Source organism: Mercenaria mercenaria, chromosome 11, assembly GCF_021730395.1.
Source record: "Mercenaria mercenaria strain notata chromosome 11, MADL_Memer_1, whole genome shotgun sequence".
In the NCBI taxonomy this organism is placed as follows: domain Eukaryota; kingdom Metazoa; phylum Mollusca; class Bivalvia; order Venerida; family Veneridae; genus Mercenaria; species Mercenaria mercenaria.
The window spans coordinates 152,567-269,258 of NC_069371.1; the positions used below are offsets into that span (position 1 = coordinate 152,567).

Consider the following 116,692-nt stretch of genomic DNA (forward strand, 5'->3'; position numbering starts at 1 on the left):
TTGATAAGAAATATAATCTATATGCGTGTTTCCGCCAACATACGAGAAAAATATATCTATTCCGCTCAGTTTGACAAAACACTTTTTTTTAACATTTTCACTTTACTCGCGAACTACTGCACCCAGGACCTTCAAACTTCACATTTCACATGCTGATAGTACTTATTGAATACACGACCCCTACTGACTTTGGGGCCACCAGGTCAAAGGTCAAGGCGCTGCGGGGGCATTTGTCACCATTAATGACAGCTCTTGTTTATTATTGCTTAAATGTTAATGTAACTTCACATAAACATAGGGCAGCATACAAACAAAGTTAATGCAGGGACAATGTCCATTATACCCAAGGTCAAGGTCACCAAGGTATAATACTTGCGTTATTTTCAGGTTAAAGGTTTTGGGCAAGCTTTGTTATTTGGAATAGTGGATACAATTCTCATAAATCTGATCTTTTTTAACAGAATTTTGCCTCTTTCATACTTTGTTCAACCTTTTGGGCATGCTTCTTTTTCGGAACATATCTACGTTACTATCAAAGATAATGACTTGAAACTCAATAAATATATATTCGTTTTCAACATCTGCATATGTCAAATCCATTCCCATCACTCTTTTTATTTTACAGAATTATGCCTCTTTCCATCATACTTTACCTGTAACCACATCTTAGTGCATCTTCCTTTTAAAATCTAGCAAATAAATGTCTCTTATCTTTGAGACACAAATCTATTTACTATTATAATCTATTTACTATATAATCTATTTATCTAAACATTCAACATTCAGATACTTCTGCTTTCCTAGCTCCTGGTTTTTAAATTTATGTTATGAATTTGTTTTGAGAATAAATTTCTGCTGGAATAATTTGGCGGGGAATTTTTTTTTTGTATTTATTTTAGTAGGCTTTCTGTTTTTCTTTTTAAGTGCTGTCATTGTGCTTTGTTAGGGTGTAATTTAGGAAAAGTGGAATCGAAACTACAGTAATAACATCTAAACTGATCCACGAAACTGCAGTAATAACATTTAACTTGCTCCACGACATCAGTAATAACATCTAAACTGGTCCACGAAACTGCAGTATTAACATCTAAATTGGTCCACGACTTAAGTAATAACATCTAAACTGGTCCACGAAACTGCAGTATTAACATCTAAATTGGTCCACGACTTAAGTAATAACATCTAAACTGGTCAACGAAACTGCAGTATTAACATCTAAATTGGTCCACGACTTAAGTAATAACATCTAAACTGGTCAACGAAATTGCAGTATTAACATCTAAATTGGTCCACGACATCAGTAATAACATCTAAACTGGTCCACGAAACTGCAGTATTAACATCTAAATTGGTCCACGACTTAAGTAATAACATCTAAACTGGTCCACGAAACTGCAGTATTAACATCTAAATTGGTCCACGACATCAGTAATAACATCTAAACTGGTCCACGAAACTGCAGTATTAACATCTAAATTGGTCCACGACTTAAGTAATAACATCTAAACTGGTCAACGAAACTGCAGTATTAACATCTAATTTGGTCCACGACTTAAGTAATAACATCTAAACTGGTCCAAGAAACTGCAGTAATAACATTTAACTTGGTCCACGACTCCAGTAATAACATATAAACTGGTCCACGAAACTGCAGCAATAACAGACTCCAGTAATAACATCTAAACTGATCCAAGACTGTTCTGAAAACGAAAGAAACTATAATTATTTTTTTAACTGTTGGTTGTCAAAAAAACCAACAACAACAAAGTTTATACATTGAAATATAAGAATGAAAAGAAGTTTTGAATAGTCGTACAGTTTTTCGACTAAACGTACAGTCTGCCATTAATACTGGGTCAGTATTGTACCGAATAGTGGGGCAGTATGACCTCCCAGTTATGATCAGAAATTGATTGTTGGGAGTATCTCCGTAGATGTATAATCGCAAAACACATTTTCTTGAAAACGTATTCGTTACCATAGAGTCATGCTAGTATTTATTGATGCGTAAGATTAGCAAAGGTTTCAAACCTTTGTAAAACCTCAAAATACAATTTTTAATATTTTTAGTTAAAAGACAGATCTTTGTGGTTCAATGACGAACTGCTTCCACTGAGATTTGAACTCAGAACTCCTCTTAGTCGAGCACATGAAGTGTAACCAGAGGCGTTTTACCAGTTAAACTACAGGAACATTTTGTTCTATCTACCTTGATGTCATTTACAGAACAAAGTAAACTTTGCACTTACCTGGTGCCAATGACGGCTGATTGAGATCTCGATGCAAATAAAAAAATTGGCATATCACTTCTATCACATGCATCTCGTACAGAAAATCCGTGTTTATAAGCAAATTAGCGGCCACAAAATGTCCAGTATGTCATGTCTCCATGTCCAAAGAGAAAAGAGCTGCTCCAGTGTTAGTGATGCTGGCTTTTCTGCTTTTGCCTAACCATGCCAATCTAGATCTGTTCAGTCTGTGGCACAGCTGCTACCCAAAAGACAAGTTCTTGTACATTCTAGATAAACCGTCGCCTCCACACACTGAATCACAAAGTAATTATGAAATAGAAACTTTGAACATAAATCATCACTAAGTTCGTGCGCAAGATTTTGAAGCATCTGGAAAATGTAACATACATGTATCCCATCCATATCCGGTATCTTCAATTTCTGCCGGAGGCTCCATTTCACTGGTAATTACACAGTTACTCTTAGCATACAGATATTCTTTCTTTGTTTTCCGGTGCGGTGTTGAATATCTAGAATTTCCACATATTCATGATATAATTTGAACTGTCACAAGTGGCCTCGACCGTGACTAACTTCGACTCACTGACTTGTTTGAAAACTGCACATTTTTACGAATCTTTAGAAAGAATGATATTCTAGGTGGGTAAAACATTGCCATTGCATAGACATTACAATGCCTTCAAAATGTATGTTCTTTGACCTAAAAAGTTATCAAAATCTGGGGAACTATTTCTTCCTGCGTGGAAATTCAATCGCCATAATAATGATTCACAAAGGAAGTAGCCTAACTCAAGAAGTGTAAAGTTTAAAGGTATCTTCACTAATATATTCGTAAAAGGCGATAGGATAAATAGAATAACGGGTTGGTACCGTGGATTAAGAAAATTTATCCAGCATAGCAGTAAGCCGAAGGCTCTAATATAAATCATTTTCTAATATAAATGTACTTTTGTTATTTATTTTGGCCAGTAGCTATACATAATTATATAGTTAATATTGTCTATTTATGCAATTGCATGGCCTAATGAGAATATGAGTTTGTTCTTGCTTTTGTTGCTAGGTCACTCTCACAAACGAATGTAAAACACCTGCTTGCGTCAATATTACTCATCCACGTTGTACAATTTCTTATGGATTTTTGATATCACAGAGCTGTGTACATTCATCTGGAGGAGGAGGAGGAGGAGGAGAGAGAGAGAGAGAGAGGGGGAGAGTAATGAATAATTCGCTAAGTAGCAAAAGAAAAAAATAAGCAAGTTTGTAAATAAATTATCGTTATTTGATATTTGTTTTGGATGAGAGAACAAACGTGTTGTGACAAATTTGTACAGAGATAAATAGAGGATATTTGATTGTAATATTTCACCGAGTGAACACTATAAGGCAATATTTTCACGAATTGCAATGAGTGAAAATGTAAATTATTGTGTTCCACAAGTGAAATATATTTCAATCTAACACCAAAACAAACAGATTTTCTATTTATTTTATGCATTTTGAATGGTTTTAACCAAATTATATCCAGTTTGTCCGCGCAACGTCACGTGCATCGCATAATGACGTCATAATGTCGTAACGTCAGGATATCTTTGTAGAAAAAGTGTAAATAGGTTGTTTCCTTACTTATTTTACAATTTATGATGGCTTGTAAATATTCATGATTCTGTTATTATTTTTTATACATCTATACCTTTACTGAAGACTATTTCTCATTGAATTTTCTTTCATATATACTTCAAATTCTTCCGCATTCAAGTGTAGGTCCGTACCAGTGAAAAATAAAATTGATACAGTTTAAAACAATGAAAATATCAATTTTATTTCACTGATAAATTTCAGTATTTCACTGAAGAGCATTAAACAAATAAGACTAAACACCGGAAACAGACTTTGTTTATTATAAAGGGTGAAGTACGATTAAACTGTTATTTATCGTCTCCGTTGTCATCTTTTACACTTACATTTCTGTTGCTTCCCCGTTTTCAGCCTGTCCATCTTGTGTATGTTTATGTTTAATTAGTTACATTGTGACACCCCTGTTGCCATCTCGTGTATGTTTATGTGTAATTAGTTACACTGTGACACCCTTGTTGCCATCTCGTGTATATTTATATGTAATTAGTTACATTGTGACACCACTGTTGCCATCTCGTGTATATTAATGTTTAATTAGTTACATTGTGACACCCCTGTTGCCATCTCGTGTATGTTTATATTTAATTAGTTACATTGTGACACCTCTGTTGCCATCTTGTGTATGTTTATGTTCATTTTTTACATTTTGACTCCTCCGATTCAATCAAATACATGTATTTTCATTATTATTGTGTTGACTTCTCTGTTGCCATTCTTACTTTTCTCTTAATTTTAAGAATTTGTTTTTCATGTGCGTATCTGTAATTCGCGATTGTACGCTAAAATAGACTGAAAATAAATATGTCTTCTTTAAAGGACTACTACCTTTAAACTTTAAACAATTGTTAATGTTAGTTGTTTAAGAAGTAATCTTAATCACTTGTAGTGCTCAAAGTGAAGGAGAAAAATATTTATATCACAACTAAAATTATTCTACTGCATATTAAATTCGTGTATTTGTATAATATTGTGTTTGTAGAAAATCGTTCTTATTTCATTCGTGTGCCTTAAGTACAAGTGTTTATATAAAAGAGTGCGTTAATACGAGGAATTTAAGTGTTGTGATTACATGAAGACATTGCTGAAGACATTTATTTAACAACTCGTCAATGGATTCGAACTTTCGGAGGCACAATCAACGGAAATAGGAAAACATAGCAAAGGTATCTTTCGTTACACTTATATCACTCTGCTTTTGATAATATTTGATTCAGAAGGATGTGTTTCTGCGGGGCTATACTTCAATTACACACAATGAATAAGTTTCAAGCTTGATAAAAAATCAAAACATTGTGTAATGTCCTTCCAGTTTATATTCCGTAACAATAACAAAACTTCCAGAAGCCTTAGTAAACAAAACTGCATTAATGCCGATCCGTTCGTCTATATTCCTTCAGTCGCCATATGTCCGCCGAACCTGCCTCACTGGCAAATTTCAAAACATCACGATTTGGAGAGGACAGCTGTAAGCTATCATAGCTTTCTGTTCAATTCTTTAACTTTCTGAAATAAAACTGGTGTAAACTAAAACCACCACGCATTTCCTGCAATTCTCTCGTCTGATCCAGTTACCTGCTAATTAAGTAGGACTTGTCAAAATGCACAGCGAGTGTAATTGGTTAACCTATCACGAAAATGAACAGCCATTAAATGTATAATATTTAAAACCCATTATCCTGTCGGGGCCTCCGAGGCCAAGTGGTTAAGGTCACTGACTTTGAATTACTCGCCCCTCACCGATGTAGGTTCGAACCTCACTCAGGGCGTTAATTTTTTCATGTGAGGACGCCATCCAGCTGGCTTACGGAAGGCCGGTGGTTCTATCCAGGTTCTGCCCGTGATGAAATAATACACGGAGGAACATCTGGGGTCTTCGTCCACCATCAAAGCTGGAGAATCGCCGTGTGACCTAAATTGTGTTGGTGTGACGTTAAACCCAACTTAAACAAAACAAAACATTATCATGTCGGTCAATTTACCATGATAATTATACATACCTAGATGACTCACTAACTGCTTTTTTTTCAAGATATTTTCTGGTCTCGAAAAGAAAATTCATTAATTACATCGTAACTCATTAAATTATTTCAAATCTGATGTAGTGGCCAATTAATTATATTGCAGATATTTTTAATGCGTCGCCTTAAAGCCCTGCTCCGCGGCTATTTAAATTCTATTGTGTGTATGCAGCCCATGATGAAAATAGGTAACAGTTAACGGCCACGCGCTACACTTTAGCACGCAAAACCACAGGTATTTTAATATATAGAATTTTATGCAAAAAAGACATTCAAATGTAACATTATTCAAATGGTTAAAATATATACAAGGTATATTTATAGAATGTGGTATGCATGAGATATTGTTATTGCATGATTTTTTAGATTGTAAATGGTTAATTAGTATTGTAAAGCAACGACTGACATATTTGTTTTTAAATGATTGGTACTCTTTACTTGAAAATTCTAGTAATTGTAAGATATATAAATTGTTCAAACATGAATTCAAAGTTAAAAGATATTTACTTGAAACGGATCAGAAATTCCTGAAATATATAATAAAATTTAGGACTAGAAACAACAGACTACCTGTAGAAACAGGAAATTGGAACAGAATAGCTTTAGAAAATAGAAAATGCACATTACGTCAAAGTAATATTGGAGGCGAATACCACTATGTATTAGAATGTTCTTCCTTTTTTCATGGCAGAAAAAATATATTAAACCGAAAGTTTGTAACAGACCGAATGTGTTAAAATTTGATATGCTAATGAAAATCAACTGTTGTGGATTTGAGTATAAAAGTATCGTTTGTTTGTTAAAAGTATCATCTTACCATTAAATAATTGAAATGCATTTAACATAAAGCTATTCTCCGGCATAAATGTAGCAATTCTGTTCTCATTATTATGTTTGATTGTGACCTAGTTTTATAATTTTATTGAATATATTTAACCTCATGTTGTGATTTATATGACCTGAGTGAAATGTATAAAGTTGAAAGTTGACAGGCGTCACTGTTCATAGTCGTGATTTTCACGCTTTTTCAGTGACAATTTAAGGTTAAAAGGTAGGACTGGAGTAGGTCTTTAAGAATATTCTTTTGTTTAAGCGAAATTGTATCCATTGTGTTACAATACAAAAGTGCGTGTAATGAATGAAGAATGATTATAATATAAATACAAACAATTCATTGAAACATGAAAATTACATTTACAAAAATTTACCCTATATTGTAAAACTTCTGTGATTTATGATTCAAAGAACTACTTAAACAGGAGCTGAATGCTGAATTCCTTTTTTGTCTCTCGTAAATTAATCACTATAACTAGAGATTTTAATACATTCTGAATTTTAATATAATTCATGTCATATAGACAAATATCAGGATAGTTTCTTTGTTGTCTAGAATAGCTGCAATAGGGCATGTATACTTCAATATATCAGATCAGATACTAGTAATGTTTGGAATGGCTGCAATAGGACATGTTTATTTCAATATATCACATCAGACATTCCCTGGAATGCCTGTAATAGGGCATGTTTACTTCAATATCTAAGATCAGATACTGTCTACAACGGCTGCAATAGGGCATATTTACTTATATATATCAGATCAAATATTGTCTGGAACGGCTGAAACAAGGTATGTCTAATTTAATAGCTCAGATCAGGTATTGTCTAGAACGGCTGCAATAGGACATGTTTACTTCAATATATCAGATCAAGTATTGCCTGGAATGGCTGCAATAGGACATGTTTACTTCAATATAGCATATCTGGAATAGCTGCAATATGATATGTTTACTTTATTTGATCAGATCAGATATTGTCTAGAATGAATGCATTAGAACATGTTTACTTTATTTTATCAGATCTGATATTGTCTGGAATGAATGCATAAGAACATTTTTACTTTATTTTAGCAGATCAGATATTGTTTAGAATAGCTACAATAGGACATGTTTACTACAACATATCAGATCAGATATTGTCTGGAATAGTTTGCGATAGGATATGTTTACTTTATTTTATCAGATCAAATTTTTTCTGGAATGAATGCAATAGGACATGTTTACTTTATTTTATCAGATCTGATAATGTCTGGAATGGCTGCAATAGGACACTTTTACTTTTTTTAATCAGATCAGATATTGTCTAGAATGAACACAATAGAACATATTTACTTTATTCTATCAGTTCTGATATTGTCTGGAATAACTGCAATGGAATATGTTTACTTTATTTTATCAGCTCTGATATTGTCTGGAATAACTGCAATGGAATATGTTTACTTTATTTTATCAGATCTGATATTGTCTGGAATAACTGCAATGGAATATGTTTACTTTATTCTATCAGCTCTGATATTGTCTGGAATAACTGCAATGGAATATGTTTACTTTATTTTATCAGCTCTGATATTGTCTGGAATAACTGCAATGGAATATGTTTATTTTATTTTATCAGCTCTGATATTGTCTGGAATAACTGCAATGGAATATGTTTACTTTATTTTATCAGCTCTGATATTGTCTGGAATAACTGCAATGGAATATGTTTACTTTATTTTATCAGCTCTGATATTGTCTCGAATGAATGAAACTATTTTTTTTGGATCAGATCTGATATTGTCTGGAATGGCTGCAATAGGACATGTTTACTTTATTTTATCAGCTCTGATATTGTCTGGAATAGCTGCAATGGAATATGTTTACTTTATCAGCTCTGATATTGTCTGGAATAGTTTGCGATAGGATATGTTTACTTTATTCTATCAGCTCTGATATTGTCTGGAATAACTGCAATGGAATATGTTTACTTTATTTTATCAGCTCTGATATTGTCTGGAATAACTGCAATGGAATATGTTTACTTTATTTTATCAGCTCTGATATTGTCTGGAATAACTGCAATGGAATATGTTTACTTTATTCTACCAGCTCTGATATTGTCTGGAATAGCTGCAATGGAATATGTTTACTTTATTCTATCAGCTCTGATATTGTCTGGAATAGCTGCAATGGAATATGTTTACTTTATTTTATCAGCTCTGATATTGTCTGGAATAACTGCGATGGAATATGTTTACTTTATTTTATCAGCTCTGATATTGTCTGGAATAGCTGCGATGGAATATGTTTACTTTATTTTATCAGCTCTGATATTGTCTGGAATAACTGCAATGGAATATGTTTACTTTATTTTATCAGCTCTGATATTGTCTCGAATGAATGAAACTATTTTTTTTGATCAGATCTGATATTGTCTGGAATGGCTGCAATAGGACATGTTTACTTTATGTTATTAGATCAGATATTGTCTTGAATAGCTACAATAGGACATGATAACTTTAAAACATCAGTTCAGACATTATGTAGACTGGCTGCAATAGGGCATATTTACTTCAATATATATAAGATCTGGTAATGTCTGGAATGGCTGAAACAGTACATGTTTACTTTATTTTATCAGATCAGATATTGTCTGGAATGAATGCAATAGAACATGTTTATTTTATTTTATCAGGTCTGATATTCTCTAGAATGGCTGCAATAAAACATGTTTACTTTATTTTATCAGACAAGATATTGTCTGGAATAGCTACAATAGGACATGTTTATTTAAAATATCAGATCAGCTTTTGTGTAGAATGGCTGCAATAGAGCAGGTTTACTTCAATATATATTTATATTTTTAGACCTGATGTTGTCTGGAATGGCTGCAATAAGGCATGTTTACTCTTATATATCAGATCAGATATTGTCCGGAAGGGCTGCAATTGGACATGTTTATTTTATGTTATCAGATCAGATATTTCTGGAATGGCTGCAATAGGACATGTTTACTTTATTTTATCAGATTTGATATTGTCTCGAATGGCTGCAATAGGAAATTTTTACTTTATTTTTTTTCTAATCAGATCAGATGTTGTCTGGAATGAACGCAATAGGACATCTGATCTGATTAGAAAAAAAAAGTTTTATCAGATCTAATACTTTCATGAATGAATGCAATAAGACATGTTTACTTTATTCAATCAGATCTAATATTGTCTGGAATGAATGCAATAGAACATGTTTAGTTTATATTATCAGATCTAATATTGTCTGGAAAGGCTGCAATAGGAAATGTTTACTTTATGTTATCAGATCTGATATTATTATGAATATGTAAAATAAGACATGTTTACGTTAAAATATCAGCTCAGATATGGTGTAAAATGGGTGTAATAGGACATGTATACTTCAGTACATCAGATCAGGGATCGTCTGGAATAGCTACAATAGGACATGGTCCCTTTTAAATATCAGACCAGATATAGTGTAGAATGGCTGCAATAGGGCATGTTTACTTCAATATATCAGATCAGATATTATCTGGAATAGCTGCAAAAGGACATGTTTACTTTATTTTTCACGAATTCAGATATTGTCTGGAATGAAGGCACTAGGACATGTTTACTTTATTTTATAAGATTCGATATTGTCTGGAATGGCTGCAATAAGGCATGTTTTCTTTTATATATCAAATCAGATATTGTCTGGAATAGCTACAACAGGACATGATCTCCTTGAAATATTAGATGAGATATTGTGTAGAATGGGTGCAAAAAAAACAAGTTTATTTCTACATATCAGATCAATTTTTGTTTGGAATAGCTTCAATTGGACATGTTGATTTTAAAATATCAGATCAGATATTGTGTAGAATTGATGCAATGTGACCTGTTAACTTCTATATATCAGATCAGACATTGTCTGGACTAGCTGCAATAGAAAATGTTTACTTTATCTAATCAGACATGATTTTGTCTGGAATAGCTGTAATATGACATGTTTACTTTTTTATCAGATAAGATATTGTCTAGAATGAATGCAATATAACATGTTTACTTTATGTTATCAGATTTGATATTGTCTGTAATGGTTGCAATAGGACATGTTGACAATATTGGTCCGAGAGCTCATGGACTTTTATTGCAACAATTGAGGCCAAAAGAAGTTTACACATTTTTGGAAACAATATTTCTCCATGAAAACCCATTTCTTAAGTGTCAAAGCCGTGCCTATCTATATTTTGTTCACTTATGTTTGTGATAGGGGAGGTAAAATTCACTTGTAAAAATATTAGGGGGTAGGGTAAAGGTTACGTTTACCAGTCTTTAATTACAGTAACTATTTAACTGTCGGTAAATGTGTATATGTAAAAAAACAGCAATAAATAATTCATCAAAATGGAATGAAGGACAAACTGGATATTCAAAGTCAAAGGTCAAAATTATGTGAAAATCACAAAAATTGGCATATTTGAATTTTTTTTTCTTGGTGTTATCAGATCAGATATTGTCTGGAATAGCTACAATCGGAGATGTTTACTTTAAGATAAGAACGGCTGCAATAGAGCATGTTTACTTTAATATATCAGATCAGATATTGTCTAGTCCAGCTGCCATAGGACATGTTTATTTTATTTTATCACATCAGATATTGTCTTTAGTAGCTGCAATATGACATATTTACTTTTATATATCAGATCATATATTGTCTGGAATGGCTGCAATAGGGCATGTTTACTTTTATATATCAGACCAGATATTGTTTGGAATAGCTGCAATAGGACATGTTAACATCAATATATTAGATCATATGTTGTCTGGAATAGCTACAATAGAACATGTGTACTATAAAACATCAGATCAGATAATGTGTAGAATGGGTGCCATAGGACATGTTTACTATATTTTATCAAATCAGATATCGTCTGGAATGGCTGCGATAAGACATATTTCCTTTATTTTATCAGATCAGAATATTCCTGGAATAGCTTCATTCAGACATGATTACTTTGAAATATCAAATCAGATAATGTGTAGAATGGCTGCCGTAGGACATGTTTACTTCAATATATCAGATCAAATATTGTCTGGAATAGCTACAATAGGGCATATTTATTTTACATTATCAGATCAGCTATTGTGTAGAATGGCTGCAATAGGTCATATTTGCTTCAATATATCAGATCAGATATTTTCAGGAATAGCTGCAATAGGACATGTTTACACTATTTATCAGATCAGATATTGTCTGGAATGGCTGCAATATGAAATGTTTACTTCAATATGTCAGATCATATGTTGTCTGATATAACTACTGTAGGACATATATACTTTAAAATACAAGATGAAATATTGGGTAGAATGGGCGCAATAGGACATGATTACTTTATTATATGAGATATTGTCAGAAATGACTGCAAGCAGACATTTTTGCTTGTTGTTATCAGAACAGTTATTGTCTGGAATAGTGCAATCGGAAATGTTTACTTTAAAATATCAGACCAGTTTTTGTGTAGAATGGCTGCAATAGGGCGTGTTTACTTCAATAGATCAGGTCAGATATTGTCTGGAATAGCTGCAATAGGACATGCTAATTTTGTTTTATTAGATCAGATATTTTCTGAAATAAATTCAATAGGATATGTTTACTTTATTTTAACGGATCTGATATTGTCTGGAATTGCTGCAATAAGGCATGTTTACTTTATTTTATCAGATCAGATGTTTCTGGAATATCTAAAACTGGACGTGTTTTCTTTAAAATATCAAATCAGATAATGTGTAGAATGTCTGTAATAGGACATGTTTACTTCAATATATCAGATCAAATATTGGCTGGTATGAATACAGTATGACATGTTTACTTTATTTCATCAGATCAGATATTGTCAGGAATGAATGCAATAGGACATGTTAACTTTCTGATGTTGTTTCAAATGAATGCAATAGGACACGTTTACTTTACATAATCAGGTCTGATATTGTCTGGAATTAATGCAATAGGACATGTTTACTTTATTTTACCAGATCAGATATTGTCTAGAATGAATGCAGTAAGACATGTAAATCTGACTAAAGTGCATCTCCTATTACGCTATGGTATTAATACGCTTAGGATCTGAAAACGAGCTATTGATAGCCTCCTCCTTCTGACGACCCTTTCGCTAGCCAATTAGAGCTTACCTTACAACATTTTCCAAATCTATAATTAGCCTGGATGTTTGATATTTACAATTCTTGTTACATAATGTGTCTGATGACCGGTTAGCTAAGTCGGAAGGGCACTTGGTCTGTAAGCGAGGGGTCCCGGGTTCGAGCCCCGGTCTGACTGTACATTTTTATGCCCCCACTTTCGGGGGCATATAGATTTGCCCTTGTCCGTCCGTTCATCCGTCCTTCCGTCCGTCCGTCCTTCCGAGAAAGTTGTGTCGCGCCTAGCTCCAAAAGTATTTGACGTGGAGTCACAAAGCTTCACAGGAATGTTGGTCAGCATGTGTAGTTGTGCACCTGGGGTTTCGCGTCTGGATTCATTCAGTCATGTAGAAGTTATGGCCTCTGACTTTGTAAAAATTGGTCATTTTAGTGTTATGTCGCGCCTAGCTCCAAAAGTATATGACATAGAGTCACAAAACTTTACAGGAATGTTGGTCAGCATGTGTAGTTGTGCACCTGTGGTTTCGCGTCCGGATTTATCCAGTCTTGTAGGAGTTATAGCCCCTGACATAGAAAAAAATTGGTCATTTTAATGTGTCGTGTGTAGCTCCAAAAGTATTTGACCTAGAGTCACCAAAGTTTACAGGAGTGTTGGTCAACATGTGCAGTTGTGCACCTGGGGTTTCGCGTCCGGATTCATTCAGTATTGTAGGAGTTATGGCCCCTGACCCGGGACAAATTGTCATTTTAATGTCATGTAGTGGGGGCATCTGTGTCCCATGGACAATTTCTAGTTCTTACTCTTTCACATTTGAACAAATCGTCTTATTGGTTCAAATAAAAATAGATTTCGAAAATAAAAATATCTATATTGGAAATCCAAAATATACAGAAGAAGAATGTGAATTGGTCATTCGCATATATTCGTTTAGAAGATCAAGTACTTAAGTCAGATTGAAGGACATGTGTACTTTATAGTACCAGATCTGATATTGTCTGGAATGAATGCAATAGGGCATATTTACTTTATTTTATTAGATCTGATATTGTCTCGAATGAATGCAACAGGACATGTTTACATTATTTTACCAGATCAGATATTGTCTGGAATGGCTGCAATAGGGCATGTTTATTTTATCAGTTCTGATATTATCTGAAATGGCTGCAAAAGGACATGTTTACTTCAATATGTCAGATCAGATATTGTCTGGAATGGTTGCAATAGGCCATGTTTACTTCAATATATCAGATCAGATACTGTCTGGAATGGCTGCAATAGGGCATGTTTACTCCAATATATCAGATCAGATATTGTCTGGAATGGCTGCAATGGAACATGTTTACTTCAATATATCAGATCAGATATTGTCTGGAATGGCTGCAATATAACATGCTTACATCAAAATATCAGATCAGATAGTGTCTGGAATGCCTGAAATAAGGTGTGTTTACTTCAATATATCAGATCAGTTATTGTCTGGAATGGCTGCAATAGAACATGTTTACTTTAATATATATCGGGTCAGATATTGTCTGGAATAGCTAAATAGGACATGTGTACTTCAATATATCAGATCAGGTATTTTATAGAATGCCTGACGTAGGGTACGTTTACTTCGATATATCAGATCAGTTTATTGTCTGGAATGGCTGCAATAGAACATGTTTAAGTCAAACATGAAGATAATATTGGTGATTTGTAATAGATACCTTTTGGTTATTATGGAGTCTGTACTATGACAGATGGCAAAATGTTGTTCAGAATTGTTTTACAAAGAAAATATGTACGTACTCCTGGATTTGATCACTGAAACAATCAGGTACCAATATGAATTTCTCGCTTGTAAGATAAGATAAGAAAATGAAAGTGCATAAAGCCAATTAATTTACGAAGCATAATAAGCAAGTTGTCTCATAGTTCGATATATAAACAGACGAAGATTGTTTTGTTTTTATAACTTTTTTAATTTACCTTGTCTAGTTAGAAAATTGTACTACTAGATATTAAAACGTTTATACAGTATTCCATTAGGTACGCTGTCCTTGAAAAAACTGGACCGTTGATTTTTTCTGTAGTACCTCTTATCGAATAAGCTCTAGTGTACAGAACGTTTAATTCTACGTAGTACGTAATGCTTGATGGAAGCCATAGGATATAACTTTGAATTAGTATTCTAATATGGCTAACAACGCTTTAATCATCGCAACGATATTATGTTGACGTCACGTAAACGTGATATTTAGCGCCATGTACGCATCAAGAAATAGCGCTTTCAAATTTCATGAAGTATTTTACTTAATTAAATGACACGTTTTAAACGAATTGACACATTGCACAAATGTGTTAATTAATTTGCAAACATACTGAGTTAGTTATTCGCTTTGCTGAACAATTCGCAATAATTTTCGCACGAACTGAATTCTGCCGCAAGACGTATTTCCATTTCCGGTCCTGACCTACTATTGGCGCCATGCTTGCGCGAAGAAACAGTTCCATCATATTTGATATAAATTTTACAATAAAGAATATCTTAGAATCGAAATGATTTATAGCAAAACAGTACTTTATCACGGTTATATGTCGGGCGTAATAATTTCACGAGGCTGTGCCCTCGTGAAATTATTACGCCCGACGTATAACCGCCCACCGTGTATAAATAGTGATAAAGCACTGTTTTGCTATAAATCATTCCTTAAATGAATGCAGCTTCCCGTTTGATTTTTTCTACTCATGGGATCAAAAACAGGCAGATGCGCTATTAAATTAACTAACTGTCATCAACTCCTTCAATATTTCCTTAAACATTGCTCAACAACATAAAAAGAAATAATTGATTAAGAGGTTATTTTCATCGGGCAATACGACAACTACATACACTAATTTTTCAAGACTAACATTTCTCGTGCGCACGACATCTTATCTCGTATGCTCGACACCTTATCTCCTAAGAACGCATGACATGTTATATCGAGCGCACGACATCTTATCTCGTGAGTACAACTTCTGATCTCATGCGCACACATCTTATCTCGTGCGCTAGACGTCTTATCTCGAGCACACGACATCTTACCTCGTGCACAGACGACATTTTAGCATTTGGAAAGTGGCATGACACACCGGCTTTCAATGGGCCCATTGCAAAGCTACAGTGTTATTAGTTTTCCTATTTTCGGATATCCGCTCCCCCCTCCCCCTGCCAAAAAAATAAATAAATAAAAAAATTTAAAAAAATAAAAGAAAAAAGGAAGTAATTGTTAAAAATATAATACATAATGGCACACTTTAAGATATAAAGACCGGGTCTTTGTAATATGTGCAGTCTGTGAACTTAAATATTATCTATCTGTTTCTATAGAGGATGTTGAAATTTAAAAATTACAATATAACAGATACTTATTCGTTTAAAACAATATCAAATGTATGTTATAATTCATAGCAAATGATATTTAAATAAAATTCTAACTTGACACGATTGATTTCCGTATAAAACAAAGAAGAAGGAAACTGTGTCACTATGCAATACATGTACTGTTTGTACGTCACAATTATTAGGGAAAAGAAAACCATATAAACAGGAAAATAATGGTGAATATCTTTAAAGATATTAATAGATACTCTTGATAACGTATTAAGATTGGAACAATATATCAAACATTTATATACTCTTGAATATAATCAGTGATTTTCGTATATATTCTTATTTCATAACACACAGGCTGCACCCTCGTGATATAGTTCCTTCTCATATGAACATTATGCATTTCAAACAATGATTTTATTCAACGGAAAATCACTGAATGAAATATAATTATTTTTCAAACGAAAAAAAACGTCATTTAATTAAGAAATAATTAATAGCAAAACAATGCTTTATCACTATTTATACACGATGGGCGGTTATATGTCGGGCGCAATAATTTCACGAGGGCGCAGCCTGAGTGAAATTATTTTGAACGACATATAACCGCCCGAGCTGTAAAGATAGGGATAAATCACTGTTTTGCTTTAAATTATTTCGATTCTAATATGTTCTTTATAGTAAAGTTTATATCAAATATGATTGCACTGTTTCTTTGCGCAAGCATGGCGCCAATAGTAGGTATTTGTTAAAACACGCCAGGACCGGAAACGGTAATACGTCTTGCGGCAGAATTCAGTTCGAGCGAAAATTATTGCGAATTATTCAGCAAAGCGAAAATCTAATTCAGTATGTATACAAATTAATCAAAACAGTTGTGCAATGTGACATTTTGCTTAAAACATGTTAATAAGTAAAATATTCTTGATTCGTACATGGCACTAAATATCACGTTGACGTGACGTCAACATTACATCGTTGTGATGATTAAAGCATTGTTAGTCATATTAGAATAAATGTCCCCAAAGGTTACATTCTACCAATTCAATTCCTTATTTATTTCATATTAATAACAAAACATTCAGACCTCATTTTCAGCACTATAGAGCATTTCAATGATATGAAAACCATATATGGTCATTTAGTATAACATGTCTTCTTATCAAAAATAGAAAAATATTGACATGTTATGTTGAATATAAGAAAAATAATCTGTTCTGAGAAACATCACCCTCTAAAAATGCCCCCATGAAAACAGCCGTTTAGCAGTTACGCGTAGGCAGACATTTTTCGCAAAGAATAAAACTTATTCCAAGAAATTTACAATGAAAATGGTCTAGATCTATTCTCAATACTATAAGCAATAAACATAAGCCAAAAATTTAACTGTCACCTCCTCATGTCACTCATTATACCAGATTTCATCCATAGCATGGAACTACATTTTGGACTACTTCACATGTAACACTGAGTAGTCACTTCCGGTTTGGTGTAATCCGTCCTGTAAATATATTGAGGTAGAGAAAATGTGTTTCTTTCATCTCTTTCATTAGAAAATATAGTTAACTCTATAGCAATAAGATGTCGAAAAAATTACTGAGATGAACCGAAACCCATTTATAATCTGAATTCTTTGTTAAATCGTTTTTGCATTGTGTCATGTATGTATACTTGAAATACACAGACACATTTAATTGCCTGCAGCCTGGAGGCCGCATGTATATTGGAGTGCAACATGTAGTGTAGCACATGGGGACTGGGTGATTTCACGTGACCTTTTACCGATATGCGATTGGCTTCTCGCATTTATGGAACGCCGTTTTTGCAATAAAGCTGACACTCTATATATAGAGAGAAATGTTTGTGACCTGAATTCCTCATTAGTTATTCCGTATAATTTATTCCAACTTTAAGCAGTGATCAATATTGAGTCATACCTAGTTGTGCATAGGGGATTTTTTAGTAGCTCTTTGATTTCCTGGATTATGGCCCTGTGTTGTCTTGCTCTATAGTATATGTCAACGAAGTCCAAGGGAAGGCATGAATTACATTCGTGATAGCTCTAGTAAAATATTTCAGTAGTAATTAGAAAACTTGAGCTAAAATTTATGTTATTCATGAAAGGGAAATATAGTGATTTTTGCTCAAAACAATAACTTTCAGAATTAGGAAATACATATTTCATAGATCTACTTGTAAATCATGAAGAGTGGAGTAATATTTCCTACGTTAAAGCGTAATGCTATAAAATTCAGATAAAAAAGCACACTTTTCACCCATAAGTTACATTTTAGGCTGAGTGGTCACATACATCCATAACAATTTCTGGTCTGTTTAACTTCTCTTTCGACTACTTGTAAGTATCTTACAGATATGAATTTACATCCGCTAGGGAAAGATAAGCACTTATTTAAACAATCGCTTACGGAAGTCAAACTCTATTGTTGTTCAACAACTTTAACCAGCTGGCCTTAAACACCTAACTTTATACAGTTTGTAGATTCAATCACAATAAATACCTTAAGTGAACTGATGTAAAACTTTTCTTCCGCTATTTCCTTTCTGAAATACAGACAATTGGAGAGAACTTCTTCGTTTAAGTGTTTCACATGTACACAGAAACTACTTGTTATTATTAAACATTTGCGAATTAAGACAAAGTGGATGACAATCGATACTTTCAGGGGGACATCTCAACATTCAAACAGTATTATGTGCAGACGAAAATTATGCCCACAATAATGATATGTTCCTACTGAAGGCCAAGGGAAATTGTTTTGGCGTTGTCCGAGCGAATGTATCTCCGTCCTTGCGCCGGTCCGTCCTTGCGTCCGTCCGTCCGAAATTGAAAATGTTTATAATTAAAAAAAAGTGCTTTAGCTATAATTACCAAACCTCAAGTGTTAATAAGCACAAGACCTTTGCTCTCTCGTAGAATTCTTGCCCTTGACACTGTAAAAACAGATTGCTTTCCTTGATTTATTTGAAAAAAGAATGAAAACGCTTATAATTAAAAAAAAGTTCAGCTAGAATAACTAAACATCACATAATTATCAATAAGCACATGAAATTTGCTCAGGCATAATATTATCCGGCTTGGTCCAGTAAAAGCAGACATTCCCCTTTGATGTCTTTAGGAAAATATCAAAGTGCTTATGATTCAAAAAGCATTTCTAGCCTCACATAATGTTAACTAGCATATAACCTTTGCTCACATTGCCAGCTTTCATAGCCAAATCGCATAGTATTATACCTTTTTACCTAGTAAAGTATTTCCACTTGTTTTGCTAAAAGAATGCAAATGCTTATATTTCAGTAAGCATTTATACTTAAATCACCATATGTCACATAATAATTAATTAGCACATATTCTTTGCTAACATATAGTATTATCCCCCTTTACCCTGTAAAAGTATCCCTCGTTTTAGAAAAAAAAATTGAAGGCATCTACGAAACCTATTGACGGATTTACATGAAACTTTTCACAAATATAGATTACTATTTTACAATCCATAAATTCCAAAATATCAAAGTAACTTATTGACAGATCTTCATGAAACTTCACACAACTATTGATCATTGTACGGCGGTGATGCATGTGTACCATTCACCAGAATCTCTTCAGAAACTGCAAAGTTATTGCCCTTTAATTGTTTTAAAATTCCTTAATTTCCAGTAAATTCATTAATTTCCAAATACATCCATTGATAGTTCTTCGCGAATCTTACAAATCACTACAGAGCAGAGTTTTCCGTTGATTCTTAAAAATATTTTTTGCATAACGTGTGTATCAGCAAAACAATATCGTTCAAAATATCGCACCCCAACTCTCATTCACAAAGCAACTTTTTTGGTGTGGGTATAATTTCACTAATTTGCTTGATATGCCACGGGAGTGGGATGTTTGTGTGTCTGTCCGTCTGTCAGCAAAGAAAATTTCTTTTATACACGTCACCAAAAGTTTGTGGTTTAACATAATAACACTTTATTGAAATGTTCTTCAATATTACAGGGGGCATCCGTGGCCGATTGTTTAAAGTCGCTGACTTCAAATCACTTGCCCCTCATCGATGTGGGCTCGGGCTTCACTCGGGGCGTTAAATACTTCATGTGAGGAAGCCATCCAGCTGGCTTACGGAAGGTCGGTAATTCTACCCAGGTACCCGCTAGTGATGGTAATAATGCACGGAGGAGCACCTAGGGTCTTCCTCCACCATAAAAGCTGGAAAGTCGCCATATGACCTAAAACTTTGTCGGTGCGACGTTAAACCCAACAAAATGAATAATGAATAAATTAATTAACATTACAAAGCGAGTTGTCAGGGTTTGCTAGTGTGATATCTCAGTGTATCGCCCGTCAAACACAGTGTTTGCTTTGAACACTCCAGAGATGACAATCGTATTGCGACTTGGTCAGAAACATTGTCTACACAAAATGTGGACGACATAAATAATAGTTTTGAAGAATGTCGATATTGTTTTCTATGATATATTAAATCCCAGATGACACTATTTCTACATTTATTAAGAGAAATATTCTGACTAATATTCATGTGTAAAATATGACATCTGGAGTGTTAAAGATGTTTTTTTTTCTATGGTTTAATTTACTGTCCTACCTATAAACCTTACACGACCAAGCTTCAAACATGACATAGAATTGATTGTGGCAAATATTATGATTGTTTCATATTAATCAGGTCAAAAATTTAGTCTCTACGGTGTTTACAAGGTTTTTACTGATATCTGGCTCAATGACCTAGATTTGAAAAAGGCATTATTCCGACCCGGTCTCATAAGGTCCAGTAGAAATAATTGCCCCTACAATATTAACAATATTTTATCTTCTATAATCCAGCCTAGTGATCTCGTTTTATATCCGAGATAATCCAATTTAAACTATATCCAGATGTTATAAAGTCAAATATTCTGATCAGATTTTATAAAGATAGAAAACAAATTATGGTCTATACTTTCCTATAACTTCACGTAATGACATTTATTTTTCATCATAGAGAATATAGTTTCAAACATTTTATTAAGAAAATATTCTGACCAGATGGTATATGGATCCAGTTGAAAAAAAATGGAATATAGAGCATAAACAAGGTTTTTCTATGATCTGAGCTACACATCATTCTGAATAAGTTTCATTACGATTGGGCTACAATTGCATCTTCAAGAGTGTTAACAGTGAAATTGTGAACGACGGACAACGAATACAGCGCTACAACAACAGCTCATTTTGTGCTTAGGCTTGGGTGTATTACGAATTTTCTTTGACGGACAAAGGGACGGAGAGCGGATGGAGACAAATTTACATCCCAACCACATAATGTTGGCAAAATAAGCCAGGCATATCACCGTTTCCACAGATAATATAATAATGTTAAATGTGAAAAAAATCGTCATGGGTGTTCATACTCCACTTTGTCTTAATTCGCAAATGTCTCTTCAGCCTCCCCGCTAATCTCAAGAGGAAGAGTGTAGATCTACGTTTTAAGTTACTGGTCACGGATCGTTAGAGCCCTGGCTGGGGCACCTATTCTTCACGGCGACTTGAACCGGCGTCCTCAACCTAAGATCTATATGGGGGAGGGGGTGAGTGGATAGGGTGGAGAAGGGGTTATTAGTTTACTGATGCAAAATTAAAACACCTACGCACTGTTACATAACTGATAACTGAAATACTGTTGAAAAACGGTGATATAAAAGCTTTATTATTATACGGAGATGTGATTTATCCGTCCTCAATAACTAGCATTATAAAATGTTTTCTAATGATTCGTTAATTGCTATAAACAAGCTAGATTTAGAATATACAGTTCGGCAACTAGATATATTCAAACAATTAACAGCACTTGTTGAAACTTTTTAACGTGTTCTTTGAAACCGCTGAATGAGATGTAAAATTTCTCAAACTAAATAAATGTCATAAAATCAATGTCCCTCAATGGCCTCCGTAATAATATTTGACTTTATATGTATATAACGAATATAAAAGAACCCGGATATATATCCCTTTCATAAGAAAATGTAAATCACTAGTATAACATGTCAGTTTCATACTTGAATATCGGAAAGATGAGCACTTATCTAAACAGTTGTTTACGGAAGTCCAACCACTTTAAGTTCCTTAAATTAAACGTTATCGTGATACAAGTAAGAGGTTTGTTGACACATTCACAATATACGTATTATTAAATTAAACCTTCCTTAAACAATTATCTACCGATACTTCCTTTCAGAGAATGATATACATGTATAATGAACTACTAACACAACTGGAGAAAATTTAGTCGTTTAAAGACGCACCACAAAAAAGACTATTCTATGTTGATAAAACTATATTGAAAAGAAAATGACTGAATAAGTTTGCAGATACGTTGTGAAAACACATTAATTCAGGGCGGGCCTAAATTGAATAATTAAGTAACTACTTGTTATTAAGCCTGTCCGCTACACTCGAAAGGGAGAACCGGGTTTACGTTTAGGGTGGCTGTGTTTTTTAGATCGTGACTTTTTCCCATTGGATATTCATCCTTGTTTTTTTTTTTGACAACTGACATTCGTTGAAAACCACAAACATCCTGATCTGACCTTCAACCATTTTGCGTGCTTTTTAGAGTTTGATATTGAAACGTCAAATTTATCTCCCTTAAATCCTATGCCAATAAGGTTAATTCTATGCCTTTTTATGTTTTTATATTAATATGTTTTATTTAAATGTCACGGTAAAGAACTTGAATATTAAAACGGGGAGAAAATGTGTAGGCGGCCGGATAGCTCAGTCGGTAGAGCATCGGAACGGTATTCCGAGGCCCCGGGTTCGAGTCCCGGTCTGGCTGCATATATTGTGACATTTGGCGCCCAACGAGGGACCGTGACGGCATTACACTGGTTAGTCTCCGACACCTGTAATTGCTTATATATAAAGTACCCGCAGAAATTCGAGGACGAATTTCAAAATGGTGGGGAAATATGTCACGGTAAAGAACTTGAATATTAAAACGGGGAGAAAATGTGTAGGCGACCGGATAGCTCAGTCGGTAGAGCATCGGAACGGTATTCCGGCATCGGATTCGGCATTGGAACGGTATTCCGAGGCCCCGGGTTCGAGTCCCGGTCTGGCTGCACATTTTTCTCACCCTGTGACATAAAGACCCGTGAAAATATAGAAAATGAGATTTTTACCCTAACAGACAACTAAGAACTGTTAAAAATGTTTCAGTATTTGAATCTTAAACACAAAGACCTCCACAAGGACTTATCATGCTGTATACATTGTAACAAAGTTGACACATTTACATTCCCTTTACAAGTTTGTGATCTTGCAGTAGCATTCAATAAGTTAAAATAGAACCAAAGTGTTATTACTCTTGGTGCATTCCCTGCCAACAAGATTGAGAAATTCAACAATAAAATGTAATGCCTGTCCCCAAACAGGACAATATTAATATATCGTTCATGTGCAAACTAGAAAATTTAATTGCTAAAATACCTTTTTTTAGGCTACTTTTACATTTTATTTTGATGGTTCTGTACTATAACTTGAGAATGTATTTTATATGTGGCAACTTCTGGTGCCCAACTGGTATTAGTGGAATCATATCAACACTACTGGAAGGCCATATCCGATGCTAACGCAGAGATTTAATCGCATGAAGCTCATTACTTATATATATCCAGCACTTTATATGCACCCACGATAAAGCTGATCATTGGGATCATGGCCTCACGTTCTTTCGTGCACCATCTGGTTGTGATCATTTTTGCAGGTATATGGCATCTTCTGCGTATGGCTATACCTCATTAAAAAACTTCCAATGGAAGCTTCCAATTAGAACGATAAATTTCAAGTAGAATATAAAATTACCCACACATTCTCTATGTTTTCTATCCAAAGAGTACGACATATATAACACAACAATGTAAGCTTCTTACATATATGTAATTAATTTTCTGCTGTTCTGTAAAAATTAAAAATGACTGCATACCCCACTTACTATTTTTGGGGGCGTTATCCCAGTCAAATACTAAATCTTGGTTCATAAGTATGCTGCTGAGTGGTATTCCTAAAAAAGACACATCAATGATCTTTTAACTAGAACGCCCAGCATTACACATCCATTTTTATTCTATGTTAGATAAGATTCATTTTCTATACACTTTAAGCAGAAGACAAATTTCTGACCCATACATACAATGCTCTGTCACTAGTGTTTAGTTTTAGTTGCGCAGTTCTTTTAAGAATATTGTGTTTGTACACTGACATGTGGCCACCTCGATAGCCTAGTGGTAGAGCCCCCGCTTCGAGAGCGGGAGGTTGTGGCTTCGATCCGTAGCCGATCAATATCAAAGACGTAAATATGGTACTAGTAGCCCCTCGCTTGGCGCTCAACATTAAAAGGCTGATTCGGTGGGGTATCATGTCTCGTGTCTATGGCGTGATTATTATTTTAAAATTGCACCCACCACTCTTAGAAATGAAGTAATGACAGTTAGTTCAAATTTCAAGGAAGAGAAGTATCTATTGAAAATGTCCTTTTCCCTGAAAAAGTACATTGTTCTTGAGTCTTTAAACTACTAAACACTTACTGTTATTGAATACTATGGGAGGGGAACTTCCGTAAGGTATTGTTTCAATAAGCATAATAAGTGTTGTCAATTGTTTTGATATATTTAAGTACCGAATCATGGAACGAATCGTTAAAGGCTGTTGATGCAACTTGGCATTAATTTTTTACCATTCTAAGGCAATGTGAGACCCCTAGTTCAACGGACAATGTCAAGATTTTTTCTTATCCGGTGTACACTGAATACCGTTATCATATTTTAAGGGATTTTGATATTACTTGGCACAGATATTCCCTGAATGAGATGACACAACACCTCGACCCCTAGGTCATGGACACCATACTTGAAAATAAAAAGTCATTATTGATCTTTCATGAAAATGAAAATGTGAAATCTTTTAGATTACTTTTTTTTATTTTGTCTGTAGTTTTTTCATTCATGCATGGATACTTCAGATTTTCTTTAATATGATGATGTATTTCATTTCATTGTTTTCCCTTATTTCCAACAAATTCAAAAACGAAATATTGTTAAAAAGACTTTTGTATATCCATAGAATAAATTTATATGCAACCCGTGAAGAGGCGAATTTTGATGCCAAGTATTGTGCGTTATTAACATGTTGTATATAGTACAATATTGTAAATACATTAGTGACAGATATCACATCAATAGCTTACATGCAGTTGAGATAATTAGTCACTTTCCTGTAGGGAGGTTTGCATTTCATGGCAAAACTCTATACATCAATGAACGAGCAAAATAGCTTGACTTGCAAACATCAATGTAAGTACGATAATAATAGCTTACACATATTAACAAAGGAGAATAATAGCTTGCAAAAATCAATGAATTGTACGACATCTTATAGGTATCAATATACGAGTGTAATACCTTACTAATATCAATGTACGAGCATAATAACTTGCAAATATCTTTTTACAGTACGATAATATTAGCTTACACATATCAATGTTCAAGCATGATACCTTGCAAATATTAGAGAACAGTACGAGAATAATAACTTAAGATATCAATGTATGAACATAGTGGCTTGCAAATATCAATGAACAGTACAAGAATATTGCTTACAGATATCAATGAACGAGCATGATAGCTTGCAAATATTAATGTTCAGTACGAGAATAATATCTTACAGATATCAATGCAAGAACAAAGTGGCTTTCGAATATCAATGAACAGTACAAGAATATAGCTTACAGATATCAATGTACGAGCATGATAGCTTGCAAGTATCAATGTTCAATACAAAAATGATAGCTTACACCTATCAGTGAACGAGCATAATAGCTTGCACATATCAATGTGCGGTACGAGAATAATAGCTTACAGATATCATATACGAGCGCAATACCTTGCAAATATTATTGTATCAACATAGTAACTTACAATTAGCAATGTATAAACAATAGCTTTCAAGTAATAGTATATAAGCATAATAGCTTACAAATATAAATGTATGAACAGAATAGTTTGCAAATATCTTTTTGTAAATTAGTCAAACTACTTAAACTTATTTCCACAGGTTTGGTGCAACATACCTTCGTTCGATGAGATGTCAGTTTGAAGGATTTTGAATATGGCGACAGCACAAGTATCACAAAATCGAGTTTACCTCTTCCGACTCCAAACATTGATTATAGATGGAGGGACTACAGTCGTTAGGAATATATTTGATGAGAAGAATGCAAATGTTCCACTTAATATTCTTCTTCATAACGAAAAGACCACAATAAATCGTCTTAGGGCGGGTAAAACAATAACCCGGACACAATTTGATTTGCTGTATCCACAGAGCGGTCAGTCCCCAACTACAGCTGACTTTGATCTCACTCTGTCTATATGTTTGCTACGGAACCTGAAATGTTGCGGTTTAAATAAAAATTTTGCTTGGAATGCGATACCACAGTCAGGAGATACTTCACTAGAAGCAGATATATGTCGATTGAGAATGTTCAGAAATGATGTGAGTATGACTATTATAACCTTTCAAATGCAAGAAAAGTTCTTAATCTGTGAAATAGAAGATCACTCAGATTAATTTCCTACATCAATTCTCAAATATCTAACATTATGTTGATTAAACACGAATCTCAATTTGTTTGTTAGTAAAGTTACATGAAAACTTCATTTTACAATTATAGATTATCTATACATTTTTGTTTCTTCTAGATAGCTCACATTTCCTCTACGACTAGTATCACGCAGAACACCTTTACGCACAAATGGTTGGAAATTGAGCAGGTAATACTAAGATTTTACGTTAACAAATGTAAATATGTGGCTTAAATCATCAGATAATTTTGCACTTTTTCAGTTCAATATCTAGGGAGATTTTAGTCTGTTGCAGTCAAACTTCATAGGGTGAATGCCTATGGTCAGCAGATGATCTGTATTGTTTTCGCTGTTCAATGAAACAAAGCAACGCCTTTAACAGTGTTCATAGTAGTTTTAAAATTTATGCTTCATGTCGCATAATGCTATGCAAATTATGCATGGCATTAGGCATAAATCTGAAAGACGAAAGCTCTGTTGGTACCTAAAGTTTAACACCTTGATCTTCAAATTAGAAAAAAGTGTCATAGTTTAGAAAGTTAGCATACAAACGTTAGTTATAGTTCAAGTGGTTGATTTTATCTCGTCAAGTGTGAAAAAAGACGGAGATACTTTATAAAATAGACTATATCCTACTTGATGTTATACGGATTTCAGGTCTTACAGATTACTATGAATATATGGCGCTATCAGTATGATAAAAGCATAAATGTCACTTACAAATCTCTTCCATCTTACACGTTGACATAAATGCACTTCCAACATTTTACAATGAAAAAAATGCTTTTAGTCCACAAAACATGCTGTTTGAATGACACATAAAAATGCTTCAAAATGGAAAGAATACATGGGTAACTGTACATCTAAGAGATATATTCAGAAAGAAATGAAATGCTTTTAAAACTGGTTTCATTCTGATGATTTTATTTCTTTTCTGCATTAAATTATACTTCCTAAATAACATAAATGGCTATCTTGAATATTTTGTATAAATTGTACCTTATTATTATTATTTGTCAGTCAGAAAAGTGTCAGAAGTAAACATGAACGTAAATAGATTTTTGAAATAATCGACCCCAACCCAATCTTACATCAGATTAAGGCAAATGTTCGCCAAATATTAGAGAGAATATCTATTTGCAACAAGTACAATCTTTTGTGAAAGGTAGTACATTATAAGCCATATTTTGATTATTCAGTTATTATTTTCGGCATAAAGTTTGTTGACATGCAAGCTTTTAAATTTAAGAGTAGATCTATTCAACATCCATGAGACAGACATTTCAATAAAATATGAAGTATACACAATAATATGAAAAAGTACGTATGGCTTAGTAACTCATTATATTCATATGAGTTACTAAAGCATACGCACGACTTACTAACTCTCAAGCATGAGCTAAAATACAGACAACTTAGTTACTTAAGAAATAATAATCTGTTCCTATATTTTATCAGGTAGATAATAAAATATGGGCAGGAGTTAAGATGCGTAATAATTAAATCACGAGCGCGTAGCACAAGTGATTTAATTATTCGCATCCAAACGACTGTCCATGTTTTATCAATTGATACTATTATTGGGACATGTTTATTATTTCGATTCTAACAACGCAAATAATTCGCATTTTACAGTACTACATTTTCAGCGTAATACGTCATTCGGGTCATGTATTGTTACAATTGAATTTACCCCCTGTGGTGGAACGTATAGATCATCAGATATTTGTTTCTTTTTTATCAGAATTTTGAGAAGTATTTATAAATAAGTAATCTAATAGCTCGCAAACTTATTATAAACATAATCATCAAATTAGGCGAGTTGACCCTGTGTTACGAGTTACAATTAACTTTAATATGACCTCACATCATTATGACGTCTTACAGTACTTTATGTCAAACATTTATGACGTCACCGCTGAATTTATATAGCAATTGCAGCGGATCGTGTCAGAATCATACGTACGACACATTATTTTGCCAAACGTATTTAAATCGTACAAATAAGTTGTTAAACTATGCGATTCAGCATGTAGAATATCACGCCAACCGTTTAGCAATTAATGTCATGTCAAAATTTTGTAAAGGAATGCATCTGATTCTTATCTTACTGTAGGTACTCAATCGACTGAATACATGCGTTCAAAATCCTGTTCAAAATCTACAACAACAATTTAATGCATACAAAAATAGTCCTCTGGATGAAGAGGCTGAAAAAAGAATTGATGGGGAAATTAAGAAGTGGCGAAAATTTGAGAAAGGATTAGAAAGTGAAGTGCAACTTGTAAAGAAAGACGTACAAGAAGTAAAACACGAGGTTGGCAACGTAAAAGAAGACGTTCATGCAGTCAAAGAGAAGGTGGACAACGTAAAAGAAGAGGTACATGATGTTGCAGAAAAAGTTGATGCTGTTCAAGAAAAAATTGATGAACTGGAAAATGAAAAGAGAGCTCAAGGTAAAGCTTTGTTTTTAATATTTCTTTAAACATTTTTCAAGGTACAGATATTTTTGTAAGTCTTAATAAAGGACTTAGCAGCTGTTTTTCAGTAAAAAAATAATGATACATGTAACAAACTAACGTTTAAACATTTTTGAAGTTTATCTACATCTATACTGTACGAATAAGAAATATTGAATCTATTAATACTCATTATGCTGCTTTATCACTTCCTTTATCTCTCTGTTTTACTGTACTGTTCATTTCATATTAGAATAAAAGATGTTAATCTGAAAGAGCGAGATTCTGTTTCTTTCCAGAAAGGGAGTAAGTTAAAGTTAATATAATAATACTACAATCTTTTGATGAAATTTTCCAGGAGGATCAAAGAAATCAGTAGGAAAGGCGTCGAACTTCATACAAAGATTTTTCGAGAGAAGAGACCGTCGCCGGGAAATGAAAAGTAATTTAGCTTTAGATCATTCTATAAAATATAACTGTATCACTATATGTAGAGAGTCCCTCTGGGTTAGCTTCTGATTGCAACTAAAAAAGGCCAGATCATAGAAAAAGCTCAAAAACAATGAGTTGTAAAATGCACATATTTTAGTGCATAATTTATTTACCAATTAAAAAATTAAGACGTTGCAAATTGATGATTGCTCTCTCTATATGTATGTATACATGATCTAATACTGTAAAGAAAGTATAATTATGTCTCCCCCCACCTCTGGGGGAGACATGTTGTTTTTGCCCTGACCGTCCGTCCGGTCCTTCCGTCCGTCCGTCCGTCCGTACGTCACACTTCATTTCCGAGCAATAACTGGAGAACCATTTGACCTAGAACCTTCAAACTTCATAGGGTTGTAGGGCTGCTAGTATTGTTTTTGTGGTCACTCTGTCAAAGGTTAAGGTCCCCGGGACCTGAACATTGAAAACAGTTTCCGATCAATAACTAGAGAACCACTTGACCCAGAATGTTGAAACTTAATAGGATAATTGGCCATGAAGAGTAGATGACCCCTATTAATTTTGGGATTACTCCGTCAAAGGTCAAGGTCACAGGGGCCTGAACATTGAAAACAATTTCCGATCAATAACTAAAGAACCACTTGACTCAGAATGCTGAAACTTAATAGGATTATTGGTCATGAAGAGTAGATGACTCCTATTGTTTTTGAGGTTACTCCGTCAAAGGTCAAGGTCACAGGGGCCTGAACATTGAAAACCATTTCCGATCAATAACCACTTGACCCCAGAATGTTGAAACTTCATAGAATGGTTGGTTATGTAGAGTAGATGATCCCTTTTGTCTTTGGGGTCACTCTGTTAAAGGTCAAGGTCACAGGGGCCTGAACATTAAAAACCATTTCCAATCAATAACTTGAGTACCACTTGACCCAGAATGTTGAAACTTCATAGGATGATTGTACATGCAAAGTAGATGACCCATATTGATCTTGGGGTCATTTTGTTAAAGGTCAAGGTCACAGGGGCCTGAACATTGAAAAACATTTCCGGTCAGTAACTTGAGAACAACTTGACCCAGAATGTTGAAACTTAATAGGATGATTGGTCATGCAAAGTAGATAACCCATATCGATCTTATTGTCATTTTGTTAAAGGTCAAGGTCACAGAGGCCTGAACATTGAAAAATATTTCCGGTCAGTAACTTGAGAACAACTTGACCCAGAATGTTGAAACTTAATAGGATGATTGGTCATGCAGAGTAGATGACCCCTATCGATTTTGGGATTACTCTGTTAAAGGTGAAGGTCACAGTGGCCTGAACATGGAAAACCGTTTCCGATCAATAACTTGAGAACCTCTTGACCCAGAATGTTAAAACTTTATAGGATAATTGGACAGGCAGAGTAAATGACCCCAATTAATTTTGGGGTCACTCTATTAAAGGTCAAGGTCACAGGGGCCCGAACATGGAAAACAATGTCCGGTCAGTAACTTGAGAACCACTCAATCCAGAATGTTGAAACTTCATAGGATGATTGCTCATGCAGAGTACATGACGCCTATCGATTTTGGGAACAGTCATTATGAAGTGTTAAGTCGTGAAGTTCATGACTTCATACTTCAAGATTTCAAACTTCTTGATTTCATGTTTTAAGAAATTTAAAATATCATGATGTCGTGTAGTGTGAAATTTTGAAGTTACATTTTTTCTGCTTTAAGGATTCACGTTTTATTACATTTTATGATAACATTGAAGGTATAAAATGTGAAACATAAGGTTCATAATTTTGTATTTCACGAGTTCACGTTTTATAACCTGAACTCAGGAAGAGTGAAATCCTGAGGTGCGTGATAAAATACTTCAAAATTTCAAACTTTCCTTATGTTTTCATAAACTTTATTATCAGTTCTGTTTTATCTGTTTCGACAATTAAAATTATTATATTTTCCAAAGATGTTTAGACAAACTAACAACACCATTTGTTGTCCAATTTTTACTAGATGTTTTTGCGCTTTTTTGGGCATGGCAGAAGGACCTCTCAAATATAAAATAAACACAATTGAATACTTCCACGATAAACATATTTTGATCAGACAATGTGTTATACAGAAAGCCTTGAGTTTAAGACAGATATGTCATTAACTGTCTTACCTGAGGATCCAATTTTTTCCCTTAATTTTAGTTCGTCCATGCTGGTCGAAAACGCACTATGTTGGTTTTCTCATGGCGCGGCTCATGTAATGATTATGTTACAATCATCATTTCCCTGTTTAGCATCAGTCGAGGTCGCTGAAACAATGTGTCTAGAAAATTACTTACTAAATAAGAGCACAGGGCCGGATCCAGAAATTTTTGACTGGGGGGGGGGGGGGGGGGGGGGCACCAGACTTGAACGAAGACATCAAAGCCGAGGCGCAAGGTTTTCGAGGGGGCGCCTTTGCCCATGTTAGGTAGGGATTCAGGGGTCAGGTGCGGATCCGATTGACTCCCCCTGTATTTTTTTGAAGTACATGCATACATTGGTGGCCTCTGGTGCATTTTAGGTCTAAATTTTAAGGTATTGGAGGAGTTTGATACTCCCGTCTTGATTGGGGGGTCAGGGGGATCTCTCCCGGGAAAATTTTGAACTACAGGTATAATGGTGGCCTCTGGTGCATTTCTTGGTCTAAATTTTGAGGCGCATCTTTGTTGAGTACAAGTCACTTCTCGGCCGACTGGGGTGGGGGGGGGGGGGCACGGCCCCCCTCGGCCGGGCCCTGGATCCGGGCCTGGAGCATATATCGTATTTCAAAGGAAGCCGACACATTTTTGTTACTTCGAGGTGTCAGTCAAAGGTAGGCGGAGAATCCGATACAGTTCACGTGATTTGTAAACGTCAATTAAATTAACAGGATTGACTCCGCCATTCTGATCGGTCAAATGTAGATTTCACACTACGTCAGAGAGTCCACGAAGAGAATTCGTCACTCTCCCATCCTATCGGTTTCTTTTTTCATTAAGAATTCACTTCATAAACTCTATCTATAACTTAGCAAACCTTTAACATAATATATCATTTTGGTTGCAAAATAGACCATTTATAAATGTAAATGAAGAATTAGCTCCAAACTTATATGCAACACGCTAGAATGACCTCACAATAACGTGCAGTGACGTCAGTGTCTTTTTTTTTTTTGTCAAACTTTTATTTTAAGACAGAAATGTAGCCCATAGGCCTAATGCCAAAAAAAAAGACAACAGACTATCTAAATTCAGTGAAATATGGGGTAATTATACCATCCTGCTTGGCAATGAAAATTAAGCGTTCATTGTTAATAACAATATTAAAACAGAATATTTTTACCAAAAAAAAGTGTATACTATAGTCTGTATGTTATCATCGTTATCATCTAGATGGTAAAACTTAAAAAAAAAACTGGAGTTTTATGATTTTTGTTTTGTTTTGTTTTGTTTTTTGCTTACATAAGAGTTTTTCATGTAGAATTTCAAGCAATTTGAAATAGAAATGTTGAGATGTCATACTTGTATGTACACACGCACAGGTGTTTTTGCTAAACTCTGTCCCAAAAAAATTAATCAATTGGTTCTGTACACATAACAACGACATGTCGCACCGCTCAGTTACAAGTATGAAAATTTAAAAGATCTAAATTTTGACAACTTAGATGCTATTTGAAATAAGGGTACATATACACGTACACATACCGTACATTATATCAAACAACAATCATATATTGATACTTACACAGAAATGCACATGAGCCGTGTCCACTCCGCAAATTGTCAACAACACAAATACATTGCATTAAATGCATATCATTCTATAAAAGTAAACGTATCAAAAGTTCCGTGAGACATGGCGAGAGTCTTGATAAATCATACTTACGTCATTTTACCCTTTTTTATTAACTCTTTTTCGCCGGCTTCCATGTTTTGAGCTGTGAGGCTCCTGTGCCCTGCGCTCCGAGGTATTGGGCACGGTAAATTGCGCTACGAGGTATCCGTTATGGATTGACACCGTGAAATAGCTTTAGTTTATCGGGTTTAATTACCTTTAATATGAACAATATCATGTTCGCCTGAATAACATAATTTTTTCAAAAGCTTTGAATACGGAAACTTCATCAGAACAGAACAGAATAAAAGTTTATTCAGCAATTTGTACATATAGTACCTCATTACATAATATACATTGACATACAAGATATGATCATGTGACAATGTTGTTGGAAATTTAAAATTTAAATACAAAATTCAAAATTCAAAAAGGAGAACGGATCGTAACAGGCCGTAACAGGCTGGTCTTTTTACCCCAGAACACCCAAAAAACTGCAACCACCATGACACCCAGCATCAAAATAATCACTTATTTGATACTATATAATATAATATTATAACTCAAGGGGAACAACCCAAAACCACTTAACTTTAAATAAGGATGTTGCAGTTATTTCCCTTTCAATTGGTGTGATAACCTAAAAAAAGTACACTGGGAGATCCTGGGGCAAAAAGACCTGCGAATCTTAACGGTCTTGAAATAAAGATGATGATGTTGCGGCGGAACGCAAAAAACGTTACAGTAACAATATCAGTGATTGCTATTAGATATCAATATGGTAACCTAAACTGTCTGGAAGAATGAACTATGTATAATTCACTATGACAAAAAAATAACTAGTTGTTAGTACTGCTGATATTAATGTTTCTATGTACATATAATTGTCAATGCTTTTGATGCAATGTTGAATGAGCACAATTAAAAATTTCAACTGCCGTATACACATGTGACATATCAGCACTACAAATATAGCTGCTTTTGAGAAAAAGGGAATAGGGAATGCCTCCCACTGCCTAATCGTCTAATATGCAAGTCAGTCCCTAATCATCTAAATTGCATGTCAGTCTTTATATACAGATTACTCACAACAATTCAGGGGCCCAAACTCCACTTTGGCACATTATTGAATTTGTCCGAGGTCTGACGGTCAAACACATTTTATACAAATTTGACAAAGGTTGTATTAGAAATGTTCAACTTAGATTCCGTTACTCCAAAGTAACTCCAATATGCCTGGACCGATTTAGCTAGTTATCGAACTTGGCCGAGGTCTTATGGTCAAACACATTCTTTCAAGTTTGGTGATGATCGAAAGGGAAATGTTCGACTTACAAGTGTGGAAAAGCTTTGTGTCAGACAGACGGACCCACACAGACCGGAATAAATCAATATGTCTCCCACACCACTGTCTATCTATGTAAAAGGCTAAATTACGTTTGACGTGACGTCAAAATGACGCATAAAAGGGTATTTTTGTTTCGATGGCCGCGTTGAAGATTTTATAAAATCTCTTTCAGTTTTATAATTTAAAAGGATGATACTTTTTGCCATGTTAAGCAAGTTGCATGAAAGACTATTTTAATGGAATCCGTAACAAGCCGGCAGCTGTTACTTTATTTCTAATGTCAAAATATGATATTAAAACATATGACATTTTTAGTAATTAACATAATTAGCGTGAACTCTTCAGTTTATTTCAGTCATTCATCAAAATTAGCACACGGTCCTATACATTTTATTTCTCCACATAATTGGCCATATTTTTTTTACAATTGTGCTGAGAAGTTTCATCAACACTTACATTGTAGAAAAAGTTCTACCCACGAAAATATTATGAAAGTTTTGATTTTCCCATAGTCTACCATTAAGAAAAAATACGCGAGGTCAGTAGTTAGTATTATGATGGTGCGAGCCCTATTTGACCTTATTTAACCTATGACCCTTGGTCAGGACTGGTCAATGCCGGGCAATTCAAAAACCACAGGTTTTAAGCCCAATAAAAAGTTTTAAATACATTTGATATAGATGAGTTTACAGAATAAAATATATTGTTTGAAAGAAAGAAAATTTACTGATAATATAAATCCTCACTATGTTACAGCAAAAAACGGGAAAAGAATGATAATGGCTACCTGTTCATCTTGTGGAAAAATGAAATCAAAGTTTGTTAAAAGTACTATCACAGCAGGTAATTTAGATATTCATAAAGCAATGTTACCTTTTTTACCTAAGAAAGGTTTAACACTCCCAGGATATAATTATTGTGGACCAGGAAATCCTTTAGATAACGGACCCCCTGTTAACGAACTAGACGCAGTATGTATGGACCATGACTTTTGCTACAGCAACGTACATGTGAAAAAACAAATGCTTTTCAACTTAAATAACACTAAATCAAAAACATTTGGAGAAAAGATTGCAAAACATTTAGTTGTAAAACGAAATATAAACTTGGGTTGGGACGAAAGTCAGAAAACGGGAAAAGGGGGTAGAGTATACCCCCGAAATCACATGGAGCGATGAATTAGCAGAAGAATTACACAAACCAATTAAAAGAAAATTTAGGAAACGACGGGTGATTGTCCATGACATTGATGATACTTGGTCAGCTGATTTAGTTGGCATGCAAGCTTTTTCAAAATATAATAAAGGTGTAAAGTACTTGTTAACCGTTATTGATATATTTAGTAAATATGCTTGGGTTATTCCATTAAAGAATAAAACTGGAGAATCTGTTACTGAAGCATTTAATAAAATAGTTTCAGAAGACAGAACACCAACAAATTTATGGGTAGATGAAGGAAAAGAATTTTATAATAAAAAGTTTGAATCATTTTTGAATAAAAATAAGATTAATATGTATCATACATTTAATGAAGGAAAGGCTGTAGTAATAGAAAGATTTAATAGAAGTTTAAAAAGAATAATGTGGAAATATTTTACAGCAAATAATACTTATACTTATTTAGATAATTTACAGGAAATGGTTGATAAATATAACAAAACAAAACATTCTAGTATAAAAATGAAACCAACCAAAGCCAGTAAAAACTTGAATAAAGGATCTGTTTACTTTAATTTATATGGTAATTTAAAGATACCAAAAAGTAAACCAAAATTTAAAATTGGTGATCGAGTTCACTTAAGCAAACTTAAAAGACATTTTGAAAAAGGATATACACCAAACTGGACAGAGGAAATATTTATAATTTATAAAATTAATAATACAAATCCCAGAACATACACTTTAAAAGATTTAAATGATGAAATAATTCAAGGTTCATTTTATGAACAAGAACTTTTACCTACTACACAAGAGGTTTTTAAAAATAGAAAAAGTTATTAGACGAGACTATAAGAAAAAACAAGCTTTATTAAAATGGAAAGGTTACAATGAAAAATTTAATAGTTGGGTACCATTTAGTGAATTGGAAGAAATTTAAATTGAAAATATATTATACAAATGAGTAATAAAAATCTAATTTCTAATAATGGAATAGAAACAATAGATCAATTAATTATTCACTTAACTAAACTAGCTGCTGCTTACAGAAAAAGTTATAAGTTTTGTGGAAGAGTAAATACAGGATTACAGATTACAGCAGGTATCTTTGGTTGCTCAGCTGCATTAGCACTTGTTCCAGCTATTCCTATATTTGTAGCAGTTGCTGGCGCTGTTCCATCAATAATTACTATTTTTATTAATAGACTAATAGTTGAAGACAAAAAAGCTATTTTAAAATTGCATCACCAGAAAATAAAACAACTAATAACAAAAGCACGGATCGGAAAAGTAAATTAAGAAGATCCAAATAAAGTTATTCAGGATATTTTTACAATACTGTTAGAAATGCAGAAAGAAAAAAACTATTCAATGCCTTTTGAAACGTATATGAAGGAATTTAAACTTAACGGATATAAAAGTAAAAAAAGAAGAAGAGTAGTATTAAATTTTACGTGCGTTTTTTAGAGATTCTTTTCTATAAGTATATTATATATAGATGGTTAATAGAAAAGTAGATAGAATGATTATGCCAAAATTATCTAGTATTTTAGGAGAAATAAGGAATCCAGACAATAATTCATATAAAAAAGTTCTTAAAAGAAGAAATGTTATTAAATCAAAACTTAATCAAATAGTTAGCGATGAATATAAAAATCATGTCATTGATAAATTACAAAATGTTATAGATCCTTATCTATTAGAAAAGAATTTATTTGAATGGGACTGTGGTTATTTAATGTTAGAAGAGGAAAGTAATGTAAGATTATGTGATTGTCCCAGACCAAATAATCATCGAAACAACCCTAAAAGAGTTATTGCAACCGATTGTGACACTAATGAAGAAAAAATATATAGAAGCACTTACGCAGCATTTAAAGACCTTGATATTAATTCTGGATTAATAAAAATGTGCTGCGAAGGGAAAAACAGAGTAAAAAGTGGAATATCAAAAAGTAACGGAAAAAGATATAAATTTAAATATTTTATTTCTTCTTAAACTTTATTTATTTTATTATTTTTTAACACTTTTTTGCTTAACGAATTTTATTTTCTAAATATAATATATAGATGGAAATTGAGAGATCAAAAAATCAATATATTAAGAAATTTGAAATTAAAGTTGAATATAGACAAGATCCAAAAAATCAATTATATTTAACTATAAACGACTCATTTGATATACTTAAATCTGAACTTAAAGCTTTAAAAGGTATAAAAATAAACTTTGTTTTAAAAATAACTTTTGTAAAAATGAGTGCAACAGATACAATATATAAATCAGCTTATTTTTAATCAAAGGCTTTAGAAATTATTAATACAAATGAAATAAAAAACATTTTACGTCAAGCTTTTGATGAAATAATAAATAGAATTGGCAACTGGATTTCAGAAGGAAGCGGATGGAGAATAGAATCAGTTGATGCTCATTATATAAATAGATATAAGTATAGTCCATTGGCTGCTTCAAGTTATTTAGAATTACCAAAACCATTACAAAATTCAATGAAAGGATTAATAAATATAAAGAATGATGATAACGAATGTTTTAAATGGTGTCATTTAGCTTACAAATTTCCTGTTGAAAAAAATCCTCAAAAAATTTCAAAATATAAAAAACATATAAACGATCTTGATTATACTGGAATAAAGTTTCCTGTTACATTAAATCAAGTACCTAAAATAGAAGTTTTAAATGAAATATCATTTAATATATTTGGTTATGAAGAACCTACAGGTATTTATCCGTTGTACATCAAAATATCAATACGAAGAACACTGTGATATGTATTAATTAATAAAGATAAGATAAATGGCGACTGTAAGTCACCAGGGACCCCGGTCCATCATTATGTTCGGATAAAAGACTTTAATAGATTAATGTTTAACAAAACAAAACATGCAAATAAAAAACATTTTTGTAAAAGCTGCCTGCAGCATTTTACTCCAGAAAGAATATTAAATGAACACATACCAAAATGTTTAGCTATTAATGGTACCCAAGGCGTAAAAATGCTAAAAGAGGGAAGTAAAGTACAATTTAAAAATTATCATAAAGGTTTAGCAGTACCTTGTGTAATTTATGCTGATTTTGAATCAATAACTAAGAAAGTTTTAACTGCTTTACCATCACCTGAATCTTCATTTACTGAACCATATCAAAATCATATAGATTGTGGTTACGGCTATAAAGTTGTTTGTTGTTATGTTAACAGTTATACTAAACCAACCCAGATTTATAGAGGACCTAATGCAGTTTATAAGTTTATTGAAAAAATGCTTGAGGAAGAGGAATATTGTAAAGAAATATTTAAAGAGCACTTTAACAAAGAATTAAGAATGTCTAAAAAAGATGAAAGTGAATTTAAAAAGCAGAAATCTTGTCACATTTGTGAAAAAGAATGTATAGAAGATTCAATCAAAGTAAGAGATCACTGCCATATAACAGGAAAATTCAGAGGAAGTGCTCACTCAGAATGTAATATTAATTTTATACTAACACACAAAATTTCTGTTATTTTTCATAATTTAAGAGGTTATGACGGTCATTTTATTATGCAACAAATAGGGAAATTCAAAAAAGAAATTAATGTTATTCCTAACAATATGGAAAGATATATGGCATTTATGATTTCCGACTTGGTCTTTATTGATTCATTCCAATTTATGTCTCAATCATTGGATAACTTAGTAAAAAATATTCCAGAATTTAAATATTTAAGTAGTCAGGGGGGCTCATCCAGTCGATATGCACTCGGTGACCCCTTCTTTATTCTATATAAAACCGCCATCTTGGATCGATTAGAAAATGAGTCGTTTTTTGAACCCACTCGGGTGTGAAATTATCGGAACTTCTGTAGCAGACGATTTTATGCTTATCCCGTAACAGACGACGTTTTTTCTGATACTGCACCATTTTATACCTAAGAACAATGGGCCCGCCATATTAGCGGATCATATTTTCTATAGCAGACGACAATTTCCGGTAGCATGCCATTTGATGAGTGCGGCCATCTTTGCGTGAGACGAACTATTTTTAATAGTTACTATATGTTTTATTACCAATTTTACTGTGTGTTGGTAAGAAACTTTACCTCCAGGTCTTGTATCTGTTTGAGATGACGAAATACTTTGTTTCTAACTAAGAAAAATAAGTAAGACAATAAAGATTTTTTTATACAAATTTATTGATAGTTTGTACTATAATACAATTTATTTAACATAATAATAATAGCTAGTGTAATAAAAAACGTTACATCATGTTTTTATAGACAATCACTATCTAAGAGCATGTGAAAACCTTTAATAATCAAACTTTGTCTTCTTGTCATGGCAACAATATTTACAACGTTTATACTATTAATATCCATACGGATATGTAGTATATTCTTTACTGATAACTCGTTTATCGAAGACGATTTTGTAGTCCTTCGTTTCGCGTTTGGTAATTACATGTCCAGTTGAGGGATTCCTGACAATTTTATTTTCGTCTACAACAGTAACACACTCGTCAACCTTTCCGGTAACCATATCCTTGACAGTTTGAAAATTAATGTCAAGTGAGTTTTTGAAATTCAGTGTAATACCACGCACTTTACAAATTGACATTTGACCCATTTTATTTGGAATAGCAAGTCCGTAAGCATAATTTTTCGGACCCCCTGTGACAAATGATGTTATGCTGTTATTCGGCACTTCGTCTGTAAGATCTCCTAGGTAATCACCCAATGGCGGTTCCCACTGACCCACATCTGTTGTAAACACCACGGAATCTGTATCACAATATAGAACCCTTCTGCCTAATGGCTGTAGGTAACTGTAGAGCTTAAGGCGGGCTTGAGCAGTAGTATAGGCCGCAATGATGACATTAGTTTTGCCTGATGTCTCAATGAAGTCGTCATTATACACCCATTCTAATTTGACATACTCGTTGTTGACGAATTGTATGTTTTTTACATTTTGCTGGTCTGAGGTCATCATGTCGAAAAACTCACAAGGGTCTGTAATGTAGGAAGTTTGAGTCAGGTTTGTGAAAACAAAAGGGAAAGGACAACATAAACAATACTTTGTGAAATGGAAATATTATCCTAAAAAATTCAATAGCTGGATCAAAGCGAGTTACATTGAGTGAATAAATATATCAATAACATAGTTTGTATTATACTTTTGTCTTAAATATCACTGTACATATGTAATTAAATTTGTAAATAAATCCTCGTAGTTGTTTTCTATTCCGATGTAGACCCTTAACCACCGAGAAATAAACTGTCTTATTTTGATTTATCGCCATTACGCTAACATATCACACGCTCAGTGAATTGTAATAATATCCCCTGTTCAAATTGCTACCATTTTATCGTCTGCTTGATAGTAATTGGATGACGGGTTTAAACATGCCTATACTTGTTAAAGTACGTACACCGACGCGAGTCTCATGTAAAAAGACCCCAATAACAATTTGCTGAAAAGGTTTAACATCTATAAACTTAAACCCTTCAACACAACCTGATTAAACACTTCTTTCATCGACTTTTTCAATGAATATGGTTTAAATATCGTAGAGTTTGACGAGATATAAATATAGTTACGAAAAAACTTGCATACAAGAAATTAATTGCAAAAGGTAAAACTAACTTTATAGTTGAATGTGATCTGGAATATCCAAAAGAATTACATACTGTAGGCATAGGAAATAGAGATCAATATAATTGCACCTTTACTAATCCTACCAGGTGTTCTGTATTACAAAAGTGGATCTATTGTGACATTTTGATACAAGCAAAACTGTATTATCTGCACTATTATTTACCTACTGGTACTTCGTTTTATTATTGGCTTGTTAAAAGTTAATTTTTTACCATATGTAAGTTGACAGAATCATAGGAACCATGTCTTGAGGGGTAAATCAAACACAAATTAATAAATCCTTAATGATTTTGTTGTGCAAAAAAGTATGATATTGTGTCTTAAACAGTTTTCATTTTCCAATCAATTGTGTAATTGCAAGGGAAGTAAACTAATAGATCTCTACTTATAAGTACTAGCCTAAGGCAAGAGTTGTCATTCTTTGTGGATCACAACTTTAAATTAAAAATTAAAACTTCTGTTATTGATATTAACAAAACTATCATAAACTTCACATTTGTGAAATCATTTTTGGTTATTTCAAGGACTTGGAAATTAATTTCTAGACTTTATTTAATGTAATTCTATCATTGAAAATTTTAGGGCCTATCTCTACATACTGTACATAATAATTATCCTTTGGCTCCTGAAAAAATCAAAATACCAGACGAATGGCTTTCAAATTATAGTAAAAATATTAAAAAAGAATTTGAAATAGGAAAAAGTAATGTAAAAAAATTAGTTCCAACTTTAATGAAAAAACAAAATTATGTTGTTCATTATAAAAATCTTGAACTATATACACAATTAGGGTTAAAAGTAACAAAAATACATAGAATATTAACTTTTGACGAAAGTCCTTGGTTAAAAAATATATTGATTTTAATACTCAAAAAAGATCTAAAGCAAAAAATTCATTTGAAAAAGACTTTTTTAAGTTAATGAACAACTCTGTATTCGGTAAGACGATGGAGAATTTACGCAAGAGGGTTAATATTAAATTAACTCACGATGAAAACCTTTTATTAAAATATATTGCCAAACCTTCATTTGTTAGTTCAACGATGTTTAACAAGAATTTGTTTGGTATTCATAGAATAAAAGAAAGCTTGTTATTAAACAGACCTTGTTATGTTGGAATGTGCATTCTAGATTTATCAAAATATTTAATGTATGATTTTCATTATAATTATATTAAGGAAAAGTATAAAGGTAATTGTAAATTACTATTCACTGACACTGATTCATTATGTTATGAAATAAAAACCAAAGATGCATATGAGGATTTTTATAAGGACAAAGATTTATTTGATAATAGTGATTACGATAGTAATTCAAAATTTTATTTCGACAATAATAAAAAAGTAATTGGAAAATTTAAAGATGAAGCTGCTGGCATTCCCATTGTTGAATTTGTTGGATTAAGAAGTAAAATGTATTCATATTGATTACAAAATGAAGTTAACATTAAAAAATGTAAAGGAATGAAAAACATGTTGTAAAGAAAACAATAGTTCATAAAAATTACAAAGATACTTTGTTTAATTCAACCCAAAGCAATCACACCTTTAAAGTTATTCGATCTGTTAAACACAATCTTTCCAGTTATGTTATAAATAAAACATCTTTATCATGTTATGACGATAAAAGATATATTCTTGATAATGGTATTGATACATTAGCTTATTCTTAAATTAGAACCATAAATTGTTAACTGAATATTCATAACATTTAAAGAATCAATATAAATGACATCATTTATTTTAAATTCGTTAGCATAATTAATAGAAATAGATTCATTTTTTCTGTTATTTTTTACATGGTACCTTTGAAGAATTACATTTTCTTTATTTTTTAATTCTAATTTCGCTTCTCCTTTATCTAATTTAATTGCATCAACAAGAATAATTAAAATGGAATCATGCTTGATTCTTACATTATTACCATTTTGAACTAAACCAGGACTAGCATTATCAACTTTCCATTGAAATAATCCAGCAACGTCTTCTGTTGCAGATGTTAAAAACAATGGAGGTTTTCTTATTTTTTGTTTTTCTATTTTTACTTACTTTTTCATTTATATTATTGAATATTCCCATTATATTAATTATTCCAGTTAAATAAAAACACAATAATTAATTAAAACTTTAAATAATGTTTTAATTCAAAAGTTTACTTTCTTTATAATTTATATGATCCTCCAATATGTAGAATTTGACATAACTACCCGGCAAAAGATAAAATCCTGTATCGAAGGATGCTGGATCGTCGTTATAAGGATTAATGTCAAACATTGTCTTTTCTGTTAGATAAATTTTGATTTTTTTCTCATACTCAGATACTGACGGATTGTCATTGAACATATCTAACTCATAATCGTTACTGATGTTACTGATGTCACTATCCACGCGTGTTATATTTACACTCCCGGAGGGAAATTCACCGATAAAACCCTCTCGCCACCACCTAAAAACTAAATGTGATATTGGACATGCTTTCCCCCTTTCATTTGACTTTAAATAAAACCTAGTATCTATTATATAAATTCCGGCTTTTTTGACTGAAAACACATTTTTTAAAGGTACATCCGGTACAGCTAGTTTATATTCTTGGTTTATGTTTATAAAATCTTTATAATCTACGATATTTCCGATTCCAAATTAAATAAATCAAAATAACCCACATTAACCAGGCCTTTCCCTTCAATATAATCCAAATCCAACAAAGTATATAACGATAATATCCAGACGCCATGGCTATCATAATACTTTCTCATTAATATTGATATGCGAGAATATCTTTTAAGACCGTCGCGTGATATTTTATAATCATCTTTACTTTTGTATTCAAAAAGACACTTCGCGTCTTACTTTTTCTAGTTCAGATTTATATTCTGCAAATTTATTTTCATGTTCGAGAATTACTTCAGCTAAATCATCAACTCGTTTTGTTGTAGCAACTTCAGAAGGAGACAAATTGTCAACAACACCCTTTGTTCTGGCTAATTGTGTTTCTTGTTTTAGAAAAACATTTTTTACTTTTGTAATTTCTTCAGCATTAGTAGAAATTACTTGGGTATTAGCAGTAATTGATTCTCCTTGTTTAGCTGATATTTCAACTACAGAGTCCAGATCATTTATTATTTTTTTAATTTTATCATTAAATTCGTTGATATCTTTTTGTAATATTTACGTAAGTGTACTTAATTCCGCGTACTTTAAATTGTGACGTGTGTCAACAGTACTTATTAAGGTTCGAAGTTGTTTCTTTAAATTTTCTAGCTGATCATTAATTGTGTTAATTGCTTCAGTATTAGCAGTAATTGATTCTCCTTGTTTAACTGATTTTTCAACTACAAAGTCCAGTTCATTTTTATGTTCTTCAACTTTAGCATTAAGCTGCGTCATATTTTCTTGTAATATTTTTGTAAGTTTACTTAAGTCTGCATACTTTAAAATGTGACGTGTGTCAACAGTACTAATCCAAATTCGAAGTTGTTTCTTAAAATCTTCTATTTTAGAATTAAGCTCTTTTTTAAGGTTATCTAATGCTGTGTCATGGTCATCACCTCTTTGTGAAGCTGCCTTTTCCAGTTCAGATTTATATTCTGCAAATTTATTTGAAAATGTATCGAGTAAATCTTGGGTTTTTTTTGTAAAGTCAGTATTTAGTTTATTTACTTCTGTCTTAATTTCTAACTCATACATATTCTGTAACTTTTTCTCAGCTTCAATAATCTTGTCTTTTAGTTCTTCGTGATTAATCATACTATCTTTTAATTCTTGAATTTGAGTGAGTAAAATGTTTAAATTGACCAGAAAATACTTCTTTTATGTTTTCATCTGTCAATTCAGATTTCTCTTCAAGTTCTTTAATAGAATCAACCATAGCTTTCATTTCTTCTTCAATTTTATCTTGTAATTCAACTATTAATAATGAATTCTTTTTAAAAACTTTTGTTAAATCTTCAATATTCTTTACTTGTTCTTCTAGTGTTTGTTTTATAGATTTGATGTCTTCAAGATTATAGTCATCTATTACACTTTGAACTTTTTTAAACACAAATCGTCTTGAAACTGCATCGTTGGGTTTATCTTGATCTCCTAGGTTTATAAGGTTATTACCTCCCATATCTAATGCTCTGTTCATTGTGTTATCAAGTTCCTTATTTCTGTGAAGATACGATTCCGATTCCTTTTTAAGTTTTTTTAAATTGTTTTTTAGTAGCATAATCACTTAAATCAATATCAAATTTAACTTTACTTATACTGTCAGGTTCACTTATTTGTTTTACATCATTAAAAACTCCAATCTATATAATTCCTGTAAAGTTTTTTCTTAAAAACTTCCTTGGTTTGTCAATATATAAGAAATCATATTTTTGTTTTGTTGCATTAGCAAAAGAGTTAGGGTTAATATTTTGTTCCTTACAAATCATATCATTTTCTCGTTTACTTGGACTTTCAAATAAAATATATTGTGAACAGTTAATCCGAATATCTTTTGGTACTTTATAGTAACACTGGCTTAAATAAATAACACAACAGTTTTTGTGACGTCCTTGAATAAAGTATTTTGTTATTTCATTTTGAACCTTTTTATCTTCACATACAAAATCATCAAATATTACTACTTTTTGTTTTATTGATTCAAGATTCTCACAAGGTTCAATTTGGCTGGGATCAGCCGAATATTCAAGTATTATTTCATTTGGATCTACTTTAATTCTTTTTGCAAGTCTATTTAAGAAATTAATTAAATCCTGATATTTAGATTGTTCTAGGTTTTTAGCATATAGGTATAATTTATCACAATATATAAGAGGTTCTCGTATCATATGCATTAATGTATTTGTTTTTCCAGTTCCAGAAGATCCACATATTAACATTCTAAAACATGAATCTGGCATAAAAGGATAATGTTGTTTAAAGTTATTGTGCTTGGCATTACTTTTTGTATCATAATTTGGAATTTCCATTATATAATAATATTACATTATCTTACAATATCTTACATTATCTTACATTATTATATAAATGCAATCAAAACGTAATGAAATGAAAATAAGAAAAAATTTAGTCGGGCAAAAGATGAGAGCTAAGAAAGAAGAAATAATGAGAGAAAAAATTAAAAAAGCTACAAATCGGGATATCTACACCGAAATTTATAAACCAATTACTGAAGGAATAGAAAGTCAAAAAGAACAATTATCAATTCAGTTAAAAGCATTACCTGGAATTAAGGAGCAATTAGCGTTACTTCCAAAAAAGTTTGTTGATAAAATGCAAGAACAAAGATTGGAAGAGTTATTGGAAGAACCACCCCCCCCCGGAACTACAACAACCATTATTACAACCATTACCACAATATCTAAAAGAAGATGAGTATGATACAACTGAAGAATCAGAAGAAGAAGAATTGGGAGCAAGACCAAAAGAATTTGATCCGGAGGTATTAAATAAAGAAATTGATTTAGATCTTTTAGGTGAAAAATATAATACACCACAAGAAGAGTTTGAATTTTTTCATACCGACTCTGAAAATTCTGATGAAATAATGACTAGAAAAGAAGTAGAGAAGGTCATAGAAGGAGTATCAAAGGATATAAGAAAATTGGGTAATGAATCTGGTGCAATAACTAAAAAGAAAACCCCCACAGATCTTGATCTAAAGCAAAAGAAAGCAATTAAAGCTGAGTCGGATAATTTAAAAAAAATATAGAGAAACGATTAAAGATATTCTTAATCAAGGAAAATATATGGGAAAAGGAATAAGATATCATAATCAAAAACAAAGTTTTCTTAAAGAACCAAAGGTTCTGAATCCGTATAAAGTTTCACCAAATGGACATTATGGTAATTTAATTATTAATCTTAACAAACTTTATGGCCAAAATAAATTAATTGCTAAAGATAGAATAACTGGAAAAGAAGTTATTAATACTAAAGTAGATAATGATTTGATTGATTTGATTAATAAAAGATATAACAATAATAAAAAACATTCAATTCATTCTAGAAAAATATTCAAAGAATTAACAGAAAAGTCAGGATTACCTATCAATAAAAGATCTATGAAATTTAAAAAAGTAATTAGGGGACAGGGTTATGACGTTTGTCCATGTAATCCAGAAGAATTGGTTGACGACTTGGAGTCAATTTGTGGTTTAATTAATGCTGGAAATAATAATGAAGAACTAAAAAATAAAGGTATTAGTATAATTGATGAATTATTAAAAATGAATGAATTGTTACCAAAAGAACATGAAATGTTATATAAAAATTATTTTTCTTGAATATATAAATGGAACAAAAAAATAGTATTAAGTTCTGAAGCAGTTAAAGATGATAACAAAAATACTCCAGGTGATTTTACAATTAGATTTAGTCGTTCTTTAATTTTAGATAAAAATAAAACTTATGCTGTTGGTTTGGATAGTATTAACACTATGACCTATTCTTGGCATAATATTAGTGATGAATATGACAATAAAAGAATTCGTTATAATAATGGTAAAGAATGGAAAGATATTATATTTCAAAATGGTTTTTACAGTTACACAGACATTAATAATTATATCAGAGAAACACTAAAAAATAATGGTGATTTTGAATTTGATAAATCAGACACTGCTCCAATAAGTTTAGAATTTGATTTAAGTAGTTTTAAGATTTTGATTTCAATTAAAGATAATTTTATGTTGGATTTAAGAATGTCAAATTTTCATACATTGCTTGGATTTGAGAAAAAAGCATTGAGAAATACTGAATGGGGAACTACAACACCAAATATAACTAACTCTGTGGATACAATTTATATTCATTTTGATCTTATTGATAATTCACTTGTTGATGGTAATTTTAGTGATATTATCTATGCTTTAAGTACTGCAGATTTAACAAGAGCTTATCAATTTACAAAAGAACCACAAAGAATTGGATATTCTGGAATTAATAAAAATGTTACAAATTCAATAAGAATATATATTACAGACATATTTGGTAGAATAATTAATTTTAATGGGGTCGAAACAAGTTTTACACTAATATTATAAGAAATTAATTAAAATTTAGTTTTATATAATGTACAAGAAAGTTTATGATAAAAATAAAGGAATATTCATTTATGTTGATGCTCACACATGAGAAGAAAATATACATGGTACAGGTATCTTTGACACTTTAAAACGAAATTGTTTTCAAGTGGAGTTGCATCTTCAATTAGCAGCTGGAAAAAAAGGCTCTGGAACAGCAGAAAGCAGAGCACTTGAAAGTGGAACAAAAAGGTTGCGAACGGGAAGTTGGAAATTAACTGGCCTAATAAAATTGTTGAAAATTTAAAAGGAAAAATGCTCCGGCCAGTTGGTGATTTAATTGCTAAGGAAATTACAAAAATGAATAACAGTATAAAAATGATAAGGGAGGTGGATATTCATCGAGAATAAATGAATTATGTCATGGTTCTGGAGCTTCAGCTCTTGTGATCTTCAGGCTCGTGCTGGAACGCGTAAAACTTTTTAACAGATTTAATTTATAAAAAATAAAATAAAATATAATATAACCATGTTTAGAACAAACAATATTTGTGAAAGAATACGAACTAACTCTATTCAATTAGTTACAAGCTTTATTATCGTCTTGGGAAATAATGTTAGGCAACAAAAAAAACGGGATATCACATTACAATTAATGATAGAAGCTCAGATTGTTGTTGGTTAATTGGTTATTTTGAAGTAAGTTGTATGGTTATATAAACTTGATGATGGTAGTGTAATTATGCTGACGGAGATCGAATTGCTTTAATTAATACATGCAGCTTCATTAATTGAATCAGTTAGTGGTTAAAACAAAATGGAAAAATTTGTTATAGGATTGTAATAATTATACAAAGTAATAAATGTAAAGAGTTTGGTTGAATTGTCTCAAGATTATGCAGGCTCAACTGGAACAAATGATTATCTTTTTAGATACTGTGTGCTGTTGCTGATAGCAAGAAAAGATTAATGACGATTTAATAATAAAGGTTTTTGAAGTTAGAAAGGTATTAATCCGGGTGGTAGTGAGGTAAATGCTAAAATTCCATTAAATAATTATTCATTTTTTCAGGGTTAGGAAAAAAATATTATACCTCCAAAGTCAACTCAAATAAACACTTGCAACTGACGGATGTGATGAATTAACTTTTTAGAGATAATGCTGCTGATGTGGGTAGGGTCATTGTAACAAAATTAATTTCTATGGGTTCCACGTTTTGATTTTAATGATTTTGGACTTAATTCTAATTTCTGAAAGATTTACAAAAGCAAGATGGTCATACCTTCGGGGAAATGATAACACAGTTAAACTGATGCAAGACAAGTTGATAAGTCTTTAGAATAAACACTGGTTATAACAAAACCACAACATGTATTTGTCTATATACATGAAACTACCAAAAAGTAATTCACAAAACAGAACCCGCTTTATTAGATACATTTAAAGGTAAATGTAATAATCATGATTGCCACTTTAAGCTCTGCCGTCCTTGAAAGTTGTGGTAATGGTTTGTTTTTATCCAGAAACAGATTACACAAGTATATCAGAATTATGACGATGTAATTAATTATTTATCATAAACAAAGTAAATAAGACTACTGGAAGTCTACGAAATAGATTCAAACTTTTATAAATTATGTGGCTTTGTTCATTTTAACTTGGAATATAAAAAGGACGTAATAACGGAAGATCCGAAGATATCACATTAACAGCTAAAAATTTAAAATAGGCAACCAGCAGCTAAAATTCGTTGTTTACCGCAATTGTATTGTATGGAAGAAACAGTTGAAATAACTATATTGGAATGAACTTGTTATTGTTTAAATAAAATAAAATTAAAATAAATATTTAAAAATAAATTTTTTTAAATATATAATGACATCAAATATATTGAATATAATGTAAATTTAACAGATGGCCAAAGGCAAAATTTAGCACCCAAGCTTATAATAATAAAATTCCACATACGTTTAGAATAAAACAGGAACAATTACGTGGAAACTTCCCTTTTACTTAAAATTCCACATACGTTTAGATTAAAAACATGAACAATTACGTGGAAATTTCCTTTACTAAAACACAAATTAATCAAATTGAAAGTTATTAGAAATAACAAGTGATTAGAAATTACAATTCAAAAAAACAAATGGTCCAGTCAAGGTCACAAAATGGGGATTTTAGGAGCTTTGGCTGGTTGTTGGCAAAACAATTCTTCCAATGCAGCAAAAATAGTTTCCAAAAATATTCGCCCTCTAGGCATCGGCGCTTTGTCTGGCTTGCCAGTTATGGTGGTTAGTAAAATAACTTGGAATGTTATGATGTCGGTAGCTAAGGCTAAGAAAAATATTCTATCCCATATCTTTACACCCAATCAAAAGAACCGCAACTAGTGGGGGGGAATCTGGATGATTAAATTAACACTAAAACAAAAACACGACGGTGGGGTTTTTAGGCCATGCTGGCCGCTAGTTAGGTCTACCTTTGATTACATCTTTGTTAAACGTGGTGAGGGCCATGTTCAGGTATACGATTGATTCTCAATGGAGATTTACAGACGAATTCCTATAGTAAAAAAAAACATAAAATTTATAAACAAACCAAAATCTAACTTTGAAATTGAACAATGGGTTTGTTTGTAAAACAACTCGGTATATAACAAACTTAGGGTGTATTTGTAGTAGAGAAAGAATTTACAAGAGTGAAACTCTCGGAGACGCAGGTATACCAACAAAAAAGCAAAGGAACGAGTGCGGAATTATTAAATTTGGACGACTTTGTTGGACCTGGAACTCATTGGGTTTGTTACTTGAATACTTTATACTTTGATTCATTTCGGAACTTCCTCGCCTAAAGACGTATTTGATATATACTGGGGGTTTAAGCTATAACAACCTCCAATATCAAGACCCAAAACAGGTACACTCTGTGGTTACTATTGTTTATTTTCTTAATATGTTACAATATGGTTAACATTTATGATTTATTGTACCAAAACACTGAGAGTAAACAATCAAATGAGTAAATGAACCAAACAATTATAAATTATTTTAATAAATGAGTTAAAATGTACCAAGAACATATTATTCTTTACTACTAACAAAATTGTTATTATAAACGTTATATTCATACTACTCCCAAAAGCGTATACGGAAGTGGACGTGCGTTTACAGAGTAAACGTTATCTAAATAAAAGTATAATTATATAAAATTCCCTTAATGTTAAAACATAAACGTGAACATGTGTACACGGAAGTGATGTATACATAGAAATTCCTTAATGTTAAAAAATAAACGTGAACATTGTACACGGAAGTGACGTAGTACTATAAAATAAACGGATCATTGTGCACGCTTAAATATAAATACAGCTTTTAATCTTTTACATATTTCCTCAATCAGTTTTTTTTCCTTTTTGTTATAAGTTTCGTGTTTATGCTACGCATTTTAGTCGTTTTTGCATTTCCCTTCCTTTATTCTATCGTTGTTTGTATTGTGGTATATAACAAAGCTTCTACGCAGCTTTTTTTTACTAACAAAAGAATATTCTAGCCAAAGAACGTTTCTAGTGTGTCGTCTGATACACTTATTACACCCGCCGGTGAAATGTCCTGGGTGTTACGGTATACATCCTTTCTTTTCGTTTCTCTATATTATTCACATATTCCTTGTTATGAGAGTCTAAAATCATATCCTTTTTATTCGATTTTTACTTAAAAAAAAAAAAAAAATATTTCGATCAATTGTTTTTCAATAAGTCCGTTCTTATCCAAATTTCCAGAATATTTTCACAGTATAGCAAATTCTATTCTTACATCGTGCTGTTGTATCCATCCTCTGTATATAGTATCTTTGTAAAAGTCTCGAATAATCTATATCTGGTATAAGTCCTTTCTTTAATTATTTTTTTTTTTAATTTTATAAGGACATATCCTTTGTTATAACTGTTTAACTATGGCGTACCTATGTGATAAATATCTGATGCAATAACACAGTCACGATTTTGAAGATAGAACGTTCTAGCAATGCGGAAGTTCTCTCGGTTGGTAAATATGTGTCTTTACTTCCTGATTAAGACGGATGGTAACTGATGTTGTTTACACTGGTATTATTAAGTTTATGAAATAAGGCTTACTTGTGTTTCTCAGTATATGGGTTTTAAAGTTCTTATGACTTTTTAATGAATTATATTTTATAAAAAATATATGTTTTTTTTTTTTTGGGTTTGTTAATACCTTTGGAAGTTAAATCAGAAGTTTTTACCAAGTTTTAGTAAAACCTTTGTTTTTGGAATTGCCCCGGCATTGACCAGTTCCTGACCAAGGGTCATTAGGATAAATAAGGTCAAATAGGGCTCGCACCATCATAATACTAACTACTGAGGTCAAATCTTTTAGTCTAGCAAAAATTCAAGCACATCCCCTTATCCTTTTTATTTGTTGAATTTTCTATGTATGATATCGTATAATATCGTAGTTGAGTTTAATCAAATTCTACATTGTAGAAAAAAATCGATCTGAACGTGCTGATCGATTCCCAATTAAAAAAGTCCCTTGTTTTATATTATGCACAGATCTGTTTTTCATTAGCATATGGAACGCATGCACATTCTGTCCGTTGCTATTCTGTTTCATTCTGTAATTTTATCAAATCGTCCCCCCCCCCCCCCCCCCCCCCCCCCTCCGGACAATATTAGCCTCCCCCCCCCCCCCCCCGCGGGATCGAGACACCGACCAGTTATCCTTAGTACGACGCACTTCCGTATTAAGAGAAAGCGGGTTGGATTTTGACATGGTCTATTGATATGGTTATAATAATATTAAAGTTGACGCTTCCCAGTGTCAGGATCAGTCAATGCTTTTTGTCTTCATTTTTATTTTGAAAACAAATGTGCGTTTTGATATTTAGGTGATATATAATAATGAGCCGTGCCATGAGAAAACCAACATAGTGGGTTTGCGACCAGCATGGATCCAGAACAGCCTGCGCATCCGCGCATGTCTGAGTTCAGGATCCATGCTGTTCGCTTTCAAAGACTATTGTTATTAGAGAAACCATTAGGGACCAGCATGGATCCTGACCAGACTGCGCGGATGCGCAGGCTGGTCTGGATCCATGCTGGTCGTAAACCCACTATGTTGGTTTTCTCATGGCACGGCTCTTATGCCCTTTCGCGCCTGTAACGTTATAAAACTTATGAGCGTCAGATGTTCCTTTCACGGTTCCGTAGAATGCTATATATATTACACGAAATTCATTTTAAAACTAGTCTACGTCTGCAGCTCTCAAATACGGAATTCTAAACATCCGAAGCATATACAGACATTTTCAGACATTCTTTTTTGGCGAGATTGTGTAAAATCCTAAGGGAAATTGCCACTTGGATATTGGCACTTGTGACTTTTTCTGTTAATTCAAATTCATATGTAGAATGATTAGGTGAATAATTCCTTCGAGTGAGAGATGTTACACTTAAACTAAGTAAATCTAGCTAATTTTAATTGGTAGTCCAATTAGTATTGATGGAAACAAAGATATGCCTAAAAAAATATACTTCTTTGTTTAGAAGAAGGGCAATACGGTCTTTTTCATTCAAAAGAATAAAGGCTTTTCGGAATAAAAAAAGATATCATTCGATAAGGATGTAGTTTACTTTATGATAGGGTAGTTTTTTTTTCGTTATGAATAATACCGCAGTGGCTATATATTCCATGAAACTGAATACATTCTATTTTTGCTCGCTCCTCTCGCATATTATTATTACATTACATTTATCTTTGGTAATACTCTAGGAACAAAATCATTATACATGTGCAGGAGGATAGATATTTTATGCAAACAAAAGTTAATGCATGACATGTTCAGCTCGCTTCGCTCTCATGCCTTCATTAAGTATTTACAACACAGGAAGGGACTGGAGTAAAAAGTTCACAGCCTGGATCAGACCATGATACTTGTGACGTTCCGCTAACATTGCAGGTTTTATGTCTGAAATTTAGACTTTACTTTGAGATGCGAACTTCACATTGCTATTTTAACAGAGTGTGATAAAACTGCGACAACTTACAGACATCTCAAAAACGTTTGTTAGTATAAATTTCTCCGAAACAGTGTTGGCATGTGCTACGCTACGTCCAAGCTTAAGATTGAACGCCAAACATCCATAGGTGTTTTAGTATACTTAGCTGTCGAAACGTTAATCAAACGTTGTGACCACGCCCCATAATTTTTCGATTGATTCTTGTTGTCTTCATTTGAATGTTAATAACATTTCTAGAAACTGTTTTTTATTGAAGCGTTTAAGTGACTGCGGACAACTTCAGAGTGCATTAAGTGTGAGGTTGCAAAATGTTATGGTGTGTTTTAAGTTCCACGTACAAGATTGAAAAAAAAAGCAAAAACAAAATCGTTTCAAATGGACTTGTAACATTCAATGGTTATGACTAGTCACATTCAACAACGTACGAACGAGATTTAATACTCTTTTTCCTTGTCCTAGAACGCTTCCAATAGATTTTGACACATGCAGACAACGCTATTTATAGAACCACAGTATAATTTCATTAGACACTGGTTGCAGCGCTAGGTTAGTTTGTTCAGTAAACACCTAGGTTACAGAAAATATTATTAAATATAATTTACACGTCTATAAAAGAATACAAAGGCTAGTAAACTTCTTTCAGAGTGTCTAATTCATCGTTTTGGGTTTTAGGAAAATACAGGCTCTTGCTTCGGAAAAAAAATGTGTCAATAAAATGTTCGGCCTGTCTTCAGACTAAATAGATAACAACTTTTTATTAACTTTTTAGTTTTTCTATGTTTCTTTAAGTTTACAAGGAATTTAGTTTGAACTTAATTTTGTGATGAAAGTTTCAAGCTTATTTGAACACTCCGGTGTCCGCCATCCTGCAAAGTACAACGCTTAGTGCTGGTGCCATTGAGAATGCGTGGTTGTGGAAATATTGGGACTCGAACCCACGATCCCTGGTTCTGGTTTTATGCCCGCAGGTGTCGAAGTCACGTGAGATGTATATATTATTTTGAATCAAACTGTTCGTCCTCCGTCTGTCCGTCACTTAAAATTATTTTTCGAACTCAACTCCAACAGTTTACATCATTTGAAATGAAGGAGAATTTTTCCAGCAACGGTATGATAACCGTTACTGAATGGTGGTCAGTCATAGAGCTAAAAACTATTGCCTGGTACATTCAGTGTTATTATGACGTCAATTTTCTCGTGTGGTTTGAGTAGGGGCCGAAACGAACCCTTACTATGACAATATGTTCTATATGCTTAGATAGTTTGTTATGGTTTTATGGAAGTAAGCTAGTTGTGAAGTAGATTTGTTTATCTTGTTTGTTTGTTTGTTTGTTTTGGGTTAACGCCGTTTTTACAAACAGAATGTCCGGACATTTAACGGGGGCAGTTTAACCTAACCATTCGTGTTCCTGGGTACTGTACAGTACAAACCTATTCTCTGCAAGGTAACTGTCAATTCCCCACATGAATTCAGAGGTGCAAAGATCCGTAGGGCTGACACTCCCCAATTGAGGATGAGCGGGCGGGTATTATATGTAGAGGTTTTCGCTGAACAGGTTGAAATAGAAAAACAAGCCGACCAGCTAGGGGTACGCCCCCCTTCACCCCCCCCCCCCCCACACACAACAGACACCTAAAAAATTCAGGAGCTTATTTTCTCTATTTTAGGGCATTGAGGGAGAACACCTTTTCCACTGGCAATTGTTTACAATAAACCCCCTTTTAACATTTAAGTGGACTATCTTTTAGGTTTGGGAAAAAATATTAAAATTAAGTTTTCTTAAAGGGTTTGCTTTGAGATAAAATTTATACCATAAATTGAATTAACATCGAGGTCGGTATATAGCAGCCAGCCAATATTGCACTTCAAATGCGGCCCTTATGTTGCCATGTCGAAGAAAACATTATCTTTCTTCTTCTCTTTCCTTTTTTTAGGATTTTTGCCCAGAAGGCTGGGGGGGGAGGTCCGGACCCTTCATCGCGCATGGACTCCAGTATTTACAGGTCATGAGCAACAAAATTATGGACCGCGCGATTTACATAAGTGTCTAATGTCTTGTGATAAAGTGAATTGATATCATTTAAGGATTGGATGTGGGGGGCAAAACTCATTTTGTGACAAAATCACAGTCATAATTTCATTTCATGTATTTTATGTATAAAAAATATCAATATTAAATAACATTTGCGGGGGTTGGTTGTGAGCTTATTCTGATTCACGTTATACTTAAAAAGTACACACGTGTTAGCATGTTTTAGCACGTACAGTGCAACCTCTGTAGAGCAACACCCTTTGGGAGACGCAGATATTGACCTCTGTTGAGAGGTTGTTGCTCTATAGAGGTTAAATTGATGGTAAATTTCATCTATGGGATTTTTTATGATGCTGTTGTGGAGAGGTTTTTGCTGTAGAGAGGGCTGCTCTGTAGAGGTTGCACTGTATTAGTTTTTCGTGTACACGTAGATTTTTTTCGTGCACACGGATTACGTTTTACCTTTACCCGTATAAGCTCTACCTTGCGCACATGAAACCTTAAACGTGCGCACGCAATAATATAAAAATATTTTATTACATGACTGTATTCTATGGTTTCTCTGATTGGCTGAAAACGGTTCGAAAAGTAATGAGTACATATCATATCAACTTATCTTGGGTTATAAATACAATACAATAAGTTTTATTTAAAGTCGGCATGACACAAACATATTAAGCTCTGGTGAGCTTTTTAGCCGACCATTAATAGTACGAACATAAAAATAGATCAAAATAGGTGTTGGAAAACCAATATCAGCCTGGATTTTGTCTAAAATTTATTCCTTATTTCTCCTTATTAAGTTAACATTGTAAATAACAAGGACTGGACAATATATTTATTCATGTAATAAAACAATTATTGACTTTCAAGGATTTATCAACCCTCAAAAAGTTATATTCACCTGCGTGGTGATATAATTTTTGAGGGTTGATAAATTGTATTTATTACCTCATAATGCGTAAAGTTGGAATGTAATACACTGAAGGACTTAGTTCTAACGAACGTTTGCGGCGGTCAATTGTATACAAACTATCTATCTTTTTTACGGCCAGTATGTAATACACCTAGCTCTATAGCAGGTCATTGGTTACAATTATACTGCAAGGGAAAATGTTATTGCCACTCAACTGAAAACTTATTTGACACGGAGACAAATCAAAAAATTAAGATTTATCTTTTGTTGGAATGTTTCACAGGAGTTATTTATTAGCGCCGCCACATGTTTTTCGCATGATGTGCTCTTTCATCTGCAATTTTCTTTATTTCTTTAGTTGGCAGTACAATGAAAAAGAATGGACTATATAGCTTGTTTCCCACATATTTTCGATCAGCGGATAGGTGGTCATAAATTCGTCATAAATCAGTGGTCCGTAGTCGTTTAAGTAAGAAATAAGAAGTCAATAGCTCATTTGTAAGGTCTTTGTCGTTTCATTTCCGTTCTATTAAGATTACAGCATTCATAATGATGATATTTTGATGGGCTATGTTGGCTTTAATTCGGTTTTTTTTTTTTTATTATTTCAGAGCTGAAAGACGACTGGCTGCTATCTCCCACACAAACAAGCTACAGTACAATACACTGTCACCGCTAGGTCGAGGGACACGACACTCCTGTAGATTTTTTTTCCATTTGACCTGAATGATATTTTCATTGACAACAAAAAAAGCAGGTGAGGAAGAGATAAAACTCAGTCAATCGTTGTCGGACGTATTTAAGTATGAAAACAGTGTGAAATATATTTAACCGTGATGCTGGTTTGGGAAAACTGCATTTTCAAAATATCTTGCTGTCACGTGGTGCCAGGCTGCATCGACCCGAAAAGAAATACAAAAAGTACTTCTCAGAAGATGCGGAATAAAGGCTATGCGTGATTTTGAGTTCTTTTGTTTCTTGTGTTATTACGGGATTATTCTTATGAGTGCAGCATTGATGACTGTTCATGAATCCGAAATTATACAAAATGTGTCACGGTTTCCGAATGTCAATAGATTATTACAGGGAATTTGCCACGGAGAACTCTTTATTATTTTGGACGCGGCCTAGGATGAAGGGATCCATCCTGGAAAGGCAATTGTACAAAACGTACCAAACTAATCCTCATCGGAATGCACGTGAAAAATTGCAGTAATCCTTACAACGACAAGGACCTTGGAAATTAAGTGTTTTAAACTTAAAACTAGTGTGAAATAGGTAAGAAAGTGGATCTAGTAAAACTAAACCTCGGCGTCGCACAGATATTAGAGGAAAGAGCGATTTCAAAAATAAAGAATCTGGATATTGACTTAAGCAAAATCATGGCCAAACGTTGAATTAAAAAAAAGTCAAAGAAAATAAACTCGAGGATCTGGACTCGTTCCCTTTTGTACGATGTATTCATTGTTATGGTGCGACAATAATCCACTTGGGAAAATCAATAGTGTGGGAACTACTATACATGCATTATTGAAAACTCCTGCTGCGAGACTATAAGCAACCATCTCCGAAGTGAACTAACCTGCGACCTCCCAGCAGAGTGATATCCCACATGCTTCAGTGGACATGAACATTGTACTAATACAGCACATAAGTGAAGCTTTAGGAAATTGCTTTGAAAACATTATTAGTTGAAACAAAGGAGAGCACTCTATTGTTTTCAGGTAAGTCAGTGGTGATAAGTATTCTGTCACTAAATTATTTGAAAATAAGTGTTGACTCGGGAATTTAACACAAGTATGAAAAGACACTAACAAAACAAATTGCTAAAAGTTCGTTCTCGCACAAAACACTGCATAGAATTTTTTTTGTGCATTGTACATTAGCTGTCAAAAGAAAAGTGATGTCAAAGAAATTCTTTCTGAAGGAATGTAAAGTTTGCAAAGGTATTCTTAGGCATGTCGACAGTGTAGTTTTCACCGCGGAATGAATGCAGAAATCATTTCTTCACTAATCCTCGACATTTTCATGTCAGTAATCATTTGGAAGATAAGAGAACGAGCGAAATCACGAACTACGACGATGAGGACTAGTGAACCTTGGAAGACAATACAAGACATGTACATTTCTTGTATGACAGAAAACACGAGCGATAAGGAACTCCCCCCCCCCCCCCCCCACAATTTGCTGCCAAGGATTTTTTCTTTAGCAGAGATTGTAAAGAAGAAATTACTTTAAGCATCTAGCACGGCTAAAACAACATGGCGTCAATAAAATATCTACACATACGTGTGGTTCATCGTTTACGTGTGAAATTATCGATTCTTGTGCATTGCACGAACTGTTCCCGATAATAACATATACTTCTGGAGTTCCGTGAACAGACGCTACTTCTGATACTGTTAAACACGTCGCCGAGATGTCTCATGTTATATCGCCTGCTGGTTCTTGGAGAGCCGTGAAATGTTGCAAACATTACAGGAAAATTCTCGTTACAAGCAATTTATCTCGGCGTTTGAAGGACGAGACACGATGAACTGAATGAGTTCTGAATTATATTTATAAACAGAAAAACAATGACGGAGATTAGAGTGCGGACTTGGGTGTACCGAGCACTGGTGGCCGTTTTTGTGTTACGTTTAGATTTTAGTCAGCATTCAGATCTAAGGACGTTGGAATTGCGCGGGATTCACCTGAAGTGCCACAATTGAAAGTTAATAGTCAAGTGAAGCACGTGAGTTGTGGTATTATCTACTAGGTGAAAAGTCGCTGTCCTTCTGAAATTGGAAATATTATACATGTTGATTCTGGTGGGTGTAAATGTCCTCTGCTTCAACTTTGCCTGATTCGTTAAGGTAGTGGAAAAAATTTCTCACAAGTCACAGCCACAATAGACGGACGGGTGTAAGATAGAACCGGAAACAGAGTTTAATCACGTTAAACAATATATTATCTCCATCTCAGTCAATTTCGAGATTACGGGAGGATGTAGTGGGAGTTTGTGATTGAACAAAAGTTGAACGTTAAGTTACTAATTAAACTCAGGACTGATTAGTTGTCAAATGTATATAAACATTATTCATTCAAAATGAGTGTTATATAATCATTTACACCCCGCGACTGACATATGACATTATGTGTAACATGTATATACACGTGTGCATTAATTAGGATCGTGACAGTCGCGAGTGATATAATAAACATGGGATGAATTCTTGGACGGGAAAAAATGTACGTTCTGTTTAACATGGTTTTATACTCAAGTAAGTCGCTATATTTGCTTTTAAGTTATTTTATTCTAAGCTATATTTCATATTATAAAAACAAATTTAATAGAATTGAGCCACGTCATGTTAAAAAGGGCCATCTTTGTACAAATGTTTCATTAATTGAAAGTTAATTAATCAATAAATTGAGCTCTGTCCCCAAATTGGACCACAATACTCTCAATTTCCTGTATGGTTAATGACGAGAACGACAAACTGTTTATGGTCCCTGACGTAGGGGTGGCCCGGGTGAAGGGCTATCGTCCCACTTGTCTGTATGTCCGTCCGTTTCTGTATGTCGTCTGTTTACGGTTACAGTAGAAAATTTTGGTGAAGTTGTGTAATAGCTTGAATCTCAGTAACCACAATTGGGGAATGTATTGAACTTTTACACATAGTTAACTGTCATAATCTGACTTGCACTGATCAGGTTCCATAACTCTATTTGCATTTTTACGAATTAAGCCCTTTTTTCGACTTTTTGGTTAACAGTTTTGCATTACGTTAAGCCGGAATCTCAGTGCTGCTGATGGGATGCCTTTGAAATCTGCATACACATGTGTACTGTTATGATTGACATGCAATGGGACAAGATTCATAACTTGTTTTGCATTTTACAGAATTTATGCCCCTTTTTTTGACTTAGAAATTTTTAGTTGAGGTTCTGCTTGCAGATTGAATCTCAGTTGTAACCTACTGATGTGAATGTTTTGAAACTTCACAAATTTGTGTACAGTCAATGATCTGACATGCAGTGTACAGAATCCATTACTCTAATTTGCATTTTTTACAGAATTTTATGCCCCTTTTTTTGACTCTAGAAATTTTTGGTTATAAAGTTTTGCATGTAAGCGGAAATCTTCAGTACCTACTGATTGGAATGCTTTGAAACTTCACACACTTATGTACTGTATGATGATCTGATATGCAATGAACAGGTTCCATAACTCTATTTTGCATTTTACAGAATTATGCCCCCTTTTTCGACTCAGAAATATTTGATTAAAGGTTTGCATGTAAGCTGGAATTTCAGTACCTGCTGATAATGGAATACTTTGAAACTTCACACACTTATGTACTGTCATTATTATATGACCTGACATGCAGATTACCGGTTACATAACTCTTTTTTGCCATTATTATTACAGGAATTATGCCCCCCCCCTCTTTTTCGACTCCAGAAATTTTTGTTAACGTTTTGCATGTAAGCTTGGTTTCACAGTATTCATTAAACTTTATCATGACATCACGATTATTAGGGATTTAATTGGACCTAATCAGAGATTGATTTTAGAGTACCTGCAGTTTCCACTTGGGTATAACGAGTATTTTTACAATGATACATATAGTGACTTTATAATAATATATCTACACTAATTTAGAAAATCACAATCTCGATTTTTTTTCACTGCACATTTGCCCAGATGATGCTACAAACAACAAAACTTTAGTGCAGTGTTGCATTTTCCATTACTGCAATAAAACCGAGTCTGCAATTTTCACTGTTTGCTTTGTTCTCGGTGCTTCCGAGGGATCTACTTTCCAGATTTTATTTAATACCTTTACTTTAGTTAAAAGTTTGAGATTTTACACAGGGAGTCTATAATAAAGTCCGAGTAAAATGTAATCAATACCCAAGTGAAATAAGTATCATTCCACAATGTTTTGGACATGTTAAAATTATGAATACCCGCCTACCTCTAATTGGAATGTTTTGGAACTTCACTTACTAATGTTTATTAATTGTCATCATGGTCATGATCTGACATGCAGTGCACATGTTCCATAACTCTTATTTGCTTTTTTAGCTCACCTGAGCCAAAGGCTCATGGTGAGCTTTTGTGACTGCTCAATGTCCATCGTCAGTCGTGCGTCGTCCGTCCATCAACATTTTCTAAAAAAATCTTCTTCTTCAGAAAACCACTAAGCAGAATTACACCAAACTTCATAGGAATGATCTTTGGGTGGCCCCCTTTCAAAATAATTCAAAGAATTGAATTCCATGCAGAACTCTGGTTGCCATGGCAACCGAAAGGAAAAACTTTAAAAATCTTCTTCTCAAAAACCAGAAGACCTAGGGCTTAGATATTTGGTGTAAAGCATTGCCTAATGGACCTCTACCCAATTTATTCAAATCATGACCCCGGGGTCAAAATTGACACCCCCAGGGGCCACTTGATTTTACATAGGAAAATCTTAAAAAATCTTCTTCTCAAAAACCAGAAGCCCTAGAGCTTAGATATTTGACATGTAGCATTGCCTAGTGGACCTCTACTAAAGTTGTTCAAATCATGACCCCAGGGTCAAAATTGACCCAGCTCCAGTGGTCGCTTGATTTCACATAGGAAAATCTTCAAAAAATTTCAAAAAAATAAACCAGATGGCCTAGAGCTTTAATATTTCACATGTAGCATCGTCTAGTGGACTTCTACAAAATTTGTTAAAATCATGACCCCCGGGGTCAAAATTGACCCCGCCCAAGGGGTCACTTGATTTTACATAGGAAAATATTCAAAAATTTTCTAAAAATAAACCAGAAGGCCTAGAGCTTAGATATTTCACATGTAGCATTGCCTAGTAGACTTCTACAAAATTCGTTCAAATCATGACCCCGGTGTCAAAATTTACCCTGCCCCAGGGGTCACTTGATTTTACATAGGAATTTTTCCAAAAATTTCTAAAAATAAACCAGAAGGCCTAGATCTTAGATATTTGACATGTATCATTGCCTAGTGGACCTCTACAAAGTTTTTTCAAATCCTGACCCCCGGGGTCAAAATTGACCCTACGAATCTCCAAAAAGTTCTAAAAATAAACCAGAAGGCCTAGAGCTTAGATATTTCACATTGAAGCATTGCCTAGTGGACCTCTACAAAATTTGTTCAAATCTTGACCCCCCCAGGGTCAAATTGACCCAGCCCAAGGGGTTAGTTGATTTTACATTGGGAAATCTTCATAAATTTGCTTAAAATAAACCAGAAGGCCTAGATCTTAGATATTTGATATGTAACATTGTCTAGTAGAATTCTACAAACTTTGTTCAAATCATGAGCCCCGCCCCCCGGGTAAAATTGGCCCCGCCCCAGGGGTTACTTGATTGTACATCGGAAGATCTTTCAAAAAATTTCTAAAAATCATCAGTTTGACATGTAAATATGTAGCTCATATTATTCAGGTGAGCGATCCAGGGTCATCATGACCCTCTTGTTAACAATATTATGCCCCCTTTTTCAACTTAGATTTAAATGGTTAATGTAAGCTGGAATCTCAGTACGCACTGATGGGAATGGTTTTGAAACTTCACACACTTGTACATTGTCATGATCTGATATGTAGTGCGCAGGTCCATAACTCTGATTTACATTCTTAAAAATTATACCCCTAAGTTTTTACTAATTCAGCAGAGCTAATTTCTATTTCTGTGCGCACGTCTGAGTATGGGAACCCCCTTGGCGGATGGGCGGGCGGCCTGGTTTAGTCCACAAACTTTGTCTTAAGCATTTCTTTCAGTGCATGGAAGGATTTTTATGTAATAGGCAAAATTGTTCACCATCATGAGAGGGAGTGTCCTGTGTAAGGACCAGGTACCTCGGTCTTAGGTCAGTGTCATACTTAGAGGCCAAAGTTTAAGACACAAGAATGACTATCCTGAGCATGTTTTCTTCAGGCATGGAGGGATTTTAATGTAACATAGGATAATCATATGAGCAGTTCTTTAAAGCCCTGTTCCCCGGCTATTCAAATTCGTTTGTGTGTATGCAACCCATGATTACAATAGGTAACAGCTAACGGCCACGTGCCACACTTTAGCACACAAAACCACAGGTATTTCATATAGAATTTTATATAAAATAGACTCTATTTTGACAGGCGTCACTGTTCATAGTCAGGATTTTCATGCTTTTTCAGTTACAATTTAAGTTAAAAGGTAGGACGGGAGCAGGGCTTTAACAAAAAAAAAATCTTCTAACAGGATTTTGACTGGATGATTTTATAACTATGTAACGCTTGGTCGACGTTTGTGTTAATTTAGTACAGCTAATTTCAAACATTCTTTAGAAATAAAGCGTTACAGCTCTCCCACAATTCTTGTCAAATATGTTCTTGCATTGGTGCAGCTTAAAATCTGAATCAGATATATTTTTCTTTGCTTCAGAATTGGTCATCTTTATTGAACAGCGATGTCTGTTGAACTGGAGACTGAAATATTGTTTAATCATGTAGTCCTAGCATTTTATTCTATATCTTCTTAAAATAATATTTTTGTATCCCTTATGTCTTCAACAATGGATTGAAATACACGGTCTTTGGTTTAAACATGTATTGACGGGAAAGATGATACAAAATAATACATAACAGGATGTGATGTAAATGTCACTGTCTTTGAACGCGGTGTTCATTATGGTTAGGTAATGTCATTTGTTTTTCCATATATGAGCCGCGCCATGAGAAAAAAATCAACATAGTGGCTTTGCGACCAGCATGGATCCAGACCAACCTGTGCATTCGCGCAGTCTGGTCAGGATCGATGCTCTTCGCTGTTTCTCTAAAGCATGGATCCTGACCAGACTGCGCGGATGCGCAGGCTGGTCTAGATCCATGCTGGTTGCAAAGCCACTATGTTGGTTTTCTCATGGCGCGGCTCATATATGCTTTCATTACAACTGCCAATTGCAGACCATTCCTCGGGACTCTGTAGATGTTATAACACGAAAAAACATGCGTTATCCCTACAATGAAAAGCTCTAAACACACTAAAAAAGTAAGATCCAATTTCGAACAATTCCCCAGTAGGCCTACGTTCCCTTTTTAGCTCACCTGTCACGTAGTGACAGGGTGAGCTTTTGTGATCGTCCGTCCGTCGTCCGTCCACAATTTCTTGTCTGCACAATAGTGGTTTCATTTATGGTTTTATTTTAACCAAACTTGCACACAACTTGTATCACCATAAGATCCTGGTTCCTTTCTTGAACTCGCCAGATCCCATTATCGGTTCCAGAGTTATGGCCCCTGAAAGGGCCAAAATTAGCTGTTTTAACCTTGTCTGCACAATAGCAGCTTTATTTATGATTTGATTTTTACCAAACTTGCACACAACTTGTATCACCATAAAATATTGGTTCCTTTCTTGAACTGGCCAGATCCCATTATGGGTTCCAGAGTTATGGTCCCTGAAAGGGCCAAAATTAGCTATTTTGACCTTGTCTGCACAATAGCAGCTTCATTTATGATTTGAATTTAATCAAACTTGCACAAAACTTGTGTCACCATAAGATCTTGGTTCCTTTCTTGAACTGACTAGATCACATAACGGGTTCCAGAGTTATGACCCCTTAAAGGGCCAAAATTAGCTTTTTTAACCTTGTCTGCTCAATAGCAGCTTCATTTATGATTTGATTTTAACCAAACTTGCACACAACTTGTATCACCACAAGATCTTGGTTCCTTTCTTGAAATGGCCAGATTCCATTATGGGCTCCAGAGTTATGGCCGCTGATAGGGCCAGAATTAGCTATTTTGACCTTGTCTGCACAATAACAGCTTCATTTATGACTTGAATTTAATCAAACTTGCACAAAACTTGTGTCACCATAAGATCTTGGTTCCTTTCTTGAACCGGTCAGATCCCATAATGGGTTCCAGAGTTACGGCCCCTGAAAGGGCCAAAATTAGCTATTTTGACCTTTTCTGCACAATAGCAGCTTCATTTATGATTTGATTTTTGTGGACGTCTCATGCCCGCATCTCTTCTTTTTATAAGCCCGAAGGGACATATTATGTTATCGCCTCGGTGTCCGTCTGTCTGTATGTCTGTTGGTTAGCAATTTCCCTTCCACTCTGTAACTCTTGAAGCCCTTGAAGGATTTAAAGAAACCTGACACAAATATTCACCTCATCGAAACGACGTGCATTGCGCATATTTAGGATGGCTCACTTCAAGGTGAAGGTCACACTTAGAGGTCAAAGGTCATATGACTTTGTTTTGTGTGTATATTGCTCTGCATTTGCGTCGATTGCAGTGCTCTTGTTTTTATTTGGCAGATCCTTCTTTTGTTGACTTACAATAATTTTTTTTCAATTACTTCCCTTTTATGTTACTATAAATAGCTTATTTAGTAACTTTTTTATTATTGGCCGTAGGGAAAAACCGAGACCACTTTTCTGTGATACAACATGGATGGTACCTCCAATTTTTAGGTGTATTTTGACATATCTGTACCTTGTTAGAATTTTTTTTTTCTTTTTGGTTAAATTCTTTCCTTTGTTGTTCCTGTCCTTTGGGCTTCATCAGTCAAAATTTTGCTCCTATCCTCCTCTGATGTAATCCTTCGGGCATGAAACTACTGGCTTGATTTGAAAATAATTTTATTTGAAGTAACTTTTAAGAAAATTTCAACTATATTTTCTCATAATTCTTTTGATTGATCTTGATTATGATTTTTTGACCTTCTTGTCCTTAAGTGCAATGATAACAGGTGAGCGATATTTTGTTTGAACAAGTGGCCTCGTGTTCACTGTTTTAGATATTCCATTTAAGATTGATTCTTTAAATTAAAAAAAATAAAACTCGAAACACTATTGTTTCTGTTCATTCGAGTTACTACCAACGAAATTGATTTTCACATTCTTAAGAAAATTACTAATTTAATTCAGTAAAGTCTAAGACCACTTTAAATTGTTTTAGTTAATTCACATCTGTATCATTATTTAAAGTCTCTGAGACTAATATTTTCTGCACATTTAACTAACTAATGAATACATAATCGTATTTCTGCACCAGTTTACCAGTCTACTAGTTAGTACATAGTCGTAGTAATTGTATCAACTTGATGTTCGTCTGGCACATCTCGGTAACTCGTCTAGGTCGACATCAGGTGTTGTTCGTTTCCATGAATATAGTTCCTGTAGCTGGTTCCCGTGGTTCATCTGAGCGTCTCCACATAATGTTCAACCTTTGGCGTGTGTGTAGCGTAATTGTTTTTACATGGTTAAATATTCAAATAATCCTAAATTTCAATGTATATGATTTTCAATTTTTTTTTCAGGTTCAGTTTCCCTTTATACTTAAAAGAAAAGATTGCTGGTAATACTTCAAAATCAAAGATGAACTTCTGGTTGCTAGGCTACACATACCGAAAACCAAAAATACGTGATATGGCAGCTTGTTTCCAGCAGATGAACAAAAAAAGAAAATCACCGCTAAAACTTCACGAGCATAGATGCACTTCCGGTGCATGGGCTGTACACACCATAACATACTTGACATGACCGCTTGTTTTTGGCAATTGAACAGGACTACATGTAATTGTATTATATCCAAATATTTGTGAGAAAAACTGCATTGAATAATTAATTTTCATTACCAGATACAAACCATACTGTTTTGCTTAAATTTATCGGTAAAGAAATGTCTGACATTCACTTGTGTAAACATATCACTTTTGAACCCATTTTTCTACTAAGAAATGTTAATATAAGTAAAGTTTTGTATGTAAGCTAGTATTATCATGATTATGTGATTAAGGGTTTCAAATAGACACGGCCCCTGTCATAAGTCAACGTTATTTGAAAAAAAAAGGTTTTATTTGGCTTCATTTTGTTGTTAATTTTTAAGTGTTATTTCAAGATATTTAGTTTAAAATTGCCTAGAAATGGCTGTTTTATGGCATATACTATTGCAAATGAATTTTTCTGAGTTTGACATACTATACTTCTAAGGAGTTATAGCTTTTGTATGGAATAGTTTAAACATTAATTGACAAAAAATATATTGTGAGGCATGTTTTCATATTGTTATCAAAATCACGATTTGTTTGCATGCATAGTGTGTAGCACTATACTACAAAACTCAGTATTTTCACGAGGACGTCTTCTAATAGTCTCTCTGTAGAAAATAGTTTCGAGAAGACGGCATTTGTAATTATACTAGGAATAACTTATTTTTTTTTGGAAAATCTTGTAATGTCTGTAGCGGACTTTTAATAATTTTTTTTAAAAAACCATAATACAGTGAATCGTTTTGGTTTCAGATGATTGTGAAAAAAGTCTTTGATTAAACGGTAGGAAGATAATCATTTCCTAAGTTCTGAATTACAGCAATCATCATGTATATATTATTTTAATTTTACAGATATATAAATATTTGATAGAATATGGTACATCTATGGTCTGTTCGACTGAGGTAATTTTTTCGAGTTATGCCGATTATTTTTATGTTATTTGCTTGTGAACATAGGACAGGATAGTTTACTGCTCTTTTAATGTTAACATTGTTACAAGGCGTCAGCGTCCTTCTGTCGTATAATGACTTTATGAATTCATTATACTTATTTAGATAAGCATATTTTATCATCTTGTTTTTCGGTCAGCTATAAGTCATAGGTCAGTAAATTGTCACACACAAAGAATTTCGGAATGCTACTTTAAATAACTTCAGCGTTTGTTTACATCTGGAAAATGACAGGTTAAGATATCTCGTCCAGGTTAATTACCCTCTGGCCACGTTATTCGCTGCGTCATGATTGTTGTTTTGTTTCTAACTAATTGTAATGACAGATGACTAAATGAAATAATGACATGTTTTTATTATTATGGTCAAAATGCGTGCCCTTTTGGAGAAAAACAATTTAGTCATCCCTACAAAGTTTTCCTTAAATACCGCTAAATTCTAGATAGAACTTCAGTATCAATCTGCCCGTGCTAATGTTAGTAACGTATGCCGATACTCCATACGATTTAAGATAGTTTAGAGCCGGGGCAATTAGCAATGAATTATTATTGTTAGAGTTAGACATTAATGAAATAATAGAGATTATGTTAGGGAATTGTGAAGAAAGACATTGTTGTATATATTAACTCAGAACATAGTACTATATTAAACAGTAGTTATCATAGAGAACAGAGTTGTTGTTGTTGTAGTTAGAATAGTGAACCTTAGACCCTGTTACACCAACTTCCATGTCCACACCTTGGTTAAAAATTTGACGCATTTAATTACTTGATGGATTTGTTTCAAACTTGAAATAGTTATTCCACATCACCTACATCATATGGCTCATATACCATTATTTATATAATTTCAATCTATCTCAATTATGACTAAACGGATTTGATTCAAACATAAGATATTTGTTCCACATTATTCACCCACATCATATGACACAATGTCCATAATTCTAGCAGCATTTTTTCATGAATTATGCCCCTTTTACTTAGATTGTTAGGTTAATTTTGATGCATTATCAATATATCTCTGTAATTACAGAAAGGATTTGATTCAGGACAAAAAAGTTCTTCCTCTACTTTACTCACATCATATGACACAAGGGACATAACTCTTGCACCAATATTTCATGAATTATGTCCCCTATAAAGTTAGCATAAAGACAATGTTGTTTTGATGCTGATTTTATTTTCTGGGATTTCTTAAATCATCGTAATAAATGAAACAGTTAAAAATTGAGAAAGTTATCAGCATTTGAATATTTGGTCAAAATAGTGGCCACATTGTTTCCATTGCAGCAAAAACAAAATGGCGGATTTATTAAATTTCTACACATTTTTGAAGTGCATTTGATTATAACTGTAAAAACAGTCTTTATTTTTATATGCCGGAGGGACGTTTTATGTGAATACCCTCAGCAGGTGGGCGGCATCAAAAAGCATGTCCACTCTTTAAGTCGAACAGTTTGCATTCGACCTTTACCAAACTTGCTGACCATGTTTGTGGGCATAATATCTCGGCCAAGTTCGATAATCACCCAAATCGCTCCAGACACTTGGATATTGGCCCTTGATTACCTCGAAAAAACTGCGAATTTAGCCTTTGTCCACCGTCTTAAGTCAAACAGTTTTCATCTGATCTTCACCAAATTTGAGCAATCCTTTTTATATGCTTTTTGAAAAACGGGACATATTGAAACGCTCCTGGTGGGCGGGCATGAGGCGTCCACAAACTTTGTCTTGAAATTATTTTCTTCATACGTCGAGGGATTTTAATGTGAGTTGGTTCAAATGTTAAGAATCATGAGACATAGTGTTATGTGCAAGATCCAGGTGTAAGGTCAAGGTCACACTTAAAGATCAAAGCAAAATTCAATAATGACTTTGTCCGGAGCATTTCTTCTTCATGCATGGAGAGCTTTTGATGCACTTTGGCACAATTGTTTACCATAAAGAGACGGAGTGTCATGCGCAAGAACCAGGTTCCTAGGCCTAAGATTAAGGTCACACTTGTAGGTCAAAGGATACAAGAATGACAACTTTTTCCGAAGCATTTCTTTTTCATGCATGGAAGAATTTTTATGTAACTTGGCCCAAGTTGTAACCCAATCTTTATGAACTTTGGGCAGAATGTTTGTCTTGATGATATCTAGTCCAAGTTCGAATCTGGGTCATGTTGGGTCTAAAACTAGGTCAGTAGGCCAGATAAAAGGGAAAGCTTGTGAACACTCTAGAGGCCACATTTGTGACCTAATCTTTATGAAACTTGGTCAGAATGCAAGTCTTGATAATTTCTAGGTCAAGTTCAAACTGGGTCATGTTGAATCAAAAACTAGGTCAGTAGACAAGATCAAAGGAAAAGCTTGTGAACACTGTAGACGCCACATTTGTAGCCCAATCTTTATGAAACTCGGTCACAATGTTTGTCTTGATGATTTCTAGGTTAAGTTCAAAACTGGCTCATGTGGAGTAAAAAGCTTGGTCAGTAGGCCAGATCAACTCTGGTGAGCAATATATAGGGCCATCATGGCCCCCTTGTTATTATATCTATTTCAAGAGAAATAGTAAGTTTATTTTACCTGCGGGTTTGCTTTATTAGATATACATGTTTTGTATATTGTTTGTTTTGACCATTTTACTTCTCTTGATTTCGTGCCGATTGTGATCCAACCTTGAAAACTCAGCTCGAGCAGAATACAACCGAATAGAAAATATCAGATCAAGCTGCTAATGACCATTTTATTTTATATATCCAACCTTTTGTTTGTTGTGTTATGGGACGAAATCTTCAATGTACATTGACGTTAATATAAAACTGAGCGAAATTTTTTATGCGCTATGTTTTGCTCACCTGTCACATAGTGACAAGGTAAGCTTTTGTGATCACCCTTTGTCCGTCTGTCTGTCAACAATTTTCTATCTGATAGTGGTTTCATTTAAGAAATAATTTATAGCAAAAGAGTGCTTTAACACTATTTATGCACGATGGGTGGTTATACGTCAGGCGTAATAATTTCACGAGGGCCCAGCCGGAGTGAAATTACTTGAACGAGGTATTACCACCGGAGTGTATAAATAGTGTTTAAGCACGCTTGTGCTATAAATTATTTCGATTCTAATATGTCCTTAATCTCAAACATTAGATAAAATATAGAAGCACTCTTTCTTGGCCGCAACAAAAACTTTGACATCATCGCACGTTAACTTGACGTCATTCTAGCGCAAGAGAGACAAGCATATTACAATATGATTTTATTTTAACAAAACTTGCACACAACTTGTATCACCATAAGATCTTGGTTCCTTTATTGAACTGGCCAGATCCCATTATGGGTTCTAGAGTTATGGCCCCTGAAAGGGCCAAAATTAGCTATTTTGACCTTGTCTGCACAATAGCAGTTTTGTTTATGATTTAAGGTTTAGAAGGTTTATTTTCAGAAAGTACAAAGGCCACTGGCCCATACACAATTTTCTCTGCTTCAATGCATAATGTACATATATTGCCAAGTTTCTTACAACAGTTTTGTTTTCTGCTAGACATCAAAATATTAAATTTGTGTATATTTGGATCCTGATAGTATTTTGCTTGCATATATTTTTGTCTAATATCAAGATAGTACAGACATATCAATACAAAGTAGTACTCATCCTCTAAAATTCTGCCTTACAAAATACACATCCTATAATTTCTTGGAATTCCTATGTGTCTACCCTTTTCTATCATTTATGATTTGATTTTTACCAAGCTTGCTCACAACTTATATCACCATAAGATCTTGATTCCTTTTTTGAACTGGCTAAATTCCATAATGGGTTCCAGAGTTATGGTCCCTAGCAGCTTCATTTATGATTTGACTTTGATCAAACTTGCACAAAACTTGTGTCACCATAAGATTTTTGTTCCTTTCTTGAACTGGCCAGATTCCATGATGGGTTCCAGAGTTATGGTCCCTGAAAGGACCAGAATTACCTATTTTGACCTTGTCTCCGCAATAGCAGCTTCATTTATGGTTTTAACCAAACCTGCACACAACTGTATCACCATAAGATCTCGATTTTTTTTATACGCCCGAATGGACGTTTTATGTTATCGCCTCGGTGTCCGTCTGTCTGTCTGTCGGTTGGTTAGCAATTTGCTCTGTAACTCTTGAACCCCTTGAAGGATTTCAAAATAACCTGAAACAAATGTTCACCTCATTAAAACGACGTGCAGAGCGCATGTTTCGGATAGCTCACTTCAGGGTCAAGGTCACATTTAGGGGTCAAAGGTCATATGACTTTGTTTTGTGAGTAAATTGCTCTGCATTTGCGTTGCATTGCAGTGCTCTGGTTTTATTTGGAAGATCCTTTTTTTTGTTCACTTACAATGTTTTTTTAGTCACAAAGTGACAAGGTGCGCTTTTGTGATTGCGTGGCGTCCGTCATCCGTCTGTGCGTCCGTAAACTTTTGCTTGTGACCACTCTAGAGGTCACATTTTTCATGGGATCTTTATGAAAGTTGGTCATAAAGTTTACCTTGATGATATCTAGGTCAAGCTTGAAACTGGGTCACGTGCGGTCCAAAACTAGGTCAGTAGGTAAAAAAATAGAGAAACCTTGTGACCTCTCTAGAGGCCATATTTTTCAATGGATCTTCATGAAAATTGGTCAGAATGTTCATCTTGATGATATCTAGGTCAAGTTTGAAACTGGGTTACGTGCGATTAAAAACTAGGTCAGTAGGTCAAATAATATAAAAACCTTGTGACCTCTCTAGAGGCCACATTTTTCATTGGATCTGTATGAACATTGGTCAGAATGTTTATCTTGATGATATCTAGGTTAAGTTCGAAACTGGGTCACGTGCGGTCAAATACTAGGTCAGTAGATTAAATAATAGAAAAACCTTGTGACCTCTGTAGAGGCCGCATTTTTCATGGGATCTGTATGAAAATTGGTCTGAATGTTCATCTTGACGATATCTAGGTCAAGTTTGAAACTGGGTCAACTGCGGTCATAAACTAGGTCAGTAGGTCAAAGAATAGAAAATCCTTGTGACCTCTGTAGAGGTCATATTTTTCATGGGATCTGCATGAAAATTGGTGAGAATGTTCATCTTGGTGATATCTAGGCCAAGTTTGAAACTGGGTCAACTGCGTTCCAAAACTAGGTCAGTAGGTCTAAAAATAGAAAATCCTTGTGACCTCCCTAGAGGCCATATTTTTCAATGGATCTTTATGAAAATTGGTCAGAATGTTCAACTTTATGATATCTAAGTCAAGTTTGAAACTGGATCACGTGCGGTCCAAAACTAGGTCATTAGGTTAAATAATAGAAAAACCTTGTGACCTCTGTAGAGGTCATATTTTTTATGGGATCTGCATGAAAATTGGTGAGAATGTTCATCTTGATGATATCTGGGTCAAGTTCGAAACTGGATAATGTGCGGTCAAAAACTAGGTCAGTAAGTCAAATAATAGAAAAACCTTGTGACCTCTGTAGAGGCCATATTTTTCTTGGGATCTGCATGAAAATTGGTGAGAATGTTCATCTTGATAATATCTAGGTCAAATTTGAAACTGGGTCCCATGCAGTCAAAAACTAGGTCAGTAGGTCAAATAATAGAAAAACCTTGTGACGACTCTAAAGGCCATATTTTTCATGGGATCTGTATGAAAGTTGGTCTGAATGTTCATCTTGATGATATCTAGGTCAAGTTTGAAACTGGGTTACGTGCGATTAAAAGCTAGGTCAGTAGGTCAAATAATATAAAAACCTTGTGACCTCTCTAGAGGCCACATTTTTCATTGGATCTGTATGAACATTGGTCAGAATGTTTATCTTGATGATATCTAGGTTAAGTTCGAAACTGGGTCACGTGCGGTCAAATACTAGGTCAGTAGATTAAATAATAGAAAAACCTTGTGACCTCTGTAGAGGCCGCATTTTTCATGGGATCTGTATGAAAATTGGTCTGAATGTTCATCTTGACGATATCTAGGTCAAGTTTGAAACTGGGTCAACTGCGGTCAAAAACTAGGTCAGTAGGTCAAAGAATAGAAAATCCTTGTGACCTCTGTAGAGGTCATATTTTTCATGGGATCTGCATGAAAATTGGTGAGAATGTTCATCTTGGTGATATCTAGGCCAAGTTTGAAACTGGGTCAACTGCGTTCCAAAACTAGGTCAGTAGGTCTAAAAATAGAAAATCCTTGTGACCTCCCTAGAGGCCATATTTTTCAATGGATCTTTATGAAAATTGGTCAGAATGTTCAACTTTATGATATCTAAGTCAAGTTTGAAACTGGATCACGTGCGGTCCAAAACTAGGTCATTAGGTTAAATAATAGAAAAACCTTGTGACCTCTGTAGAGGTCATATTTTTTATGGGATCTGCATGAAAATTGGTGAGAATGTTCATCTTGATGATATCTGGGTCAAGTTCGAAACTGGATAATGTGCGGTCAAAAACTAGGTCAGTAGGTCAAATAATAGAAAAACCTTGTGACCTCTGTAGAGGCCATATTTTTCTTGGGATCTGCATGAAAATTGGTGAGAATGTTCATCTTGATAATATCTAGGTCAAATTTGAAACTGGGGTCCCATGCAGTCAAAAACTGGGTTCAGTAGGTCAAATAATAGAAAAACCTTGTGACGACTCTAAAGGCCATATTTTTCATGGGATCTGTATGAAAGTTGGTCTGAATGTTCATCTTGATGATATCTAGGTCAAGTTTGAAACCGGGTCAACTGCGGTCCAAAACTAGGTCTAAACATAGAAAAACCTTTTGACCTCTCTAGAGGCCATATTTTTCAATGGATCTTCATGAAAATTGGTGAGAGTGTTTACTTTGATGATATCTAGGTCAGGTTTGAAACTGGGTCACGTGCGGTCAAAAACTAGGTCAGTAGGTCTAAAAATAGAAAAACCTTTTGACCTCTCTGGAGGCCATATTTTTCATGAGATCTTCATGAAAATTGGTGAGAATGTTCAACTTTATGATATCTAGGTCAAGTACAAAACTGGTTTACATGCCTTCAAAAACTAGGTCATTATGTCAAATAATAGAAAAACCTTGTGACCTCTCTAGAGGCCATATTTTTCAATGGATCTTTATGAAAATTGCTCAGAATAAACGACGTCATACTCAGTTCATGTGGGGACAGGTGAGCAATTCAGGACCATCATGGTCCTCCTGTTTTATTCACTTCCCTTTTATGTTACTATAAATAGCTTATTTAGTACCTTTTTAGCTCACCTGTCACGAAGTGACAAGGTGAGCTATTGTGACCACTTGATGTCCGCCGTGCGTCGTTTGTCAACAATTTCTAAAAAAAAATTCTATTCTTCTTGAAAACCACTGGGCAGAATTACACCAAACTTCACAGGAATGATCCTTGGATGGCGCCCTTTCAAAATTATTCAAAAAATTGAATTCCATGCAGAACTCTGGTTGCCATGGCCACCGAAACGAAAAACTTTAAAAATCTTGTCTAAAACCACAGGGCCTTGGGCTTTGATATCTGGTATGTAGCATCATCTAGTGGTCTTCTACCAAAATTGTTCAAATTATCCCCCTAGGGTCAAATATGGCCCAGGGGTCACATGGTTTATATAGACTTATATAGGGAAAACTTTGAAAATCTTCTTGTACAAAACCACACAGCCTAGGGCTTTGATATTTGGTATGTAGCATCATCTAGTGGTCCTCTACCAAGATTGTTCAAATTATTCCCCTAGGGTCAAATATGACCCCATCCCAGGGGTCCCAAGTTTTACATAGACTTATGTAGGAAAAAAAGTTTAAAAATCTTCTTGTCTGAAACCACAACACTTAGACCTTTGATATTTGGTTTGTAGCATTGTTTTATGGTCCATTGTTCAAATTGTACCCCTTGGGTGAAAAGAGGCCCTGCCCTGGGGGTCCCAAGTTTTATATAGACTTATATAGGAAAAACTTCAAACATTTTTTTGACAGTGTCTAAAACAATACGACCTAGGCTTTTGATATTTGGTATGATGCATTGTCTAGTAGTCCTCTACCAAAATTATTCAAATTATACCCCTGGGGTTAAAAGCGGCCCCGCCCTGGGGTCACTTTGTTATCATGGGAGTTACATAGGAAAAATACTTAATCATCTGATCCTATTTCCAAGACCGTTTAATTATAATTACCTGATGACCCAAGTAATATGATGTCATTTGACTGTTACCTTGACCTACTTTCTTGTTTTTTAAGATACAGCCTTGAAATTTTGATGAAATACACAGTTTTGCACACAAATCGTTGCACACAAATCGTGACACTGAATTTCATTGACCATGACTGTGACCTACTGACTTTCTTAATATTTTATCATCATTTTGACATTTGAAACATGTAGCTCAGATTACTCAGGTGAGCGATCCAGGGTCATCATGACCCTCTTGTTTATTATTGGCCGTAGGGAAAAAGCCAGGCCACTTTTCTACGGTACAACATCGATGGTACCTCCAATTTTTAGGTGTATTTTGACGTATCTACCTTGTAAGATGATTTTTTTTCTTTTTGGTTAAATTTCTTTCCTTTGATCTTCCTGTCCTTTGGACTTCATATATAAAACAACTGGCCTGTGTTCAAAATGATTTTATTTTTGAAGTAACTCTAAGAAAATGTTACCTCTATGTTCTCATGATTCTTTTGATTGATCTTGATTATATTTTTACCTTCTTGTCCGTAAGTGCAATGATAACAGGTGAGCGATACAGGGCATTAATTGCCCTCTTGTTTATCAACTGTCAGATCATGCATGTTAAATGAAAGTACTACGGCAACATATATTACAAAAGGTACTATACAGAATTTTTTCTGGCTGTTTATATTTACTTGTGAGTAGTGTATAAAATACCGCAACGGAGCCCTATTTGACCTTATTTAACATTTTGACCACTTCTAAAAAAACCCAAAGTCAAACAATTAAAAAAAAAAAAAAAACAAGTTTTCATAGTACTATATGAAAACCTATAGTAAAATATGATTAAACACTTCCACCAAATATTTGTCAAAATCCTACTACGAAAACAGGGTCAGTTTAACCTCACTTGACCTCTTATCCCTTTTCTATAAGTGCACCTTAACCTTACCCTAAACTTATAATACTAACTCGCGAAGCACTCGATACACCTGTACCCTCAAAATCTTTTAAATCTTTAGTTAAACCGAATGAAAACCTCCGATTTAACTAAAGATGATTTAAAATGAAGAAAACATATATTTAAAAATAGTTTCCACTTAAAAACTTTAAACACTACACCGAGAGACAAAATGTAGAATAAGTTTGGCCTAATATAGCATACAGGAAGTAAAATATAATGTGGTTGAATTTAGACCACATTTATTTTCTGTTTAAATCACCCTTCTACTTCCTTGTTTTGTAATCCTTCTACATAGATAAAACAACTGTTAAAGACATTAGAAACGACACAAAATGTACACAGTACCAATAAATACATTAATAATTATCCATGAAACAAGAAAATTTCAAACTAAAAATAACACAGACCGGGAAAACCAAATGCTAAATATAACAAATATAACAAGGTCAGGTTATTTACAAATCTATCTCCCTTTAATAATTGAAATTAAAAAAACAAGTAATATCTCCCTTTGATAACTGAAATTCATACAAATTATTTTAATTAATATTGGAAGAATAAAATTACTTTAGGAGTTGTTATTATTTAAAAACAAAAAGTAATTGAATAAATTATAACACATGAAAAATAAAATTATGATAATTTCAAAACCATAACATTATTATAATAAAGAATATACGTTATATAAGAATGGTTTCAACTTTTATATCATTGAGTCGAGTTGTGGTTACGCTTAGTTCCGGAAGTTTTGTCTGACGTTTCCTTGTCTGTTTAAAGGTAGCTTGCAGTATGGTTTGTGTACTGGGTCGTCTTGTCTGTTAACGATTACAGCCTGCTGTTTATGACATTGACTGGTTGTGCACATAAAGAATTCTTCCGTCAATGTTGTAATAGCACTGAATTGCCTTACTTCGTTCTTGTCTCTAATTTCGAAGGTTTCGAGAGGCAACGAACAATGGGGTTGAAGGTGATTCTGGCTGCAAAACCGGGCAGGTTTGATGATTTAGGAAAAACCAGCTGTATGGTGAGCCTACAGATGAGGTCTCTTAGGAAAGACTAATGGTTCACCCCGGCGTTGGGTGTGCACGTAATAAATTCTACCTGGCGTCGGGGTTAAAATAAATGTACACAACACGGCTTTTGCACTTTTTTAATAAATATTGTTCAACCATGCGTATGCCTATGCCATACTCAAACGGTTGAGTGATTTCAGTTGTTTATACAACATTTACGAACATAGTTCTTTAATGTTATACAACATAACCGCGTTAAGGTATTAGAGCATTTAAGTATTATCATTATTCTGTGTTAATCACAATTTTAGGAGGGTGTAGGTTCGAGTCCTACCGGAACCCATTTTTTAGTAAAAATGCTTTTTTAATAATTTTAAATACATATAATATAAATGAATCAAAAACAAATATATTGTGTAAAAGAAAGGAAATTTACTGATAGTATATATCCTCAATATGTTACAACAAAAAATGGTAGACTTATGTTAAGAGCTCAGTGTGCATCCTGTGGTAATATAAAAACACAATTTGTTAAACGTTCTGGAGGTGCAATTGATATTCACAAAGCAATGTTACCTTTATTACCTAAAAAGGGGTTAACACTTCCGGGTTTTCGCTATTGTGGACCTGGAAACCCCATAGGTAATGGGCCCCCTGTCAATGAACTAGATGCGACATGTAAGACCCATGACCTTTGCTATGACAACAGCATTGATAAGGCCAAATGTGACAAACAGATGCTTTCCGACTTAAATAACACTAAATCAAAAACATTTGGAGAAAAGATTGCAAAACATTTAGTTGTGAAACCTATAATTAAAACGAAATACAAACTTGGGCTGGGACAGGAACAACAGTTCCCTATGGGCTTAACACCCAGACAAAAACGAAAGTAAAAAAAACGGGAAAAGGGGGTAGAGTATACCCCCGGAGTCACATGGAGCGATGAATTAGCGAAGAATTACACAAACCAATTAAAAGAAAATTAGGAAACGAAGAGTGATAGTTAATGACATTGATGATACTTGGTCAGCTGTTTTAGTTGACATGCAAGCTTTTTCAAAATATAATAAAGGAGATAAGTACTTGTTAACCGTTATTGATATATTCAGTAAATATGCTTGGGTTATTCCATTAAAGAATAAAACTGGAGAATCTGTTACTGAAGCATTTGAAAAAATAGTTTCAGAAGATAGAATTCAGGGACGAAAGTCCCCGAAGATTGCAAGGATTCCACAAAATTTATGGGTGGATGAAGGAAAAGAATTTTATAATAAAAAGTTTGAATCATTTTTATAAAAATAAAATTAATATGTACCATACATTTAATGAAGGAAAGGCTGTAGTTATTGAAAAGAAGTTTAAAAAGAATAATGTGGAAATATTTTACAGCAAATAATACTTATACTTATTTAGATAATTTGCAGGATATGGTTGATAAATATAACAAAACAAAACATTCTAGTATAAAAATGACACCAACCGAAGCTAGTAAAAACTTAAATAAAGGTACTGTTTACTTTAATTTATATGGTCGTTTAAAGATACCAAAGAGTAAAGCAAAATTTAAAATTGGTGATCGAGTTCGCTTAAGTAAACTTAAAGACATTTTGAAAAAGGATATACACCAAACTGGACAGAGGAAATATTTATAATTTATGGAATTAATAATACAAATTCCAGAACATACACTATTAAAGATTTAATTTGATGAAATAATTAAAGGGTTCATTTTATGAACAAGAACTTTTACCTACTACACAAGAGGTTTTTAGAATAGAAAAAGTTATTAGACGAGACTATAAGAAAAAACAAGCTTTAGTAAAATGGAAAGATTACAATGAAAAATTTAATAGTTGAGTACCATTTAGTGAATTGGAAGAAATTTAAGTTGAAAAATATTAATATTAATTATATAAATGAGTAATTAAAATCTAATTTCTAATAATAATGGAATAGAAACAATAGATCAATTAATTATCCACTTTACTAAACTAGCTGCTGCTTACAGAAAAAGTTATAAATTATGTGGGAGAGTAAGTACTGGGTTATATATTACAGCAGGTATTTTTGGTTGCTCAGCTGCATTAGCACTTGTTCCAGTTATTCCTATATTTGTAGCAGTTGCTGGCGCTGTCCCAACAATAATTACCATATTTACTAATAGACTAAAACTTGACGACAAGAAATTTATTTTAAAAGCACATCATCACAAAATAAAACAACTTATAACAAAAGCACAGATCGCAGCTTTAGCTGTTCATGACCCTAATGATCCTGGAAAAGTAATAAAGAAGAAGAGAAAAAAGTTATTCAGGATATTTTTACAATACTATTAGAATGCAGAAAGAAAAAATTATTCAATGCCTTTTGAAATGTATATGAAGGAATTTAAACTTAACGGATATAAAAGTAAAAAAGAAGAAGAGTTGTATTAAAGGTTATTAAAGGTTATTAAAGATTATTAAAGATTTTTTCTATAAGTATTTTATATAAATGAGAAAAATTATATCAGTTGAAGGTAATATTGCATCAGGAAAAAGTACTTTTTTAGATATTATTAAAGAATATAATCCTAATTTAATATAATTCCAGAACCAATTCACGAATGGCAAAATGTTATGAACCCAAGCGGAAATTCATATAACCTTTTGAACTTGCTGCTCAAGAACCTTCCAAATATTTATTTCCTTTTCAGCTAACAACTTTAAACAGTTCATATAAAAATGTTATCTTCTGCTAAACAGTTTGATGGTGTTTCTGTCCTTGAACGTTGTTATTTCACTAACAGTAACGTTTTTTACAAAACAACATGACGACAACGGTGTTATAAAATGACCCCGAGTGGGCAGTATACAATCTTTTCTTAACTGATCATATTATAAAACCATAGGGAAAAAAACCCCAATGAGGGATTTGTTTATGTTAAAACCGACCCAGAAATATGTTTTAAAAGACTTCAAAAAAGAAACAGAACGGAAGAAAACAGAGTTGGTTTAGATTATTTAGAAAAACTACACAAAATTACACGAAGAATGGTTAAACAGAATGTCTCAAGAAGGTATTACAATTTTAACAGTTGATAACAATTTAGAAAAAATGACTTAAAAATCTTATTCAAAAGATATAGATAATATAAACAAATTTCTCAAATCAATATAATTTCTTTAGGTGCGTTTTTAAAGATTTTTTTCTATAAGTATATTATATATAAATGGTTAATAGAAAGGTAGATAGAATGATTATGTCAAAATTATCTAGCACTTTAGGAGAAATAATTGAATCAAGACAAAAATTCATACAAAAAAGTTCTTAAAAGAAGAAATGTTATTAAATATCGGTTAAATCAAATAGTTAGCGATGAATATAAAAATCATGTCATTGATAAATTACAAAATGTTATAGATCCTTATCTTTTAAAAAATAATTTATTTGAATGGAACTGCGGTTGTCTATTAACTGAAGAAGAAAATGCTGAAAGATTATGTGATTGTCCCAGACCAAATAATATTCGAAACGATCCTCAAAAAGTTATTGCAACCAATTGGGATACTAATGAAGAAAAAACATACAAAAGCACTTATGCATCATCCAAAGACCTTAATATTAATTCAGGGTTAATAACAATGTGCTGCAAAGGAAAAAACCAAGTTAAAAGTGGAATATCAAAAACCAGCGGTAAAAGATATAAATTTAAATATTTTAATTCATCTTAAACTTTATTTGTTTTATTATCTTTTAATCCTTTTTTCCTTAGTGATTTTTTTTCTAAATATAATATATAGATGGAAATTGAGATATCTGCAAAACAATATTATAAGAAATTTGAAATTAAAATTACATATAGACAAGATCCAAAGAATCAATTATATTTAACTATAAACGACTCTTATGAAATACTTAAATCTGAACTTAAAACTTTAAAAGGTATAAAAATAAACGTTGTTTTAAAATTAACTTTTGTAAAAATGAGTGCAGCTGATACAATATATAAATCAGCTTATTTTCAATCAAAGGCTTTAGAAATAATTAATACAAATGAAATAAAAAACACTTTACGTCAAGCTTTTGATGAAATAATAAATAGAATTGGTAATTGGATTTCAGAAGGAAGTGGCTGGAGAATAGAGTCAGTTGATGCTCATTATATAAATAGATATAAGTATAATCCATTGGCTGCTTCAAGTTATTTAGAATTACCAAAACCGTTACAAAATACAATGAAAGGATTGATAAATATAAAGAATGATGATAACGAATGCTTTAGATGGTGTCATTTAGCTTATAAATGTCCTGTAACAAAACATTCTGAAAGAGTTTCAAATTATAAAAAACATATAAACGATCTTGATTATACTGGAATAAAGTTTCCTGTTACATTAAATCAAATACCTAAAATAGAAGTTTTAAATGAAATATCATTTAATATATTTGGTTATGAAGAACCTGCAGGTATTTATCCATTGTACATATCAAAATATCAATACGAAGAACACTGTGACATGTTGCTAATTACTAATGATAAAATAACTGATGATGACTGTAAGAGGGCTAAAGCCACTGTAGTCCAACATTATGTTTGGATAAAAGACTTTAATAGATTAATGTTTAATAAAACCAAAGATCAACATAAAAAACACTTCTGTAAAAGCTGTCTGCAACATTTTTCACAAGAAAGAATATTAAATGAACATATTCCAAACTGTTTAGCTATTAATGGTACTCAAGGTATAAAAATGCCAAAAGAGGGAAGTAAAGTACAATTTAAAAATTATCATAAAGGTTTTTAGCAGTACCTTTGTAATTTATGCTGATTTTGAATCAATAACTAAGAAAGTTTTAACTGCTTTACCATCAACTGAATCTTCATTTACTGAACCATATCAAAATCATATAGATTGCGGTTACGGCTATAAAGTTTTGTTTTGTGTTATGACGATAAATATACTAAACCAACCCAGATTATAGAGGTCCTAATGCAGTTTATAAGTTTATTGAAAAAATGCTTGAGGAAGAGGAATATTGTAAAGAAATATTTAAAGAACATTTTAACAAAGATTTGAGAATGTCTAAAAAAGATGAAAGTGAATTTAAAAAACAAAAGTTTTGTCATATCTGTGAAAAAGAATATATAGAAGATTCAATCAAAGTACGTGACCACTGTCATATAACAGGAAAATTCAGAGGAAGTGCTCACTCAGAATGTAATATTAATTTTTAGACAACACACAAAATTCCTGTTATTTTTCATAATTTAAGAGGTTATGACGGTCATTTTATTATGCAACAAATAGGAAAATTTAAAAAAGAAATTAATGTTATTCCTAACAATATGGAAAGATATATGGCATTTATGATTTCCGACTTGGTCTTTATTGATTCATTCCAATTTATGTCTCAATCATTGGATAACTTAGTAAAAAATATTCCAGAATTTAAATACACATCAACTGAATTTAATTGTGAAAGTGTTGAATTATTAAAGACAAAAGGTGTTTATCCATATGATTACATGGATTCATTTAAAAAATTCAAAGAAACAAAATTACCTTCTAAAGAAGATTTTTATTCAATTTTAAATGAAACACACATATCTGACAACGAATATGAACATGCTAAAAATGTTTGGAATAAATTTAAAATTAAAAACAATGGGAGAATATCATGATCTATATTTAAAAACTGACGTTTTACTTTTAGCTGATGTATTCGAAAATTTTAGAAATTATGTTTGGAGTACTACAAATTAGATCCTTGTCATTATTTAGTAGCCCTGGTTTAGCTTGGGATGCAATGTTAAAAATGACTGGAATTAAGTTAGATTTAATAACTGATTATTGATATGTATCTTTTTATTGAAAAGGGACTGAGAGGAGGAATAAGTTATATTTCAAACAGATACAGTAAAGCAAACAATAAATATATGAAAGATTATGATCCTAAACTTGACAGCAGATACATTATGTACCTCGACGCCAATAACCTTTACGGTTGGGCCATGTGTCAACCTTTGCCCTCTGGAAACTTTAAATTTATATCCGAAAAACAATTCAAGAAATTAATTGCAAAAGGTAAAAGTAACTTTATAGTTGAATGTGATCTTGAATATCCAAAAGAATTACATACTGTACATAATGATTATCCTTTGGCTCCTGAAAAAAATAAAATACCAGACGAATGGTTTTCTGACTATAGTAAAACTATTAAAGAAGAATTTGAAATAGGAAAAAGTAATGTAAAAAAATTAGTTCCAACTTTAATGGAAAAACAAAATTATGTAGTTCATTATAAAAATCTTGAACTATATACACAATTAGGGTTAAAAGTAACAAAAATACACAAAATATTAACTTTTGACGAAAGTCCTTGGTTAAAAAAAATATATTGATTTTAATACTCAAAAAAGATCTAAAGAAAAAAATTCATTTGAAAAGGACTTTTTTAAGTTAATGAACAACTCTGTATTCGGTAAGACGATGGAAAATTTACGCAAGAGGGTTAATATTAAATTAACTCATGATGAAAACCTTTTATTAAAATATATAGCAAAACCTTCATTGGTTAGTTCAACGATGTTTAACAAGAATTTGTTTAGTATTCATAGAATAAAGAAAGTTTGTTATTAAAACAGACCTTGTTATGTTGGAATGTGCATTCTAGATTTATCAAATATTTAATGTATGATTTTCATTATAATTACATTATGGAAAAGTACGAGGGTAATTGTAAATTACTATTCACTGACACTGATTCATTATGTTATGAAATAAAAACCAAAGATGCATATGAGGATTTTCATAAGGACAAAGATTTATTTGATAATAGTGATTACGATAACAACTCAAAATTTTATTTCGACAATAATATAAAAGTAATTGGAAAATTTAAAGATGAAGCTGCCGGCATTCCCATTGTTGAATTTGTTGGATTAAGAAGTAAAATGTATTCATATTTATTAGAAAACGAAGTTAATGTTAAAAAATGTAAAGGAATTAAAAAACTTGTTGTTAAGAAAACAATAGTTCATAAAAATTACAAAGATACTTTGTTTAATTCAACCCAAACTAATCACACCTTTAAAGTTATTCGTTCTGATAAACACAATCTTTCCAGTTATGTTTATAAATAAAACATCTTTATCATGTTATGACGATAAAAGATATATTCTTGATAATGGTATTGATACATTAGCTTATTCTTAAATTAATTCTTAAATTAACTCTTAAATTAATTCTTAAATTAATTCTTAAATTAACTCTTAAATTAACTCTTAAATTAATTCTTAAATTAACTCTTAAATTATAGAACCATAAATTGTTAACTGAATATTCATAACGTTTAAAGAATTAATATAAATAACATCATTTATTTTAAATTCATTAGCATAATTAATAGAAATAGATTAATTTTTTCTGTTATTTTTTGCATTGTAACTTTGAAGAATTACATTTTCTTTATTTTTTAGTTGTAATTTAGCTTCTCCTTTATCTAATTTAATTGCATCAACAAGAATAATTAAGATGCAATTAAAATTAATTCTTACATTATTACCATTTTGAACTAAACCAGGACTAGCATTTACAGTTTTCCATTGAAATAATCCACTACCGGTATCTTGAGTATAACATGTTAGAAACAATGGAGGTTTTCTTATTAATTGTCTTTCTATTTGTTTTTCTATTTTATTTACTTTTTCATTTATATTATTAAATATTCCCATTATATTAATTATTCCAGTTAAATAAAAACACAGTAATTAATAAAAACTAGGGATTAACTCAAAAGTTTGTTTCTATCATGGAATGCATGTTCATCCGATATGTAGAATCTGATGTAACTATCCGCCAAAAGCGAAAATGTTACTTCTGTAGATGTTGAATCGTCATAAGGATGAATGTCAAACATTGTCCCTTGTGTTAGATAAACTTTAATTTTTTTCTTATAAATAGATACTAACTGATCAGTGTCAAAGTCCTCAGCTGCTATATTTACATTATCAAATATATCAAATATACCCAAAATTGGAATATAATCAACATTCCACCACCTAAATATAAAATGTGATATTGGGCTTTTAATCGGTTTATCCGGTTCACCTATGGGCCTGGCCCCCGTTAATAAAATCTTAACATCTATTATATAAGTTCCGGTTTTTTCGACTATAAACACACCCCTCAAAAGCACATCTTGTGTAACTAATTTATATTCTTGGTTTGTGTTTATAAAATCTCTATAATCTACGATAATTCCAGGTATTAATTGAAATGTATTTAAATAGTTCAGACCGGTCATATCTTCATATGTTGAATATATCCAGGCACCCTGACGGTGTAAATACTTTTTCATTTTTACATAATCATAAAAACTGTTATTAAAGTATTCAAAGAGAAACACTTCATGTTTTACTTTTTCTATTTCTTTTTCCAATTCTTCTTTTATTTTTTTATCCTTCTTTTTAAGTTTAAGAATTATTTCAGCTAAATCATCAAGTCGTTTTGTTGTAGCAACTTCAAAAGCAGATAAACTATCAACAGCACCCTTTGTTCTAGCTAATTGTGTTTCTTGTTTTAGAAAAACATTTTTTACTTTTGTAATTTCTTGGGTATTAGTAGAAATTTCTTGAGTATTAGCAGTAATTGATTCTCCTTGTTTAGTTGATATTTCAACTACAGAGTCCAGATCATTTATTATTTTTTTAATTTTATTATTAAATTCGCTGATATCTTTTTCTAACATTTCTGTAAGTGTACTTAATTCCGCGTACTTTAAATTGTGGCGTGTGTCAACAGTACTAATCAAATTCCGAAGTTGTTTCTTAAAATATTCTAGCTGATCATTAATTGTGTTAATTGCTTTAGCATTAGCAGTAATTGGTTCTCCTTGTTTAACTGATTTTTCAACTACAAAGTCCAGTTCATTTTTATGTTTTTCAACTTTAGCATTAAATTCATTAATATCTTCTTGTAATTTTTTTGTAATATTACTTAAGTCTGCATACTTTAAATTATGACGGTTGTCAACAGTACTAATCCAAATTCGAATTTGTTTTTTAAAGTCATCTATTTTAGAATTGAGCTCTTTTTTAAGGTTATCTAATGCTGTGTCATGATCATCACCTCTTTGTGTAGCTGCCTTTTCCAGTTCAGATTTATATTCTGCAAGTTTATTTGAAAATGTATCAAGTAAATCTTGATTCCCTTTTACCATTTCAGTATTTAGTTTATTTACTTCTGTTTTGATTTCTAACTGATACATATTTTGTAACTTTTTCTCAGCTTCAATAATCTTGTCTTTTAGTTCTTCATGTTTAATCATACTATCTTTTAATTCCATATGTTGCTTGTGTAAAATGTTTAAATTGATTCTAAAGACTTCTTTTATGTTGTCATCTGTCAAATCAGATTTCTCTTCAAGTTCTTTAATAGAATCAACTATAGCTTTCATTTCTTCTCCGAGTTTACCTTGTAATTGAACTATTAATAATGAATTGTTTTTTAAGTCTTTTGTTAAATCTTCAATATTCTTTACTTCTTCTTCTAATGTCTGTTTTATACTTTTAATATCTTCAAGATTATAGTCATCTATTACACTTTGATTTTTTTTATACATAAACCGTCTTGAAACTGCATCGTTGGGTTTATCTGGATCTCCTAGGTTGATTATTTCATTACCTCCCATATCTAATGCTCTGTTCATTGTGTTATCACGTTCCTTATTTTTTGTGAAGATACGATTCCGTTTCCTTTTAAGTTTTTTGAATTGTTTTTTAGTAGCATAATCACTTAAATCAATATCAAATTTAACTTTACTTATACTGTCAGGTTCACTTATTTGTTCTATATTATTAAAAACTCCCATTATATATTACCAGTAAAGTTTTTCTAAAAAACTTCCTTGGTTTGTCAATTAAAGAAATCATATTTTGATTTGTTGCATTAGCAAAGGATTTAGGGTTAATATTTTGTTCATTACAAATCATATCATTTTCTCGTTTACCTGGACTTTCAAATAAAATATAATGTGAACAATTAATTCGGATATCTTTTGGTGTTTTATAGTAAGACTGACTTAAATAAATAACACAACAGTTTTTGTGACGTCCTTGAATAAAGTATTTTGTTATTTCATTTTGAACCTTTTTATCTTCACATACAAAATCATCAAATATTACTACTTTTTGTTTTTCTGATTCAAGATTCTCACAAGGTTCAATTTGGTTGGAATCGGCCGAATATTCAAATATTTCATTTGGATCTACTTTAAATATTTTTGCAGTTTGACTTAATTGGTTAATTAAATCTTGATATTTAGATTGTTCTAGGTTTTTAGCATAATGGTATAATTTATCATAATATATAAGAGGTTTTCGAAGTATATGCATTAATGTATTTGTTTTTCCAGATCCAGAAGATCCACATATTAACATTCTAAAACATGAATCTGGCATAAAAGGATAATGTTGTTTAAAGTTATTAGATTTATCATTTTTTGTATCATAATTTGGAATTTCCATTTATATATAATAATACATTATCTTACATTATATTACATTATTTTACATTATTTTACATTATCTTACATTATCTTACGTTATTATATAAATGCAATCAAAACTTAATGAAATAAGAATAAGAAAAAACTTAGTCGGGCAAAAGATGAGAGCTCTTAGAGAAGAAATAATGAGAGAAAAAATTAAGAAAGCTACAAATCGGGATATGTACACTGAAATTTATAAGCCAATTACTGAAGGAATAGAAAGTCAAAAAGAAAAATTATCAAGTCAGTTAAAAGCATTACCTGGAATAAAACAACAATTAGCGTTATTAGGTGATGAAATAAAAGATATACAAACATATCAAGGTTTACCACAGATATTCCAAGAACCGCAACCAATTACAGGGTCTCCTGGAAAAGTTGAAAAATCTAAAAGACAACAAGAATATATACCAGTAGATTGGGGGGATGAACCTGTTAGATGGATACCAGGAGATAAATTAAAAGAATTAGAAGATTATGGAAGAGAAAAGATGGGAATAACTGAAACAACTGATGATACAACTGAAGAATCAGAAGAAGAATCAGAACAAGAATTGTCATTTGATCCAGCGGTATTAAATAAAAAAGTTGATTTAGCACTTTTAGATAAAAAAAAATATAACACACCACAAGAAGTGTTTGAATTTTTTCACAGCAAATCTAAAGATCCTGATAAAAGAATGACTAGGGAAGAAGTAGAGGGTATCATAGAAAATGTATCAAAGGATATAAAAAAATTGGGTTATGATTCTGGTTCAATAACTAGAAAGAAAAACAAAACAAATTTCGATCTGAAGCAAAAGGAAGTAATTATAGTCATGTCGGATAATTTAGACAAATATAGAAAAACGCTCCGTGATATTCTTAATCAAGGAGAATATGTGGGAAAAGGAATAAGATATCATAACCCATATAAAGTTTCACCAAATGGACAATATGGTAATTTAATTATTAACTTAAATAAACTTGATGGTCAAAACAAATTAATTGCTAAAGATAGAATAACTGGAAAAGAAGTAATAAACACTAAAGTAGATAATGATTTGATTGATTTGATTAATAAAAGATATAACAATAATAAAAAACATTCAATTCATTCTAGAAAAATATTTAAAGAATTAACAGAAAAATCAGGATTACCTATCAATAAAAGATCTATGAAATTTAAAAAAGTAATTAGAGGACAAGGTTATGACGTTTGTCCATGTAATCCGGAAGAATTGGTTAATGAGTTGGAGTTAATTTGTGGTTCAATTAATGCTGGAAATAATAATGAAGAACTAAAAAATGAAGGTATTAGAATAATAGATGAACTATTAAAAATGAATTCACTCTTACCAAAAGAACATGAAATGTTATATAAAAATTATTTTTCTTCAATTTAAATTTTTATTATATATAAATGGAACAAAAATAGTATTAAGTTCTGAAACAGTTAAAGATAATAACAAAAATACTCCGAGTGATTTTACAATCAGATTTAGTCGTTCTTTAATTTTAGATAAAAATAAAACTTATGTTGTTGGTTTGGATAGTATTAACACTATGACCTACTCTTGGCATAATATTAGTGATGAATATGACAATAAAATAATTCGTTATAATAATGGTAAGGGTAAGGATTGGAAAGATATCATATTTACAAATGGTTCTTACAGTTACACAGATATTAATAATTATATTAGGGAAACATTAATAAGTAATGGTGATTATGAATTTGATAAATCAGACATTGCTCCAATAAGTTTGGAATTTGATTTAAGTAGTTTTAAGAATTTGATTTCAATTAAAGATAATTTTATGTTGGATTTAGAAAAATCTAATTTTCATACATTGCTTGGATTTGAGAAAAAATTTGTAAACAAAACTGAATGGGGAACTACAACACCAAATATAACTAACTCTGTGGATACAATTTACATTCATTGTGATCTTATTGATAATTCACTTGTTGATGGTAATTTCAGTGATATTATTTATGCTTTAAGTACTGCAGATTTAACAAGAGCTTATCCATTTACAAAAGAACCACAAAGAGTTGGATATTCTGAAATTAATAAATATATTATAAATTCAATTAGAATATATATTACAGATGTAAATTTTGGGAGAATAATTAATTTTAATGAGGTTGAAACAAGTTTTACACTAATTTTAAAAGAAATATAAATTTTAGTTTTATATAATGTACAAGAAAATTTATGATAAAAATAAAGGAATATTTATTTATGTTGATGCTCACACAGGAAAAGAAATTATACGCGGAACAGGTATCTTTGACACTTTAACGAAATTGCTTTCAAGTTCAGCCGCATCTTCAATTAGCACAGCTGGAAAAAAAGCTTTGGAAACAGCAGGAAAAGCAGCACTTGAAAGTGGAACAAGAAAGGTTGGAACAGAAGTTGGAAATTTAGCTGCTAATAAAATTGTTGAAAAATTTAAAAAGAAACCTGCTCCGGCAGTTGGTAATTTAATTGCCAAGGAATTACAAGAAAAGAATAACAGTAAAAATAATAATAAAAATAATAATGATAATGAGGAGGATATTAATATGAGAATAAATAGAATATTGTCAGGATCTGGAACTTCAACTCAACGTAAACGTATTAACAATTAATTGATAAAAAAAAAAAAAAATTATATAATATATACATGTTTAGAACAAACAAAATTGTGAAAGATATGAATTAACTCCTATTCAATTAGATACAGCTTTAATATCTGTCTTGGGAAATAATGTTAAGCAACAAAAAAACGGATATCACTTACAATTAATGATAGAAGCTCATATTTTGATTGGTTTAATGCTTATTTTGAAGTAAGTTTTTAAAGTAAATAAGCTTGCTAACAGTAATAAATTATGCTGATGGAGATCAAATTGCTCTAATTAATAATTTCAGCTTCAATAATTGATCAGTTAGTGGTTAAACAAAATGGAAAAATTGAATATGATTGTAATAATTTATATAAGGTAGTAAATGTAAAGAGTTTGGTTGAATTGTCTGAAGATTATACAAAAACAACTGGAACAAACGAATATATTTATTTAGATACTACTGCTACTGCTGAGAGCAGGAATGGTCAAGCTGGATATAATAGTGGTTTTGCTTCTAGGAAGTTATCAATCCAAGGTGGTAATGAGGTAAATGCTAAAATTCCATTAAATAATTATTCATTTTTTCAGGGTTTAGAAACTAATATTATACCTCCAAGTCAAATTCAAATAACACTGCAGCTAACGGATGATGATGAATTAATTTTTAGAGCTAATGCTGCTGATGCTGGTAGAGTAATTGTAACAAAATTAATTCTATGGGTTCCACGTTTGGTTTTTAATGAATTTGGACTTAATTTAATTTCTGAAAGATTTACAAAAGCAAGATGGTCATACCTACGGGAAATGGTGACGCAATCAACTGATACACAACAAACTAATATAACCTTTAGAATAACGGCTGGTGTAACAAAACCACAACATGTATTTGTTTATTTACAACGACCTGATAAAAGTAATTCACAGGAACATAATCCACATTTATTAGATACATTCAGAATTAATGCAGCAAATGAAAATTGCACTTTGAGCTCTTGTCGTCTTGAAGTTGGTAATGTGTTTTTTATCCAGAAACAGAATACACAAGTATATCAAGAATATATGATGATGTAATTAATTATTATTAAAACAAAATAATAAGACTACTGGAAGTCTTTTAAATCGACCAAATTTTTATAATTATTTTGGGGTTTGTTCATTTTAACTTAGAATATAAAAAGGAAGTAACTACAGAAGATCCTAAGCATATTACATTAACAGCTAAATTAAATATTCCACCGGCAGCTAATATTCGTGTTTACGCAATTGTATTGTATGAAGAAACAGTTGAAATAAATACTATTGGAAATGAACTTGTTATTGTTTAAACAAGGGTGCCAGAATGTCACAATATACGCCCGTCACAGCAATTTTGTTTACACTAGCACCTGTATTTGCAAATGGAATTTTAATTTTCTAGTTGTTTACAATGTTGTTTTTTTTAGAATTTTTGTAATTCTTTTATTTTTCTAAGTCCACAAAAAAATTCCTTCCCAGGTAGAGATACCTTAAAATACACCCAAAGTTTGAAAGAAAACATCAATGTTTGTACCACAGAAAAAGTGGTCTTGGTTTTTCCCTACGGTAAATTATAAAAAAGTTACAAGTAGTTATTTATAGTAACAACTGGGGAATTTTAATCTTTAAAGAGAAAAAAAAAAATCGAAAAAAAAAAAATTACAAGTCCACACAAAAATCCTTACCAGGTAGAGATGCTCAAAATACCCCTCAGAATTGGATGTAACATGCATGTGTATACAGAAAAGGGGGTCTCGATTTTTCCCTACGACTTGTAATGAAAAAGTTACAATATTAAGCTATTTATAGTACAGCAAAGGGAAGTAATTCAAAAGAAGGGACCAGTGCATGACACTCCGTCTCATGATGGTGTACAATTGTGCCAAGTTACATCAAAATCCCTCCATGAAATGAAGAAGAAATGCTCCGGACAAAGTCATTCTTGTATCTGACCTTTGACCTTTAAGTGTGACCTTGACCTTAGCCCGAGGGACTTGGTTCTTGCGCAATGACACTCCGTCTCATGCTTGTGAACATTTGTGCCAAGTTGTATCAAAATCCCTCAATGCATGAAGAAGAAATGCCCCGGACAAAGTTTTCATTCTTGTATCCTTGACCTCTAAGTGTGACCTTGATCTTACCCTGGGGAAATCTGGTTCTTGGCATGCACTCCGTCTCATGATGGTGAACAATTTTGCCAGCTACATCAAAGTCCTTTCATGCATGAAGAAGATATGCTCCGGACAAAGTTTTCATTCTTGTATCCTTTGACCTCTAAGTGGACCTTGCCCTTTAAACCCTAAAACTGGTTCTTGCGCAGACACCCCCTTTTTATGGTGAAAAAACTGTCCCAACTACATCAAAAACATTCCATGAAAAGAAGATTGCCCCGGGAAAAAGTCTTCTTGAATTTTTTATTCTTGTACCCTTTTGCCCTTTCTAAGTGGGGCCTTTTGCCTTTGTCGGGGGCCCTTTTTTTTTTGCGCTGACACCCCGTCTCAGTGATGAAATGTGCCAACTTTATCAAAATCCCCCATGCTGAAAAGATTTGCCCGGAAAAAATCATTCTTGAATTTGCCCCTTTCCCCCTTTAAGGGTTGGCCCTTGACCTTAGACCTAGGGACCTGGTTCTTGCGCATGACACTCCGTCTCATGATGGTGAACAACTGTGCCAATTCATCAAAATCCCTCCATGCATGTAGAAGATATGCTCCGGCAAGGTTGTGGATGCCGCCCACCCACCCGCCCGCCGCCCCGCCCAACCGCCCGCCAGGGGCGTTCCAAATAAAGTCCGTTTTTCAAACGGGCGTATAAAATAAATTAAATATAAATTATATATAACGACATCAAATTATATTGAATATAAAGTTAACCTAACAGATGGACAAAAAAAAAATTTAGCACAAGCTTTAATAATAAAATTCCACATACTTTTAGATTAAAACATGAACAATTACATGGAAACTTCCCTTTACTATTAACAAAAACACAAATTAATCAAATTAAAAAAGCTGTTGCAAATAAGGGATTAGAAATTAAAATTTCAAAAAAACAAATGTCCAGTCAAGGTCAAAATGGTGGATTTTAGGAGCTTTGGCTGGTTTGTTAGGAAAAACAATTCTTCCAATGGCAGCGAAAATAGTTCCAAAAAATATTAGCCCCTCTAGGCAACGGCGCTTTGTCTGGGCTGGCCAGTACTGGTGTTAGTAAAATACTTGGAAATGGTATGATATCAGTAGCTAATGATAAGAAAAATGTTATATCACCATATCTTACCCTAATCAAAGAAAGCAACTAGTAGGATCTGGGGTGATTAAATTAACACAAAAACAAAAACAAGACGGCGGGTTTTTAGGTATGTTGGCTGCTAGTCTAGGGATAACTTTGATTACATCTTAGTTAAGTGTAAGGGACATGCCAGGGTATACAGATGATTCTCAACGAAGACCTTACAGACGAATTCCTTAGTAAAAAAAAAAAAAAAAAATTTATAAACAAACCTATTTCTAACTTTGAAATGAACAATGGGTAAAAAATTAAAAATTAAAAACTTTAGGGGTGTATTTAGTAGAAATAATTTACCAAGAGTGAAAACTCTCGGAGACCACAGGTTTACCAAAAACGAAAGAAAAGGTTGAATGTGGAATTATAAATTTAGACGACTCTGTTGGTCCTGGAACACATTGGGTTTGTTACTTAAATAATATGTACTTTGATTCATTTGGACTTCCTCCGCCGGAAGAAGTAATTAAGTATATACCAAATGTAAAATACAACATGTTCAATATCAAGACAAAACAAGTACACTCTGTGGATATTATTGTTTATTTTTCTTAAATGTTACAAGATAAAGTACCGTTGTCTGATTTTATTGTATAAAATACTAAAAATTAATAATGTTAAACAAAATGAACAAACTATTATAAATTATTTTAACCAATAAGAACATGTAAATTTTTCTTCGGGTTTTAAACTTTGTGCACTTACAAAATAGAAACAAGAGGTTAAGTGAGGTTAAACTGACCCTGTTTTCGTGGTAGGATTTTGACAAATATTTGGTGGAAGTGTTTTAATCATATTTTACTATAGTTTTCATATAGTACTATGAAAACTTGTTTATTTTTTTTTGTTTTTTAATGTTTGACTTGGGTTTTTTTAAGAAGTGGTCAAAAGGTTAAATAAGGTCAAATAGGGCTCCGTTGCGGTATTTTATACACTACTCTTGTGGAATACAAGCGCTATTTTTGACGAATTATTATAGGTAAATAATAAACAGTTAAATAATTTCATACGTTCTGTTGTATATACTGTAATAAAAGATTGTCGTCTTATGAATATTGCTTTTTAACGATAAAAATTGTTTACTCATTATATTGCTTTGTCTATGTTAATGATGGAAATGTTTCCAATTAAGTGCAGATTCAGTAGTTGTTATTGGACGAGTTAAGTTCAATGATAGCATTAGAGCACTTAGCAACATAATACTGTTAATCAACGAGTTCTATAACTAAATGCATTTTAATCAAAAGAAATTTTGAGAACTCTTTTATCACATAAAAGTTAGAAAATACGATCTACTTTGACTCCAGTACTATAATCCTGGTACTATAAACAATGAAGACATAAAGTATAATTTGGCTACCCAACCTGAGCTTACAGATAGTGCAAATATTGACCAATCTGACGGGGAAAAACATGATTATGATAAATTGAAATCTTTCCGTTTGTCGATAGTGTACAAATTGGTTTTATCTCATAATTGGTGATATATGCACAGCAGCTGTGCAAAATTAGTTTCTTGACAAATATTTAGTTCATGAAATACATGTATATGTCCATACTTGAATATTCTGTTTCATATTTTATGTAATTAACCTTTATATGCATGAAGTAGTGTAGGTTCTCAGTGTGACACATATTTTGATAATGATAAATCAAATTGTGTGAGTAATGGATTAAAATTGCATAGATATATGAATTAATTAAAATTGTCACTGAGTTTTGAGTTGTGTTATAATTATACACTTCCATGATTGGTTACTCTCTTGTATGATCACTATCCACATATATCCAGCACAGGTAATATTCGTCTGATCAAGGGTGATATTCACAAGGGCAATATTCATATAAAAAAAGGGTTATTTTTTTATTACTAGGACGATATTCATACGTACAAGGCCAGACTCTTATGTAAAGGCAATATTATGTACAGGGTAATATTTAAATGTGCAAGGGAATATTCACACGTACAGGGCAATATCCATGTGTTCAACGCGACTTTCAGAGTAAACTTACAACAAGAAATCATGTAAGAGTGTGATTGATTTATGCCCATGAAGTACATCAAATTTTTTTTTTTTTTTTTTTTTTAGATCCTTTTCATATAACGGGAAAAAATTGGGAGGAAGTGCTCATCAAAAATGTAATTTTAATTTTAAACTAACACATAAAATTCCTGTTATTTTTCATAATTTAAGAGGTTATGACGGTCATTTTATTATGCAACAAATAGGAAATTCAAAAAAGAAATTAATGTTATTCCTAACAATATGGAAAGATATATGGCATTTATGATTTCGACTTAGTCTTTATTGATTCATTTCAATTTATGTTCAATCATTGGATAACTTAGTAAAAAATATTCCAGAATTCAAAATATTTGTCTCAAGAATTTGTTTGTGAAAGCATTAATTTTTTAAAACAAAAGGTGTTTATCCATATGATTACAGGATTCATTTAAAAAATTAAAGAAACAGAATTACCTTTAAAGAAGAGTTTTATTCAATTTTAAATGAAAACAATATCTGATAATGAATACGAACATGCTAAAAATATTGGAAAAATTTAAAATTAAAACAATGGGAGAATATCATGATCTATATTTAAAAACTGACGTATTACTTTTAGCTGATGTATTTGAAAATTTTAGAAAATATGTTTAGAGTACTACAAATTAGATCCCTTGTCATTATTTTAGTAGTCCTGGGTTAGCTTGGGATGCAATGTTAAAAATGACTGGAATTAAGTTAGATTTAATAACTGATATTGATATGTATCTTTTTATTGAAAGGGACTGAGAGGAGGAATTTAAGTTATATTTCAAACAGATACAGTAAAGCAAACAATAAATATATGAAGGATTATAATTCAAAGAAGAAAGCAAATACATTATGTACCTCGATGCCAATAATCTTTACGGTTGGGCTATGTGTCAACCTTTCCCCTCTGGAAACTTTAAATTTATATCCGAAAAAACAATTTAAGAAATTTAATTGCAAAAGGTTAAACTAACTTTATAGTTGAATGTGATCTTGAATATCCAAAGAATTACATAAAACCACAATGATTATCCTTTAGCTCCTGAAAAAATTAAAATACCAGATCAATGGCTTTCTGATTATAGTAATAAATATTAAAACAGAATTTGAAATAGGAAAAGTAATGTAAAAATTAGTTCCAACTTTAATGAAAAAACAAAATTATGTGTTCATTTTAAAAATCTTGAACTATATACACAATTAGGGTTAAAAGTAACAAAAATACATAAAATATTAACTTTTGACGAAAGTCCTTGGTTAAAAAAGTATATTGATTTTAATACTCAAAAAGGATCTAAAGCAAAAAATTCATTTGAAAAGGACTTTTTAAGTTAATGAACAATTTCTGTATTCGGTAAGACGATGGAGAATTTACGTAAGAGGGTTAATATTAAATTAACATGATGAAAATATTTATTAAAATACATAGCCAAACCTTCATTTGTTAGTTCAACGATGTTTAACAAGAATTTGTTTGGTATTCATAGAATAAAAGAAAGTTTGTTATTAAACAGACCTTGTTATGTTGGAATGTGCATTCTAGATTTATCAAAATATTTAATGTATGATTTTCATTATAATTATATTAAGGAAAAGTACGAGGATAATTGTAAATTACTATTCACTGACACTGATTCATTATGTTATGAAATAAAAACCAAAGATGCATATGAGGATTTTTATAAGGACAAAGATTAATTTGATAATAGTGATTACGATAGTAATTCAAAATTTTATTTTGATAATAATAAAAAAGTAATTGGAAAATTTAAAGATGAAGCTGCTGGTGTAGTAATTGTTGAATTTGTCGGATTAAGAAGTAAAATGTATTCTTATTTATTAGAAAATGAAGTTAATGTTAAAAAATGTAAAGGAATTAAAAAACTTGTTGTTAAGAAAACAATAGTTCATAAAAATTACAAAGATACTTTGTTTAATTCAACCCAAACTAATCACACATTTAAAGTTATTCGTTCTAATAAACACAATCTTTCCAGTTATGTTATAAATAAAACATCTTTATCATGTTATGACGATAAAAGATATATTCTTGATAATGGTATTGATACATTAGCTTATTCTTAAATTAAAACTTAAATTAACTCTTAAATTAAAACTTAAATTATAGAACCATAAATTGTTAACTGAATATTCATAACGTTTAAAGAATTAATATAAATAACATCATTTATTTTAAATTCATTTGCATAATTAATAGAAATAGATTCATTTTTTCTGTTATTTTTTACATGATAACTTTGAAGAATTACATTTTCTTTATTTTTTATTTGTAATTTAGCTTCTCCTTTATCTAATTTAATTGCATCAACAAGAATAATTAAGATGCAATTAAAATTAATTCTTACATTATTACCATTTTGAACTAAACCAGGACTAGCATTTACAGTTTTCCATTGAAATAATCCACCATCGGTATCTTGGGTATAACATGTTAAAAACAATGGAGGTTTTCTTATTAATTGTCTTTCTATTTTATTTACTTTCTCATTTATATTATTGAATATTCCCATTATATTAATTATTCCAGTTAAATAAATGTCTTTATTAGTTAAAATAATTTATAATAGTTTGTTCATTTTGTTTTACATTATTAATTTTTAGTATTTTATACAGTAAATCATACAACGGTACTTTATCTTGTAACATTTTAATGAAAAATAAACAATAATATCCGCAAAGCATACTTGTTTTGTCTTGATATTGAACATTGTTGTATTTTACATTTGGTATATACTGAATTACTTCTTTCGGCGGAGGAAGTCCAAATGGATCGAAATACAAAGTATTCAAGTAACAAACCCAATGTGTTCCAGGACCAATAGAATCGTCCAAATTTATAATTCCACACTCGTCCTTTTCTTTTAATTTTAATAAATTATTTCTACTAAATACACCCCTAAAGTTTTTAATTTTTAATTGTTTTACCCATTGTTCAATTTCAAAGTTAGATATTGGTTTGTTTATAAATTTTATTTTCTTTTTACTAAATTTTATTTTCTTTTTACTAAATTTTATTTTTTTTTACTATAGGAATTCGTCTGTAAGGTCTCCGTTGTGAATCAATCTGTATACCCTGGCCATGCCCCTTACCACTTAACAAAGATGTAATCAAAGGTATTCCTAGACTAGCAGCCAACATACCTAAAAAACCACCGTCTTGTTTTTGTTTTTGTGTTAATTTAATCACTCCAGATCCTACTAATTGTTTTTTTTTTGATTAGGTGTAAGATATGGTGATATCATATTTCTCTTATCATTAGCTACTGAAATCATACCATTTCCAAGTATTTTACTAACACCAGTACTGGCTAGCCCAGAAAGGGCTCCAATGCCTAGAGGGGCTAATATTTTTGGAGCTATTTTTGCTGCCATTGGAAGAATTGTTTTTCCTAACAAACCAGCTAAAGCTCCTAAAAATCCACCATTTTGACCTTGACTGGACATTTGGCTTTTTGAAATTGTAATTTCTAATCCCTTGTTATTTCTAATAGACTTTTCAATTTGATTAATTTGTGTTTTTGTTAAAAGTAAAGGGAAGTTTCCATGTAATTGTTCATGTTTTAATCTAAAAGTATGTGGAATTTTGTTGTTGTAGGCTCGGGCTAAATTTTTCTTTTGTCCATCTGTAAGGTTAACTTTATATTCAATATAATTTGATGTCATTATATAATTTATATTTATTTTATTTAATTTATATTTATTTTATTTAATTTATATTTATTTTATTTAAACAATGACAAGTTCATTTAAACAATGACAAGTTCATTTAAACAATAACAAGTGCATTTAAACAATAACAAGTGCATTTAAACAATAACAAGTTCATTTCCAATAGTATTTATTTCAACTGTTTCCTCATATAATACAATTGCGTAAATACGAATATTAGCTGCTGGTGGAATATTTAATTTAGCTGTTAATGTAATATGCTTAGGGTCATCTGTAGTTACTTCCTTTTTATATTCCAAGTTAAAATGAATAAATCCAAACAATTTTTTAAAATTAAATCTATTTAAGAGACTTCCAGTAGTTTTGTTATTTTGTTTATAATAATAATTAATTACATCATCATATATTCTTGATATACTTGTGTATTCTGTTTCTGGATAAAAAACTCCATTACCAACTTCAAGACGACAGAGCTCAAAATGCATTATCATTATCTGCATTAATTTTAAATGTATCAAAAAAATGGGGGTTTTTTTCTTGTGAATTACTTTTGTCAGGCTTTTAAATAAACAAATACTGTTGGGGTTTTTTTAACCCCACCGTTATCTAAAGGTTTTATAGTTTTTGTTTTCTTTGATTGGTCCCCATTTCCCTAAGGTATACCACTTGCTTTTTTAAATCTTTCTTTAGTAATTAATAAAACCCAAATTCATTAAAAATTAAAGGGGAAACCCCAAGTTTTAATTTTTTTTTTACAATTCTCTCCCACATCAGCAGCATTACTCAACAATTAAATTCATCATCATCGTCAGCTGTATGTTTTTTTAATTTGACTTGGGGGTATAATATGTTTCAAACCCCCGAAAAATTAATAATATTTATGGAATTTTAGATTTTACCCCTTTTTTACCCCCGGAATTAAATCCTTTCTAAAACGAAAAACCACTTTTTATTCAGCTTGGGCAGGTCTGAGTTCGTGCCGCGTTTGTAAAAATAAATAACCATTTGTTCCAGTTTATTTTGCATAAATTCAGATAGTTCAACCAAACTCTTTACTTTTTTTACTTTGTTTTAAAATTTTTACAGTCATAAACAATTTTTTTTTTTTCCATTTTGTTTAACCCCCTAAGACATTAATGAACGCATTATTAATTAAAGCAATTTGATCATTACCATCATAATTATTACCATTAGCAAGCTTATTTACTTTAAAACTTACTTCAAAATAACCATTAAACCAATCAAAATATGAACTTCTATCATTAATTGTAAAGTGATATCCGTTTTTTTGTTGCTTAACATTATTTCCTAGGACAGATATTAAAGCTGTATCTAATTGAATAGGAGTTAATTCATATCTTTCACAATATTGTTTTGTTCTAAACATGTATATATTATATATTATTTTTTATTTTATTTTATTTTTTATAAATTAATCTGTTAATACGTTTACGTGTTCCAGATCCTGACAATATTCTATTTATTCTCATATCAATATCCTCCTCTTTATCATTATTATTTTTATTATTTTTACTGTTATTCTTTTCTTGTAATTCCTTAGCAATTAAATTACCAACTGCTGGAGCAGGTTTCTTTTTAAGTTTTTCAACAATTTTATCAGCAGCTAAATTTCCAACTTCTGTGCCAACCTTTTTTGTTCCACTTTCAAGTGCTGCTTTTCCTGCTGTTTCCAAAGCTTTTTTTTCCAGCTGTGCCAATTGAAGATGCGGCTGAACTTGAAAGCAATTTCGTTAAAGTGTCAAAGATACCTGTTCCGTGTATGATTTCTTCTCCTGTGTGAGCATCAACATAAATAAATATTCCTTTATTTTTGTCATAAACTTTTTTGTACATTATATAAAACTAAAATTTATAATTTCATAATTAAAGTTTTAAAACTTTAGTTTTAATTAATTTCTTTTAAAATTAGTGTAAAACTTGTTTCAACCTCATTAAAATTAATTATTCTACCAAATACATCTGTAATATATATTCTAATTGAATTTATAATATATTTATTAATTTCAGGATATCCAACTCTTTGTGGTTCTTTTGTAAATGGATAAGCTCTTGTTAAATCTGCAGTACTTAAAGCATAGATAATATCACTGAAATTACCATCAACAAGTGAATTATCAATAAGATCACAATGAATGTAAATTGTATCCACAGAGTTAGTTATATTTGGTGTTGTAGTTCCCCATTCAGTATTTCTCAATTTTTTTTTCTCAAATCCAAGCAATGTATGAAAATTTGATATTTCCAAATCCAATCCAAAATTATCTGTAATTGAAATCAAAATCTTAAAACTACTTAAATCAAATTCCAAACTTATTGGAGCAATTTCTGATTTATTAAACTCAAAATCATCATTACTTATTAATGTTTCCCTAATATAATTATTAATATCTGTGTAACTGTAAGAACCATTTGTAAATATAATATCTTTCCAATCCTTACCATTATGATAACGAATTCTTTTATTGTCATATTCATCACTAATATTATGCCAAGAGTAGGTCATAGTGTTAATACTATCCAAACCAACAACATAACTTTTATTTTTATCTAAAATTAAAGAACGACTAAATCTGATTGTAAAATCACTCGGTTTATTTTTATTATCTTTAACTGTTTCAGAACTTAATACTATTTTTTGTTCCATTTATATAGTTATTAAACATATCTTTTTAATTAAAAACTAAAGTTTTAAAACTTTAATAAAAGTGTAAATTCAAGAAAAATAATTTTTATATAACATTTCATGTTGTTCTGGTAAAAGTGAATTCATTTTTAATAGTTCATCAATTATTCTAATACCTTCATTTTTTAGTTCTTCATTATTATTTCCAGCATCAATTGAACCACAAATTAACTCCAAGTCATTAACCAATTCTTTTGGATTACATGGACAAACGTCATAACCTTGTCCCCTAATTACTTTTTTAAATTTCATAGATCTTTTATTGATAGGTAATCCTGATTTTTCTGTTAATTCTTTAAATATTTTTCCTGAATTAATTGAATATTTTTTATTATTGTTATATCTTTTATTAATCAAATCAATCAAATCATTATCTACTTCAGTATTAATTACTTCTTTTCCAGTTATTCTATCCTTAGCAATTAATTTGTTTTGACCATAAAGTTTATTTAAGTTAATAATTAAATTACCATATTGTCCATTTGGTGAAACTTTATATGGGTTATGATGTTTTATTCCTTGTCCACTAAATATAGGAGATAAATTAAAAGTATTTATCAACCGTTTTTTGTACTTTATCAGTTCGTCTTGTTCATGTTTTAATTCTTTTGCTTCTTCTTTCTTATTTGGATCTTTCGATCTTGATTTGCTAGCTATTGGACCATTTAACTTCACGATATTCGTAGTAACATTACCTATTGTATTTTGGACTGTGTCTTCATATATTTTATCAGGATTAGATTCATCTGCAGTAAATAATTTAAACATTTTAGACGGTTTGGAATATCCATATTCTTCTAAAACATCAGTATCCAAATCAACATCTAAATCTACTGTATGTATTTTTTTTTCTTTCGGCCTTGCTCCCAATTTTTCTTCTGATTTTTCAGTTGTATCATGCTCACCTTCTTTTAATGGTTGTAATGGTTGATGTAGTCCCGGAGGTGGTTGTTTTTCCAATATCTCTGACAACATTTTTATATTTTCTATTTCATGTATCTTATCAGCAAAACTTTTTGGAAGTAACGCTAATTGCTCCTTAATTCCAGGTAATGCTTTTAACTGACTTGATAATTGTTCTTTTTGACTTTCTATTTTTTCAGTAATTGGTTTATAAATTTCAGTATACATATCCCGATTTGTAGCTTTTCTTATTTTTTCTCTCATTATTTCTTCTCTAAGATTTCTCATCTTTTGCCCAACTAATTTTTTTCTTATTATCATTTCATTAAGTTTTGATTGCATTTATATAATAATGTAAGATATTGTAAAATAATGTAAAATAATGTAAAATAATGTAAGATATTGTAAAATAATGTAAAATAATGTAATATTATATAAATGGAAATTCCAAATTATGATACAAAAAGTGATAAATCCAATAACTTTAAACAATTTTATCCTTTTATGCCAGATTCATGTTTTAGAATGTTAATATGTGGATCTTCTGGATCTGGAAAAACAAATACATTAATGCATATACTTCGAAAACCTCTTATATATTATGATAAATTATACTTGTATGCTAAAAACTTAGAACAATCTAAATATCAAGATTTAATTAACAACTTAAGTCAAATTGCAAAAAAAATTAAAGTAGATCCAAATGAAATACTTGAATATTCAGCTGATCCCAACCAAATTGAACCTTGTGAGAATCTTGAATCAGAAAAACAAAAAGTAGTAATATTTGATGATTTTGTATGTGAAGATAAAAAAGTTCAAAATGAAATAACAAAATACTTTATTCAAGGACGTCACAAAAACTGTTGTGTTATTTATTTAAGTCAGTCTTACTATAAAACACCAAAAGATATTCGAATTAACTGTTCACATTATATTTTATTTGAAAGTCCAGGTAAACGAGAAAATGATATGATTTGTAATGAACAAAATATAGATCGTGATACTTTTGCTAATGCAACAAATCAAAAATATGATTTCTTATATATTGACAAACCAAGGAAGTTTTTAAGAAAAAACTTTACTGGTAATATATAATGGGAGTTTTTAATGATGTAAAACAAATAAGTGAAACTGAAAGTGTAAGTAAAGTTAAATTTGATATTGATTTAAGTGATTATGCTACTAAAAAACAATATAAAAAGCTTAGAAAGGACATGGAATCATATCTTCACAGAAATAAGGAACTTGATAACACAATGAACAGAGCATTAGATATGGGAGGTAATAAAATAATCAACTTAGGAAATCCAGATAAATCCACCGATGTAGTTTCAAGACGGTTTGTGTATAAAAAAGTTCAAAGTGTAATAGATGACTATAATCTTGAAGATGTCAAAAGTATAAAACAGACATTAGAAGCAGAAGTAAAAAATATTGAAGAATTAACAAAAGATTTTAAAAAGAATTCATTATTAATAGTTGAATTACAAGGTAAAATTGAAGAAGAAATGAAAGCTATGACTGATTCTATTAAAGAACTTGAAGAGAAATCTGATTTGACAGATGATAACATAAAAGAAGTATTTCGAGTTAATTTAAACATTTTATTCACCCAAATTCAAGAATTAAAAGATAGTATGATTAAACATGAAGAACTAAAAGACAAGATTATTGAAGCTGAGAAAAAGTTACAAAATATGTATCAGTTAGAAATTAGAACAGAAATAAATAAACTAAATACTGAAACTGAAAAAAAGCATAAAGATTTATTAGAATTAATTTCAAATAAACTTGCAGAATATAAATCTGAATTGGAAAAGGCAGCTTCACAAAGAGGTGATGATCATGACACAGCATTAGAGGATTTTAAAGAAGAAATTAATTCTAAAATAGATGACTTTAAAAAACAAATTCGAAATTGGATTAGTATTGTTGACAACCGTCATAATTTAAAGTATGCAGACTTAAGTAATATTACAAAAAAATTACAAGAAGATATGACGCAGCTTAATGCTAAAGTTGAAGAACATAAAAATGAACTGGACTTTGTAGTTGAAAAATCAGTTAAACAAGGAGAGTTAATTACTGCTAATACTGAAGCAATTACTGCTAATGCTGAAGCAATTAACACAGTTAATAATCAGATAGAAAATTTGAAGAAACAACTTGTAGATCTGATTAATAATGTTGATGCACGTCACAATAGCAAGTACAAAGAGTTAAGTAAACTTAAAGGTTTATTACAAAAAGATATTAATGAATTTAATGCTAAATTTAATGATAAAATTAAAAAAATAATAAATGATTTGGACTCTGTAGTTGAAATATCAGCTAAACAAGGAGAATCAATTACTGCTAATACCCAAGTAATTACTGCTAATACTAAAGCAATAACCGCTAATGTCGAAGAAATTGCTACTAATGATGAAAAAATTTCTAATAATTGGAAAAAAATTATAGAAGTAAAAGATGCTTTCTTAAAACAAGAAACACAATTAGCTAGAACAAAGAATACTGTTGACAATCTATCTGCTTCTGAAGTTGCAACAACAAAACGACTTGATGATTTAGCTGAAATAATTCTTAAACTTAAAAAAAAAGACAAAAAAATAGAAAAAAGGCTAGAGGAAGTGGGACATGAAGTGTTTCTCTTTGAATACTATTATAATCATACTTTTGATTATATACAAATGAAAAAGTATTTTGACCGTCGTGGTGCCTGGATACATTCAACATATGAAAATATGGCCGGTTTAAATTATTTAAATGAATTTGAAGTAAGACCTGGAATTATCGTAGATTATAAAGATTTTATACTCATAGACCAAAAATATAAAATAGATGTACTAGATATGCTTTTGAGTGGTGTGTTTATAGTCAGAAAAACCGGAACTTATATAATAGATATTAAGATTTTATTAAAGGGTACGAGCTCTTTAGGTGAACCGGATAAACCGACTAAAAGCCCAATATCACATTTTATATTTAGGTGGCGGAACTATAGATCTCAGGATGATGTTTTATTTTTTGATATATTTGATAATGTAAATATAACAGCTGAGGCAGCTGAGGACTTTGACACTGATAAGTTAATATCTATGTATAAGAAAAAAATTAAAGTTTATCTAAAACAAGGAACAATGTTTGATATTCATCCTTATGAGGATTCAGCATCTACAGAAGTAACATTTATGCTTTTGATGGGTAGTTACATTAGATTCTACATATCGGATGAACCTGTATCTTATGATGGAAACAAACTTTTGAATTAAAAGCTTAATTAAAGTTTTAATTAAAGTTTTAATTACTATGTGTACCCTGATAATGTACTTACTAATTGAAGACAAGATCAAATACCTTACATTTTATTAATAAATATAATCTGCCAAAGTTTTGCCAAAGTTCTGCCAAAAGTTTGCCAAGTTGGCAGACATTGTCACATTGTTGTCTCCGTGGCAGAAAAATGGCAGGCTTTTGATTGGTTGAATTTGTGTTTGCCAACGTTCTGCCAAAAGTTTGTCAAGTTGGCAGCGACTGCCACATTGTTGCCACTTGGCAGGATTTTGGCAAATATTTGGTGGAAGTGTTTAATCATATTTTACTATAGGTTTTAACAATAATTTGTTAAAATTTGTTTTAAATTTGTTGAAATTGGTCAGCATTGGTCGGTTTAGGTCAAGGGTCATATGTCAAGTGGGGTCAGATATGTCCTCGCACCATCCTTTCTTATACTACTGTAAACGTTACTATAAATAAAAGTATAGATATATAGAAATTCCACTAATGTAAAAAAAATAAAATTGAACATGGTATACGGAAGTGACGTGCGTTTACAGTGTAAACGTTACTATAAATAAAAGTATAGATATATAGAAATTCCACTAATGTAAAAAAATAAAATTGAACATGGTATACGGAAGTGACGTGCGTTTACAGTGTAAACGTTACTATAAATAAATGTGAACATTGTACATGGAAATTCCACTAATGTTAAAAATAAACTTGAACGGAAGTGACGTGCGTTTACAATGTAAACGTTACTATAAATAAATGTGAACATTATACATGGAATCCTTATATAGATTCCTACTGTTAAAAGCTGACTTTGTTACCAATTCAACTCTGTACATATTTCTTCGATTAATTTCCTGTTTTTGATTAAAGTTCCAGTGTTTAAAGCACACTTCAATAACAGCTGTAAAATAAAGTTCTGCGTTTGTAACTACCTAATAATTTGTTTAACGTTTTTAAAGTTTCATTCCTTCAATTCTGTCGTTGTATGGTTTTCATACTGGCAAAGAAAGTCCTAGTGTGTCGTCTGATACAATATTACACCACCGGTGAATGTCCTAGCTGTGTACGGTACTAAATCGTTTCTTTTCGTTTCTCAATAATATTCACATATTCCTTGTTATTAGAGTCTAAAATCGTATCCTTTTTATTCGATTTTATTAATTGATCAATTGTTTTTTCAATAAGTCCGTTCTTATCCAAATTCCAGAATATTTGTCACAGTATAGCAAATTCTATTCTTACATCGTGCTGTTGTATCCATCCTCTGATATATAGTATCTTTGTAAAAGTCTCAAATAATCATATATCTGTATAAGTCCTTTCTTTAATTATTTAATTTTATAAGACATATCCTTTGTTATAACTGTTCAAAATGGCGTACCTAAGTTCATAAATCTGATGCAATAACACAGTCACGATTATGATAGAACGTTCTAGCAATGCGGAAGTTCTCTCGAGTGGATAAATATGTGTCTTTACTTCCTGATTTAAACGTAGTAACTGATGTGTTTACATTGTATTAAGAGGTTATGAAAAAGGCTACTTGTTTTTTTCAGTATGGGTTTTAAAGTTTCTTATGACTTTTTAATGAAATATATTTTATATAAAATTTATATAAAATATATGGTTTTTTTGGTTTGTTAATACCTTTGCAAGTTAAATTAGAGGTTTTTACAAAGTTTAGTAAAACCTGTGGTTTTTGAATTGTCCAGCATTGGATTTTTTAAAAGAGGGGCAAGGGGTCAAGTGGGGTCAGATTGGCCTAGAAACCTTATTTTATTCACTACCGGGCCGCTCCAGGGCAAAGCCCTGGTGGGGGGACTAGCCCCCCTGAAGCTCCTGCATTTTAGAGATTTGGACAACACATTTTTGCATTACAAAATACCTTTCTTTTTTTCCTTTCTATGTTTGGTAGCTTTAAACTGACAAATGCAGAACTGTGGCTTATTTCCAAATTCTGAGGCTAACAATTCCCATTTTTTACTCAGAAAGTTTAATTGATGTTAAATAGTTGGAAAAGTAAAGAAAACTTCCAGAAATTGCCATTTAATTTGCCAAATTTCTGTGTAAAAAGCCGTTTTAGGATACGTGGAACCTGTACCTTATTCCGTATAAGTTTGGTTTATTATAAATTATATGAAGTTTTCATCCTCTTTTGTAATAAAGGAATAAAAATTAACATTTTGGCAATAAATTCCAATGTTCCCGGTGTGCACGTAGGTTTTTTTTTTCTCGGTAGCGACGAGTTGACTCCTGTACGAACTTCGTTGAAGTTGAAACTGAAAACTGCACTGTTGCATGCAAAGAAACACTTCACAGTAGGTTGACTGACCTTCGTAAATACATTAAATACGACCGTTACCTAGATCTACTAATAACTGTAAAACCGAAGCTCAACAGGCCTGGACTTTGTTTTTTCTTGTTTTCCTTCCCTTTTTCGGCCATTTGCATTGCATGTTTTGGGCGCACTCGATTACAATCCCGGTGGTAGCTGGAACGGTGTACCGTACGTAGACACGACAACGGCACCGGTCAAATGATTCGTCAGAACAGTGTTCGATTGCATGTTCCCGTATGAATCAATCGCACACCTAGTGAAAAAAACATCCGGTATGAACGGTCATTGCTGACGAAATTTGAACCGATATTTTGGCGATTTGAAACGATAGTTTGCATCGGCAATCAGCTTATTTTGACAACCCTGATAGCATATAACATCAAGGAATCAAATAAATGTCGATGATTCATATATTAAATCATAAATTATAACTGATAGTCAAATCTCATAAGATTTGATTAATATTTCCCTTCAAAACAAAAAGAAATTTTAATGCAATTCAAGAAATAGTTGCATGACACTTGTGTGTTGTTGTTTTCGAGGTCAGAAAACATCACAATGATCAATTAAACATTCAAAAATGGCTCAATGGTGGGCGCCAAGATCACTCTGAGATCTCTTGTTTATAATTGATTGTAGGGGAAAACCAAGACCACTTTTCTGTGGTACAACATAGATGTTACGTTCAAATTTTAGGTGTATTTTAAGGTTACTCTACCTGGTAAGGAGTTTTTTTTGTGCCAGTGGATTTAATAAATCAAAAGAATTACAACGATTACTATATAAATTATGTACACAACCACAGAATTAAAATTCCATTTACAAATATAGGTGCTAGTGTAAAGAAATTTGCTCTGACGGGTGTATATTGTGACATTCTGGCACTCTTGTTTAGGATAAAATACAATGTCATGTATCCGTCGGTGTGTCAACACAAAACAAGAAACCTTTAATAAGTCACGTCTGCATTGGTCACGCTCGCAACAGTAAAGTCATTTGGGGCCCTTTTTTAAGACACAATGTCATGTGTGTATGTTTCAGTAACGACAATCTGATCATTCGTTGGTAACAACAAAATGTCGGTCGATATGATATGAATGCGTAAATACGGAGAAATAAAGAGGTAAATCACAAACAGTAAATAATAAATCCAAAGAAATGTATCATTCGTTGATAACTTAACAAAATGACGGTCGATATGATATGAGTACGTAAATACGGAGAAATAAACAGGTAAATCACAAACAGTAAATAATAAATCCTAAGAAATGTAACTTGTTTAACTAACATAATGATCCTTTATAATACAGTTTATTTAAAGCCCCAACATCCGATCAGACTATCGGATGTAAATGAGCTATAAAGTAGGCAGTGCTTATCAGCTGAATCAGTGGAGGTTATCTATTTATAACTAAGACGTAAAGCATGTTTTACCTTGATTTGTAGAGCCCAGTTTGAAATAGGGGTTTATATTGATCTTTAGGTTGTTTATGAAACAGCAAAAATTAACAATATAATTATATTTAATGTTATCATTTTAACAGATTTTATCATCATTATTTCTTAAATCTTATGCACCATTCAAGCTCCCTGTAAACAAATTTGACCAGTTTATGAACCATAATATTGTTTTAATCTTTGACTTAGCAGCACCAATTAGTAATAAATAGCAAGTAAACATCTGGTATTACAGTACAGTATGGATAGATCTAGATAAGATCTGAGGCAGAAGCTGCAGTGTAACAGTAATTTTACAGTTTGTTTCTCAGTGTATATGTGTTCATAAATGGTAATCAGATGTTCCACAAAAGAAATGCAAAATATTGATAGTTTATAATATTTTTACTGGAAGTGATGCTAAATTATATACCATGTTATTGTTATTTTCTGATATAATGAATGTAGACTTCCACTACTAGTTATTGTTATTATCAAATAATGTAAAGAGGAAACAAGTTTATTTGGCCTAAATGGATAGCCCTTCCTTATCCTTGACCAAGTGAACCAGTTTTCTAAGGTTGAGTTTATTTCTTCAGAAGGGGCAATCAAACTAAAGAATAAAATGAACACGCTAAAATTGCAGATTCATGTTTAGATTTCTGACAGAGAAACTTAATAAAACTTTAGTAGAATAATGTATAATGCACAAATTGCACTTCAGACCCTGTTTAATGTACAAAAAATCTGTCTACGACAGGTAACATCCCCCTATCTTGAAATCCTTGAAGTATGTCCAGAAAAAAGTGGCGGGTTGGCATTCTTTAGGCTTTCATTGTGAGAATAAAATGGAAAACCAGAAAAAAATGTATATCAGTTTTGGTAACTGAGGAACAAAAATTAACAACTGAAGCACTATTTAATCATAATAACTGGGAATTTATTGAAAGACACCAATGAAGAGAGTTAGGTGAAAACAGTGGTGAATTAGCTCAATGTCATCAAAAAAAACAAAGATAGAGCAGACAACAGTGCACAAGGAATGTCCAGTTCTTAGGAAAATTATATGATGAATCGGATGATGATACAGATGATGAAGGAATGTGTAAGGAGTGTTTTTATTTGCCCTGTGTGACAACAAATGAACAAGCATAGCTGGGGAAGGGAAAAGCACCTCATGAAAAAAAATAGGGATTGCAAGAAAAATCCGCTCTAAATTTTTTTTGTCAAATCAGGATCGTCGTAATGCTTGGCGCAGTAAAAATAATTATTAAGCAAGGCAAAGGTTATGAAAAAAGACAATCTAAGTGTTGACATTGAAAGGGTACAACGTGAAATAATGCCAGACTGTGTTCTTGAACTTGTACGCTCACGATATCCAAACCCTGTAGGAGTACCATATACTGGACATTCCTGCACTAATACATGTATATGTAATAGTGTAAATAACTATATCTTTATTTTCATATTATTCACAACTGTACACATATATACTGCAAAATGAAAAGGATTATGTTCTTACTATAATATATCCAATAAAGAATAAATGCCTTGCAAAAATAATGTTACATCATAATATAGTAATACATATACTGGAATAATGTGAAGTGTATAAATGGAATTTTATGTCTTTTGACTAATCAAATGGATTTACAAAATTTGCTGTCTCTAAAAACTGGTAAGTTTTGCATGATTTGTGCTTGTGTTTACATTTTGCTCTATACCATGTGCTACTGTTTACAAACACAGATCACATGATCCTTAATTATTCTGACTCCTCCCACAAAATTCAAATTTCAAACTGTCAGTGCAATATTTTTTTACTCAAAGGCACCTTTTTTCCAATAAAATGTCATTTTATAACTCACAAAGGAATAAGAATAGGCTAAAGTATATGTGCAAATTTTTAAAAAATTTTTTTATTCTTGATTAAAGTTAAAATTCATAAAAAACCATCATTGAACTGAAAAATGTTCAAAATGTAAGGGAAACAACCCATCCGCCATTGCCTCCCTTTTATATTCCTGTTGGGGGTTTAAGCCGGCTACCACGACTTACATGTTCATATACGATATGTATATATAGAGCCGGCTACCTAGCCACTGCCATCTATTTTATAGATCGCCTAGTGCATGCGCAATGTATACTCTGACCTTATATTACCGTCCCATTTATATTACCGGAGTATTTCTGTTTCCAGGAATTCCCATAAATTGTGACCTCTGTTGGCGTATATTGTATGAAAATTTGTCGCCTGAAGTTCACGCTTTATTGATCTGTCGTGATTGTTTTTCAAGAAATGTTGCCTTTATTGTTTTTTATTTACAGTAGTTTCGTATTTCCGGCTATATCCCAACAATTGAAGCGAAAATTAGGTCATCTTGATTGTTTTGAAATTTGATTTTAGACAAATGACAGCTCATTTTTAGCTGGTAATTTGTTATGTCATTGCTTGTTCAGACCGATCAGGCTTTCCAAATTTCGATCACGCCGTTAATACAGTGTTCTCCCTTGGAGGGTTTGCATGACCTACTTTTTAAAAGTTTTGTTTGTTTTGATAATAACACTTTGTGGAGATGATATTGGATGTGAAAAAGGTTTTGCCAGAGTTAGATAAGATTAATGACTTTGAAAACGTTTATACTGGATAAACAACTTAAATGCGTTGATAATAAAGCGTTTCAGACTACATGCAGCAAAAAGCAACTGAAATGTGCATTGACATAATATAAACATGAGATCGAAAATTTGATATTTCCACTGGGCACTGAATTGTAAATAAAAGTATGTGCGATTACCTCAAATATTGTCTTTAACAGTTAAATTGCTAAACGGCGATACAAGGAGAAACTAGCAGAAATAGGTGTTAAGGTATTAGGCCCCTAATAGTAATGTTTAAAAAAATGGCATTTGCTGGGTATATTCTTATAGTTGACCGTGCTTCGCACTTAATTGCTGATTTTTAAAAACTTTTACCGTGCCTTTTTTTATAAATTTTGTGTAATTTATGGTATTTCCTCAAGTTCAAGTAGAGACAAATTTCAAAGTGGTGGCCTTTATCCAAAACGTTTGCAGAGAAATTCATTATACCATTATTTTTTATGTAAGAAACATCAAACTATTGGTAAACAATTATAAAATTTAAAATAAAAACTGTCAGTATCATTATTTCTAGGGTGCCTCGTGTAAACGGATTTAATGAGACAGAATTCTAACTCCAACATTGAAAAATTAAGGTCGAATCCTGTGGGTCTGTTTTGAATTTTGCTCACTTCGTTCAAAAATAACCTTGGGGCAGAAGTGAAACCTACAACATTTCTTCAACAATATGTAATCTAAAGAATGAAGGCAAAATAGAGAACTTTTACCGCATGTATTTTTGAAGATGTCTAAGTCTACCCCTTCTGTTTCAGAGGTAAATTCACTTTGAACAGCAAGAAATCGCTTATCAAATGGTTTTTTTCCACTTTTGTACAATAAATCAATAACAAGTCTTGAAAGAAGTAAAAACTTACAAGAAAAAAAAGGAAAATAAGGAAAAAAAGTTTGGTCCCAGTGGGGCTTGAACCTACGCCCCCCCTGAAAATTGCAGTCAAAGTAGGCTTATGATAGAAATTAAATACTCTTCAAAAAGGAGGTACTCTATTATGGGCCTAAAACTTTAAATATGTTGGGGAAAATCTGTTGCTTTATTACGAACAAGTGGACGGTCACGAAAAAAAAACCGCGAAGCCTAACTGAGATTGTACAAATGATGCAGTTGTGGGGATACTAAAACGCACGTTGATATTAAGTAATATATGTCTGCATTTTTCTTTACAGTTGAAGGTTGCTTTACAAAAATCAGGAACCTTCAGGGTAACTATATTTCTTTCTCTTGTTAAAAAATAGAGATTGTTAAGAACTTGACATGTGTACACAGTGATTGTTCCCACCAATTTGGGAATGGAGCCGGGGCCTTTACAATTGGGAAATATGCGTCGGAAAATGCCTTATTTGGGAATTGTTAAAACTAATATCTTCTGTTAAAATGTCACATTTAAGAGAGAAAATGGCCATGATTTATCATTATGCATTAATTTTGCAAACTGTCTGTGTTTATAGCTTTAGTCTTGTTTGGAAACGCTGGAAAAAAAGAAAATATAATTAACTTTGGGAATTTTAGCCTTGAAATTTCGGCCCAAAATTGGCTAGAAAAAAACCCCACTGTACATAAATGTGTGAATCAGGTTTCAATAACCAGAACCATTCAAAGACATCTTTTAGAACTGGGATGACAAAACCCAGATGTAAATTAAATACCAAATACAACTTTCTGAACCAGCCCAGCAACTCAAAAACTTTTTAGCTCACCTGAGCCAAAGGCTTATGGTGAGCTATTGTGACCGCTCAATGTCCGTCGTGCGTCGTGTGTCCGTCAACATTTTCTAAAACAATCTTCTCTATGAAAACCC

The 116,692-nt window shown here is 32.2% G+C and overlaps 1 protein-coding gene, 2 long non-coding RNA genes and 1 other non-coding gene across 4 annotated transcripts; 3 read left to right on the forward strand and 1 right to left on the reverse strand.

Annotated features, from left to right (window-relative positions):
* Positions 1-550: 550 nt before the first annotated feature.
* On the reverse strand, positions 551-3,032 carry LOC123531208 (uncharacterized). The gene is made up of 2 exons (XR_006682366.2): positions 2,250-3,032; positions 551-1,700 (listed from the first exon to the last, which is right to left on the reverse strand). It is a non-coding gene; the product is annotated as an uncharacterized LOC123531208 (long non-coding RNA).
* A 1,589-nt stretch (positions 3,033-4,621) lies between these two features.
* LOC123528055 (E3 ubiquitin-protein ligase DZIP3-like) lies at positions 4,622-58,466 on the forward strand. The gene is made up of 6 exons (XM_053518351.1): positions 4,622-5,050; positions 26,361-26,801; positions 27,008-27,079; positions 29,007-29,346; positions 29,708-29,791; positions 58,399-58,466. The coding sequence occupies exons 2-6, from the start codon at positions 26,415-26,417 to the stop codon at positions 58,464-58,466; spliced, it is 951 nt and encodes a 316-aa protein (XP_053374326.1). The 5' UTR covers positions 4,622-5,050; positions 26,361-26,414.
* On the forward strand, positions 23,014-23,085 carry Trnat-ggu (transfer RNA threonine (anticodon GGU)). The gene has a single exon. It is a non-coding gene; the product is annotated as a tRNA-Thr (tRNA).
* A 4,012-nt stretch (positions 58,467-62,478) lies between the features above and the next one.
* Positions 62,479-69,952, forward strand: LOC128546965 (uncharacterized). Its single transcript, XR_008366223.1, has 2 exons — positions 62,479-65,462; positions 68,100-69,952. It is a non-coding gene; the product is annotated as an uncharacterized LOC128546965 (long non-coding RNA).
* The last annotated feature ends 46,740 nt before the right edge of the window (positions 69,953-116,692 follow it).

What these genes read in the sequence shown, in the direction of transcription:
- LOC123528055 (XM_053518351.1), top strand. Translation starts at nt 26,415, where the DNA reads ATGGCGACAGCACAAGTATCACAAAATCGAGTTTACCTCTTCCGACTC. An exon ending in AATGGTTGGAAATTGAGCAG is followed by an intron (nt 27,080 to 29,006) that starts GTAATACTAAGA and finishes ATCTTACTGTAG; the next exon opens with GTACTCAATCGACTGAATAC. An exon ending in AAATGAAAAGAGAGCTCAAG is followed by an intron (nt 29,347 to 29,707) that starts GTAAAGCTTTGT and finishes GAAATTTTCCAG; the next exon opens with GAGGATCAAAGAAATCAGTA.